The sequence below is a fragment of the Drosophila eugracilis genome, unplaced genomic scaffold (genome assembly GCF_018153835.1).
Source record: "Drosophila eugracilis isolate 14026-0451.02 unplaced genomic scaffold, ASM1815383v1 contig_47, whole genome shotgun sequence".
Taxonomy (NCBI): domain Eukaryota; kingdom Metazoa; phylum Arthropoda; class Insecta; order Diptera; family Drosophilidae; genus Drosophila; species Drosophila eugracilis.
Genome location: NW_024573338.1, coordinates 1,169,383 through 1,274,141, shown reverse-complemented (window position 1 = coordinate 1,274,141; position 104,759 = coordinate 1,169,383). Strand labels below are relative to the sequence as shown.

Genomic DNA, 104,759 nt, shown 5'->3' with positions numbered 1-104,759 from the left:
GGAGTAGAAGGTGCGGTGGGGTGCCGGCCAGAAGGTACGTGATATGGGCCAACAGGTTTCGGCTGTTTGTATGGTCAGTCGGCGCACTTGTTGCCATCAACCAAAAAGAAAAAAAAAAAAAAAAAAAAAAGAATTCATATGCGTCTCGGTTTTGTCGTTTCGTGGGTTTTCGGTCAAGTGGCTTGGGGACCCAGACCCAAAAAACCGAAAACCCAAAACTCGAAAACCAAAAACCAAACCCATTGCTGGCCAGAGATTCCACTTGATTTGATTTTGGTATGCACCATGAACCGTTATTCAAAATATTCGAAAAACGTTTTAAGCGTATGCGTCTGTGTGTGTGTGTGTGTGTGTTGCGGGCTTCTTTTGAGTTGCAAGTTGTAAGTTGCAATTGGTATGGCAGCACAGTGGAACCAATTTGGCAGCACATCCTGCTTCCTTAAACTGTTGCCGTTACGTTCTTTTATTTATTAATAAACTTTTTAAGAAGGTTTTTAATTTATTTTGCCATAAAATTAACATTATTTTTTTAAGGTTTTAGACTTCCTTGGTTGGGGATTACTTTCTCATATTTTTGCTAATGTCTAATGACTATTATCCATGCCTTTCCTTGCCTTTTCTTTTAATAATGGGAATGCAAATATGTCTTCATGTTTCTTCATGCTTGAAATATTTTTAGATATTTCAATAACTATAATTAAGCTTAAGTTTCTGTAAATAATATAGATAGTGTGCTTAACTAAGACTTTAAAATAAAACAAGAAAAATTGTATAAAAATATTGTAAGAAATGATAAAGCTGATTCTTAAGCGAAGTTACTATGTTTACCTTTAACATATTTCCTGCCGGAAGGGCTATTTAGGAGGCTTTATAAGAATAATAATATAAAAATATTTAGTATTTTAGTTAATATTTAAGTTAGTAATATTATAATTTTATATATTGTTCAAATACTTTATAAATGTCCTTCAGCCTAAGGTCCAAGATGCCATGGCTTCCTTAGAAGATTCAACTTTTGTAAGCCCAAATCTTCTTTGTAGCCATAATAACATTACATATATTCCTTAATTTTAACTTAATATAATCTTAAAAATTACTAAAAAAGTTTCCAAGAATAAATCAACTTCCTTTTCCACTGTTTTATGGCCACCATTAATAATGTTTTCAGGCAATAATTTTAATTACCCAAATTATTGGCACATCAGGAAACAGTTTCCCAGTGTTCCCCAATCTCAGAGCTGTATTTTTTTATAAACTTTTTTAACGTTTTTTGTTTTGTTTTATTGCATTTTTCAATGGAAAAGAGGAGGGCGGGTGAAGTAGCAACAGCTCGACCGCATTTGCAAAGAAAATGGAAATGGAAATGGAAAATTGTGCGGGCTTAAGACTAGACCAGGCCAAGTGTGGAAACTAGTTAAAGTTGGTATAATAATTGTTATTGTTACTATCTCTTGTTGTTGTGTCTTGGTATGGTAATGAGCTGAGCAGCCAAGAAACAGAAACAGAAACAGAAACAGAGTCTGATTATCATGAGTAAGCATGATTATGCTTATGAGCCGAGAGTAAAAGTGAAAGAGGCGGCGGCTAGTGTGTGTGTAAAGAATGGCTTCAGTGTCTGAGTGGATCGTATGTAGGCCAAGTCTATTATGCGGCTAGGTGGTGGATATATATACTCGTAGTATGCCATGTCTAGAGCGGCTCAAAGTCTGGCCAGAAGCGGAGGAAATATTAAGTAAATTGCTGGAGAAAAAAATATTAAAGCTGGCTGGTTGAGCCTGTGAAAAATTGCTTGTAAAGTGGTGCATATGCTTAGCAATGGCTGTAGGAAAGATTTATTATAATATTATTAATGGGAATATAGTAGAGAGAGAGATGGGAATATGGTAATAGAGATCGGAATATGGTAATAGAGATCGAGTTTGGTTAAAGCTGAGGACTTGCTGTTTTGCTTAACCTTATAAAGGCTTTAAGTTGGTAAATGATTTACTTTACTTACCAAAGAAGTTACTAGCTTGGCTAGAATTTATATCCTTTAATCAGCTCTTTCTTATACTCAATCTTAAGTTATTGTCTGAACGAGAATAAATTAATTCATTAACCTTGATTTGAGTTTTAACAACCTCTTAAGACCTACTAAGTTTTCCTAACCGCTCACCAACTAAATGCACTTCCTAGCACCTCAAAACCATTAACAACCTCAATTTATGCCTTCTTCCACCTATCTTAACCCACTCGTGATCAATTCATGGTAGATTCCTTAGCCCCATCTCTTCCTTTGCTTTCACTTTAAGTAAGGAAAAAAACCCCAACTGGGAAACTCCTCGTGATGCGAGAAAAAATTTCCCATTGCCAGATACAAAACCAAAAAAAAAAAGACGCCCGCACTTTGACTTGAACCTGTTGTTTTGGCCAGACCTAGACTCAGACGGGAACGATGGAGGTCCACAAAAAATGTCATTAGCTAACACGACCAGAAACTAGAGAGGGGGGGCGGGGGAGTAGAGCCATCAAGAGGTGGAGTCTGCAGACTTCCTTGTATACCATACATACAGGCAATTTGGTCAAGTTTAGTGACGCATACAGGTCCGGCTCTGAGCAAGTCGAGTCATTCATGGCTGAAACGATGAAGAAAAACCCCCCCTAACTCACCCCACTTGTTTGCCAATTATGGTGTCCTCTTTTAGATTCGCTACGTTGCCTGCCTGTCTTTCTTTCTCTTTCTGGGCGGCTCGCTGGCTGTCTCTATCACGCGCTCTAGCGTCGCTTGTCATATTTGTCTGCATCGCGTTCGTTGCCTGAGTCTTTCGTTTTTCTCCTCTCTTCGCTTCTCTTCTCTTCTCTTTTTTGCGTCGTTCGCTTGCCAAGTGGGTCACTTGCGATTTCATGACCGACTTCTTGTTGTTGCCTCTTCTCTGCACACACACACACATTTCTTTCTTTTCCTTTCCTTTTATGTTGGCAACTTCTGGCTTTTTGTTGCTTTTTGCTTAAGTTATTTATGATTGGTCAGAGAATTTCTTTCTTCGTTAGCTTTAAGTTTGCTTCTTTCCTAGAAATGCAAATTCTGGCCTTTGTGAGAATAAATGAATTAGCAACTCGAAAAGCTAACTCTTATCAATTGATTTGAAAGTGACAGTTACAAAGGGCTTAATAATATATTTCATATTTATGAGATCTTTTCTTTTTCTAACTAATTCTTGGCTTTTGTTGATTTTTTACTCATTCTGTGGCCTTTTTCATGCTTCAATTGCCACACACAAAGATAGAGATAGAGAGAGAGTGAGAGAGGGGAAGATATATAAAGTAATATATCAATTTGGCCAATTAGGCTTCCCCTTGGGCCATGACCAATACTTGGTTATTATACCCCCTCTTTTCCCCTTACTTACCTTCCAATCCTCCCCATGCTGCTACGTGATTTACCGTACAAATATAACTCACAATTAAATTTAAACAAAATTATTATCTCAGTGTTTGGCCATAACTGTTCCTGCTGCTGCTGCTGCTGCTGCTGGTGGTGGTACATCACACACAACCCCCTCTATATATTCTGACTCTTTCTTTCTCCGCTCTTCCTCATCTTTATTGGCCACAAAATTGAATTTAATTGCCGTGTCTCAACTTCGGTTTTTTGTTCGTTCTTTCGTTTGTTCGTTTTTTATGACGACTTTGCTGAAATTGTTGCTCAATTCTATAATTATTTATGCATTCTGTGACTGCAAAAGCGGTTAACATGTCTCGTTAAAACTTTATTGAATATTAAAAGTGGGCATGGCTACGTTTTTACATTCGAGTCTGGGAAGAGAACAATGATGATTCTTAAGACTCTGATTGTATGTGACAGAATTTTTGGCTTAAATGTTGAATTTTATTTTAACTTTATGGGCTTATAATGGCTGAGGCACGTAATTCTTACAGCTGAAATGTGGGCAGTTAATAAAATAGGGCCAGCAAGTGCATTACATTAAATCATTAGGAAATTACTTGGAGATAAAGATGAAGAGATTGAGTTTGAGAGTTCTTAATGCGAATTTGGTATGATAAATGGTAGAAAATTCTATATAGGACGCTTAACTGGGCAAACTGAAGCATTAAAGTGTATTAAAAATGTTCTTATTAAGATATTTGCTACCTTAAATTAACGATAAGCCATAGAAATAATCTATAAGTAGCAAGTTTAAGACCTGAATACAGTTTAAAATACTTTTCATTTTGAATAAAGTTCCTATATCCTTAGAACTCCAAGATTTTCTAATACACATAGCAGAAAAGGTTCTCTCTTCTGATATCATATCATATCTTAATATCATCTTCCCCTCTCCTTGTCACGTGCTTCTCTCCTAACCCAATAACTCAACCAGTAACAGCTGAAACTCCATGATAGCCAAACAAGCGGCCATCTAGCCAAGCTAATAATGCAGATAATAAGCCATGACGGTAAAGTAGCCACAGCAACTATAACACTAACAATAACAAATAATAACAACAATCGAGAAAAGCAAGCAGAGTAATGGCGTTGGGGAAAAGTAAAGAATCTGTGACACAGTCGACGGATGACGGCTCGGCGCTCTAAACGACAATCATCATTTGAGTGCTTCAGGTGGTGGAACATCAACGCGGCAATCAAAAACGATTAACAAGATCGCACCACCAACTTGCCCCACCAGCAGTGGCTGACCCACTTGGCCGCTTTGACAGATGTGTGTCAACTGCAGCAGTCGGAGAATTTTACAAGTTGTTAAGTGTTTTTGATATGAAAAAGAAAGAAAAACTTGGAACAGCCGCAGACGAAGCCGAAGCCTTAGCATCAGCCGCAGCCTCAGCCTCAGCCGCAGCCTCAGCCTCGAACAACTTTAACAAAGTTTTAAATGTAGTGATGATGGAAAATGAAAAAATATGAAAAATATATATATTTTAATATGTTTACTTATCAATAACTTAATTCAAAATCATCTCTTAAAAGCTTCTTTCCTAAACTCTTTCTAATCTCTCTCTAAAATCTTAAACTTATTATTAGAAACTTTAACCACTTGATCTATTTTAATAAAGTTGTAAATTTAACTTAATAATTATCATATAATAACAGGCATATAATCGGTAATAAAATTTATAATGAATTACCACTAAAAAGTTGCAATAAAAAACAAATTCTAATGGTGGTCGAACCATTAAAGATTACTTTAAGTTTAGGAGTTTACTGGTTTTGAGCCATTAAAAAGTAGCCAGAATGGGCTAGAAAATAGCCACCAATGGCGGGTCGAAATTGTCTCCAGTTTCCCCTCAATAAACGCTGACTAGTGTAACCGACATGTGCAACAAGTTTAACAACTGCCGCGATGACGATGCCAACTTTGCTGACTTCGACTCCGGTTTGAAATCCGGGTGCAGGAGCAACTACAGCTAAAATGTAGTGCAACATTTTGTGGCTTGTTTGTTGGTTTTTGGGGTGTCTACTGCTGCCGTTGCTGATCCCTCCAGTCTACGCACTTTGGCAACCCGTTTGCTGTCAATGGGAGCAAGCCAAGTCAAGAGGCAACTAAGCCAACCATGACTTGGCTAGAGACCCCCAAAAACAGACAGCCAACAGGCAACAGTCAAGTTCCTTAAGTGGCCAAAAAATATATAATTTTAATTACCAATCATAAAAGTACGGCCGCCCAAAATAGTTTTTGGAACAGAACCAAAAGTTTAATAAGCATGACAACTATACTATATACTCCTCGATCTCAAGTCAAGACCTGGGTTCAATTACGGTAATACACCTGGTAATACCCACCTTTGGCTGCTACCAAATTCATCAACGCTTGAGAGGAGCCGAAAGCATAATTATTTCGGGCCTTCTTTCTAATTATGCTATCTGTGATGTACTAGATGTTTGAGGGCATATAAAACAGATTTAGAATAAGGTGATTTCAAAGAGGGAAATACTTTAAAAGTTTGAGGAAAAAATATATAAAAGATTTGGGAGATTTAGGCTAGAAAAGGTTAAGGATTTTGTTGGTTTATTTTCTTAGTTTTGAATTTTTGGCTGTCTTGAAGACATTTTAAAAGAAAGAATAAAATTCTCAAAAATTCAAAACCTTTTAATTTTTGTATATCTTAAATATTTTGTATATTTCCCTAACACTTTTTAATGTAAAAGATGGCTTAAAAATAAATAAAGGCAAAAGAAAAGATATTTCTTCAAACTTTTTGGTTGTTTTTAAACTATAATAAAGGTTTTTCCCCTAAATAACGTAATAGCGTTTTCTTAAACACATTTTCGTGTCCTCAATTTCCTTATTTATTTCTGCCACAACAATTACCCCCCTTTTTACACCCTCTCCCCCCTCTCTCCCTCCATCACACATAAGCACTACAACAATTTAGGGCTCCGTGAGCAAGTTGAGCAACTTTCATTTAAGTGCTCACCTTTTTGTGCACTACCCCAAAAAATGAAAAATAAAAAACAAAAAAAGCATAAAATAAGTGGCAACGACAACAACAACAGCAAATTCCGATTCCCATTGAAATCAAGCTCTTCAAAAATAAATAAATAAAGAAAAAAAAAGAGTTTATAACGACGTGATTCTTTTGCATTGTCTGCGAGTTCCCTCATTCCGTACGTTTTTGGCCGAAAGTGTGCTCATAATTAGCCCTTTTTGTTGACTGTTTGGGCCATAGCAATGCACAAAATTAGCAACTATTACGCTTCTATTATTTCTCTCTGACTCGCTGGCTTCCGTACTGAGTGTAATCTTGGCTTTTAGCCCAATGTGAAAGTAACAGTTTTCCTTCTTCCAACATTATTTCGGAGTTTGTTGTTTTTTTCAGAGTCAGTTTCTGCTGGGCTGCCATTGAAAACTCAACCATTTTGGGCCATTATAATTGGAGTCATTATACTAAGTTTCTTCTTGAAGTTGATATCTGTTTGTGCTGAAAATATTTATCTTATTTTAATTGATGATTCATGGGGGAAGATATCTTTATTGTGGGTTAAGTTGTATGCTTTTTTCAAGTTTGTTTCCTAAGTCTTTTGATTTGATTTACATTTTTCTTAAATAAACTATTTTAAAAAGAACAAAAGTTGGCTATTTGGTAGATATTAGTAATTTTTAAACATTTTAAAGATTTTATAAACAAATTTTGAATTTAAAACTCGATATAAAACTGATTTCCTTTTATGATTTTCCCATTCCAAACTTCATTCACTCAAAATCTGTTTGTTTATTTTGAGACAAGGTCAAAGGTTATGTAATCCTACCACCCACGCTTCCTTCTCTTCTTACATGTGTGGCAGTCGTGTGCCAAACAAAAGGGATAATGGCCAAGCCTCTAACCTCTAGCCTCTTACGTAATAATTTAAAAAAAATCCCTTTTATCTAAGAATCTTGCAAGAAAATGAAGGTCATTTGCTACACAGACAGAAATATTTTTAAATATTTATTTAGATTATCATTTAATACCCTAAAAAATTGACTTATTAAAAAAGAAAATGCATTTTTATCCTTGTTAATTTATATATTTGAATATCTACTCAATTTTCCAGCACTTAATTTATAAAACTAAATAAGTTTTTAAGTTTTTTCTAGCATATATACTATATTTTATACTTATAAAAATTCTAGAAAAATAGTTCAACTTCTGTTTACATATCTCTTAAAGTAAAAACCTTAAGGAAGGGTTTTCGGCACAGAGCTGCGTTAAGAAAAGTCGAGATTGGACATGCTGCGGATTAGTCTGGGAAATTGGGTCAATCTCTTGTCACTCGGTCCGTGTCACATGCAAAACATTGCCGCATGATTTACGACTTGTCTGAGGCAGAGGAAGAGGCAGGGGCAGGGGCATTCGGCAGGGGCAACAACTACTATTCAGCGAAGGCAGCAGCGAGTGGCAGCAATGCAATGCGGATGCAGCATTTGTCGCCGGCTGTCTTTTGTCATGGCCATAAAACCTCTGCTGCTGCCGCTGCCGCTGATGCTGCCTCTGACTGTTTGCCGTTTTCCACTTAAAGTCCGCCATAAAATTGTAAATTTCACCGTTGGCCGTCCTTTGACATTGTGTTGCACATTTACCTGCCCACCGAATGATGCAAAACTGGCATGGATATTTTCTTAATGACGTCCCCGCCTCGAAGGGTTAAGAATTTCTTTACTATTTACCATATTCTTCCCCTTGAATTCTTTCACTTCGCGTAATGCTGAGCTCATGCGTGAATAAACAAAAGGCGGAGTGGAAAAAAAAAGTAAGGAATGAAATGTTTAAAATTGGGTCAGGGCACACCCCTTTATAGCCAAAGGCTGTTAGCTGAATTCTTGGACATCTCATCTTATATGTATAACTCATAATAAGGTACGCCCACAGGCAAGCCAAAACTGTTTTCCTGCTTTATTATTTTTTCACAAATCGATACTAAGAGTTCTTCATGAGAATGAAAGATTACACAAAGATTGCAAACAGAATCTCCAGCTGGAGATTTGGTTATTTGTTAAAATGATTATGAAATTTATAATGTTAAAAAAGTCTGGACAAAAAGTTATAATTCTTAAGGTTTCTACATACCCTTTGATTCAAGTTTGCTATTTAATATTAAGTTTAGTTACTTTATCATTAAGCACTCTTCAAGCTAAACACACATTCTAAACTAGTAAGAAAATTTAAGTTAATCACTTTAAATACATCCCAATTTCCCGTACACCCAATTAATATTAAACTAGTTTATTTAATCATCAACTTTTCAAAAGCCCTTCAGCTTGCAGTTCTTAGTAGAACGTCAAAACTAACTCCATTCAGAAGACATTCTCTTTTGTACCTACACAACATACAAGCTTAACAAAGTGGCATACAAATATTGGCTAAAACAGCTAAAAAGAAAAGCAAAAAGAATTCAATAAAGGAGAAGGGGTATAAGTAGGGTTGACATATTCAGGTTAAAGAGATGCGACTAAAGCCCACTTTTGATCTCATTTGCTTTGCAAAGAACGGGCTAAAACATTCTGATTCACTTTCATACGGCCAAAAGCAACTCCGATTGTTTTGGGCTAAAAGCAGAAGAAGACAAGTAACAAAAGCTGGCCAGAAGGAAATGCAACAACAATAAAAGCAGAAGAAGAAGAGTTTGGAAGATTTTATTTGCTTAGCCAACGCTGTGAATATTTAATTTGCGCACTAACACATCGAGATATATATATATATATATATGAGTATATATATGTATAAAGACGAAGAGTGGCTTTAACGACACTGCTGACCCAGATTTTCGGGGCAAGCTTAAGCTTAAAAGCTACAACGCTAATAAGAACAGCAATGCCGCCGCCATTACCCATACAAACACACATAAAAATACAACAATAACAACAACGCAAACTCAAACGCCAAAAGCATTGTTGTTTTTGTTGTTTTATTTGTGCGTGCTGAGGAAAGATACTCACTAATTAACCCACAGCCAAAGCCAAAGTCAGAGCCAAAAGAATCAACCAAAAAATCCATTTGCAAATTGTGTCCGACAGAGATAGACACAAACGGAATGAAAGAGATGGACGAAGGTGGAAAGAAAGAGACTTTTGGGAGAAGTGAAAAAGTGGAGGTAACACCCAGATATAAATTATGCTTAGGAAACCCCAAAAAATACAGTAGAAGTGTGTCTCGTCGGTGTGTGAGTTCGTAAGTTGGTCAAGACAAATACATATGACATCATATTGGCGGCCTTATTGTTGAGGTAGAAAATAAATTGGTTGGAGAATAGAACTCTAAGAAATTATAATTGTATGCATGAAGTTTTTATTATTCTTGGAAATGAATTAATTTATTAATAAATCTTAAAAAGTTGGCTAAATAAAACACAGGATGTAAGTTAAAGTTTAAGTAGGTGATGGAAAATAAATTTAAACAGAGCGGAAAATGTATAATTACCTCATTTAAGAGCTTATTGATATTAACAATTTATTATTTTAAAGCTTAGTAGTTTTTGATTTTGATCTTTTCTGGCCAAGTAAGTTCACATTTTTAAGTAAAATAAGTCAAGTTTTGGGTTTTACATTTTTGCTGTTTTATTTACATTTTAAGGACAAACATGTAAGTTACATCGTGATTTTATTAAGCCTGTCATTTTAAAAATCTATAAAAATATATTTAACTACATTTTCTGTTATTTTTGATTTTCTTAATGTAGTGTATATCATTCATAAAAGTTTCCAGATTAATTTTATCAATGAAAACACTTTTATACCCCCCTTAACCCCATTCAAGATAACCAATTCCAAACTTCCTTTCGATTAACTGACTTAATTACATGACTCAACGTGGGCAAAACCCTTCGGCACCTGCATACCCCTTTTTTTCTCTTTTCTGATTTCACAACACCTACAATGACTGGAAGAGCACCCACACCCACTGAGATCCCGCACCAACACATACATATGCATATTTGGAGCTCATTTATTGTTCAACATTGTTAAGTAACCATCATCATCTGAGTTTTTTTCCGTCTTTTTTTTTTACCTTCTTTAATGTTTACATTTGGCGCTTTGGCCCAAATATTCTGAAGAAAAAATACAGAAAAAAAAGAGCTGACAGCGGTTCCCAAATCCAAATGTTCGAGTGGGAGTGGGATGGCAAGTGCTGCGGGCCGTGTCTTTCTTTGTATTTCTTCTGCTTCTTCGTACAGTAATCATTGTCATGCAGGCGATTCTGCTTCATTATTTCGCCTGCCGTACCCACGGTACGTCCCATCTCTCTATCTTCCCATCATCCCAGTTTTATCCCTCTACCCCATTCCCCCACGATAGCCATCGTAATGAGCTTTAAGTTTAAGTTTGGGTTCTGATCATCATCTCGGAGTTTTTTTTTTGGGAGGAATGAGATGAAGATGCTGCTGGCGCATCACCATCGTCATTTGTTGGTCACGCTGGGAGTTTTGTTTTAAGTTAACTTGGGTGGTTCGATGGGTCTATTGGTTTTTGAAGGTGTTTTGGAGGTGTTATAAAGAAATTGGCAAGATCAATATCTTACAATAATAGTTAACAAAGATAAAAACATAGCAAATATTTTATACTATTTTAAAAACAATATTTCTCTTTTAACTTATAATATAAAAGTTCTGATTTTAGGTAAAGTCAGAAACTAATCATGACAATAACAAAGATTAAAAATATTCTTAAATATATATTTCAAAGATATTTCCATGATTTTCCTAGAGCATCCAATCTTCACCTCGTTACTTCCCCCTCGAAATACTATTTTCTTTCGATTTCATTGCCTCTGCCTTGCTTGCTTAACCAATATTTTGCCGCTCGATAATGAAAGGAAAGCAAAACAGTCGAATGGAGGAGCAAGTTACGGGAGATGGGACAAGATGAGATGGAGTCGGTCAGTCAGGTTCCAATATTCCAAAAGCCACAAGGCCCGAAACACACAACAAAAGCTTATAATCATCAAGAGTGAATCTGCTGGTGAAATGGGCCTGGTTGTTGTTTTGGTTTTTGCTTTTCGGCGGCTTCGACGGCGTCGGCATACAGTCAGTTGTGTTTGTGGTTTAGACTTTGCTTTCTTTCGCGGCGGTGGGGATTTCATAATATTTGCATTGGTGTGGGCCTTCTTTTTTTTTTTTTTTTTTTGCCGCACAGGTGTTTGTGTGACCCACTTTCGGTGGCATCCCAGCCGGAGAAGATGCCTGAGAAGTTCTGACAATGCCCAAATGAATGATGCGGTGAGCAGTTCTCGGAAAGGCTAATATTACACACTGGCCGGGCCAACTACCCAATTCATACGAATGGGAGACGTGATGCTCCCAGGCCAATAAAAGCGAGCATTTCAGTTAGCAGGAATTCCAATGTCGTTACTGATGCTCATTTTAAGGAAATTAAAATGCATTTTAATTATTACTTTTTGCTAAATAAGTGTCAAATATCAATGAATTATTAAAAACATAGGTCACTTTTATTTTTCCTTTTTTGCATTGTTAGATATAAACAGAGTTCTTGATACTACACACTTTAAGAATTAGCAATTTAGTAAGTATTATTTAAAGTAATCCAGAAACATAATCATACCTTATTCATACATTTTATACTTTTGAGTTAAAAAATTTAACAAAATTCCTTAAATATGAATCCGTATCATAACAAGAACAGCGTTAATGAAGTGTTTTTAGTTAACATTGTAAACTTATAAATTTATAAGTAGTAAAGTGTACCTAGAACTACACATTAGGTGGCGCTGCCATTGGCTAAATTTGGTACTTGTAAGTTTCATGTAGAAAAGATGTAGATAAATTGTAAGGGCGGATTTTTGAAATTGTAAAAACCCCTATGTAAACACCAAATAGTCCGTTTTAATTTAAATATAAACTATTAGTACCTTCATTGCTATTTTGTGAATAGTTTTATAAATTCTCCATTTCAAGCCACAAATATATTAAAAATATACAATTATTTAAAATGTTTTGTAAATGAAAGAAACCTACAAACTGCAGCTCTATTTAATAAAACTGACTTTTTCTTGAAACAACCTTGACGCCATAAGATCAAGGAAGTCATCAGAAAGTTCCATCAAATACCTTGATTAGAAAAAAAACGACATCAATATAAATACAAAACGTGGAAGCCATAATATCAACATCATCAGCTCTTCGAGTCGGTTCCTCTCTGCCCCACTGATAAGCCGTCTGGAGGCTATGTTGACTTTAGTCGACCGTCTGGAACTTGCCAGAGATGTTAGCCCAGAGAAATGCCATTAAGCAATTGATTTCCGCTCCCCATAATAATATTTACTGAGAAAACATTTCCCAAGGGAGTGCCGATAGTTGTGGGTGGGGAAAGTGATTAATAAATCTTCTCTTTTCTGAGAGAGTTCTCTTATATTAAAGGAACTTTTAAAAACGTGAGGTGGTTATCTGTTGTGTTTAATAATAATACAAATAAATCGAGATATTTTTGCTTGCATTCAATTAAACCATTATATAAAATACTTTATTTCTATCTTAACTAAATATTCCAAAGAAATATCTCAAGCTCTTTAAGTTCGAAGCTTTAAAAGTTTTTAAAGCAGCTGTGGGTACTAAACAAAATCAGTTATTAGGCTCAATACCCCGTAAAATATCTAATTAACTTTAATGTACAATGTTTTAAACGAAGGTGATTATTTAAAAATGGAAAAAGTTAGCACCTTGAATACTATACCCAATGACTTGGGGTCTCTGTAGCTCTTTACTTCTCTCTTAATTGCTACCCCAAAGAGAATGGGGGAGCACTCCCCCAGAGAGAGAACAACAGCTGCTCGCTAAATTCGTCGCGTGTTTTGGAAGCAACAATTCCGATTTAAATGCTCCACCGCCGTCACCAGAGCTCCATCGCTTTTTTTTTATTGAGCGCGAGTGCGTCATTATTATACACAAATCAAGAAAAAATCAATTCTGAGGCCAAAGTAAAGTGCGTGCAATAAAAGTGTCAAATTAAGATTAAGAAAGTACAAAAAAAAAATCTTTAAAAATGGAGCGTATTTTGAGGGGCATAATGAGGTACAGGAATACAACGCGCGAGCAAATGGTCAAAGAATTCCAGAAAGTGCGCGATAACCCGGAGGTGAGCAGCAATACGGTTTATAGGTCAAGATTTCGGAATAGAATTTGTTCGCATTCACCAAATAAACCTAAGGCTTTTGCCTTGTGTTGAACTAATTGCCTGTGTTTTATATCATTATCACATTTTTTTTGACTTGTCTGTCGCAAACTTTTTCCTCTCTCGCTGGCTTTCTCTCTTTATCTTGGTTCTCTTTTGTGTTTTATTTGGTAAACAAACTGCAAAGGTAAACCGGTTCACCCCCGCCACCCCCTTTTGCTTGTTTAATTTTATATTTTGTGTTTTTTTAATATACTTAAGTGATTGCTTTTCGGTGCTCTTGAGTTTCGTGCACCACTGCTAATTATCAAATTAATTCAGTTCTAATTGGACAGAGGCGAATCGGTGTTAGAAATATCACAGACTATTGCAAAATATAAAAATATATTTATAAAATTTTTGATATTAATAAATAATATTAAGGAATGATTTTTGGATAAGGTATTATTAGTATGGCATTAAACATCAAAAACGAAATATAAAGAAAATAATTAAAATATTTTGTTTATCAAATTTGGATATCTTAATGTAATTCTAAACTAACGTCAGCAACTTTTTACAAAGCTATTATGCTGACTCGAGCTGTTAAAAAACGAACAAAAGACATTTCCCACATTAATGTTTTCTTTATTTTCGAATTTCCCTGTTGGACAGCCTTGAACTGTTTGAACCCATTGACGTTTTGGCCATTTGCCAAGTATGTCATAACTTGCGGTGGCAATATATTCAATGTATATTTACGCACTGGCCGATATCTGTGTATTCTAACTCTTGATAAACTTTATCATTCAGCCCAAGGCCGTATTCTTCACCTGCATGGACAGTAGAATGATTCCCACCCGGTACACTGACACTCATGTGGGCGATATGTTTGTGGGTGAGTATCGCTAGACGAGGGTATTAATTATAGCTTAACATTCTGGTCTATTCCCATGGATTAGTGCGTAATGCTGGTAACCTGATACCACATGCCCAGCACTTCCAGGATGAGTACTTTAGCTGTGAACCGGCAGCTCTGGAACTGGGATGTGTGGTGAATGACATAAGGCATATAATCGTATGCGGTCACAGCGACTGCAAGGCCATGAATCTGTTATACCAACTTAGGGATCCCGAATTTGCCTCAAAGGTATGAATATAAACAATCCGTTGGACAAACAATTCACTTACCTTTATCAAACAGCTTAACCGTCGTCTCTCACCCTTGAGATCCTGGCTGTGTCATCATGCTAATAGCAGCTTGGAGAGGTTCCAGGAGTGGCGGGATGCCGGCATGAAAGACCCGCTGATTTTCTCATCAGAGACGCCGTTGCGTCGGTTTGTAGCCTACATCGATGAGGAGCAAAAGTTCGCCGTGGAAGACAAGCTATCCCAGATCAACACACTGCAGCAAATGTCCAACGTTGCCTCCTACGGATTCCTCAAAGCTCGCCTAGAATCCCACGATCTCCACATTCACGCACTTTGGTTCGATATTTACACTGGTGACATCTATTACTTCAGTCGTGGAGCCAAACGATTTTTGCCCGTTGATGAGGACACCGTGGATCGATTGTCCGAGGAGGTCAGGAAATTTTATTCGTAGGCACAGCAGGAGGACCAACTGGATTATCTGTGATATGTGGGCCTTATACCGCGTTCGGCATTTAAAAGTTACCAATTTTTAGAATTGTTTTGTGTATATTTATAAGTGTGTAATTGTTTTTTGTATATAAACTTAAGGCCTATGAAGGTTTCAACTTACAAATCTACGAAAAATCAACGAAGGAGATGGCTATTCATCGCTCACTTACTTAGACTTTGATAACTCAAAAAGCTATTAATATTACATGGCTTTTAAGTGAGATGCAATATTGCAATATGCACCATCGACCATTGAAGTAAGTGAAAGATAAAAAAACATTTATACGTATTTATAGTTACGGGAAGCGGTAGACTTTGGGGGCGGCACCTTGGGCGCTTCGATGTGTGCACAACAACAGACTGCTTTCATGTCTTCTTGAACGGAGAACGGCAATTGGGGTTACGGAAAACAACGATCTTGGTATCGCCATCAATGATACTTGTGGCCATGATGGTTGATGGTACTGTTGCTCGGATTCTCCAGCTCTTCGAAGTACTTTCGGGCATTCCTAATGTTGACTAGTGTGGCCTCCGAGGGCAGCGTGGGATCCGACATGACCACCATTACATAGGTGTTGCTAGTGAAGGTGTCAATGAAAGCGGCGAAAGCACTGTTGCGCACCTCCATCGATTGGAACTTGGCGCCCAGCTTGGAGCAGCTTAACTTGAACTGTTTGATTATATTGGATACCTTTTCAAAGCGGTGCGAGTCGCGGTTTTTCTTGCTCTGGCAATGGGAGATCACCAGGAAGGTTGCCTTCTCGAAAAGCAACACCTCATCCGCTTCGATAACGTTGGCGAAGTGCGTCACCGAGTTCTCCAGTGCGGCAACATTTGGTATCAGCATGGTGACAATGGAAGACCAGGCTCTGCAATCATTTTGAGGTTGAATAAAGGTCGAGTACTATCCCCTAGCCTTGACTAACTTGTATAGGGTTTCATCCCATATGCTGGTGCGGAAACAAGTAACATTTCCTGGCTTTGACAACTTGATTAGATCCTCCATACGCTCTGTAAAAACGTTTTCACGATGCTCCTCCGGCACCAGATCCATTTTGTGCACCAGACAGAAGATCTTGGCCTCCGGTGAGTTCTGCAGTAGCGCCTCCAGACAGCTCTGGTAGTAGTGTATGTCGCGCTCTATCTCCTGGCTCTCCACATCGAACACATAGATGAGAACCTCAACATTACGGAAAATGTTATCCCGCTGCTGGGCAAAGTACTGCTTCATGAAGCCCTCCTGACCGCCACAGTCCCAGAGATTGAGCACCAGGTTGCCCAGAAACCGTACGTGCGAATGCTCCACATCGACTACAGGTGTATATATATTAAGATCAGTCCTGTCTGACCGATTATATAGTATTACTCACTTGTTGCTCCTAGGCGTGTCGTATCACGGGCGATATAGTTGGCGAAGATAATGGATCGCATGCTGGTCTTTCCCGATCCACTCTTCCCCATGAGCAACACCTGGTAATACAAATAGACTTGAAATCCAATATATTACAAGTTTAAACGAAAACCACACCTTTTTCTTCATTGTGTCTCAAGTTTTTTTGATCTCCAGTAAAATAATCAACAATAAAAACAAATAGTCGATATCTCAGTCGATAGTATCGGTGATTAAGTTTCAGCCAGTCGATTGACGAACTAGTTCCTTATAAAACACCCAGTTCTGAAATCGTGAGAATTTTGAGTTGTTTTTGGGAAATAAGAAATTCAGGTCAAAAAGAAAAAGAAAGACTCCATTTTTTAATATATGTATGTAGAGAAGGAAAAAAATACAAAATCCTTTTGGCATGAAATCAAGCAATCAAACAAAATAATCTGCTAATAATAATCTGCAAAATAATGTTATCTTATGTAAAATACATGAACATTTTTGTTACTTACAATTAAAATATTAATTTTAAATTTTAAAGTATAGTGTTATTTGTTTTAATAAATACCGATCAGTGCAGTCACAATGAACGTGAACAATTTGAGACTATTTTATCGTCTCATCTCTAGCGGATAAGCAAAACTTGTCATTTATTTGAAATTTGACTGTACGAAGAATAGGTGGAAATCAAATGCAAAGCCTAACAGGCAAAACCTTTTACATTGCAAACAATACTAACCCCTAAAATAAATAAATAGATATTTTTTAAACCGCCAAAGATGGACAACCACCACCGCCACATCGTGCCACCTCTAGCGTGCCCGCGTCTCGCGATGAATGGTGAAAAATCGCAGAGAAAACATGCTTAACAATAAAAAAAGAAGAAAACCAGCAGCTAACGCTGGCTGATTGATATAACGAGGCAGGACAGCGGCGTAAGAGACAAAAATTATAAGTTAGTGTAGAGAAAAAATCGCTCTTTGCGAAGAAAAATCTGGTGACGAATTGTTGGCGATCCGATGAGCAACATAAACATAAACACTGTGCCCAGGCCGAGTCCGAATGCTAATGGGAATCCAAATCAAAATCCAAATCGCAGTGTGGATTCTGAGGAGGAGGAGGAGGGCGATGGCCGGATGAGCGACAGCGGAAGCAACACGGCTAGCAGTCAGAGGAGTCGAACGTCGAGCAGCAGCTCATCGGACTCTTCGAGCGGTTCACTTGAGGAAGATCCTGATGGTGAGGACGAGGACATGTCTGAACAGGATGCGGCCAGCGGTTCGGAGACGGAGGACGACACTACCACCTGTCAGTCGGACGAGCTGGAGCTGGCACAGCTCAGCGGACGGGATATCTTTCGGTTGCCGCGGGGTTTATGCGAAAATGCAGCTATTTTCCATGAATTCTTCTCCATGGAGACATGGCAACAGTTGCCCCACCATTTCCAGGCTCGCCTGCAACCCATGTTGCCGGACTTTACTGGCTTGGTCACCGGACAGGCGCAGACCTGTGCCGAACAGCAGCGTACTCTGGTACAGCTATTTAATGGCGGCCTTGAGCGATTCGGGCACTCACCGCTGCTCCAGCTTCAACGTCAATTGGAAGAGGGCAACCTGCGACCCGATGTCCTTCAACTAAGGCGGAGCATCCAGCACTCGAACAGAAGGGAATTTCGTTTTCAACAGGCCGAACGCTTCAGCCAGTTGGCTAAGGATCTATTTCTGTCAAGGGATCATCTTCTTCAGCATGCCTACTACTCTGCCCCACCCTCCGAAGGCGCCTTTGGAAAATACCTGCCAAAACCACGCCCTCGGAAAAGGAAGCCTCCCACGCTATCCATGGAGAACCGATTTTGCACTCAGCGAGCTAAGAAACGCTACGCCCAGGACCTCCTGGATATCTTGCGCGAGCTGGAGGTAAAACCTGGCGACATTAGTGCGGATGAGGAGGAAGAGGATGAGGAATGCTCCCAGCTAATTGATCGTCTGTTCAAGACACCGCAGGATTTCAAACTGGAAGAGCCTAAGGCTCCGGAACCTGTAGGTCCTGGCAGACCCTCGAATGCGGCGGACAAGAAATGCATTTATAACACGTTCTTCAAGCGGCGACCAGGTGTAGACGATGACAATGTACTGCGGACCATGCAAATGGAGAGAATTCCCCAGCTCAATGACAAAAACTTCCGAAAGTATTTGAGAGACTACAAGCGCCGGAAATTGGAACAACCGGTAAGTGTGATGGCTACCAAAGAACAAATAGGGACATGCATTGTCAAATTTTTAAATTGCTTTTAGCTTCGGTTTGAGTTTTTCTTTAAAAAGAGTTTAGAGTTCAATAAACTTCATTTTACTAATTTAAATACATTTTCAATTTTAGGAAAGCCCCGAGTTTGATACATCCGAGGTACGATTGCGAGACATATGCACTCGTGCCCAGTTTGTCGGAAGCTTTAAGCCTGGTCGAAAACCAAAAGCGCTTATGGCACGCCTCAATCCCGATCCGCCTGCTCTGGTACCTATTGGAATTACCGCAACGAAGAGTGAGATTGTAGATGAAGAGCCCATGCTGCTGGATGAACCGCAACAACTCTACGGCCGCCGCGTGCTGGACGATCATCCGGAGGAACACCTGTCACCTAAGGAGCCCCAGCTAATGCCAAAGAAAGTTATACCCTCGCCAGTTGTCCTTCCTCATCCTGTGCCCAAGCTGGAACCTCTGAATGGACCCATTGCCAGTGCCAAGGCAAGTCCATCGTCGTCCAACCCCCCAATCAATACCGTTACAAATGCATCTCCAACTGCTGGCCACATAACCGGTAGTCCCACCCGAGAAGTACTAATTCGTCCGCCGGCCACACCTCGACCGGTCTCTTTCTTCTCGCTTCTAAGGGATTTGTTTGTATCCACGCCTCAGCACCGACTTACCTATGGAGAATTGCAAATCTTACTGGCCAGTTGGCGGGAAATTAATTCGGATGCTTCAATTCCCACAGGGGAGTGGCCAAGATTTGTGCCGGACTGGTCGAAGTTGTTGCAATCCGCTATAAACTTCTTGTCGGGGGATTCTGATACCGTTCCGACGGATTATGTCCCCTACATTGAACATAAAACTCAGTTGGGCATCTACCAGTGGATAGGCGCAGGCCGGGATTCTGATGCGCGACTTCTCAGCCTATGTCAGTGTTGGTTGCGAACTCAGAGGGAAGAGCAGTCCCAACTTAGTCCGGGCCTGAACTCGACTGCTCATCTAAATGCATTGATGGATGCAACTCCTACACCTCCTCCTAGATGTCCCACCACCTGGACTGTGCGCTCAGCCAGCCAGGCCGAGATACTTGAGTTTCAACGGCAAGAGAGGATACGCTTCGAATATCCGCATCGACCGTTTACCTATCGCCTTAATGGGTATGAGAGTGTGGTGGGTCCGGTCAAGGGTATTTATACCCAAAGTTTACCACTGAACAAGGCAAGAGGTCATGCTGTTATGGTTGATGACCGACCTCCGTTTGTGACCATCCTCACCCTAGTGCGAGATGCTACTGCAAGGCTGCCCAATGGAGAAGGAACCCGCTCCGAGATCTCCGAGCTGCTTAAGTGCTCACAATACATTAGTCAACAAGCGGCAGATAATGTACTCCAGACCATCGTCAGTGGAGCTTTGGATCGGATGCACGGTGGTCAGGATCCTTGCGTGAAGTATGATGCCAGGCGCAAAATCTGGATTTACCTACATCGAAATCGAGGGGAGGCGGAATTTGAGAAAATGCATCGACAAAACCAGTCCTTGGTGAAGCAGAAGCAGCAACAAAGGAAGCAGCTAAACAGGCCAAAGATCCCAGATGGTGCTGAAAGCTCTGGTTTGCTTGGAGAACACCAGCAGGAGCAACTACCAGCTTTGGTGCCAACAGTGGTTTCACCGATTCCAGTTCCAGTCCAACTGCCAGTAGGTGCTTCCTTGCAAGTGAAGAAACCACTGACCGTAAAGTGTCCTCCTGTACCGCCCTTAAAGTACCATGTTCCACCTGGTACGCCCACTGGAGGAACCATAGTGACAGCCTCCTCTAACATTACAGCAAATCAAAGCCCCCTACAGCAAATACAGAAATCTCTTCTTAAACCTGTGGGCACGGCCAATCCCGCATCATCACCCGTTCAAAGGCAGCTGACAACTTCAAAAACAGGAAATTTTGCGATATCCAAGATCAGCCCGACTCGGAATACGACACCGATATTGGTATCCACTCCCACTGGATTGCAAACCGTGCATGTAGCAACTACTCCAACCCAAGGAGCAACATCCGGTTCTCCTACGGTGGCTAAAAAGCTGACAATTAAGAAGACCGTTCCCAGCAACAAAATAGGGAACTTTATCATCCCGCTGGAGCAACAGCAAACCGTTCAGCAGCAACAGGGGCAGCATGTTAAGGTCCATCCGATTGCTGGTAAACCTAAGGCGCTCACTATTACCCCGCGACCACAGATGCCGAAGAACATAATCCGACTATTGCCAGCTGGAGGAGCCACAGTATCTGCGAATTCGGCGATAAGTACCAAGCCAAATTCTGTGCAAATCCTCGGACCTCGCGTGGTGCCACAATCCCAGACCGTGCGACCGGTTCAGCAGAAAATCGGAGCTGTGTCTATTGTGACCAATAAGCCCGTTACAAGCATTTCCGGTACAGAAACTGCAAATCCTGCAACCGCCAGCACGAGTTCCCCTGTTACCGGTGGCGGAACCATCGTAAAGATGTCGCCCCAGGCTTTCGCCAACCTTCAGCAGCAACAGCAACAGCTCAAACAGAAGATGAACAGTGCCAATCCTGCTCTGAACTCACCCCAGCAACGGATTATTGTCGGTAAGTACTGATTCATTAATATTTATAATCCAGATTATACAAAATCAATTTCTTTATAGGCAACACAGCCATTTCCGCGAACAAGAAAATAGTATTCCAGTCCCTGGCGAAAGCAGCACCCAAAATACTCACTACATCGCCAAGTGGCACGGTGGCCAAAGCAACGACGAATTTGTCTCCACAGCAGCAAAGAATTTTACTGCAAAACTTTAAGCAACCAGTGGTGGCCACCAATCAATCAGGAACCTTAACAGCACTGGGAGGCAATGCAACGCGGGTGATTCGAGCTACTCCAGCGTCAGGAGTTGTGGGAGTTGGAAATTCCCAAACACCAGGGCAGATCATCACTCTGGATAGCCTTATACAAAAGCAACCTGCTGGAGGAAAATTACTTACCACCGCTGGCAACAATATCTTTCAACTGGCAACGTCTTCGGCGGGAAATGTGATTACACTTAATTCCAACCAGCCAACTAAGCAGCTGCCAACTATGGCAAGATTTGTAAGTGCGACAAGTACCTCCCCAGCTACTGGAAACGCATCGACCGTAGTGCCCAAGATCATTGGAAAGACTACTGTGTTGCCGGGAAAACCCCTTCTACTCCACGCCAAGACGTTAAAACAATTAGGTGGAAGCAGTGTGGCCACTACCCAGACCACCACAACCACGACCACAGCAGTGGCTTCAGCGACAGTGGGTGGAGCAGGGGGAACGGTAGTGTCCGGCTCCGGAGTAGCAAACACGGCAGTGAGAACCACTCAAAATATTGTGATTGGTGGTCAGACAGTGAAGATACAAGGAGCGGTGAGTTCTACTCTACTTCTCTTAAGACTTTTATGACTTACCCAATGATTATTTGACAGATTCCTGCTCGTGGTACCAACGCACCAATGCAGACAGTAATAATGGGAAACCAGCTTCTGCGACTAGCCACAAGCAGCACCAATAGTGGAACTACTTCGACCTCCGGTATAGCGACGACGCCGAAGACGCTGCTAATTGGAGCGGGGGGAACGCAAACACTGCGTCTGGCTAAGAACGTTCTGGTGGCCAACAAACAGATCACTAGTACCGCAAACAGCAGCAATGTAACCAGCTCCACGACAGCAACTCCAGCATCGACTGCGACGACAACCCCTGGTAATAATCTCGTGTTCGCAGTGCAAGGCAACGGCGGACAGCTTTTTTTCTCGCCGGGATTGCAGGGCATGAATTTGAAGCCACTGTCCAGCCTAAAAGTGATACCCATGGGCACAGCGTCAGCAACTGGTGGAGCGGCGGGTGGGAAAATCTCCGTAACGACGGTGACAGGAGAGCCGGGAGCCAAAGCGCTGACCACAAAACTGATCCCGGCCACTGTTCTCAAGACGGCCACTGGAAGTGGCAATTAGGAGGCTTAGGAGCGGAGAGGCTTGTTAACCATGTTGTTTACCCTTCCTCGGTTACACTTTCTTCGACGTTGGTTTAACAACACATGTAATTTATCTATGTAGGCAGAAAGTTTGCAAATATTGCTTTGTACTAAGTAAAATTAGAGGACAACAATAGAGATGTCCCATCCAGCAACCAATTTTATGGAACAGTTTATAAAATAATATATATAATAGAGACACCCAATAAAACTCAAATGAAATCAAAAATAATATCTTTGCTTACAGTACAATTACATAATTTGCTTTAGTTTCATATCTTTACAATCTTTTGCTTCGTTAAACGCGTCTCAAACTAATATCATTTAATTAATATACAGTGAAAATTTTTAATATCTTTAATAGGGATATAATTCATATAATGACTGATTTAAATTGTCGACAATTAACTGCATAATACTCTTAAAATATTTCGACTTTATGTTGTTCTGCCAAACAAATTGCAAATTTGAAGTTGACTTTAAACTTGAAATTATTCTAACTAAAAGGTTTTATGTGGAACCGACTTGTGTTGTTTTAGATGACGATTAAGCTTAATTTTTAAGTCAAAGAACTTGCCACATATGTGACACGAGATGTAGCATTTTTCTGGCACCTGCTTGGTACTGGAGCGGCCATTAAGGCTCACTTCACTTATGTTCTCGTCGACTTTTTCATCACAACTGTCTTCTTGGGAATCACTTTCTGCGTGGTCAGTACTTGGCTGCTCGGTTTCCTCAGGCGAGGAAAGGATCTTCTTCCTGGTCATCTTTATTGGCAAAGTGTTTTCTGGAGACCGAGGCCTTTTCGACGTTTTCTTGTGAGTAGCCAGCACATGAGCCTGCAGCTGCTGGGCTTCTTCGAAAGTTTTGCTGCAGAAGGCACATTGAATAATACAAGTATCCTCAGGCAAAGTTGGTTCGCTGATAGAGGGAAGCGAGGAAGAAAAGGCCTTCGTTGGGGAAACTTTTATTGGAAATTGCTCCAGTACTTTCAGTTTCTGAGCTAGTTCGGCCTCACCTTCTGTAAGTGCAATGTCAGCGTATAAGTCTAAAGTCTTAGTTCTTAACTTTCACTTACCCTTTAAATGCTGTTTCAAATGTGTCTGTAGCATAGTATTCTTTACAGCTGCAACGATAAATGTTATTACATAATTAGATTTTTATTACGTCTAGGACTAATTAACAAATGAAGTTCTCACTTTTTCCACAATAGCTGCACTTTGTGCGAGCGTGCACTAGCTGCCTGTGCTCCTTGAGAGTATCCTTTGAGTTGCATATAAACCCGCAAACAGGACACTTAATGTGCTGCTGCAGCTTATGATATTTTAGGTGAAACTTGATACGTGACTCCTGGGTATTAGTGAATTTTTTAGCGCATATGTGGCACTCCCAGTCTTTAAGGAGGTGGATGCGGCGCATATGGTCCAAATGCGCCTCCTGGTCTGATGAATCGTGGAGGCATAGTTTGCAGGAGACAACCGGGGAATAAACAGGAGCTGGAAGCGGAGCTGTGGGATCGCCATCGTCATCGTATGTAAACCTTATTATCTCATCCTCCTCTTCATCATCCGCTGTACCAGATGCATCCTCGCTAGACGGCGCAAACATACTGGAGGTCAAAGGATCGTTGTCCATCATGTCAAATCCAGACTCAACCGGCAAAGCAAACTCTTTGGGCTCCGGTAACTGAAACTGTGAACTGGTCTGTACTGGTACCCGGGCCATGTGTTCCTCTTTTATCGGCACATGAGGTATATCGAAGGGAGCACAGACACGTCTGCTGCCGTCCTCGTCGCTGATCTCCTCTTCGTCAGTGTCCAGATATATGAATCCGCAAAACTTTTGGTCCTCCTGCTCGATTTCACGCTTAATCACGATATGCTCCCGTTGGTACTCAAGTTCGCCAAACTGCTCCTGCGTCTCCAGGCAGCCGCGTTTGAACTTGATCAGTCTGTGAAACTCGGAAATGCAAGCAATGCACATGTACTGCGGTCGCCCATCCCCCCGTGCAATCTTTGCAATAAACATATTAGATAAATACACTACCCTGCCAAAAGAGTGACAACTCACCTTAACATTCCAAGCACTTAACTGCTCCAGAATGTCAGCCATACCATCCACGGTGGAGTCATCCAAGTCGAAAATGGGTTTTACTATTGCCTTATCCATATCAAGGCCCATGGTAAAGTAAATCCCGCACGTTCTGCATGGCTCGATTGAGTCCTCATCGAAGCCATTCAAATCTGTGCTAAACTCCATTGCACATATATTCGTATTTACGCAGAAGCGACGACTTTTGTTATTTTATGATATTGGAGGTGACCATTTTCGACGAGCGACGGTCGAAAGGTGGGGGCGACAGGGACATCGAATATCGATAATTGCTTTTTAGCTTTTGAATAGCTAGAGAGCTTTCTTAATGTTTTCTAGCTACTTCATATCCTTAAAAAATAAATATTTACCGCCACATTTCTTCAAATAAAAATAAGGATGATCTGTTAAAATTGAATATGAATGATTTAATATAAACAAATTATAAAAAGGTTTAAGGGCATACTCTGGTTTATATAAAAATAGCCAACTACTTCAGTTGTAAAAAAAACTCCGACTAATAAGAAAAAAGTCATTTTTGGCAGCATTCATCGTTAGCACTCGGTCACACTGCGCCATTGTTTTTATACCAAAAAACATAAAATCATCCGCCGTCCGCCAATTGATTGTTTTTCTTTCTTCACAGCAACTGAATCGAAAAATCACCGAAGCCCGGGTTTCCAGCATCCCGGAGAGTGCAATGAACCTCACAGAGCAAAATCCGTATGGAAACGGGCTGCTATACGCAGCCTTCAATCAAGACCAGGGTACGTACGTCTACGTGCGGATGTGTGTTGTTTACTTATACGATATACTATATCCGTATAATATAAATGGCCCTATTGCGTTGCAGGATGCTTCGCCTGTGCGACGGACACCGGATTCCGGGTCTACAACTGTGATCCGCTAAAAGAGAAGGAGCGCCAATACTTTTCAGAGGGTATGCTTATTGGAAGAGAGAGTGCGGGAGACTCCCACGGTCTTAAACCAATTCCATTGTCTTCCCTATTGTTCAGGTGGTCTCAGCCATGTGGAGATGCTGTTTCGCTGCAATTATCTTGCCTTAGTGGGCGGTGGCATCCGGCCACTGTATCCGCCCAATAAGGTGATCGTGTGGGACGATCTGAAGAAGTCCCCGGCCATATCGCTGGACTTCAATCAGCCGGTGCGGGCTGTTCGACTGCGTCGGGATCGCATCGTGGTCGTGCTGGAGGGGGTTATCAAAGTGTTCACCTTTACCCAGCAACCACAGCAGCTTCACGTGTTCGAGACGAGCTCCAATCCCAACGGGCTATGTGTGCTGTGCCCGCACAGCAATAAAAGCCTCCTCGCATTCCCCGGCCGACGAACTGGCCATGTTCAGATTGTGGATCTGGCCAATACGGAGCGTGCCCCACTGGAGGTGATCGCCCATGAGGCAGGTATCAGCTGTATTGCCCTTAACCTGCAGGGCACGCGGCTGGCCACCGCCGGCGAGAAGGGCACTCTCATCCGCATCTTTGATACAGAGAGTGGTAAGAAAGTGTCGGAGCTGAGGCGTGGAAGTAACCATGCCAACATTTTCTGCATCAACTTCAATCACCAGTCCACAATGGTGGTGGTCGCCTCCGACCATGGCACCATACATGTCTTCAACCTGGAAGACAACAAGCCCCGTGAATCCTCGCTGCCCATAATACCCAAGTATTTTTCGAGCCAGTGGAGCTTTGTCAAGTTTTCGATACCCCAGGGACCACGTTGTGTTTGTGCCTTTGGCGCCGATCCCAATTCGGTTGTGGGTGAGTTGAAGCTGGACCATGGCATCCCCTGGGAATTCTTTAATCGTAATTTTATCTCTTTTGCAGCCATTTGTGCAGACGGTCACTATTATAAATTCCTATTTAACAACAAGGGCGAATGCAGTCGCGACATTTGCACACAATTCCTTGAGCTGCAAGACGATGAGACCTAGGAAACAAGTCCGATTGTTGCAAACGCCTTTGATCCATCTATACAATTATATATCTCCATGGAAATGTGTTATACAATATTACTTATAAGCATGCTTTAAAATACGTTAAAAGTCGAGTTCACATAAAAAGTAGTTAAACATTGAAACTAGCTGGTGGATCTTTTCAATTTCCATGTAAAACTTTCACCGAATACGTTTGACTGATTCAAAATGTATTAAATTATACGAGTTCATCAGTAAGCAATATTACGCAACAGGGCTCAACTTATCTTTAACTTAATTCTGAAAATTTACTGATTACTCATTTACTTTGCACGCACCAATAGTGGTTAACTCCATTTCCGAAAGACTTGGTGCAAATGCTAGCATTTATCCACTTATATGGGCAAGTGCAAGGTAAAATACTTTTCGGAATGATAAGATAGTGAGCTTTAAGATATTAAGGGGCTAAGAATCAAAAGTCCAGTTCATATATATATCTAAATAGTTAAGTTTATTTCTCAGAAATATCACTGGAATGTTAAGCACTTGGAAATGATGTTTTAGGTGATGACACGAGCGACATAGACCACTAGCAACTCCTCACAAATGTGTGGTGTTGCTCTCCTCGAAGGCCGGATTAGACATTCCAACTCCGGCCGACCGTCCATTTTGGGGCCGGGGTGTGAAGTCACTCTGTTGCAGGTGTATAATCTTCGCCTGCTGCTGCGATGTGATGGGAACATGGAAGCTACCCTGGACATTTATAGCATTTCCGGGGTACTGGGCTTCGTCCTTAACAGGCAACTTGTTGTTGGGCTGTTTGCGAAGCAAATTCATGTCTGACTTTTTGGAGAAGTGGGCTTCGATTTCCTAAAGGATTAAGAGACATATTAGTACAAAGAAAATATATATTTTTTTAAACAATTTCAGTTAATATTGTTACTTACACCCAGTGTTCGACCTTCTGTCTCCGGAAGTGTGAAGTACAGGACAATGGTTCCAACGAAGGCCACAGTGGCATAAAAGGCGAACGTTCCGGGCAGAGTTAAAGCACTCAGCATCACAAGGAAGAGCTTATTAGCCAAGAAGCCAAATATATATCCCACACCACCCGCAAATCCTGAGGCAGTATTACGTATCTCAGCTGGAAATACTTCGCCAATGAGGATCCAGGGTAACATTCTGATTCCCAGATGAGAGAAGAAAGCGGAGAGCAGTAGCAGGATGAGTGGCACCCAGACTAGGTAGTTGTGCTCCTGTTTCGGCACCACCAGCAGAAGTTCATCTACGATAGGTGGCTTAGCCGAAGTCGTAGGTGGCGCCAAGGATGAAGAAACTACGAGTTCTGTACTGCTGGATGGCTCCGGCCACATGGTGGTGTCCACAGGACCATCTGTGGTCATCATTTCGTCTACATCCCTCTTACTGCGATTATAGACTTCTGGTTCAAACATCGTTGTGGTTTCCATGTCTGGAATTAGTGTAGTAAAGTGTTCCGTTTCCTGTCTAATAGCCTGTTGCTCTGTCTCAAAGATTCTAGAAATATTTTCCTGCGAGAGAATTCCTTCTTTGGGCACAATTGAAGAGGCATTAACCACCACATTGTTGACTGTAAATCCAGGGACTTCACTTAAGAAATGGGCATATGTTGCAGTGCCAAAGAAGCACAGACCGGTGCCTACTGTTGAAACCAGGACTAAGGGTCTCTTTCCTGTGAAATGAATCAGGACAACGCCCAAAATGGTGGCCAGCATCTCGGCTACTCCCAGAAGAATAGTGGCGTGGTACTTGTTCATCGGAGCCTTCAGGGTGTGGAAAATCTGCACAGCATACGTTTGGAGTGGGGTCTTTCCGGAAAAGTGACCCGTGAAAAACGAGAAGGAAACCAGGAGAAAGGGTACCAGAAAGCTACGTTTTCGCCACATCCTCAGACGTTGACTTATAGTTCGCCGCTGGCTCTGCAGGGGCACTCCTTCCGCAGACAGTTCTATGGCCTTCTGGGTGATCAATTCATCATAGAGCTGATTGAACTCTGCCTCGATCATGTGCTCGGGGACCCAGCCACGTAGCCATTGCAAGGACTTGACCGCCTCCCGGAAACGCTGCTCCCTTATCAACCAAACCGGACTCTCGGGAACAAAGCACAGCATTATAATGGTGATCACCGGGAAGGCAGAACTCACTGCCGCCACACTACGCCAGTCCATCAGGGATCCCAAGATGAATTGAATGAAAACGCCTGTGATGACACAAGTAGTTCCCAAGGCGGACAATATTCCGCGGTACTTTGGCTCTGTGATCTCCGCCACATAGGTGAGCACCTGCAACAGAATGGCAAGATTAGTTGAGAGTTTTTGTGTAGTTTTAAGATCAATTGGATATAGCTGAGAGGTTTATATGTATCTTAAGTTGTTTGCAATTTAACCCTTTGAAAACTGCGAAAAGCTTCAGAAACTATCTATCTGGGTTAATAATAACATATCATTATTACAAACAAATATTTGAAATTTCCAGAATATATAATATAAAAAAAATGTTTTAGAAATATGTTTATTTATAAATTTTAATTCCTCACATTCTTAAGCAGGCTAGACTTAGTTTATTCATATGAGAGGTTAGAGGGTTAATTGTTAAATACCAGCAGCTTGTGGTGAGGCAACCAAAGCTCTCAAGGAGTTTGGCCAAGGTCAGCCATTGTTGCAAAAGAGATATGTAGGTCAGTGGATGCAGTCGTTGAAGTTAGAAAAAATGACAAAAACATACTTAGATTCAATTTGCAATCGCAGATGAGATTTAATGGCCATATGTGGTGACCTCTACGAATCGATCAGTTTTAAAGTTATTATTCTCATATAATTTTTGCATTTTTTTTGGAAGGTGATTAAAAAAGTTAAAACTTTACTTTAGCGATGTACATTTTCAATTTGCACGGCACCGTATAGTAATACTTTAGCCATTTAAATTGCAATTATGCACAAAAAAAATTTTTCAATTTAAAAATAATCAGTAAGACTGAGAGATTTGGAAAAGATGCAACTTTGGTTGGTTTTTCTGCTGTTAAACGGGATCGAAAGCCATGTTGTATACCGAACACGATGGCCAAAGTACATCCAGAAAAAACGTTATAACAAGCCCGTTAAGGTATAAATATATGTGAAAGATATACCTAAAAGCAACTTAAACGAAATTCTTGCTTTTTAAGACTCCCGATTACTGCCATGGAAGCATTTGTCCGAACTACACAGTACATATTACATGTGGCGTACGATTTGTGAGTTACTTCATCAGAGAATTACAGTAGGAAACCAAATTAAGTTCTACTTTTGTGCTTTCAGTGGTCTCCGAGATGCGGCAAAAATCACCAGGGCATCAAGCTAACCCCTTATCGAGATGATATCTTGAGGAAAGTAAATACAATTCGCAGAAGTGTCGAGCGGGGATTAAATGATTTGCCGAGGGCCGCTAAATTGCCAGCACTATCCTGGGATGAAGAGCTATCCGTGATGGCGATGAGGGTCACTAACCAATGCAGCGAACACTCCCAATCGCTCTGCGTGAATACCTTTCACCACAGGGACGTGGGTGAATCCACAGATTTTATGGAGCTGCGCTCTAACTCTAAAGGCTTCAATGCACTAAACTTCATTGACTTGTGGTTCGACTTGTATACCCTGATGAGGCCCGAGTATGTTCAGAGCTTTCCTGATGTCTCCCCTGAGGACCATCTTAAAGTTTTTGCCAATCTAATCTATGAGAAGAACAGACAGATTGGCTGCGGATTGCTAAAATCTAAGAAAAGGAGGTTTTTCACCTGTCTCTTTAACAAGAAAATTATACCCAATCAGCCGCTTTACAAAACTCGTACTTTCAGGACCCCCCCTAAAGTAAACACAAGCATTATATTCAAAATAACTAATGAAGAGTTCCCAAAAATTATTAAAATTGTAATACAAAAACCAATTACAAATAATTCTGATAATGTATAAATACATCCTTCGTTAAAAATGAATCTTTTTACTCGATAAAATCATAAAATGTCAAGCTAAGAACTAAATTTTCACTCAATCCAGTAAGCTGCTTGTTGAGGTTTATATCTATTATATTCCATTTAAATTATTATTTAAATTTCCTAAACTTTGTTTCCGGCTAAATGATTTTGAGGTTTCAATAGCTTGGCTTAAAAATCCTCAAAGTTGGGGAAAAAGTGATTCCCCATTTCTGAATAAATATGCTAATTAATAGTTAAACAAAGAGTCGTCAGCCCATCGTTCCCACGTGATAGGTTTAAACTTGGCTATATTTCAGAGCTATTAATCAGTGTGGTTGAGATTCACTTACCGGCGCCTCCATTAATCCGCCACCAAGTCCAGCCAAGCATAAAGCCGCATACAGGTGTTCCGTGCGCGTCGAGAAGTGAAACATCAGCCAGGCGGCCAGAATCGGCAGGTTGACAAACTGCAAGTACAGAGGGAAGTAGGGGGTGGGTTAAATAAGTTTGGATGGATCGGCAACAGCGGATAAACATAATTGCATAAGCCCCACAAAGTCACGCAGCTCGATTCCAGTTCAGTGTGTCAGTGTTCCGAGTGATCGGTAATCGGAGGAGCGTCTGATGAGCCGCAGATGATTGCGGCTAAGTGGGAAGGGTGCAATTTGTATCTTTTCAGGTGTAGGTATGCCAAAAAAAAGTTACACCAATAGCTAAAATTAGAATTGCTCAATTTGGTTTGTGACAACAAAAAACTAATCACAGTGTACGTGAGACTAGTATTTTTAAAGTTTCGAACAAGTTTATCATTTCACTTAAGTAACAAAAAAGTTAGAGAAAATATTATTCCTATGTTTTTTTGCGCTAAACCCACCTGCATAGCTCGGCGCTTGCCCAGCGGTTGAGTGAGGAGGCCGGAGAAGAGGCATCCCAGAGGCACACAGATCAGGTTAATAGAGCCTAAAATCAACAAGATATAATAATAGAAGTTAAGTAAGTAAAATTTACTTACTAAACCAAGAGATCTCATCCTTGTTGAGGACTATGTCGCCGCTGGTCTCACTGCGACCCTCGCCTCCCTGAATGGCGGGTATAACGATTGTGGGAAAGCCCAAGGTCATGCCATATCCTAGAAAGGGTGAATAAAGAATCAATCAAACGATCAATAAAAAGTGACTTAAACTCTTTCATACTGTTCTAGGGGAATGAAATCTATGAAGAAGGGAAATTCTATAACTATACTTTCTTATTTCATAAACAAATAATAAAATAATAATAAAAACAAGAAGTCTTGTGACTAAGTTACTTATTATCTTTGCCATTATCTCGGAGTTATTAATAGTTGATAGTTCCCAATTTGAGTTAGTGATGAGATTCGAACTCAACAGCTACTTTATATGGCAAAATGATGAATGTTCAAGGCAACAGACGTTCTTAATGTTCATATAATTACCGGAGGTTTGATTAAATAACTGACTTTAATTATGATTAATATGCACAACTAAAATGTGCAATTTTATGAGGCTGTAAAGTAGAATAAAAAATCAGCTAAACCTCTAAATTTCATTCCCCTGGGAACAGAAGGGATAGCTAAAAGTTGTTTGTTATTTACCGAATAGCAATATGTTCTTAATACTAACAGCTAGAAACTGTGGGAGGGCGCGTCGGAAGTTGCTGACTTCCACATCGCCGGTGGGAATACGTCCGCCGTTGCTATTTTGCATGAACAATGGCCGATCGTTCAGCGAGCTGCAACGGAAAAGTATTTGTTTTTGCATTCGATTAGTTTTCAGCAAAGTAATTAACAGTGGTTTATTGTCTAAGCGGGAACTGACTATATATAAATTTATTGTGATTTTTACCCATTTTTCTCAGCTGTTACGGCAGCTGTGCCAGCCTTGCCATTGGACATCGTGGCGTATACTTGATGCGTGGCGTATGCTTAATGCACTTTTCTGTTTGCTCAAGTGCCTGTATTTGATTTTGCCTTGTGTAGAGTTATTTATTCGGCTTAAACACTGTTCGCTTAGTTGGCAATCATTTGACCATCGTTATTGGTCATTATCATTATTTATCGATGTTTTCGGCAGTGAGTGCTAAGTGGCAAAACCTTTCAAAATCACAGACAAACAAAAAAATCTTATAATTGGACATTTATTGGTCTTCTTGTTTTGGCCGCTTTCTTTCGGCTTGTTTATTATGCGCCTGGGATGGCTAAAGTTTTTGACACAATTGAATGTTACGTGTTTATATGTACACGAAATTGAAAATAATTTCTTTTTATACCCTAACACTGGGTATTTAAACTTTATTGAAGGCACTTTTTTTAGTCACTAAGATATCACATAATATTGTATTTCCTTTTCCCACAGTCAATCTCTCACTTGATGGTTTCTTCAGAGAAATCTCTTAACACACATGTTAGGCAAAACATTAAGATTAATGGTTATTTAAATGCAATTTATGGATATGAACAAAGTAAACCGAAATTTCGTAGAAGCCAAAGGAAAAAGAAAAGCCTTGAGCATGGAAACCAGTTCATTGAAGATGCATAGGTTTAGGATTGTGGTTGGATGGTTCGATGTCTATGAGATTCGTAATAAATCGCATTTTCGGTCACGGGACCCAGCGAAACCGGTTAAAACTAAATTTTCAAGATGAGCCCAAAGACGTCCACAGCCGCAGAGCCACCTTTTAATGTGGCGCACCCCAACTGTCTGATGCCAAAAAAACATTTAACGCGTATTTTCTCCTTCTTTCTCCACATTCTTGTTAATTTCCATGCATTGGAAGAAATTTAACATAATTTTGTAATTGAAATTACAATATGAATATTAAATATGAAATGGAATTAGGATGTTTTGACATAAATGGTCTTGTTGATTATAGGTATTAAGTTTGTCTTATATTTTTAATGATGTATTAAAGTTTAAAAGGTATATTAGAGTTATAGTTTTAACATTATAAAGATTATATTCAGTTAAGGGATTTTTTCTCATTTAAAATGAAACCATTTATTTGTCTCTCAAGAATTTCTTATTTTTTGCCGTGCTTCTTTATTATTTCCTAGGCCACAAAAAAGACACATAATGTACACAGTTCTGGCATCTTGTCTCTTGTTTGCAATTGTTTTTTTAAGCCGAAAGCAAATATCATGCCTGGCATCAAGGTGTTGCCCAATGGGCCCTCTCCGTGAACCGCTCGTTAAAGCCAATATGTCAGCGGTTAATGGCCAAGAAAAGTTGCAGCCGAAACCGCAAACTTCTGGCTAAATAAGGGTTATATACCGATGCGGGTTAAGATTGCGTGCAACGGAAATAACTCGCTGCCGAAGCTGAAACACTGCACTTAATCGATGTCACATATATTATACGCATATAGGCAATATATCAAGGGATTCCTAAAGGTTTAATCGGAGTGTTGAACTTTCGAAAGTTTTTTGCCAAATTTGGAACAGGTTTTAAAGCCGCCAAGCGAGGGAATTTTTTGTTTTTTATTTTTGCTGTAACGAACTTGTGCCGTGCCACTTTAAAATAAAGTTGTAAATAAATATTTACAAATTCTTGCTTTTAATCCGCGAGCGATTTAAAGACCTAACGCTAACACCAGAGCGCGTCGCGCGGTCAAAACAAACTGAAACCGAAGCCGAAGCCAAGCGTCAATTTCTGTCCCGTTACAACAAAGCTTTCCATTAAGCTTAGCTTACAAATCGGAGCTCAGAAATTAAACGCAACGAAAGCTCAATTGGCATTTGTGCCAATTGGAATGTAGGAAATTCGGTAACCAATTCGGCGGTTAGAAAAACAAATGCAAAAAAAAAAAAACAAAACCCCTAAAAAGATATTCATTGAGCGCGAGAACAATTGAGCCGCTGACAAACCCGTTTTTTGTATTGTTTTTTTTTACTTAATCATCGGAGAATACTAAATCTTCCCACTAAATCAGCTTGGAATCGATCTGGCATTCATAAAATAAAATCGTTATATTCTTGCTGGATCAACAGAACACGTTGGCTTTAGCCTCCACATTCCGGTTCGGGTTCAGGCTATGCATATACCTACAAAGCCGTTTTCTTTATAGTATGTAAGCGATGCAAACAGAAGTAGGAAAAGGTAAATGCTAGCAATAGTTAAATGACAGTTGCATAAACCCGACACACATGAATAGAACGTCAAGCCTCTTTGATCTCGCCTCTATAAATACAGTAAAGCTACTTAAGTTCACTTAAGCTGCAATAAAAATAAATCTTTACAATGTCTGGAAATGTGATTTTGCATATCAGTAAAGCTCTGCGACAAAATGTCGTTTATGTTATATAAATATTTATCATTTTTTTTTCTCAAATAGCTACAAAATCATCACCTTCCTAATTAATAATCTATTTTTGTTGAGTGCTCTATATAATTGCCCTTAAAGCAATTTTCACGCGTTCATGCATTACTCACATATTTGTAGAATTAAGTAATTTATTCGAAAAAAAACGGCGTTAATAGAAGTTAAATAGTCGTATACGTAACGTTAAATCTTAAGCACCAACCAAAAGTTACCCTCTGAAATCTTTTTCATTTAAATGATTTATTTATTGAGTACGTGGATTCGTTTTTATATGATTGAAGAATACATACATTTTTTCTTCTGCAATATCTCAGTCTATTTTTCTAACTCTGAATGAAAGATAACTTTTTAAAAAGCCAAATGAAAGTACCAACTGATATACCCTTCACCTCTCGTTCCTAGTACTAGTCACAAAGGTGTTTGCCCGTGGCGTTTACTTATTTGTTGATGGGCGTGAAAATATAATTACAATGGTAATTGTGAAAACAAGCTCATTTTTCGCTCAGTGGCAATGAACTTCTAACGTAAGCGAAATGATAAGCTTAATTGAAAGAAGCTGGGGTCGAAACGAGTCGAGAGTATGATAAGCTTGTCTGCATCGATTAGTACTACCATAAGCCTCTCAAAATCCGCATATATTCTCCGATTTGTGACGTTGGTGTCGGGGCAAATTGCACTTTGAATTTGCACTGCGTTTCGCATTTTCAAATGAAAAAGTGTTTGGGAACGAGTTCTGTTCGGCCAGCTGCTTCCTTTTTCACTCAGTTTCCGAGCTTTAGAATCTTAACGAAGGTCGTGGGATTCAACTAAAAAAACAGGGGAAAATACCCTGTGCAACAATTTAAATTAAACGATGTTTGTGTGCACATACACGTGATCATTACAGTCGCCAGTGATTTATGTTTTTACGCACATACACAGATACAGACACTTTTTCCTACTGTTTTGATATTTTAATTACTGTTAGTCGGTTTCACCTCAAAATTAACGGAAATGTGAAATTTAAATAACTTAAGACATCAGATGATTACATAATCGAAAACACGCAGTGGGTCAATAATGTCTTTTTAATCACTTTGATTTTAACATTTTGAAATGATCTTGTTTACTCAACACTCTTACATTGCGGGTACTTGCCGACTTATATTTCGGCGCAAACGGGCTTCTGCCATTTTGGAAAATTGTTGTTTTTAACTTGCTGTATCCAATCTATCCATGCGAGGGTCTTGAGTGGCAAAGGCTTACTGAAATTTCCACCCAATAATTTTCTGATAAACAGTAAAAAAAATCGAAACGGTTCCTATAAGTTATTGTCTAAAAAATTAGCAAATAAATGCTAATTTATTAGATCAACACGGACGCCCATGCAAACGACTGGTGAGATACAAACTTCTCTAAAAAACTGGCAGTGCTTGGTACAGATATAGAAAGATATAAATATTATTTAGGAAGAAATATGGTTAAAACACTTTTATTATGAAATCTTAAATTGTTTGTGTTTTAAAAAACCGTTTTTGGTGTTGCCACATTAAATTTCGTAGCATGAGATGCCATATTAAGACATCGAAACCGAAGCCGTTCCACCCCTGAGATATCGAACCGAAGAAATGTTCCGATTGTTACCGCGTTTTCGTACGTTGTTAATAAAAGCTGTATTTAAGTAAAATTATTAAGCTTAGCCAACATAATTTAATCAGGAAATCTATTCATAATGACTGGAGGCACCCCACCGAAACGCTCCCCGCTGTGGATCGGCACCCATAACGGCACTTTTCACTGTGATGAAGTGGTCGCATGTTTTATGCTTAAGCAGTTAGAAGAGTTTAAAAACGCCGAGATTTTCCGGAGCCGTGACAACAAGGCATTGCATGAAAAATGTGACATTATAGTAGATGTTGGAGGCGAGTATGATCATGCAAAAAAATGGTACGATCACCACCAGCAAACCTTCAAGGAAACGTTCAAGTCCATTCGAACGGAAGTCAGCGAGGATTTCAACATTATCAGGTGAAATTTATAGCATGACTCAAAGACCTTATTTTACTTAATGTAATCCCCCCAGGCTAAGCAGTGCCGGTTTGATTTACAGCCACTATGGCGAGCGTGTCATCCAGAGTATCTTGCAGCGGGAAAAGGGCATTACACTGTCACCAGAGAACCTGCAACTGGCCTTTGTCCAAATCTACAGGAATTTTATCAGCGAATTGGACGCCATTGACAACGGAGTGCCAATGTTTGAGGGCGGCGAGCCTATCTACAAAATCTCCACCCATCTATCCGCCCGCATTGGCAAGCTTAATCCTTCTTGGCAGGAAACTGGAGTTGACATCGAAGAGCGATTTAGACTAGCAATGGAAACTGCTGGAAAAGAGTTTGTGGAAAACGTTGTAGAAGTTGCGTGCTCTTGGATTGCGGCCAGGGATCACGTACGAGAAGCTCTCATACAGGCCAAAAACGTACATCCCTCTGGAGAGATTCTCGTCCTGAAGGTCTTCTGCCCCTGGAAGGCTCATCTGGCTGATCTCGAGAAGGAGTACCAGGTTGAAGGTGTGCCCAAGCTAATCGTCTTTAACGACGGCAGTAGTTGGAGAGTGGCCGGAGTTCCTGTGACGCCTAGCAGCTTCCTGGGGCGCAAGTTCCTGCCAATTCCCTGGCGTGGACTGAGAGACGATGATCTGAGCCAAAAGGCTGGTATCAAAGATCTCATATTTGTCCATCACAACGGATTTATCGGTGGTGCCAAAACGGAAGAGGCGGCAATGTTGTTAGCCAAGAAAGCTGTCGAGTGGGCAGATGGGCAATAAACGACTACTATATGCAAGGAATCAATACCTCAAAAAATTATGTTTACTTACCAGTTGAAATTGTCAGTTATTAAATAGACCCAAAAACCCAAAAAAAAAAAAAAATGAAAACAATCGAAGGTTTAAACCTCGAATGAACTAGAAAAAAACTTTCTTGTACCTAAACAAATTTCATTTGTATGTATATTTCCGTTAGTGTTGTATTCAAAATCACCAAGAGAACTCTTATCGTCTAGTCCATACGGGTCTTCAGTGTACGTTCCGTGATCTTATCCTTCTCAATGATGTACACGGTGGCGCCCCAACCGCTCATGGCATCGCGATCGAAGGCGTTGACAATGGACTGAGCGATGACCTCAAACAGCTGGTCCGGTTCCAGATCGGGTTTCCACAGGGTTTCGCACATGCCGTAAAGCTGCTCCGCACAGGTACCGGCTACCACGAAATCGTCGGGTGCGTTGGGGCACCCAATGAGGTCCATGTTGCAAATGAACGGTTCCATGGTCTTAGGATCCAAACCAGCCACCACCGGCTCAATGAAGTACGGGCCGAAGCGGTGCTCGTACAAAAAGCTGGACATCATGGCGGAGAAGGGCTTAGGGCACATCTCACGATTTTCGCGCGTCTCGTAAAGATTCTTGCGGAACATCAGGCGATCACGGACAGTCAGGATGTCAGTCTGAAGGCCAGTGAGTCCAAGAAACATCCGAGGACCGATGTGGAATACCTTCTTGAAGTCCGTGGAGATCGTCTGAGCCTGGATACCGAAACGGTGATCCGTGGCAATAGCCACGCAGTCCTTGCCGCGCATGGCCACTACACATCCTCCATTGTAGGCTAGAATCGACATGGTGCTTGCTGAACTCAATTTAATCAGCAGGAAAATTGAAATTTTGCAAAATGCTAAACGCCGCCTGGGAAGATGACTTTTTGTTTCTGCCCTTCGTTGCCAGACTGCTAGCATAAAATTCACTAATATTGACTGGCTGAAATGTAGTCAGATGGCAACGCCTACTAGTGATGTGTAAAATGAAATCAGTTCTTGAAAAGCATTAAGCTTATATGGATATACTAGTGTGGATAATGATGTCAATAATACAAATTAAAGGATTTCAACTTTGTGTCAAGTAAAAGTATATTTTATTAGTTCCAGTGCCGATATATAAGGGATTTAAACTGTTTCAAGTAAAAGTACATTTTGTTAGTTTTAGTGCCGATATATAAAGCACCATCGATAACATATATCTTCACCATCTATAACGCAACGGCCACATTAAAAGGGCCTTATTTATAGAAAAATTTAATTCTATTCGTTAAATTCCCAATAGTTTTGAAGGAAACCAATGACCGGCGTGGATCCAGGTGTGTGTACTGTGTCCTCCTCTGTGCAAAGCATATTTTAGAGCCGCCGGCAAACTAACAACATCAGAAGGCGACAATCTTGCACAATCGCTAGCCGAGCCGTTGCCAGGAAATAAAGGAGCTCCCGCAGGATGGCCGAAGCAATGGTGGTGGAGGATCGGTCCGCGGAGTCCAAGCGTTTCTTTTGCCACTTGTGCAACGTGGAGATCAACATTCCCAACTCGGACTTCACCTGCCCGCTGTGCGCCGATGGTTTCGTAGAGGAGTTGCCGGCGAATGCACCGGAGATGGCTTCTTCGGTAGGTGGAGCCCCCAGCACCGCAAGATCCGGAAGCGGGGGCAGTGGCTCCTCTAGCTCACATGACACCCTAAGCAGGGGTAGCTCCTCGGGCGGATCACAGGTGAATGTTGAATCGCTGCGTAACGATATTGTGTCACTGCTGAACATGCGGAATGTACCCAATTTGGAGATCACTATCGAGCCAAACAGGCGACACAGCAATGTAGTGCATCTAGGCGGCTTCGGTGGACCCTCGGGCAGTGGCTCTAGCGGCGGCCTGACTGCCGGAGGACGTGTTCGTCCGGCTAACCTGGATCGTCTTGACAATGTGCTCTTTGATTTTCTCCAGAGCCTGCCACTTGCTGGCGCCACCGCCGAAATTGTGTCCGGACCAGGTGGAGGAGTCGGTGGTGGAGGCAATTCGCACATGTTCTTCATGGGGAACCCCGGCGATTATGCGTGGGGCCGCGAGGGACTTGACACCATTGTCACCCAAATGCTCAACCAAATGGAAACATCAGGACCGCCGCCGTTGTCGGCACAGCGCATTAATGAAATACCCAAAGTGCAGATCAGTGCGGAGGACGTGGAACGTAAGATTCAGTGCTCCATATGCTGGGAAGATTTTAAAATTGACGAAACGGTACGAAAGCTACCGTGCTCGCACCTGTACCACGAAAACTGCATCGTGCCATGGCTAAACCTGCACAGCACCTGTCCCATCTGCCGAAAATCACTGGCAGACGAAGGCAGCGATGCCGACGACGAGTTTGTCATGCTTGATGGATTTGGCCCGGAAACAGGAGGCGATGGCAGCTCCGCTAGGAGCTCGGCCAGCACCGCCACAGGAACGGACAATACTTCTCCGGCTAATAACAGCAGCACTCAGACCGCGACGGAAAGTGGCCAAGCACGACCGGAGGCCACTAATCGTGCCCAATCAACACCACGCAACAATGTCTTTACCTTTGACGACGAGAACATGTTTCTGGACTAACTGAGAAAGAGAGATAGTGAAACGAAGTGGAGGAATGTTCGATTGATATTCAAAATTAAGCCAAATATTGGCAACGGCTTAGGCAGTTTAGCCCTAAAATATAATTAATCATATATTTATAATAGTTTCTCCTCACGCTTAATTTTGTTGTTGTTCAGAATAACGATTTGTAATAAACAACACGGAATTCACATAAAATTCCGTTGGCTCTGCAAAAATCAACTACTGTTGATCGTTAACTGCTTGTAATTTAAATGCTTATTTATTCTATATATTTATATAATGTAAATAGGCACTGACTGAGCAGTGTTTACTTCGAGAAGATAATTTTATTGAGATAATACATACTGCTTTAACATACATAAATATGTAATAATTAAACAAAAGAAGCTTGTAATACTGTTGTCTGTGAAAAACTTTCTAAAATAAACATTCACGATTGTAGTTTATATTTCAATTGTTATTTAAATTAATTTGACCAGCATCTGCCTTAACAGAAGTAAGAATACGTTTTAATTTACATTTTTTGGTTAATGAAAAGTAAGCTATACCGGAAAAAGTCTTTCCATCTGGTCACACTATTCCTTACAGCATCTGTTCTTTATCAGGTGGCAACGTTGGAGAGTTGTTTAAATTCCTGTTTGATCAAAAACCCGGATTAACCGTTTAAAAACAGCGCCAAAATGAACCAATTCAATTGATTTGAATATTACAAACTCCAAACTAAAGGATAAACATGCTACACGAAAGCATTAATGACTTTGTGGTCCTTACAGAGGTGGTATGTCATCAGCAAAAAAGTTTATTTTTGGGGAAGATTCGCCCAAAGCTATTTTTTAAAAATGTATCTATTTTTGAAACCACCTAGGTGCGCAAACAATATGTGCTCTATTTGGAACGTCAACTGCAGGAGAACGTATGCGTCTGGGCCAGCAAATCTCGGAATCGGCACAAGCCCACCGCCTGGGCTTGCATTCCCGCAAGCTTGGAGCAATTGGAAGACAAGGCTAAACAGGCATGCATGGCTGCTCAAATTTATCAGAGAGCCATGGTTAAGACAGTAAGTGGATCTTGAAGAGGCATACACCATTGATATTTATTTTTATATATGCAGATTGCTGCGGTACGAAGAAACACTCAGGAATGCCGTCTGGCCAACATTCTCTTTGATCAAATGCAGCTTTCAACTGGTGAGGATGTGGTGCACATTAAACAAGATCACCACTTGGTGAGTAAGGCTACACAAACAATCGACATGGATCTTCAGAATGGCTATGTTTCGTCAGAAGAAGGGAATAATGATGGTAGCTATGAGCTACGTCGGAAAATCGATATGTTTCAGACCAGCCTAGAAAATTTGGAAGTCCAAAAAGAAGCGCTGTGTCGACGGTGTCGCAGAAAGAACATAACTCCGGAGTCCAAATCACTCGGTAATCAAGGATCACCCTTTTCTGAGACCGAAGATGCCGTGGCCCAGGAACTAGCCCTGTTGTTTGGCGATGAGCCCACCGATTTAAATGACATTTTCGGAATTCAGCCCACTGCTGTAACCGACGATCCGCACATCTCGGCTATACTAGAGGAAATAGAGAACGCCGAACTGCCGGAAAAGTTTGAAGACCCGCCCAGTTCGCCAACCGCCACATCCCCAACGTGGCATAAGGGCGAAGTTGATCTTCGCCAGAGTCGTTGGCCCTGCGAACTTTACGCCCAAAGAAGGCGGCTCAATGCTTGTTTGGTTCGCCTGCTGGAAGCAGATTGGCGTTGCGAAGATCGTTTAAGATACAAATTCCACCTTTTCTTTGGCGATGATAGTGAAGACGAGTTTGCCACTCAAATATCCAGCCCATCAATCGATCTGGTGGACGAAGTACTTCTGGCCAGCTGCGTTCTTCGAATTCGGCCGTGGATTGTTAGAAATTTAATGATTCCCTTAAAAGAAGGTCTAATTGCGAATCGATTTCTATTTAAGAAGCTAGCCAAGATGCTGGCCCACTCTATTGTCATGGTCAATCCTTATTGCTCGGAGCATCAGATCAAACATGCTGTGGAACATTTATTCTGCCTTCGGCCGAGAGGAGTCCAAAGCGCTTATGATTTGGATAATCTACCTCCTCTCGATATCGCTAGGTTCGAAGTGTGATGGAATTTTGTAGATTACTACTATATCGTGGATCTCAAGTGTTTCAAAAGTTTAAGATAAAACCTCATCAAAATATTAGTTTTAATATGATCGTAAGCAATTTAGCTCAGGAATATAACACATTTGTCAATTAGATAAAAATCGAATTTAGCAATAACAAAATCTACCTTTCCAATGATTCCTTTTAAAAAAAATAAGTTAGTAACAAAACCGTACGATTTCTAAATCAAGCTTCCACATCCTTACACCTAAAATTGTGTATCGAAAATAAAACCAAGCAGAGTCAAAAACATTTTGTGGTTTCTTTAAATTATAATTAATTCAATGATTACAATAATTTTTCTTGCTGCACATCTTCTCATCTTTTTATAATTATATAAATTTTAATATATTTAATAAACGATACATAATATAGTTTTCCTTTTGACGAAATTGCTGCGGCGGACGCGTCAGCAACTGCTTAAGACGAATCGGATTCCTCCAGAGCAGCAGCTTTCCCCCACTACGGTTGTTACTTTAACGGCTGTGTTGTTTGTAGTTCCATCTGTGGTTTTTTCGGTTTCTGCTTTTCCTGCTGATTCCTTTGCGGTGTTTTGTGGTGGTGATAGATTTGTTGTTGCTGCTGCAGCTACATTGGGTGTGGTTGTTGTTACTGTTGTTGTTGATGCAATTCGTGGTGATCATCATCGGAGGCACTACCTAGTGTCGGGAATTTGATTTGTGTTTGCCGCCGCTGCTGCATTTGCATTGTGTTTGTATTTCTGCTGGGACGCCGCCGGATTGGCCGTGGATTGCTGCTGCTGTGGCTGCTGCGAGCCCGTGGCCATATCCGATGGTGGAGGACGACCGCCGCGTCTCTCGATGCCTCTGTCAGCTGTTGGCTTACTGCCAGCTCCACTAGCACCCCCGCCTGGGGCTGCAGTGGCTCCTGCTCCCCCCAATCCTCCGCCTACTCCTACTCCTCCTCCACCTGCTGTGCCGCTCGTTTGTGTTGTGTTGGCCTTTTTGTTTTTATAGCGATACTCGTCGCACACAAAGTCCTCTGGTGAGGTTTGTTGCATTTGATTCACCTGTCGCACCATTGCCGGCTGTGGCTGCTGCTGCTGCTGCTCCACATCGGCATTGTTGTTCAGCAGCGTCTCCGCCTGCGCCTCGGCCTCGGCATCCTCCTGTTGCTGCTTTTGCCCCTTATTTACATTATCACTCTTGGCGAGGCTCTCGTCGGAGGCATTCAAGTCAAGCGCCTCTGTGCAGAGCATCGACAGCATCAGCGACTGCACAAACATGGACCTAAGGAGAGACAAATTCAGATTAGCTTGTAAACAGCAATAGATCAAGTGTTGTTATTTGAAAATCTCAAAAAGCATATGTAAATATTATTAAATTCTTATTAAAGAGCTTTCGCCACTCACCGATCTGCTCGCATACTCTCCACGACCGCCCACTCGGCCTCAGTGAGGGTGGGCTGCATGAATTGGGCCAGCAAAAGGGACTCGCCAACTGCAGCACCACCCTGACCACCCCCCTGGCTAGCTCCTCCGGCTCCAGCTCCACTTCCAGATGCACCTGTTCCTCCATTGCCGTTGGCCGTACCGCCGACGCCTACACTGATGCCCAGGGCATTGTTGGCTGCACTGCTGTTCGTTCCAATTGCCTGCAGAACAAGACATAGGGGATTAGTGGACATTTGAGTCAGGAGATGCTGGCGAATGGGATGAACTACTTCTCTGGCATTGAGGCTGTTGGCGGCCAGACTCGACTGAGTCTGCGAATGATTGCTGGCCGATGTCGAGAAGCTGGCTGTCACCGGCCACTCGGTAGTGCGCAGGTTGGGCGGTGCGGTACCCCCGCTACCGCCACCACTGCCGCTTCCAACTGCGCCACTGCCTCCACTACCGCCTGCTCCACCGCTGATCACCTCGGCCATAGCGGCATTCGAGTTCGATGTTGAGACTATGGGATGCGCACGCCTTGGCAGCCGATCGATTTGGCGCGATGCCTAAAATAATGCAAGCGCAAAAGCAAGAAAACGAAAGTCGCAGTTTCCTTATACACACAAATATAATGGATATGGGGTGGAGACTCTCCCTTACCGTAACTTGTTGGCGATCCAACTGCATCTGCATCTGTAGCTGCTGCAGCTGCGATGTGGGCGGTCCACCCCTCCGCACACCGGAAAGCTGTGACAACAGTTCCGCAATGGGATCTACCGATTCTCGTCCCGAGGGCGACAAGGCCGACAAACCACTCGATGAGCTGAAGTGCATGTTGGAGCGACGTGTCCGTGGTCCGCCAAGAGTGCGTCCTGGGATACGACGCACTCCACCTCCATGACGAATGGCCGAGGGCTCGTCGTATTGTCTATAGGTTAAGGCAACCAACAGATCGGATTTATAAATATTAACTTATAACTAAAATATCATTAGTTGCATCACGAATTGTTCAAGGTTTTTCGGGCTATATAGCGAAAAATGCAATATCAACACTTAAATGGCTAGTTACGGCAAGTCAATAAAATTTGAGACTTTATTAGCACAATAAAACGAATATAAAAAAATAAACCGCCGAGTTGTGTGCAATTCTAGCCAAATTATTCAAATGTTTATGAAGCAAACTAAACCGAAATAAACCGCTTCAATCTGCTTGTTAGGAGAAAAATCAGGCAAAATAATTTGTTTTAGTCAAATTCAAATTGTCTTTGAATTGCGTTAAAACGAAAATGATTATTGTAAATGTATGACTAATAATGAGATTCTGAATTAAACTTGTAATATCAAAGTACTTCAAATTGAACGTCAGTCTTTTACCGCAAAATAATTTTAAAATAGTTTCTGATCTCAACGCAAAGGCAGTTTTTTGTAATACCCTCAGACCTACAGACCTTCTACAGATGCAGCTGGGCATTATACCTAAAAATCATAGATAGTGTTTGTTTGAAAAAGGATATCAGAAAGGAAATCAGCTCGCGCGGTCCCTGGCGATGCTCCAGGGTGAGGTGACCGGCGAAGTCATCTGTGACTAGATTCGGTTCGCCGCCCGGGAGACCAGCACAGACCGGACAGACCACCTCAAGACTGGTTTCCGTGTGCTCGGCGGAGACGTGCTCCAGCAGGGTGGCGTCGCTGAAACCCATCTTTTTACAGTAGGGACAGGTGAAGCTCTGCGGCTGATCCGAGGTTAGCATCTCGCCGCCAAAGTACAGCTCGATGTCGGAGCGGGTAAGGATGCACTGCATAGGATGCTCAACCAAATGGCGCGTTGAGGTGACACCATCCTCGTAGCAATCGGCACACAGGTCATAGTCATAGCAAATCAAGCACTTGTAGCGCCGTCCGTTGAAGTTGCTTTTGAGACATGAATCGCAGCTGACACCTGGGTTTGTTAATAGGTTTGTTATTATAATTGTTGGGCATTTACTAGATGCTTCAAGGATTCACCTTCATGTCGACTCATTATTCGGCAGCGGTCAGTAAGCTTCGCTTCACTTCCAAGCGATCAGGAGAGCGTCTCCCGCTGAATATTTGAATGTTTTCTACCTTGAACTATGTGCGGCTTGTATATAGGTTACTTTCGAGCTTCGGATTTGGAGGATTACAGGAATTTTATTTGGATTTATAGGATCTGGAAAAAAAAATTTCGTTATAATAAATCAATAATTTTGCATATTTCAGTATTAAGATCTAAAGAATATGAATGAAATCATATTAGGGTTTTCACTCTTTGGTGTTAGTAAAAGTAAAAATCAAGGGAGAAGGACATTGGCATTCCCTTCTTTTGTTTTCCCATTGCTTTGTTTCTTCTCTTCTTGTCTATTGCTCACGATTACGGTTCTTTCTTTTCGTTTCGTTTGCCTTGCGAAGGCGGTGGAGAGAGGCACACGAAAAAGAGAGGGTCTCCTTGCCCCCTGCCCCTGTCCTACCACCCATCAATGAGGCAACGAATTATTCAATACAATCGAGCGCGAGCCATCGAAAAATTACATTTAACACTACGGCGTCCGCGGGTGCTGAGGGGTTAATTGCGATTTTCCCCGCTGCCGCGTTGCCGCTGCACAGTAAACATTTATTTTTAACTTTTTCGGTTTCGCGAAAATTTTCAACTCGACGATGTCGTGGGCTTTTTGTGCCCCCGTCAGTGCCTCTGCCACCTCACCCCTCTCCGCTGCTCAACGACAGCCCTGCTCCCGAAAAAGCAAAGCGCAGATATGCGCTAGTGTTGCCGTATTCACCGGGTGGCCGTTAGCAAATGCTGATTAATAATGCTTTTTATTATTACAGCTATTGTTTATAAACATTTGCAGCCACACCACACACACGGGGGAAATATGCAGACTTTTCGTTAATCATGCCATGAGCACTCAGTTGGTGAATTATGCTTTTTCTCTCGCACGTCTGGTAACGCTGGAGTGCCAGGCCACAGTGGCGGCCATGCAAACAGACACGGTATGCTACACGAAAAAGAGCTTTTGCAAGAACTTCAGACAAGCTGATTTTTGCAGCTGGGAAATAACATTAGGTTTTCTTTAGTTTGTTACTATTTATAAGGTAATGCGTCGCTTGGCGTTGGCTCTTGTTTTTCAGCACATAATTCATCGGCGCGCAATTTTCGTGCACTCATCTAAACAAATACACAGGCATTTTGAAATTGTGTGCCGTATTGAGCCGTCTATATACAGACACATATATTGTTTTCTACGCAATTGTTAATTGCGTCTGGGATCTGATCTCTTTTGTTCGCCGCGATATTTCGCACAAGATGCTCTGTTCTCGCGACGTGTTATTGTTGTTGTGGATGCTGCTGTATCGCAGTTTTACCGTTTTATTGTACAGCGATTTCGTGCGAGTTTTATTGAATATATTACTTTGTTTGTGGAAAAACACGGCAACGTACTTTGCTTCGGTGCGGCATTGGCTATATAAAGGTTATTTTAAAACACTAGCACTCGAAAATTAACAATTAAAACGAAAATAAGTTATATTATATCGAGTGAAAAGCTTTTCCTGTAGTGCGACCGTTCGCTGTTATAGTGAAAAATACAGAATGTCAATAAATACAGCAATACAGCAGCAAACAATCCAGCCCTGGAAAACTTCATTTTGTTGTTTCTATATAGTTTTTATTTATTTTTATATTTTATTTTTAATCCTCCAGCTTCTCTGGTGGGGGTCCACAGGGCTGCAGCATTCGCTCCATCAGATTAAAACGAACTCGCGCTTTCGATTCGTTTTCCGCAATGGCAAAGTAGTTGAGAATATCGTAGTGACCCATGTAGCTGGCTAAAGAGTCGCGGTGTTGATTAGTTAGCCATTCAAACTTGGTAGTATCTGCGTGTCCAGTGCCGATGTACTTGCTCTGCAGATGCTCCAACTGGCTATGAATGTTGTAGCGTTCGCCCATTTTCGTTTATTTATTTTAAAATTAGCAAAACTAAATTAGCAATGTTTCTGTTGTGGTCTTACGGATTTGTGTGACCAAAGGATTTTCGAATAAAAATATATTAATATTTTTAGTACGCAACGACATAGTATTTTAGTACCAAGCAGAAATATTTATGGTATTTAAATTAGCCCTCCATAAATGTTTGTTTACACTTTACGTTTGGAAATTAAAATTTAATTTGTATTACCCATGTGTGGCCGTACTTGCTTGTAGGAATAATAATAAGAATATATAAAACTCAATTAACCACCTTTTTAGAACCCTAGATCCTGATCAGGTGATTTGTGCATGTAAATATACTAAGAGAACCATCAAAAAGGAGTCGGAATCCGAAGGGAAAGATAAAGTCCAGAATGGGGAAGGATCAGAATTGGATATTCCCGAATGGAGGGCGGAATTCAACCTAGGAAGGCGCTATCAGGCCTCCTATAATATAGCGCCTACCGATATAACTCCGGTTATTGTGTCTGCAGCTCATTTCTCAGATGCCGAGAATCAGAAGTGCGCCCGTGTGGTTATGCCCATGATGTGGGGAATGATCCCCTTTTGGCATAAGGGCGACTATCGACGACACGGCCTCACAACCAACAATTGTCGCTTAGAGCACCTAATGGACTCAAAACTCTATCGCGGTCCTTTCAAACGTGGACAACGATGCGTAGTTATTTGCGAGGGTTTTTACGAGTGGCAGACCACCGGTCCTGCCAAAAAGCCATCCGAGCGGGAGGCGTACCTGGTATTCGTACCTCAGGAGGGCGATGCCAAGATCTACGACAAGAACAGGTCGCCCCAGGATGTGAAGCTACTGCGAATGGCTGGACTTTTCGACGTTTGGGAGGACGAAAGTGGCGATAAGATGTACAGCTACAGCATTATCACCTTCCAGTCCAGTAAAATAATGTCCTGGATGCACTACCGCATGCCAGCGATCCTCGAAACCGAACAACAGATGAATGTAAGAAAAGATAACTTACATACGAAATTTACCGTTAATCAATCTTCTTAAAATTTCTTCATCGTCTAGGATTGGTTGGATTTCAAACGAGCTAGTGACGCTGAGGCCTTGGCTACATTGCGTCCGGCTACCGAACTTCAGTGGTATCGAGTGTCCAAACTGGTGAACAATTCGCGGAACAAAAGCGAGGAGTGTAACAAGCCAATCGAATTGGCCGCCAAGCCCGCTAAACCGCCAATGAATAAAACGATGATGGCCTGGCTAAACGTTCGCAAGAAGCGTGAAGACCAAATCAAAGCAGAACAAAGTGATCCCAGCGATGATGAAGAGCAGAAAAAAGATGGGCGAAGCAAACGCAGGACCTCCTCTGAAGACTCTCCCGTAGACAGAGTAGCCAAGCGGCCCAGATTCAGGGAATTTAAAAAAGCTGCTCTTCAACAGAGCTGCGGAAGCAGCGATGGTGAAGTGAAATCGGCTGAGAGATAAGCCCAACATGTTTCTTAACTTCCATAGTTGTAGTACATTAAGTTTATTTTCATTAAAAACCGAAATATTTGTTCTTAATACCCAAAGTTCTAAGCATTATCATCAATGTGGTGGCTTAATTACAGAAGTTGGGGCTTAGCGACTAAAAAGTGGTTTAAAATTTGTTGTTTGAAGGGAGCTTAAATAACTAATTGTATGTTTGAACTCGTAATAAAATGGTCTTATTATGTGTGTGCGATTTAATTTTGAGCGCCACTGTATTGAGCTTGAAAGTTTTCGTTGTCACTGCACAATTTTGCAATTAAAAGAAAAAGAAAAGCTGCACATGAAGATTTTGTATGTATATATAGGTATATATGTTTACTCATATACTTTTGATTGCATTGGCGAAAAATGAGCAACAATTAATGGGAAATGGTGTCAATGTTATTGCTAGTTCGCGGGTAAAAAGTATAAGTGGTGCACTTGTGTTGCTTATAATTATTAATTTGTTGTATATTAATCTACGAATTGTATATTTATATATTTATACGTTGCATGAACTTTGAAATGCTCAATGAGAAATACAAAAGAATACTCTGCACGAAGCGTGTCACACTTAATCCTAATAGAATCGATGAGAAAGTTTAGAATTCATAGGCTATATATCGATGTATATATTCCCTTTCGTTACGAACAAACGTAAGACTTTAATTGTAAATACTTTTGCACGGCCAGTGAGCGGGTTAAATGGAAGCGGGCGGGCTAATGGATACGGGAGGTGGAAGTGAAGACGTAGCACACAAAAATAAAGATATCAGAGTCGTGTACGTGACTACCGCTATGTACTTAAAATGCTATTTACGAGATTACAATTTGCATGCGTTTGGCTGAATTATTTCAACAATGTAAGATGGATTGCACTTGAGAAGTGGTTAAGAGAGACACAGATTAAGTAGGGGAGGTGGCAATGGGAATTAAGATGGGGATCGGGATTACTCAAACGGCGTGCTGAACATGTTGATGTTCAGATCCTCAAACGTGGTGGGCGCACTGTGATCTAACATCTGCAGCATATCCGAAAACTCCTGACCCTGAGGCTGTCCGGCTCCAGCAGGTCCTCCGGGATGAGCGTGAGGATGATGTGGATGCGCCGTTGGATGTGCTGGATGGGGATGTCCTCCAGCCTGCTGCCAATCCCACATTCCCGGTGCATTGGGCGGAGGTGGTGGTGGACCTGCCTGATATGCCCCTGGCTGTGGTTGCTGGCGATTTCCGTTTCCAGCACTCAGTTGGGTATAGGTCGGACCACTTGGGGACCGTGCCGGACTCGTCTGCTGGTATTGATAGCCCTCGGTTACAGGTTGCTGCTGTTGCTGTTGTTGCTGTGGACGCAATGCTGCCCAGGAGTTTGGTGCCACCGGTGTGGGCGAGGTGCCCGATTTGGGTATCTTGGCCAGCGGCGAGGGTCCACCAGCGCTGTACGGCGAGTGTGTGGTGTCATAGGTATAGCCAACAGGTGTAGTTTGTGCCGATCCTGGTCTCTGCTGTTGTTGTTGCTGCTGCTGTTGAGGCGTAGGAGCCTGCATGGCCAACATGTGCGTCTGGTACATGCCATCGTTTGTCGCACTGCCCACTGGAGTCAGCTCCCGGCGGGCATAGTCTACTCCTGGAGCAGCCTGCACATAAACATGCTGCTCTTGCTGTTGTTGTTGCACCACTTGCTCGGGCGTATGAGCAGCCGCGGCATCCAAAGGAGCTCCGTGCATGGTCTTCCCCGAACTGTTTGTGCACACTATGTACTCCACTTCGTCGGTGTAAGGATTTAGAAAGGCATACGCCTGTGTGCGCAGCCAGATGTATTCAGAATTCTTAGCCCTAGCTCTGTATAAAAGCGAGAACATTTGTCCCTTTTGTTTGAGAACCTGATCAAAGCTCTCCTTCATGTGGCTCTGGTCCTCGGGATGAAAGAAATCGTAGCAGATTTTGCCCAAAAGCTCTGTGGGCGTATAACCCAAAATGTTCAAGACTCGCTGATCCACAAAAGTGAACTTGCCATCCATGGCGTGACGTGTGATGAACTCGCTTTGATTATTCGAGCCACTCATATCGTTGGCCGCCGTTGAAGTCACCTGCAGTCGACCGATGGCCACAAGGCAGCAGTGCGAGCTCATGTCGTCAACATCGCGCTCCATGTGCATGTTGGGGAACATATCGGTAGGCGGCCAGTTCTTGATATAGCCAGTGCAGTGGACCACGGCGTAGTTGGTGCCATCCCTCGATGGTCCCAGTGAGTTCCTCTGTTTGAGGCGATTTAAATGTCCTGAAACCATGGACTCTGGGTTTACATTGCCCACCCTCATTCGGCAGATGAATCCCCGACGGGCTCCCATGCTCAAACGCATGCTCGACTGGTGGCCCTCCTTTTTAACAGTGCCCGATTTGAGATCCAGGATGCGGCCAGCATTTTGCGACTCCTGTGTTGATAGCTGCTCACGGATCTTTTCGCGATCGTCGGGATGAATGTGCTCGTACAGGCTAGTGCCGTACCAATCGCTTTGGGTGTAGTTTAGCACTGGGGTCACCGAATCCGAAACATAGATCACCCTTCCTGAATCACAGGACACAACGAATAAAAAACCATCGGCTGCTTCCAGGATGAGATGTTTCAACTCCTGGTCGGTCAGAAAAGAGGGTTTGTAGGTGCCATCGCTGCTGGTGTTTCCAGTGCCACGCAAGGCCTTCATGTGGGCTACTGCCATGCGGAGAATGGTCAGCTTGTCCGGTTTTCGAGCCAGAGCACTGCAGGTGGGCACCATGTCCGAGAGTTCCGTGATGTAGGCCGTCATCTTGTTTCTTCGACGTCTCTCGATCTCGCAGTGATTCTCGCGGCTAGCGAACCGCTCCTTGTCCTGTATGTTTGCCTCGTCCATGCTTGGAATGCGTAATTAGAAAACGTTCGTCGTAATTTGGGTCGCCTGTGCTCTGTGGAAAAAGGTTCGTGGAAGTAAGGAAGGGTAGGGTGGGGGTTAGTATTTTGTCTACGTCGTGCATGTGTGTGTACTTGCTGGTTGTCCAGAAAGCTAGATTTCCTCGCTTTTTAAACGTAGACTTACAATTTGTACGGGCGCGGGGGTACTTGGTGAATCCAGGCACTTTTATTTGATTGGGTTTATGCGCCTTTTACCATTAAATTACTACTTTTCTTTTACACTACACGATAAAATCTCTGTTTACTGCGTGAAGTGTGACCGTAGTGAGGCATACAAAATATACTGCATCAATGTATAGAAATTCGATAACAATGCAGAAGGTGGCAATCCTGAAAAAAAAACTTAGTGGCATCCTCAAAACCATTGGCCGGTATATTTTATTTTTAAAAATTTGAATTTGTTTACAAAATCAATTAAAATAAATATTTGTTTGTGGCTATAACCACTTAGATTTAATTTTTAAAATAAATTAAATTTTCCTAAAGGTACAGTTTTTAGCAAAATATCTGGTTCCATCATTTTCGTTTAATTTATTATATATTTTTAAAATTCACCCCAAACAGAAAATAAAACCAATAGTTATTCTGATATTGTTGTCAGTATTTAATGGTATTACAGCATTGCGTTTTCTTACATATATCAAATATAATTTCATAAATACATTTAAATGTTTAGTCATAACTAGGCGCAGCATCGTAATATTACGAACTATGATTCTTTAAAAAATTAAAAGTTAATTATTAATAGTGGCAATAACATGTCTTCATCTTCATTTATTCCTATCCGGATTTATTCTTATAACAAAAATAGTAAGCTTGCGCTCCATTTCGCATATTTCTTTGTGGTCTTTGCTTATTACATTTTCATTTAATTATTTTTAATACAATCCTAGGTAAAGTTTTATCTGCTTTTCTTGTCCTTCATGTTTGATCTGCTTGGTATTGTTAATTAATTATTGGCAATTTTCTAACTGCATGGTTGATTTAGATGGGCATTCCATTTTTCATATTTCATTCAAGCTGTTGGTACAACATACAAGTCTTTTGTTCTATGTTTATATTTAAATTTATATATATTTAAATCTGCTTTAAAATACGTGCACTACTTAAGTGTTATTTAAAATGCGGCTTCATTAAAATTGCTTAGCGTGCTTAATACGTCTTTTCTGTGGTGTCTTTGTTGGATGAAGTCTCGATCTAGATTTAAACTTCAGCATAATTCGTTGACTAGAAATTAACTTAAGTACTTAAGGCTAGACTAAAATTAGTTTTTAACACGCTCTTGCAGTTTTCTATTTTGGTTTTCGTGCATAAGTATTTTTCTGATCAATCTTTGTTCAACATTTTGTGCTGCAGATATATTTAATTTGAGTGTCGAGTTTCTCTTTCCTTTTGTTGGAAATTAGTCAATAATTGCTTCATTCAATAAATTTCATGCCAAATTAAGGTCATTTCGTAGTTGCTGCAAGCTTAAACATAACTTTTCAAATCTTTTAACAATTTCATTTTTCCCCTTTTAAACATTTAGCACCAAATGATTATTTGCCAAATAAAGAATAGAAATGTTGGGTTTTATAATTTTGCACATTGTTTCGAATTTAGACATAGAGAAAAACTAAGTAAATTTGCAACAACCTTCAATAAACTAAAATTTGAATTCCAAATACAATTAATTTCTATACAATACTTTGGTTTTATAGTATACTACTACACGCCACATAAATGTGCGGTTCAGGGTTTTGCAAAAAATTGAAAAAACGATGAAATCTCGATTGAATTGAACAATACATAGTTTTGGCTCTCAGGCGCACTTACTTATAACATCACAAAAAAATTAAACAATACATGTAGATGGTAGGTAGGGGATAAATTAGGTGACAGTTTCGTATCCTAAACTAGCTCTGTGTAAACTATCTCATCTTTAGTCTGCAAAAATAATTCCTATCATTCCAGTATCTATATATTCTTTGCGCTCGATTGCGTTCAAAATGCAACAACTTGTGTGTATGTGTGTGTGGTATGATGCGTAGCTTTAGTAGGTTTGATTGCGAGTAAAAGTTGCTTGGCTAGGAAACGATTACGCCCCTTCTACGTGGTGTAGGTGCGGATGACGTCCCGGATAACCGCTCGGCACAGTGGGCACTGTCCACCGCCGGCTCCTCGCCACTGCTCGATGGCGCAGTTGTAGCACATGCACATGTGTCCGCACATGTACAGCACCGAGTCGATGGGGTTCTCGTAGCAGATGGTGCATTCGGCACTGGAGTCGGTGCTCTGCTGGTCGCTCAGGCTGTCCTTCCACTTGTTGGCCGAATTATTTGTGCTATTGGCAATGGGCTGCAATGCGAAAAAGAAAAACCATTAGTATATTGTTAGAGATTAAACCCACAGAGCTTAGACACTCACCTCAATGTACTGGCTGCTGGTAGTACTGATAAGGGTGCCGCTGGAGCAGGCTCCGGCCAAAACTCCGCTAGATGTCACCGTTGCCGAGGGCCTGGCCGCCAGCTGTCCGTTGATATCGTGCGAGCTGCTGGCTGGTGGCAGATTCACTACCAGAACAGTGCCACCGCCATTCGGCTGGATCTGGAGAATATCTCCGTTGGAGGGCATGCTGATCATGCGGCTTCCATTGACTCCTCCAGCCGAGGCCAAAGTGCTCGTACTCTGGGCGACGCTCAGCTGAGAGGGATGGTGCAACAGCTTGGCAGTGGCTCCGGCATTCAGACTGCTCATTGACTCGGTCATGGGCAGCATGCGGGATGTAGAGGCAGCGTTGCAGGCGGACGAACTGCTGGCATTCACATTCACCTGCGGCTGCGATGGATACGCAACCATGTTGGGCAATTGCTGGCGGAACATCCTCAGAGACTGCGTCGAGCCATAGACATCCAAAAAGGCCCACAACTGAAGGGACTGGTCCACATGCATCACTACCACTGCTGGTCCGTTGTTTTTGCTAATGCTCACTTCGCCGTTGGGCGCCACAAAGAAAGCAATCTCATCGCCACGTTGAGGAGCAGCGGCGATATCCTTGCTCACCACCCAATATTCAGGACGATCGAGCAGGAAATCTGAGTCATTGGGCAGATCATTGGGCTGCAGCATGGCAGGATTGCAGGAGGTTAGACCCAACGCCAAGGCACCCACATACATTTGCTCTGTTTTCAGAACCTGAACGATGAGCTTCTCACCAATGCGAATGGGACGGGCAGTGAATACATAGCCCTGGCAGAAGTCCGATTCCGTGCGGGAAGCTACGAAGCGATCCTGCGAGAGTCGCACATTTCGGCCTTTGGTGTTGTGGAAGGGCACAGGGATCAGTCGTCCATTGGCATTGTACCGCAGAGGAGGAAGTCCGTTGGCCAAATCATGCGCAATAGCCGCCTGCTCGACACTGACCACACTTCCGCCGTTTCCGGCCAAGTGCAGAGATTGCAGCGATGGCATCACATGACGTTCCAGATCGTGATCGATGGCTCCAGTGTGTCCAGGCAGGGATCTCCTCGATTGCTGATGCGGGTGATGAGGATTCAAGGCGGAGGTGGCATTGGCAGCCGGCTGGGCTAGCTGCTGTTGCTGGGCGGGCACAGCGGTAATTGGCATCGCCGCTGGTTGCTGCTGGTACATATAAATTCGGGAATCCAGGAACTCAATTCCCGTGCAATTGCCATAGATATCAATAACCGTCCAGAGCAGACTTCTCGTATCAATGCCCGACAGTATCACGCCCTTCTCTTCGTTGTTTATACCATAGATCACATCGCCAGCTCCATTGACATAGTAATAAAGGATGTTATCCTTCTCGCAGTACTGCTCATGCAAAGCCTTGGCCCAGAAGCCAGGCCTGTTGGTCAGATCCGGACAGGCGTACTTGGGCAGTGTTCCTTCCAGCGTCACAGGATCATTGCTGGTGAATCCAAAGCGTATTCCTCCATTCCAGTTGTTCGAGATTTCCGCAAACTTCACGCAGATCCTTTCGTTAATACGAACCGGACGTGCTGAGAATGTGATTGCCCGGCAGAAGCTCTCAAAGCGTCGAGCCAAAGTTCCATCTCTCGAGATCCGGATGTTATCACCGTGCACGGTGTGGAATTGCAGCGGAGGCAGGTTGTTGGGACCAGGACAGGAAGAAGGCGAGCGGCGAACTGAAAGGGTAATGGAAAAGGTTTAGTTAGTATTGTAGAGCATAGTAGGTATACTTTAAATTTGATTGAAGTGTTTAAATTGAGATTAATCTGTAAATGTTCTCCTATAGATCTTTTCAAATCCATAGACTTCCCCGTAAAGCAAATGCCACATACCTTCCCACAATACCAGTTTATCTATAAGTTACATCTTCTGCCACATTGTTTTAAAATCTTTTTCTCAACGCCAGTTCTCCGTATCGAATTACGCATCTTCAAAAAATATATCTATGTGTTGCTCCAGGTAGCTGGATGCTCATCCATGTGCTAGCGATCGAATTACGCAGAAGCCCGAACTGATCTTCCTTGGTGAGTCAATAACCCTCAACCCAAGACCCAAATTTAGTTGGTTTTCGAGCAGAAGGCACGTGACTGTTTTCAAGACTATTGAACTGTCAATACATTTTAAGGGAAAATGTAGTAAATACCCCAACAAAAGCGATCAACAGGCGGAATCTAAAGGATTTACCATGGTCATCTTCAGCTGCTGGCCTATTTTCCAAGAAAATCGAAGTCGCAGACGTTTGGAGTACAAGAATTACTTCGAGGAAATGGAAAATATTGGTATAGGTTTGGGGGTTCTTGACAGAGGAATCTTTGAATTCTTACAGATTTTTGGATTTTAGGAAAAGTTTTTAAAACAATTAAGGGATTGTTAACCACTAATGAGTACATTTTTTGTACAATTGTAAAAGGGGAAGCTCTTGAACAACATAAGAAAGCCTTCGAGAATCCTTAAAATATATTCCCGAAATTGGTATAATTATTGCACCTTGCAAATCCACATACTATATATCGGCAGCTGTTGACAATTACCACAAGAGACTGCGCCAGGGGAAAAAGGCCTATAACCAATCCATATGGCCATATAAATAATTACTCGATGCGGAGTCCTAAGATGACGACAGGTTTCTGGCCAGGTCGCTGGAATGCTTAAGATCAGACGATTCCGGCGGCATGCCAACAGTTGTGTTTAAAAAAAAATAAAAAAATAAAACCCAGTTTATAAGAAACCCATGGCGAAGGACCTGCAGCAGATGAGGCTGATGTTGATGGTGATTACCATGTTGATATGCGGCGCGTGGCACTGGAGATCAATGTGTTTGCTTTGGAGCGGCATGTGGCAGCTGTCCTTTTTCCTTTTGCCCTTTTTTCTTGATTCCTTTCTGCTGGCTTTGTTGTGCAAAGGAAGAAATAGGAAGGTCAGAAGAAAGCAGCTGTACGGCAGGAACAGGTAGGTAAAAACAACCCCTAAAGAGCGTTGTCCGTCTGTCCTCGTTTTTCGAGGGTAGTTTTCAACGTTTTCGATCGCTCAGGGGTTGCACTTCTCTACAGTCTGCAGCTGTTCAAATTTCCAAAAAAGAAAAAAGAAAAAATGAACCCTACAAGACAGATACAAGATACAAATGCTTGAGTATCTGCAAGATTCCCTGCCAGTTTGGCAGTGTCTTTGGGGTTGAAATTTAATCCTAAGCTAGGGCCAATGACTTGCACACGAAATCTGTACTGTCTGCTTCCCGAAAAATCCAATCCTCAAGTGCTTCCGCTGCAGGAAGTGGAAAGGGAGCATCAGCTTCCGGTGGCTCCCATTCTGAAGGAAAGAGCGAGGCTTTGGGAGATTCGGGATGGAGACGTAGAAGGAGAAGGAGGAGGAGTAGTAAGAGTAGAAAGCCAGGCCTGAAGACTAAGACTGCGATACCCATCCATATTTATGAATTGACCGCGACGAGGAAGTAGGAAATCACGTACTACGCATATATGTACGTGTATTGGATTGGGCCTATTAGCTGCAGGATGTTGTCGTCGTCTCACTAGCCTGGCCAACTGGCGACGCCTTCTTTTTATCGGCCCAGACAGTCGTCAGTCAATGGATGGAATTGCAGCCGCTAGTACAAGTATTCGCTGGCATGAATGAATGAATGAATCGATGAAATACGCGCCTCTTCTCTTTTTTCCTTGAAGTCCCAGTCGAAACGGTGCTTGAGAGACGCGTTGATACTTTCAATTAGCCAGGCCACAATTAATTAAGTGCAGCGATTACCAACGCTCGAGGCTTTAATGATCCCCCCTTGCTAACTAATTGTATTAAATATATAAACGATAGAATGACTTGTTAAGAAAGTCGAGATGAAAATAATGGCTTATCAATTTTAATTTAGTAATTATACATTAGCCGGAAATGTTTTCTCATATTCTTAACTGAAAAGATTTCAATAAGGCAGGCTGATTTTCCCATTTCCCAGGCCCTCTGATCATCGTCCTAACTCTGATCATCAAATTTCGACATAATTTGGCCAACTAACATCGGGAGATGTTCAAAAGTTCAAACTTTCGGTGGTCATGACGATGCGTTTGGAGTTTACCGCTCGCTGATCGCTGCTCGCTGCTCGCTGCTCTACCGACAAAAAGGTTCCCAAACGGGGGAAAACGAAGCAACTGAGAGTCGTATCCGATCGACTGCAAACTATCTTGCCGCAGTTGCAGGCAAATTTTCGTAGTTTGCCAAAAAGGAAAACCTGATTTACCGTTCGGTCTTTGGGATTCGCCATCAGCTAGCTAGCTAGCCGAGCGAGCGAGCGCGCGAAACCAAACATTTCCCACGCTGAGCAACTGGGCAAAAATCAAAAACACAAACACAGTAGAGACAATTCCCACGACTCCAAATTTGTATATACAGGAGATATATAGTAAATTTGCGGCTGCCGAACATCGAAAACCTGTAACAAGCCTCGGTAATTGCAAGAAGAGAGTGCGGAGTTCGGATCATCCCGAATCTTATTTGGGGGAAACTGAAGAGAAGCTGTTGCAGCTGAGCGATGGTGGAGCGGGTGGAAAATGTGAAAATCATGCAGGTGTCATAAAACAAAACTCCGAGCGCAAAAAAAAGGAGGAAAACGAGAAGAAAATCAAAACCAGTGAGGCAATCTGTGATTGTGCGCGGCCATCTCGTTAGGCGAAATCATTTTAACGATCCGATGAAGATCTCCAAACATTCAAAATCCCATTCAGCCAGACATCGTTAGATTTCGATTGGCACTCGTGAGTTTGAGTTGGCGATCATTAAAATCCGATTACATTGATGTCTGAATGAGGGCTTACAAGGGGATCTTAGGTGAAGTTGAGATTTGAGTTAATATAACGATCGGTTCTAGCAAATCACTTAAAAGTGGACTCATTTGGTGGCATTAAAGATGTCTTTATGATAACCTACATCTAGGTACATTGTTTCTTCAGATTATCAACACAAATTGCAAACATTAGTAAAACAAATAATTATTCTTATTGCAACATTTGCCTTAACAAGTTCCTGCTGCCACAAACTTGAACTCCTCCCCCATTTGCAGCGATTGAGGTCACAGGTCACGTGCTGCCCCACCCCGCTGGGCGGTTGTCGTTGTTGTTCTTGTTAGCCCACGTGCATGAGTCACGGGACGTGTGCGGACAATTAACACGCCCGAGGCCGTTTAATTGCACCGGAAATGTGACATGAAAGCCGGGGGACCGTCGGGGGCACGAGTGGATCAATGGATCATTTACAAATTGTATCAATTGGTCAACCATTTGGCATAAATTATCGACGTTTTGCAGTCAGCCGGCAATCGGTCAGAACGAGTGGGTGAATGAGTCGGAGATTGAGTTGGACTTAAGCATTTGACTTCCACGGGCTTGTCAATGGATCTGCCCACGCCGATAAATAACTTATAACCGTATATCTGGCCACTCCATAGTGTATAGTGTGTGGTTTTATTTTCATTTTCGACATATCAGTGAAATTAGTTAAGGAAACAGTGTGTGGGTCGTCGTTTGTTAGTTAGTTAGAGGCTTCAGAGCTGTGGGCAGAAAAGTCAGGCGTTGGTCGGAGTTTAAGAGCTGAACAAGTGTCTTTCCCGAAAGGCTGGTAAAACAATTCACACAGCAATAAAAACAATGTTAAATTCTTGTCTTAAATATACGAAAATGAGACTAATGAATGTTAATTAATCGCTCACAAACAAACAATTTGCGTGGGGCGGAAAAATATGAAAGTTTTTTTTTTTGGTTGTTTTAGAAAAGTGGGAAGTGAAACTTAATCGCTTTCTTAGTTACATATCCCCTAACTAATTCCTAATTCCTTACGCAGTTTATGCTGAATTCCTCACCTAACTACACCAAATTCCATGCAAATTATTTACTAAATCTTATGGTCAATCAATTTTCCAGTTTATAGTTTGATTTACGGCTAAATCCACTTAGTAAAGTTCGAGCAAATTGGAAAGCCCCATGGAGTGGATGCGAAAACCACTTCCGTTCTGCTTGAACCGCTGACCAGTGCAGCGGAAATTGCATCGCGAGCTGCTGGAGCGAGAAACTCTCTCTCTTCTGGTATGGATTCCCCACCGGTTTTATGTGCTGCCCCTTCTGCCTGGCTGCCTGGTGGCATGTAACTCTAGAAGCTTAGCAACAATGGACATAACATAGAGAGACTCTGCAAATATAATAAAAATAATTACACAACGGAAAAGGGGCCGACTGACAACGACAACGGTGGCGGTGGCGGCGGCAGCGTTGACAGCGATGAAACCAGAGGTCAAACTATGCCAAGTTGTTGCAACCAGTTGTTATTGTGTCTGTACAGCTTTTCTTCTTCCCAAGTACATTGCACTTTTCATGCGATTAAGCGAAATCTGATACGCCACTAGCTTGTGTCGAAGAAAAATCAAAGCAATTACAGAGGAACGAGTATAAAAATGAAAACAATATTGGGTCTCAACAAAAATCACTAACTAAAGTCATAAAGTGACTGGCTAAACTGCAGATAAGAGCCCCGATAAACTAAAATGAACTTAAGTCAATGGTGGACTTCCTCAATAATGATAAGAAACAATAAGTGAGTAACCCATTGAGAATGCATCAGAAAAATTCCCAGACAAAGTGTTATAAATGCAACTATTCATTCAGGGAAATCCCTCACAATGTTTACAACTTTTCACTTGGTTTTTCCCCTAAACTAGCCAGAGAGAAGCCCCTAAAGAGCTAAGCCGTTGCACCTTACATATTGATCACACCACCCAATGGGTTCAATGACTCTCAATGACTTTTCTCCCCGTTCGACATCAATTTTCAGCCTTTTCACGCACACACAAATTAGTTATAAACACCCGCAGCTCCCTACCCAAAATATAATTAGCCACCGAAAGAGGAAAGATATAGAAAATTATATAGGGAGGAGGAGAGAAGGAAGGGTGGGTGGCCAAATCAAATTTACATGTTTATTTTTACAAAGCCTACAAAAGCCAACTCTGCGGAATGGGAACAGCACCTCTCTATCGCTGCCCATGATATATACTATATATATCTCCGGTTGGTTTTTTATTTGAGCGCTGAAGCATGCAAGAGGCCCCAGCCAAGAAGAACCGAACTCTGAAAACCGATCTAAATATATATCCAAGAGACATAAGGAAGCGTAGGAAACATAAAACACAAAATAAACAACATTGTAAAGACAAAGTGTTGAGGCGTACAGGAAATATACAATATTCTTAGGCATTAACTTTTAAAGTTATAACAATAATTTAGGACTTTTAAGTTTTTTCCTGTTAAAACATATTAATTATTTAGGAAGCAATTATTCCCGAGTTTTCATTACAGTACTGTACATTGGAGTGTCAGATTCGATAAGATCCGCTTTCTTCCGCTTTGTTTTGTTTCGCTTTGTAGGCTTGCTGCTTATCGAAGCGTTGCAATTACTGCAAAAGGGCCAGTGAAGAGGTCCGCATATAGCATATATGTATATAAGAGTACAATATATAGTTGATACTCCTCTATACAACTTGCATTTCCTCGCACTTGACTGCACAAGACACCCCTTTCTTCCCCTAGCCCAAAAACGCCAAGCTCTTTTGTGTAATTAAATCACTCGAGCGTTGAGGGGGGAGCCCAACAAGCAACAATAAGAGCCATAAGTCGGGTGCTGAGTGGAATGGAATGGACTCAAAGAGTCGCGTCTTGATAGAAACACATCATTATTATATTATAACATTGTTATTACAGAGACTGACGAGCAATTCAAGTGTTTTGGGCCCTAAATTCAAGAGTCTTTGATGCCACCGTTTGCATTGTTATCAACCTAACCCATTAATATTTAGGGTTATAGCAAAACCATGCAAATATCCAATGTTTTAGCATATTTATTACCCGAACAGCTGCAGACTTGAACCAAATCTAGTTCTAGTTCCTCCCAAAATAGGTGTACATATTAATTACATTAGAGTTCTGCCCGAAGTTCGGACCACAAACGTTAAAGGCCGAAAAACCGAAATTTCATAAAACCCGATCTGACCAAGTTTCCAGCGATGGATAGCCGAACAGCTGCTGGTGGACACACAGGCATAGATTAAAGGCCCGTAGGTGTTTGAGCGAAGTAAAAACCAAGCGGTGATTTATGCCTAGCAACCAACAGCACGCCCGCCCGCTTTTTTAACCCGTCTTAAACAACACGCCCTCCTCCCAGAAGGCCTACAAAATTGACCCAAAGATGCCTTTTGGATATCTTTCTATCTTACTTTGCGTGAGTTAATTACAGCTGCGTTTCGGGCCAGGTATATAAAACTATATGCTATATTATGTTTACCTGTTGCTACCTGGATTGCGCCTTTTGTCTTGCGCCAGTTGCAACACCCTGTGGCGAAGCGTTTTTATCTATGGTTTATCTATATCTAAAAGGTGGTATGCGCTGCTATCTATCGAGGCAGACAAAATGTTAACAATTTTGTACTACACATTTGGGTCGTGAGGAAAATTAAGCAGATACAGTCTGTATTCTTATCATATTACTTTTATTATGAAAATACATCCACAATTATCTCCTACACAATATCCACTGTACTCTTCCCCAAGCTGCCATCTCAGTTCAATAACTGATAAACAGAAGACGTGGGAGGCATTAAGTGGGTCAGTAGATAACTTTTTAGAAAAAAAGCACAGAAAAGATCTTTGTGTAAGTCCCCCAACCTTCAAGAGTTAGTTTTATAGGCCAGTCCAATCAGTATTTGGCTATATTTGCACTGACCGTTATCAACAGAGCAAAATTATCAATTAGAAACGGCATTACTCCGTATCAGTATATAGAAAAAGCTAACTTTTAAGTTTGACCACAGGGATGGATGACGCATCGAGATGATGACCTCATGAGGGTAAGAGAAATAACTGCAAAAGTACGCAAAGTAGGGATTATCGCAACAGATGCTCAAATAATGTATGTAGATAAACACAAACAGCAACAATTTACTTAAAAAAATACAGTTTTATCGAGTTCAGACATACCATAATTATTATTTTCTGATTAAATTTCTAATAATAATTTGATTATAAATTTTAAACCCTAGAATCCATGTATTGTTATTTTGACCACCACTGTGTATATATACAGACTATATGTATAGACCAACTCCCTGCGGGGGTGTGTGTACTTCTATTTACGGTCGTTGTTATGTATTTACTTTTGGCCAACAATCGAAGGTCGAGCGACAATATCTCCAATAATCAGTGGCTCAAAGACGAGTTGGCAGCGCTCAATTGCAAACACACGCACAGCCAAACAAACCATTTCGAAAAGTAAACCGTGAGAAGCTAAGTAAAAGCCAAGAGCAGATAAACTTTTTAGCCAAAGCAAACGTGGCATGCCAACACACACACACAACACATAAGCCAGCCAACACAACAATAACAAAACAACAATTGTAATAGAAAATGCAGGTAAGAAAAAGCAAAAGCAGCTGACGCCGACGAACAACAATAACAACCACTGAGTAATTTCATTGATTACCGATAGGCAACGCACGTTCAAATCAAACGGATTGAACGAAGACGCCGCATAAAACATAAAACAAAAACGATTCCAAGCTTAAGCGCTCAGCAGAAGCAACAACAATAAAAGCTACAACTTCAAAGCCACACCTCTTCCTCTTTTCCCTTCCACTTCTTTTCAACCGATCCTGCTTCTTCCTCTTCTCCTCCTGCTGTATATCGTTTTTTGTTTTTGCCTTTGCTTTTGCCGATGGCGGCAACGGCGCTTGGCGTACACTTCCCAGTAAAAGCAAAAACAAATGCTGAATGAGGCAGATGCAAACACAGTGATGGTGGACAATGTAAGACCAGTTAAATAAATGGCATACATTAAAATAGCACCCTGGATATAAAATACGTGAAATACCAAATTTCTAAGGATATTCGATACTAGTTTGTTTCGCCGAACCATATGCTAGTTTGCAATTTAAAATTTAAACTGCTAAATTTGTGAACGGAACTGTTTATGGGAGGCCAGTAAAAACTACTAAAAAGAAGTAGAAGAAGCTTATCCTATGCGTCATTGGCTTTGCTGTGCTTTTGCTTCGCCTGTTTTGCCCAAAAAGATTAAAGTCGAGAATGCAACTGAGCCAAAGTCAAAAAGAGTGAGTTTGTTGTTTTTTCCTTTTTTTTTTGTAGCTCAGCTGCTTGCAACCAAAACAAAAACACCAAGCGGCAAAGAAATTCCCCAGCCCAAGATAATCGTTATGATAAACATAATAGCTCCTTGGGAAAATTGCTTTTGGTGGTATTTTCTTCAATCCAAGATCCCTCATACCGATCTTCTTGATCAATTTGTGGTTTCTTTGGGTGCGATTGAAAAATGCAGTTTTCGAGAACTGACATTTCCGGCGAATAAGTCGGGTCGAGGTTAAATTCTGCCGAAGAAGCCTTGAGAGAATTTCACATTTAAGTTTGTTTGGGCCGCTTCTGCGTCTATTTAGCCAGAAACCAAAACTATGACTATTACAATAGCAAACTTGAGCGTGCTCTTTTAAGCATTTAGTCATTAGCTTTTTGTTTTAAACAATCATAAACCTTTTCGTTTTTTGCTTTTATCTTTCTTTATTTGTTATTGTTCTTGAGACGCAAAATGCTAATGTATGCATAAATGTTTGCGGCTGGCTGGCTGTGTATTTCGCTTATTTATCTTTGCCGCTTTAATTAACTGAATGAATGAATGAGCGATAGGTCAGACCACATGCTAATATTATGTGGGAATTGGTGAGGATAAAAGCAAAGCTCTAGATCGATGAATTATGTATTTAAAGCATTTCACACGCTGTAATTACGATCACATTAGGGGTTTAATGGTGGGATATCACGCAGGAAGTTTTAAGTATCAAAAACTATGTACTATATTTTCTGAAGGACTTGATAATTTTAAGTCTTAAAAAATGAATAATTATCTACTAAGGTGTTTTTAAAATTCTATCGAATTTCTACCGGAAAGAATTTTCATTTTCTTCGGAAAAGTTATTTTGAAAAAAACTGAGTACTCCAACATTTGTAAGATTTGGTATCGCATTTTTGGAGTAGTTAAAGTTATCCTTAATCCAATTCTTAGCCTGGTACTAATGCGACTACTAACCCAATCCGAAGCGCTTCTTGATCTTCTTGAGCAAGTGCATTTTCTTCTTGCTGGTGAGCTTGTCCTTGGTGCTCATGAGCAGCTCATTGGATTCCATGGCCAGGACCTGGGCGGCCTGCTGGGCGGGAGTGGGCATGGCGTTGTGCAGCTGCTGCATCTGTTGCAGATGCTGCAAGTGCTGCTGGTTTTGGTGGTGCTGCTGCTGTGGATGGAGGTTCAGGTGCGGGTGGCTGCCCTGCATGTAGTTGGCTGGTATATCCGATAAACCCATGATAATGGCTTTCTTGTTTTTTGAAAATCAAACGAACTAAACGAACACGCGAAATGCTAACGAAAATCCACAAGCTACTTGCGTATTTTATTTGGCATTAAATTTAAACGTTAAGAGTTCTGCGAATTTTTGATGTTTTCCGTTAAAACATTTTGAATTTTGTTGGTTGTTTGTCTGCGCGCAACGGGAACAAACGGAACGAAACGAAACGAAACACGGAGACCGACGACGACGAATACAACAACTCCCGAGACAACCTTTCGCTGCGTTTTTTTTCGTCAAATAAAAGGTGCTGCGGCCTTTTATAGCTTCGCACCAGCTTGAATTCTCTCCCACGACGCCGGCGTCGCTGCCGCAGCTCGGCTAGAGAGTCACGGACAGTGATGACAACCTGATATTCTGCCGCCAGATTTAGCATTTTTCCCGTGTGGATTTTAAAAGAGTTTTTGATATATAAACGAGAAACTAAGGAGTGGTATAAGTTAAGATTCTTGTATATAAAAATTGGTTGCTCTTTATATACACTTTCATGAAAAAAACGAAAACAGTTCCAATTTAAATGCTTTAAATGTAAGTATCGACATTAGAATGCCAAATTTTGGGACTAGCATTCTATCTAATAATAAAAAGTAGCCCTATGAATGCTAAGAAAAAAAATGTCTTCGATGTTATAATTAAAAAATTCTTTTATCTACCGTTTATTTAAAATCTAGCTAGATTTTTATTTATTACTGTAATCTGGCTTTTTTCTTTCTAAGGGCTATCAGCGCTGGTCATGTCACAAGGAACGAGAGAGCGTAAAAGAGAGCCCAAGAGAGAGAAAATTGAGACGCCACCTCCTACTCTCTCATTCTCTCTGTGGCAGCTGTTTCTTATTTACTATGGTTTCGCTTTGTGCCTGCCATTCGCGTGTATTGAGCCTCCCTTATAATTTACCTTTGTGCCTCTAACTCTGCACCTTGATCGGGGATTCCTCCTCTTCTTCTCCTGCTGTTGCTTCTCCTGTTGATTTTGTTGTTGCTCTAGGCCTGAATTTCTGTTGTTTTTCCTTTTGGCCAAACTGCTCGGATCTCCACTAACTGTTATTCTCCTCACCTATGAGTGTGTGCGCCTGTTTGTGTAGTTCAGCCAGGTTCAAAGCAATTCTTTCTTTTTCGCAGGGGTTACAAGGTCTGGCTCATATAACTGGCAAACTATTTCAATTGCCCTAATGCTTTTGATCGTGAACTTTGCGGGCAAGTATCATCGTCTGTGAGACTTATTTTTTACTTTCTAGTTTCCATGCTTTTCTATTTATATCTTAGCATCGAGATCTTAGGAGATCCATAAAATATAAGATTTATTCAATCGGGGTGTCAAAAAGAATACTCCTACAATTTAATCACTCTTTTTTCAAACGTATTCTATACTCGTATATCTTATCTTCAAGAACTACATTTTAGCCTAACGAGACACATTTATCTACCTTTTGTACTGCAAAACCATTTTAGCCATTAACGTTCCGATCCTGAGGCAAGCTCGCCTATGATCTGGGACACATGCTATTGTGGTCTCATTTGTTAAGCTTTGGGCTTTGTGGTCAGCAGGACAACTGCCGTCTGGCGTCTGATCAACCTTTATCCTTTATGGTTGCCACGCTGCCATTGATAGAGGATGATAATTGCGCCGAGTGCTCCTCATCCTCATCGTCCTTTTTGTCCTGCATCGGCAGACGGAACAAGACAGACCTAACAGCAGATGCAATTTTCAAGATCGGAAGGGATCAAGACGGGGCCCAGAAAGCATTTAAATTTTGATATTAAAGTGGAAATGCATATTCAGCATCCTGGCAGCAGGCGTGCGTCCTGGAAATACATCTGCTGCTGCTTACCCGATTTCCCCCTCCTGTTCACCGCTCAGTTTGCCAAAATGCAAAAATGGTCGGAGAAGGTGAGGTTGGCAAACAGGAACAAGCAAAAACATCGAACAGCAGCGGAATCGAGACCAACGAACAACCCCAAAATTGTCAAAGAATATACAGTGAATATCAGTTAACGGGCACAGTGTTCCAGGAAAATAGTCAAAGAATCATATTTTACCTGTATTTCTTTTATAAGAAATACAATTAATAAGATCAACTCGTAATATATCCTGAAATTTCCAGATGGTACAGATGACGTTGGAGAACTTACTAAGATCTATGATTATGAAATAAATTGGTTTGTTTTTAAGGTTTTGATTTAAGATATTTAAATAGATATTTATAATTAAACATATATTGTGTGCTTTTCCTGATATCCACTGTACCACAACTTGAAGATCAACGAAAGGTGTCCATCTGCGGTTGCAGTTGAAAAAAGGACCTGAAAAAGGGTTTGCTCTACTGTAGTGTGTATCCCCTCGCAGCCCTTGGCCCTTGGTTCCGTTCTGTTTGTTTGCCAATTCCAGGTGTAAATTCATAGCAAAAGAGACAGATACGGGTTGAAAGGGATTTTTGAAAAGAGGAGAAAGAGGAAGCCACCAGCCGACCACGTGCCAGGTTAAAAATGGAAAACCGAAGACGTGCGCCAGTTGCCTTGGCTGATAAGGATGCTCTACTTCTTCGGTTCGATCGGCTCGAACTCCTTTTACGATTATTTATTTATATTTATTCATATTTTGCCAGCAGACAGCTGCTTCCATTTGCATTTGTCGCCTTGATGGGGGAGATATTTGCAGACTGTTTTTCCCTTATTTTTTGCTCCCCTTTAAGCATTCTGTTGTTAAATTTAGAATTTGGCACATGTGCCCCCACAAGTCCCGCGGTACAGTGCAATTTGTATCTTTCCATTTCGGTCTCCCACGAACATCTGGCTTAAGAATAAACTCGTACATCGCTCATTTTCGCTCGTCTTCGTTTTTGGCATAGCTGGTTTCTCCTAAGACCCGCATTTACAATTGTTTTTTCTTTTCTTTTTGGCCATTGTCTTAAGAATGTCACAGCGATTTACCTTTCAGACAGTTCCTTAACCCAAGATCCCTGCTGCTATTCGAAATCGTCGTCTATGGAGAATTGACCTAGGCAGGCGTTTAATGAAAATGCCAAATGATAATTTTGCACGGCAAGTGACCAGATCCCAGAGGCAGAACTTCGATTTTATAAGGAAAACCAGTTAAAGAAAGGGCTTAGGATCATAAATGCTACAGGGATTCCATTTTTAACTCTTACATATTAGTCAAAGGAATTTTGGTTTATCTTTCAGAAAACATTGATCAATAAAAACCTTTGTAGAGTGGAAATGTGTTAGCTTTGTTATTTTTGATTTCTAGAAGTTCCACCTTATGAGATAAGAAAATCACACCCCGCTCGTAAGGCCTAATAAAATGTTGAAGATAAATGAGAATAGAAAAATGGTTGTGGAATTTCCATACATACATATATCATATGCATGACTTTCTTATCATTACTAAAGCCATTATGAACTGGCAAATGTTGTGGGATTACCTTCACCTTGGAAACCTTCAAGTGAACGTATAGATAAATATAGTTCTATAAACATTTATGGCTATAATTAAAATTAATTGAAAACTAATCAATTGAATATCTAATTTAAATGGTTTATGGCAAAACCAAATGGCAAAAAGTAATTTAAATACATTAAACAATTCAAGTGGGCCAAAGATAAGCGTGGGGAAATAGATTGGTAATTATCAGAATTTAATGTATGATTTATTCAACGAAGAAAAGGCGCATTGAATTGCAAGTAAATAAACGAAAGAAAATTTATAAGAATTTGGCAGCTGTCGAAACGAAGACAGCTGAGTATGCCTTGGCTCTTCACATCGATCGTCGATAAGCGATCAATATACACATAATTAAGTAAAAACTGTAGCAAATGCCAATGTTTAATTAGAAAACGACATATGCAAACGGCTCACCGGCAGAAGGCAGAGATGTTGCAAAGGAAAATAAAAGGGAAAGGACTTCAGACAAGCCAACGAAGAAAGGAGCTCTGCAAGGAGCAGTTGTGGAGTTTCATATATATATATGTACATATGTATATATAAACCCGAACTAATCCAGCGGACACAAAGGAGAATTGAAGAGAACCCAGAACCCAAAATCGAATTGCGCAAGCACTTGAGAAACCAAGAAATGGAGGAGGAGATGCCTTTGTATGTACTTCTGGACTCCAGGGATCAGGGGTAAACGTTTCATACGCAACAACGGGGTTTTCGAAATCAGCCAGAAAGTTATAGGTATGGTTAGTTTTGGTAGTGAGCTGCATAAAACAGTCGTTTATCAAGTTGTTGGTCTGTCTAACTTATAGTTTAAAACCCTAAAAAAGTATTGCAAATATTGCTTAAGAATCGTAATCCTGAATTATCATCAAAAACGTCAGTACTTTGGGCCATCAACGGCCAGAAATGGTCAGAAAATGGAATGCTATACCTCCTTAAACTCGTTATTAAATTTCTAGTCGATTGGCATTCATACTTTAAAATGTGAAATTTAAAACTTTTTTCGCAAAAATTAATGATGTAACCCCGTATTAAAAATGCAAAATACAGTTCACCCTGATTTTGAGACCTTTTCATATTACGTGATCAAGATTATAGACTTGCACTTCTAAGCATCTATTGGACTAGGGTAACTTATAGTCTAGAAACTCTCTTCAAGAACTCCTCCACCTTTTAAGCATACCTGCGACAGCAGTTGGCTTCAATTCTGAATCTCCGATCAAGATCTAACAAAAGGGAACTCATTCGGGATTCGGGGATGCATTTGGCAACTGCAACTTCCACTTCCACATCCACTTCCCATTTCCGCATCCTCATGTGCGTACGCTAATCAAATATCAACATCGTCGTGGAATAACCGCCAATGCAACACATGCGAGGGATGCTGCGATCCGTTAGAGAAATATATATTCTGTTGGCCAAATGTTTGCCTTTTCAGGGGGTTTCTGCTTTCACAGTTTTCACATTGCAGTTTTTTCCCGCCTGTAAAATGGAAAAACTCCCTCGTCCCACGAAAAATGCTAAGATACTCCGATGAAAACAGGACATTTGGCAAGTCATAGAGAGAAGATCCTGGCGGGTTTTCGACCCACAGCATGTGTCTTTGTCTCAGGGTCAGGGAGTTGCAACTCGGTTATCCTACCTGAGAACCCGAAACGAGCGCCTATTGGGGTTTACTTATTCTCTCCTCCGCCTTTGTGCGATCCTTCGTCCTTTCTTGCGCCCGTTTTGTGAGAAATCATTGCCGTAAACTCAATAATTTATTGTCTACAGCTGCATGGGCATCTTGGACCTAATCGAAGCTGATACGATTTGATGGAGGCCCTTAGATGACGATGTGGTAAGCAGGTAAGTTCAACCCTGCAACCCCCGTTAAATACACCTGTAAAGGTATGATGTCCATTACGCTAGGAGTTCGCGCCCTGCAATCTCAGTCTTTTCCTGAGCGGATTTTCTGGTTCAATATTTTTTACTCTTGTCCTTTACCACTTTGGTTTTTTGACTTTATGGGTGTCTAAGCAGCTTAAGAGTTTGATATCCTTATTGCGTGGGATTTTTAGAAAGCCAATCTATTGGTCCTTTATATAGAAACAGTCCTCTTTTAAATCAGTAAAATCCTAAAAATATATGTTTAGGCATCAACTATTATCTGCTTATAAAGTTCACTTTATATGACCTATAAAATGTATCTCAGGCATAAGTGTATAAACATACACTGAAAGCCCCAAATATTATGTAATATGCCTGAGATACATTTGGTACAATTAAACTGATAAACGTTATCGTGCAGATCTTAATTATATTTAAGCAACTAAAATGCCGGTCCAACCCACAGTTTTCTGTCATGAGCAGACTGAGAATAAGTTCATTTGTAAACTTAGAAAATACTCCTTCTAAAAGTGTAGTCAACATGTACGCTAGTAGATCGATAGAGTCTTCGGCTACCATGCCAATGATTCAGGTGCAGTGCACAGGACCCAACGGTTTAGGCCCTGAATGGGTGCCCCTAGAACAAGATTGGAAGAAAAGGTGGTGCACTCTCCCCGAATTGTATAAGCGGGATGCTGCAAGAATCGATGCTTTCGAAACGAAAGAAAATGATGTATTTGTGGTGACATTTATGAAAAGCGGTACTACATGGATGCAAGAGTTGGCCTGGCTTTTATTAAATGATCTGGATTTCGAACGGGCTAAAGGCAGTTATCCATTTCATCGAAGTCCTTTTCTAGAGTAAGTAGTGTGGAGTATTTTGTAAACCTTTTTTTTTTTAATTATATCCTTAAGATACACTCTTGTTAACCCAGTGGTCGGAATGGATTCTATAGATTTATGCAATAAAGTTGTGGGTAATTCCCGTCTACTTAAAACACATTTGCCCGCTCAACTGCTGCCCCGACAAATCTGGAAGCAGAAGCGAAAGATAATCTACGTGGCGCGTAATCCCAAGGATGTTGTGATTTCTTCCTATCATCAAATGATTGGTCTGTGCTTCTGGGAGAGCAGCTTGGATGAATTCGTGGATCAGTACTTGAAGGATAAAATTTTATATACATCTCAATGGGCACACATTATCGACTTCTACAGAATGCGAAACGAGGAAAACATTTTCTTTGTTACTTATGAGGAAATGTCACAAGATCTTGAAGATGTTATCAAGAGACTATCAGTATTTTTGGGATGCAAAGACTTGACCGATTTGGAAGTAAGAAAGCTCCTAAATCACTTGAGTTTTAAAAACATAAAAGGTATATATATAAAATATTTCCCTTAGTAAGTAGATTTTAAAAACATTTTGTTTTAGGAAGCAAGTTTGGCGACCCCACCAGTCATATCAGAACTGTTCGGAAAACTACTGAGGATTTTCAGTGAGTTTAAATTCTCTAATTTTATATTGGATATTATCCATTATTTTTGTTGTAGATTCTTGCGGCGCGGTATTGTCGGTTCCTATAAGGACGAACTGAGTCCCGAGCAGCAGGATAAGATTAATAAATGGACAACAAGCTTTCTGAAGGAGTATGGCATAAGTGAATCTGAAATATTTGGGAATATCTAATAACGTGTTCATAATTTAAAACATTTTTGACATAAAACAGTTTTGAATGCAACTCTTTAAAAAATACAGTTTTATTTATGTGAAAAATAAGTAAGTTTCACACCTGTATAGTTGAATAAAACTATCGGCAGAAGCACGAAACCGGTGAGTGCCCTCGCTAAGGGGAAACAGCTGTTCGCTGAACATGTGAGTGTGTTGGTGGTGGGAAGGTCACAAACCCTATTGGAATGCCCAGTTTTTAATTCATGATCAAGTCGAGCTTATAACTGTCATGCTGATTACAATAACTTTTTATTTTCATTAAGAAATTCAATTTCATGACACTTGACAATCTATCCCTTTACACCAACTAAGCTTAGAGCGAGTTAAGTCTGATTTAAACCAAGTTTGAGCAATCTTAACTTACCTATTTTACCAGCCGACTGTCCCATTGCTTAATTAAAATCACAAATTGTGTGTTTCGCTTCCCGAAAGGCACAAGGAACAACAGCAACAAAAGCCACAACAACTAGGACGCACACAACTTCTTTGGCATTGAATTTTCACGTGGCCACAGCCCTCGGAAACTCTCGATATTATGTGCTCCGTAAACCGATCATGTGCTATTGTCAGGCTAGCTCACTTCCGGAATCATTGGCAGTAATTGCAATGCATTTTAAAGCTTTGTTTAATTGTTATTCGGATGGAGCTGCCGGTTGCAAGGCTTTTTTCAGTGTGACCACGGTAGCATTTCAATTTGACTTTTTGAAAAATACCATACTATCTTTGAATATACCGCTTAAAATAGTGGCTTACTTGCAATAGAAAAAATATGTTTACGCACAAAAATGTAAGTTTTAATAATATAAGAGTAATGCTTAAAGTTCTTATTTAGAGCTTATAAAGGGGAAAACATGGAAAAAGTATTCGTTGACAAATCACAGGATACAAAAAACCGTGACTTAGGACGATAGTTTCGACATCGATATACCAAACGAGCAGCGATAGTTTCTCCATATTTTCCTTCACCTCGCCTACGGCCACACTCCACGCCACTTCTGCTAAAAAACTACGCGAAAAATATGCCATAAAAAGTTAGAATTTAACGTATTTATTTATCTTTCGCGGATAACGAAGTGCGAAGTAGCACCGGGGCGTATACAGCTCCAGACCCCAGCCTCTTCCATCGACCGAGGACTCCCAGCAAACCGGCAGGAAGATGGCGGATCCGCTCAGTCTGCTGCGGCAGTACAACATAAACAAAAAGGAGATTGTCGAGCGCGACAGCCAGATCATCTTTGGCGAGTTCTCCTGGCCAAAGAGCGTGAAGACCAACTATCTCAAATATGGGTGAGTTGGATTAGGACGATTCTCGGAATTACCAAGCGTACCAACTTTCTCTTTTTTTTATTTTTTCCAGCTCCGGCAAAAAGGGTGCTCCACGTGAGTACTACACGCTGGAGTGCCTGCTGTACCTGCTCAAGAATGTTATGCTGCAGCACTCCGTCTATGTGCGCCAGTGTGCCGCAGAGGATATACCCGCCGTGAATCGTCCGGATCGTAAAGAACTGTTGGCCTATCTCAACGGCGAGACACCAACGTGTGCCAGTATCGACAAGAGTGCTCCACTAGAGATACCCACCCAGGTGAAACGTGCCGCTGAGGGTGAACCCTCCAGCGTTGAGGTGGCCGCCAAAAAGGCCCGTTTCGAGGAGACGCAAGTGCAGAAGGTGCGTGAACAGTTGGCCGCCCGTTGGGATGTTAACCAAAAGGAGACCGCCGTTAACATGGACAACATCAAGTCACTGTCCGAGACGATGTCCGTTGAGAAGATCGCTGCCATCAAGGCTAAGCGTCTGGCCAACAAGCGAACCACCATAAAACGGACTGATAATGATGAGACCATGGGCACAGACTTGCGTGCCATCCTGGACTACGATGTGGATTCCACAAAAGATATCATCAGCAGGGAGCGACAGTGGCGCACGCGAACCTCTATATTACAAAGTACGGGAAAGATATTTGCAAAGAATATATTCGCCATGCTACAGGGCATCAAGGCGCGCGAGGAGGGCCGCAATCGTCCTCAGGCGCCTAATCCCATCAAGATGCCGGAACCGGCGCGGATAGCCAAACCGCAACCACAGCTCTCGCAGTACAATCGTTACGATCAAGAGCGATTCAATCGACAAAAAGAGGAAACCGAGGGCTTTAAGATCGATACGCTGGGAACGTACCACGGCATGTCGCTGAAATCCGTGACGGAGGGTTCACTAGCACAGCGCAAGGCGCAAGCGAACAATTTGCCGGGAGCGCCTGGTGGAATCCCTGGAGCACCCGCCGGTCGGCCCAAGGAACTGCTACCCACGGCCCAGGCCCGACAGCTGCCCGCCAATGGACCAACGAAGCGACCTTCTCGAACCCCCATCATTATTATACCGTCTGCCAATACAAGCCTCATCACCATGCTCAACGTAAAGGACATTCTGCAGGAGCTCCGCTTCATGTCCACCGCCGAGAAAAAAATGCAAGGCTGCCAGCGCGAGAGCGAAGTGCTGTTACAGGTGCGAATTTAACTTACTACTATACTAACAGGTGGTTTATATACCAGCTGTTCTCTTTACTTTGTCAAGACTATATCATATTTCGCATTAGGTTATTAATAATTGAAAACTTATGTTAAATATGTTCCTTTTTTATTCTTTAATAGCGAAAGCGGAACAATCAGACTGTGTCTTACCGGGTGATAGACAATCCTATCAAACTCTCGCAACAGGACTGGCAACGGGTGGTGGCCGTCTTCGTTATGGGACCACAGTGGCAGTTCAAGGGCTGGCCCTGGGAAGGCAATCCTGTTGAGATATTTTCCAAAAGTCAGTCAAAAAAAGTCCTGTCTTGAACTTTAAATGCTAACTTATAAATCTAATTTCAGTTTGCGCCTTTCATTTGTGCTTTAGCGAGCTGAAATTGGACTCCAATGTGGAGCGTTGGTCTGTGACACTGCTCCGACTCTCGCAAAACAAACGACATCTGGATCGTGCCGTGCTTAGCAAATTCTGGGAAACTTTGGACAAGTAAGTTTTACTATTTATACAGTGATTTTTTCCCTCGTATTCATTTTTTATGACGTTGAATTAATTTAAAATTCTCAAAATCTTTTCAGATATATGGCCAAATACAAACCCGATCTAAGGTTTTAGCCCTAGCTGCTTCTTTTGATCGTTTTGCTGAATCTTTATTGCAATGATGACATCTGCACAGTTCCCAAAACCACACCGGGATTAGTTTCCACAATTCTATACGATACGTAACTTTCTAATAAGTATTGCAATCAAGTTACATCATGCGCTCAGCTTGACTAGGAAAGACCAACCGTAACTGGGTCTTTAGGCCCGTCCAATTTCCCGTTTATATCCCTGTCCAGGATTCTCTCTCGCTTTTGGCAGCAGTAGAAACCGCTGGCCTGCGATAGTGCAAATAGGGCCGCGGCCAGTTTAGAGCTTAAGATAAAAAGTTTGTCGTTCGACTTGTACAATGTAAACTATAAAAAAGAAACGGATCAGAAATCAATTAATTTGTATTTTTAGTGATAATAAACAGTTACAAGACATTTTGTTTTGCTTATGCAGCCATGTGGTTAACATAATGCGCCGCGATCAAAAATAATTGGAGAAAGTTTTCTAATTCTTTCGGACTTATTCAACACGATAAGGTTTCCCATACTTGTCCACCACGAAACCAATAAAACAAGCAAGCGCATTCGAAGTTAGATACCATTATCTCTGTATATATTGCGAAATTAGTTTATTTGTTGTGTACAATCGTCATAATAGCGGCTGGTCAGTAACTCTACTCTCTAATATAGTTAGTGGATTAAATAAAAAAATACTATTTCTCGTCCAGCGAAGCTTGGGCACCTCAATGGCTAATCCAAGAGGATCTTCAGGAGGACTTGCTTTCGCTGAACTGCTTTTTTGCCGCCTTCAGAGTGTTGTGCATCAGCATGGCCACTGTCATGGGACCAACGCCGCCGGGAACCGGAGTAATATGACCGGCGACCTGGCGCACCTCTGCGTAAAGTAAGAAATAGGTGAAACTTTTGAAACCCCTAGATACTTTTTAAGTGCGACCCCGTCACTCACCTTCGAAGTCTACGTCTCCGACTAGCTTGAACTTCCCGGTCTTCTCGTCCTTGATGCGATTGATACCCACGTCGATGACACAGGCTCCGGGTTTAATCATATCCTTGGTGATCAGTCCCGGTTTGCCCACAGCAACCACAATGATATCGGCTTGCCGGCAATAGCGGGCCAATTCCTTGGGCGGCGTATACCTATGGCAGATGGTCACCGTAGCATCAAGTGCCTTTGTGGCGTACTTTCCATCCGCGTGTAAGAGGATGGCCATTGGCAGACTGACATTCTTGGAACGGCCCACCACAACAGCATTACGTCCATGTGTCTCGATGTTGACATGCTCGAGAAGTCGCTTGACGCCCAGGGGCGTGGCCGGAATAATACCATCCATATCAAGGGCCAAACGTCCGATATTGATCTCATTAAATCCATCCACATCCTTGTCCACATGAACAGCATTGCATATGGTGCGTTCATTGATGTGCTCTGGCACAGGCAACTGCACCAGCACTCCTGTCACACGTTGATCCTTGTTAAGTTCGTCGATCAACTGAAGCAGTTCCTCCTGCGTGGTGGATGCAGGCAGTCTCTTCGTCTCACTGGAAATGCCCACCTCTTGGCAGGCTAGCATCTTGTTATTCACATACTTCTCGCTAGCCGGATCCTCGCCCACAATCACAGCTGTAAGATGGGGCACCGGATGGCCAGCAGCCACGAACTGCTTTAGCTCCTGACCCAACTGAGTGCGGATTTCCTGGGCAATACCCTTACCGTCAATGATTTGAGCCATGTTGCTGAAATGAAATGGTCAGAGATAAAAATAATATCATAACTAATCATTCATAAATTATTATTTATTAAATTAATATTTATTTTGTATGTTCTTGAATTAAAAATATAAATTGAATTTAAATTATTCTTTTATAATATTTAGGCAAAATGTAGATTTTGCAATATTCTTTAATGAAGTAAGCAAGGTCATAAACCGGGAATGTCGCCAAATGATAAGGCCTCTCGGTGAAATCCCCGCCTGTCAATGCGGTCGCGCTGCAGTAATTCCCCCTGAACGCACACTTGGGCGCATAAAGGTTCGTGTGATTCACCCACTTGTTTACCAAATACAGTGCGGGGATCTGGCGGTGCAAAATGTGATTCCGTGTGATTCCCCGTTCTCAGAATGTACTTTTATTCTGCACTATCGATGGAGAAAGGCATTTTTATTTATGACCTCATACAGGGAACCGTGCCTAATTGTAGGCAGTTCAAGGAAATATATCTCAGAAATATTCTAATGTGTAAATTCAATGGAAAATGAAAGGCAAATATAGTACGGGTATTATATATCAATATTTACGCGAATTTGTCTAAGCTATTCCCGAGTGGCTGGTTTTTCATTATGAGAAATATTATTTAAGGGAAAATTCAATTAAGTATTTTATAGGTAAGTAAATATACAACTAAGGTACTTTATTAATCAACATGTTCAATACAAAATTAAGCATTATCTTTTTTTGATAGGGCTATGAGGAAGTAAAGATGTGGGGAGGAGTAACCTAAGGTCTAATGTAAATTCCGATTCACTAGGGCGTACGCCTGGTGATCAATTGTCTGCAGGGCGCGACTGAATGCTGAAAACTCCACACTGGAGTTATTTTCCTTAATGTAGTCCAACAGGCCATCGGCTTCCAGCCACATAAAGGCAAACTGATCCAGATGCGTTTGACGGGCCAGCTGCTTCCATTTCGGCACCTTTGGATCGGGCCCATGTCCTAAGGGTTCGTTCAACAGGGAACAGAGCTGGTCATAGATGGGTTTGTTCTTGAGAAGTAGCTGCAGTTCTTTCTGGGTGCCCGGCTGCATTTCGATGTCCCTACTGGCTTCTTCTTCACGTCTTCGTCGTCCATTGCTTAAATCCAACTCCACGGAATCATCGTCCTCTGTTTTGATATCCATCTCCTCGGACTTGATTTCAAGTTGTCCAGCATCACTGCTTTCGTCCGAAGATGAATCGATCTCCTCTTTGACCTTTCGTGGAATCCAGGTCATGGCCAGTTCCCCCTTTTCCGAGTATACCTTTTCCAGCAGCTGCACCACCCGTTCGTTGGCCTTGTGTCTGGCCAATTCGAGTGGGGTATAGCCGGCTGCGTTGCGAGCCTGTAAAATGTCGGTGAGGTTTTGATTCTGGGCATCCAATATAAGCACCAGCAGCTCCACACTTTGCTCCAGAACTGCCATGTGGAGTGCATTATTACCATCCATTGTATTAGCAACGTTAATCGAGCTCCTATCATGGCTGATTAGTTTCTTGGCCACATCGTACTTGTTTTGCCGAATGGCCATGTGCAAAGGTGTTAGGCCATCGTCGTTTTTCAGCGAGAGATCTAGTCGAACGTTGGACATTTCCTTTAGGAAGCTCTCCACGCAATTCAATCTCTCCTCCCTGACGGCCAAGTGTAATGGGGTATCCCCCGCGTGATTCTGCTGATTGGGGCTGCAACCCAGGCTTACCAATGGGCGAATATAGTGTGGTCGATCCTGTTGGCAGGACACATGAAGCGCACTGTCTCCATCTGCGTTCAATGCACTGTTGGCCAGCTCTCCCAGCTTGAAGTAGTTCATCACCTGTATTGTCTTTATGGCCAACTTCAGGTTGTCCTTTTTATAGCTAATCACCTCGTGCAGAAGCGTGTCATTATTTTCATTCTTTAGAGCATGCTCTGTAAACAACTCCTCCACTTGGCGGCGCATATTTTCCACAGGCTTTCGGCGATGTAGATCGAAAATCTTGAATATAGCATTCAAGTATTTGCTAGTGAGATTTCGGCTTGATAGCACCTCCGATCGCCCATGACCATCGTTTTGCAATTCGCCCATATCTACCTGACAGAACTTTTCCAGATCGTTAGAGTTTTCTTCGATAAGTTTGCGGAAATTTTCGGAATTAATCAAATCATCCAGATGCATTTCCCGCCCGAACTCCTGACTTATTGTCTGATCATGTTGCGAAAAGTTTGGCAAACCATTTGGTGGCTGCGCCATACCCAGAGTTTTGGGCAGATCAAGGGAATTATTAGAGCTGGCATTGCCCGAACTGCTGCTGTTGGCCGAGGAACAGGTACGTCGGCGTTTCCTGGACACAATAGCGTCCCGTGGCTTGTAACGGAATGGTAGAGGCGGAAAAGATCGCTCATCGTCGGAGGGACGAATCAACTCAATTGACACGTTCACCTCACGGTCTACGTCCTTATCCTTGTACGCAGGCGTCTGACACACAATGGCATATTGGTGATGAACATCAGATTCCCGGAACTTGGCATATGCTTCCCACACAGTTTCACCATCCTCATCTTCTTCGAAGAATCGAACCTTGATGTTTTTCTTGCTGACTTTCTCCACCAGGAGTATTAGCTCATCGTTGCCCATCACTCCGCCTGTTGGCTTGCTCAGACGGACAATTCGTAGCTCTCCGGTTTGGGCAGACTTGCGGTTATTGATCGCATTACTGTATACGGGCGGTGCAAGTGGCACCCATGTGCCATTATCCTCGATCTTAAAAGCCTCGAAGCAGAGTCGCACCTAAAATTGGTGAAGCAACAGGTCATTTTGGGTAACTAATTTGGTTGCTTGCTTTTCAGTGAGTGAATTATTTTGCTTAGATTGCTCAGTAATTTTAGTAGAAAAGTCCCTTTTAATTATCAATTTAAACGATTATACAAACAAACAAAGTAGGTAATTAAATATTTTAGAGTATACTAAGTCAAAAGGTGGCAAATGGAACCTATACTTAAATGATTTAAGCAGTCTGAAGTGAGCAATTAAACCAGCGAATAATAAATGTAAATATATTCACTTCACTTGAATAGGCAACTTAGTTTTATTTGTTCCCTGGTCAACCTACCTGGTTCAGGTTCATGTCCTTGGCCTCCCGCTCCGTCTCCTGATGAAGTTCCTGCAACTGCTTGTTGGACAACTCGCGACGGTTCATCTGGAAGACCAGGCGATCCTCTTTTTTCTTGCAGAGCTCCTCGAAAATATACTTTTTGGCGGTATGTATGATACCCATGTTAATAAACTGGGCCACATAGCCGCGATCCTTGGACACGTACAGATCGTGCGGATCGCACACATCTCGCTCATCCTTTCGCACAACCAACTGATGGGAATGGGGGCTGTCCAGATTTGTTTGAAACAAACTACAGCGGATCACAGCTGGTCCGTCGTAATTGTACAATGTGACTTCCGGGAAGGTTTTGGGCGTCCTTTTCGAATTGGCGCCATTAAGCGATCCATGTGTTCCATGCATCTCGCTTTTGTAACGAAACCGAAACTTTTCCACTGGTTGCTCCACAATTCTCAGCTGCGGCACGTGTTTGTTATCGCCTTCGAAGGCGATTCCATTTTGATTGTAACCAAAGTGCTGGCCAGCAGGCACTGCAGCGGGCGGGGGCCCATAGTACTGATGATCCATGTACATGTTTCCAAAACTCGTTGCGTTTGCAACTCCAGCGGAATTTATCAAATTACTTGCATCTAATTGGCAGATTCCACCGTTGTTTAACAGCTGATGTTGGTATGGTGAACTCGCGAGTGGCGGTTGCTGTGGTGAGTTGCCGGCTGGCAAGTTGAGATTGGCGAAATCCGTTTGTAGGGCCATCGTTTCGGGAGAGTGGGCGGGCGACAAGGATTGAGTGGTAGAATTTGGGGAATTGCCGCTACTATAGCCACTAGTGCTGGATGCATCGTTCAGAAACAGCACATTTTTCCCCTTGTCCAGGTCGTAGTACTGATTCATGTTCATGTATTCCGTATTATTATTATTCCGTCAATATTTCCGATTAATTGCGTCTTAACAATTCGCAAACTGAACCGCTGCCTTCGCCGATCGAAACACTAATGATCGAAACGAGCTGCTTCGATTGCCTTAGCCTGACCATTCGTTTTAGGTACTTCCCCGATGTCTCGACGGACGGGAAATTATCTGCTGCGGCCACGTCGCGATGACTCACGGGTTTTTCAGGCGCACCACTCCGTGTGATTTTTTGTTCAACTATACTATATAGATTTATCTGTGTATACGAGGAATTCTGGATTCGCGAGTGTTGTTTACACAGCGAAATCACAAGATATACATAAGCATATATGTATGTATTCCAGCTATTTGATACATATATGTGATTGTGTAGAATGGCAGCGCAGCGGATCGGGGAACTTTAGTGCGCCACTGATGGAACGAAAATGAGCGTAGCACTGGTCGAAAACAAGTAACAACGCTCACGAGTCGCAATCAAAACGTTCGCTGCCTGATAACAGGTTTAAGCTATCTGCGCCGAGCTTTCGGGACAGCTTTTCACATCAACTACGATTCCATGTAATTTGAATATATTAATTCAACACACCGCGCACCCACACAAGTAAATAAAATAAATAATAACAATTATAGAGATGCCACCGACAGGTAAACGATTTAGATGGCAACGCCCCGATCAGCTGCTTTGGAAATCTAGGGGTGAGCTCGTGACTGAGTTCTTAAAAATTGTATCTTATTTTCAAGTAAATATAAGCCTTGATTTATTTTTAACTTTCGAGGAAATACACAGAAATATATTTAAAAATTAACCATACTAGACTATAAACAATAAAATTAACACATAATATGAAATAAAATATATATATCTAGCCCAGATAAGTCAGTTTTACTGTATATGTTCTAAAAGTGTATTATTTTCATTAGCAGTAGAAAATTATGTTTTCATGTAACACATTTACGTCACGCTCACATCCCTAACCTACACTTCGTATTTTTTTTTGTTTGGTATATCACGTTTTAATTCCGATCGGATTCACCTTATTATAAACAAACGCACCTGCAGAATGATTTTGCGGAATAATTCCGGGAAGCGAAGACCATAAAAGGTCCTATAGAACGTCGTAACATTATAGCAGAATGTTAACACCACTTAGTTTTTATATATGAATAAAGACACTTGTGCGAAATGATTAAAAACTAAGCATGTGCTAGAGTGGTAATAATTTCATTGCCACACACTCAAAAACATTCGACCTGTTGCCAGGCTGTAATTTCTATATATTTTTTCGATTCCCGTTGCACTTTATTGATGCGGTAAATTAACCCGCAAGTTTCACCCTTCCACTTCACGTTTTTCTCTTCCTCTTGTTGCCATGCTAAGCTGTTCGTGTGTGGGTATTTGTATATGTGTGACAGTGTTTTTTCACCTTATCAGTCAACGATGAGTTTTGTTTATTTTGATAATAAATTAGCAGGGAAAACATAAACAAATCGGGGTCCTGACTTTTCAGCTTCTGTCTGGACTTGAATTATAAATCAGGTCATCAAAATCAGTTCTATATTCAGCAATTTTTTTATAACCGATGAAAACTCGTTTTTGTGGCTTGATTAGAAATAAACGTGTCTACAAAACGCCTATTTAACGTTTTTGAAGATCAAAGATCTTTATTTTCTTCGCCTTAACTTTATTTTTTATTCACTTGCACTATACCTTTTTGTGACTTTCTATGTGTAGAGAACTTTCCCGTTGGAAAATACGAACTGCACTAATTGATGGATATCAATGGACTGTATTGCAGTAGTAAAATACCGATCTTTTAATATGCCCCCACACGTGTTGCCGAACCACGGATTTTTGTTTTTTGGATAAAAGCTTTTCGCACAAGCGCATTGAAATGCCCGAGAGAGAAAGAGCGCGTCTTAGAAGTTCTTTTTCGCGTGAAAAGCTTAAAAACACTTACCAGCAAAAGTTTTCTGCAATGATAGTTGGAATCTAATATGTATATGTATTTCCGAAACTGTAACGGTGATTTTAGTTTCTTAAAATTTCTCACGACTAAAAAATACCTATGTACATGTTTAACAAACTTTAATAAATTTTAAACGGCTTTAAGAATTATTTTGGAAATATTTATCGTTAAAAAATCCCGACACGAGTTATTTTTCAAAAGATTGTTTTCCATCTACACGACGGATGACGAAATTTGATTTCCGATTACTGCACTCAGAGATTGAAAGATGGCATGAGATTCTGTCGGAGTGTGACGTCAATTTGCTACCCAGGGGGCCACCAGCGTCTCCCACTGATAAGCCTTTTTGATGTAGACCCCTTGATCGCACAATACTTATTGATTTGATGCACAATCCCCTGGTAACTGGCGATTTTTGTTTTTAGCCTTATGAAAAACAATGCAAGCGTCATTAACAATAATGTTCGCGGACGAAGATTGCGCCCGTTTTGGGTTGAAAAACATGTTATTTTCGAAAAGAGATCGCCGATAAGCAGAGGAAAGTGCGAGTGGCTGTGGATGCCCAATGGGAGCGTTGAATCATTAGTAGCTATAACAACCTCATTTGATTCAAGAGTGGAAATTTTTTTTTTTTTTTTTGTCTCAATTAAATGAAATGAATATTATACAAAGTAATGTTCTTTAGATGTAATTTATCTTACTAATTCCCCTTGTAGCGCTTTTAACATTGTTTTATACATTGAAAATGTATAACATTGTTGAGGAAGTTTTATGAATTGCAATTATATTAATTAAATAAACTAAGTTTAAAAATAATCTCACCTTGTGAATCTCATTTTTATAAATATTTTTTTGAGCTTGTAAACTTGTAAACTTTTGAGCTCTATATTTTGTTGGTATTTATTTCACTAATACACTTTTATAACTTTTTATTTTTTATTTAACTCTTAGCTTAGCTTTGTCACTTGTCGCGTTTAAATATTCAAAAACAGCGGGTTGCTGCAGTTTTTATGCGCTAAGAATTGGAATTTTTTAGTACCTTTTGGAGTTCGAAATTCGAACTTAAATTCGAAATAATACATTGTATTTTCGTCTCTTTAATTTTTGTAACTTTTTTCATAATGGCTTTAATTTTGTTTTGTTTTTATGGAACAAAAATACAATAAATTAATATAATAATTTATCGAATCATTTTTAAATCTAACGTTCATCTTTTATGTTTATTTTTCCAAAGGTAGAAAAGCGGTGCAACTTTCATGGTATATTTTAGCCGTCGCGGTCTGGCCACACTTCAATAAGAAAAACAAGTCGCAAAATCGAAACAGCATTGCAATTTCCGAAACATTTACAATAACAATTGCTTCTTAAACTACATCTCTGATGCCCACAGCCTGGCGATGAAGCCCCAAACCAAGCGGAAGTCGTTTCCCTTTAATGCACCGCCGCCGGGCGGAATAATGGAATTCGGATTCGGGAGCTGTAGCAGCTTTGGGAATCCAGTCGAGAACGACCTGGTAAAGTGGCAGCACAAAAGGAAATCGGAGCAGCAAGTGGCTGTTTTGTATGCTAAATACTCTTTTTAACATCCTTGCCAAAAACTTAAAGCTGCACTTTTCATAGGCCACCCAAAATGCTTATAACTGAGGAGAGGATTACCCAGCATTTCAGCGGTCTGTCTCTGGATCCAAAAATCAATGTGTCCGCCTCGGTCGTTGGCAGCAACAACAACAGCGTGTCCAGCGTTACGGGTGGACTGGCCACTGATGATATACCGTCCACCAGCACTGGCAAGACACATCACCCCAATCCCGCCTACCAAATGGCGGCTATGGAACTGGAACAAAAGCTTCGCAACGCCAATCGCATTGTGATCTGTGACGGCCTTAAGCCGGGAACAGGTCCCGGATCTGCACCACCTGTAATACCACCGGAGTGGTTGATGAAAACTATACCACGACCCTGCACCGCCTTGGTTCCCTGGCAGCCGTCTCCTCTACAGATTCCAATGCCGGGTCCCAAGATTGTAACACCTCAAATTGTGGCACCTATGGCTGGTGCACCGGCTGTCCAGGAGCTGGCGGACTATGATGACGATCTAGAGTTCTTTGAGAACAATAACACGTGCAGCGTGAACCTTAACAAGTCTGAGCAAGAGCACATGGATGAGGACCTGTAGCTATAGCCATATACATATAGCCCTAAAGCATAAGCATTAAAGTGTAGATTTGTATGTCCGTAATTGTAAGAACACAGTTGATAGCATGCAAGAATACTCCCATCCTTATTTTGTATTACTATTGAAAATAGATATATGTATGTGATTTAACCCGAAGGTCAGATCTAGAATGTTCTTTAACCCAATGAAGCGGGCTCAATAAACCCAATCAAGTGGGCCCAAAGGAAGTCAAAGGAGGACCTTTCAACAGCGGACATAAAAAGGTCACAAAATCTGAAGAATCTAATTGGTAAAACTTTTTTAAGCGCTTTATAAGAATTTTAAATTTCATAAGCTCGTTACTCTAAATGCATCTAATTTATTAAGTTAAAATAACTAAATTTATAGTTTTGAGTAAAATGAATTTCATTTAATGATTTGTTTTGTTATTTCTTAACTAGATTACAGTTACTGTATAAAATAAAAACTTATTTTTTTACTAAACGGATAAGTATATATTACTGTTTTACATAAATTTTGCCAAAATTTAATTTAACTATTTAAACAAATTAAACCAACGGTTTCTAATGGATATATGTATGGTTGCTAAACCTTTTTTTTTAGAAATTTAAAATTAGAAGCTCAATTTGGATTATTTAAAAAGAACTTACAAAATTTCAATTTGTAAGACCGTTGTTTTTAATTTAACATGAGTAAAATAAAAACATCCGATATTTTGGTATTTTGGACCGATACGGTCTTACTTAAGCAATGGTGTTTTTCAACGCTTCAGCAACGGTCATTCAGAAAAAAATTGTCAAAGAGGTCGGTTCGGAGCGCTGTAGTCCGGATTCCGGATACTTTTTCAGCGATTCGCGTACGGAAAAAATTCGACTACGTCGGAGAGTGATTCGGCCAGAAGCCTATTGATATTAGTGCTATATTGGTAATTTTAATTTCGGTGGCATATTAAGTGAGTGTGGGTGTTTTGCGATGCTATAAATTTGTGTGTTCGATCCACCATGTAGACAGCCCCATACGTATTAATTATAATTAAAATTAACTTCATGGCGCAAGCGAAAAATAAGATTGTAATTCAGAGAATGAGAAGCCGAATTGAATCAGAACAAAAGGCAGAGCCAGAGCCACCACCACAAAGGGAACAAAAATCGCATCCGCGGCGGCGGAAATCTGACAAAAACTAGATACGAGGCGAAGTGCAAATTTAGAATTCTCATTACAAGTTCATGGGAAAGTGGCGAATATACGTGGAGCGTGATAAGTGAGCGTTTGATTTTTTTGTGTGTGTTGAATGTTGAACGTTGTATGGCACAACATCGCGTTGACCGATGCACGGAAGAGAGCATCCCGAGAAGGAGTACGCATCGTTGAACTCACCACGCTGGTTTGTTTTTCCGCTCTCCTTCTCTGCTGCGGCTCTCTTTCTTACCTCACTCCTCCAACTCATCAATTTACCAGGAGCAGTGGCGTAGCCCTGGGGCAGCGGCACACGTGGTGGGGAGCCCTGTCCTCGCTACCCGCTCCCCTTTACTCCCGGTAAACCACTGTACTTGCCGCGTGGTGAGTTTGCCGGCTGGGCTTCTGGTGGATTTGTAGGCTTCTTGTGCTCTGAGTTCCGTGCTCCCAGTTCCGAGCTCCCCTTCTCATTGGTCGGCCAATCGTGTATGAGTGAGCTTGGAGCTTGGAGCTGCTCCGCGTCGCGTGTCGTTCGGTCGCCGTTTGTGTGTGGGTGTGTGTGCGTCGCTGGCCGTTCAATTTGTGTGAAGTAATAAGCGTAATTAGTTTGTTGCTGCGGCGTCGACAACGACGACGGATTGCAAACTGCTTGAAAAAGGCACGAAACGTAAAACGTCTGACGCATCAGCTCTTCATCTCTATGGTTTTTTGTGATTTTCCAGTTGAACCTGGCCAATAGAGTCCGTCGAGTGGAACCGAAAGCGAGCTGCAACAGCAACAATACAATAAAAAATACAACACAACCAAATAAGAGGCAGCGATGTCCACCGCCGTTGAAACGGGGTCGTCGCCTGCCAAGAGCAACAGCAATAGCAATAACAACAGCAGCGGCGGTAACAACAGCGGCAACAACGGCAATCCCAGTCCAAATGCAAAAGGCGTGCAGCGGCGTCAACTGGTGAGTACTACTTTGCCCATCCCTCTTTGTAGTTCACCCACTATCAATAACCGATAAAGCCACGACAACCTACTCTGTTACTTCACTAAAATGCATTTTCTATGACGTTCGGCAAAATTTTGTGAAAAAGTCAAGGTTAGGTTCAATATAGTAGTTTTGAAAATACAGTGGACAATTGATAAAAATTGGTCTGATAATAATAAAACTCTCCTGAATCTCTTATCTAAAAAACCTTCCATGTTGGTGGTTGGCCATACGGAAGCTCAACTGTGTGTTGTGATTGATAAGGCCACCGAGCCCCAATAAGTAGATGATCAGCTAAGAGTGCCAGCAAGAGATAGCAAAATTGGTTGTGGAAGCGAACGTAAAAATCATCATTAATCGGTGGAAATAAAATGCATGTTCACTCGACTGCCCCGCCCCCTTCTACTTCCACCGTTTCGTTTTTCTTTCTGCCTTTTCCATTTTTCTTTGCGCCCGTTGAGCACTGGAGCTCAACTGAGGCCGCATGACCGAAAGCAATGAGCTTTATTTGCCATATTCGCTGTTTGTTATTCTCTTCTTCTCGCTGTTATTGCTATTGTTGTTGTTTGCCTCGCATTTCGTTTTCAATTTGCCTGTGCGTGTGTGCATTTGTGTGTAGGGTGCTGGTGGGCTCGGGTGAGTGTTTGTGTGTGGTGGATTTCTGCTTCGGTTTCTATTCCATATCGTAGATAACAGGGCATTGTTGCGTTGTTGTTGCCCAACATATTTACATACGGATAGGAAGAGGAAGAGTAATGCTGACGTTGACACTGCTCTACACCGAAAGAAAATAATAAGAAGCAAAGTATTTACATATCTGACCTGTTTCTGTTCAAAGTTTTAAAGACGTTAAGATATGAAAAGTGTGTAGTACTCACGAATTTTAGTTTGAACAGTCAGTGTAATAGATTTAATAGATTTCACCGATCTAAATCATGTCAAATCGAATATCCTTGTCTATTTTCTGTCAGTGTGGAAAAGTGATACGTTGGCGTGGGTGACGAGTAGGGGGGCTTAGCTTCAAGGGGGTGCCTCACTGATTTCATATCGTTGGCCAACTTGCAAAGTTCACGTTCACAGTTTCCTCGGCCTGCGCATTTGATTAGCACCAAAATTGGATCAGCAGCTGCTGGCACTCGTCGCGTTCCGTTCGCTGCGAACGGTGACGAAGAATTCCCGCCCGGCACTTGTCGACGCAATCCCGATTCCCTCCTGTGTTACGCTTTTTTACCCTTTAAAATGTTAACATTTTACCTTATTTAATACGACTCAGTTGTTAGTTCAAAAGTATAATAACTATATTAAAGGTATGAGTCATGCTCAAAGTGCACGTAAATGTGGTTCTCAAACACATAAATAATTTGTAGGTAAATTTATCTAAACATTACATGGCCTTTCTATGAATGTTGCGTAAAAAATTTCATACTTAAAAATTATCTTTATAATCAAAATATATACCTTTTACAGTAGCGATGGTAAGAGCATCCCTTATTCGCCTTGTCACTTTCGGTTTAAAATCTAAACCAAATATAAACCTTGACATTATCTTTCGCCGCAGAATAGTAATTAAATCGAAGTTGAGGGTATCTAGAGAATCGCTAATCTCAAGCACATTTCGTCTATCTATGCATATTAAAGTGGCACGCTGGCAAGGAAAAGCAAACGCCCATTAAAAATGTATGGATTGGTGGGTAGTGAATGGGAGCACTCTCATTACGGTGACTAACGCAGTGAAAAAGAGGGAGCCGGCGGAAAGAGAAGCGAGCTCATGGAGCACATGGCAGATAAGGGCCCGCAATTAGCACCTTAAATAGAATACATTAGGGTGCCCAGGTGGCCAACTGATGGGAGGGGAAATAGGTGGAGTTGGATGTAATGGTGAAGGTGACGCCACCACAACAAGAATACGAAACCACTTGACTGGATTTGGATTTTGGTTTTCTGTCTTACACGCAACTTTTTGTGTGGTTACTGCTGTCGTCGTTGTTGCTTTCGATTCCTCTTTTACACAGAAAAAAATATGTTCTATCTTCATTAAAAACTACGAAAAATACTTGCTAGATCTGGACTCGGCTATCTTGCGTCATTCATTTTGATTTAGCTCCATTTTCACTTATCAAAAATTATAAAAGAAATGTAAATATTTCGTTGACCTGATCTGTTTTTTTCCGGTGTGCGTTACGGCTCTCGTTGTTGTTTTTGTTTCCTCTCTTACCTGCCGATTGTTAATCGGCCAGACACCAAAACAAGCTTTTCAGCCAAGAAAAAAAAACCAAAAACAAAAACAGCAGCAGCAACAGCGTGGCCACAATGAAAAGTCACTAAAAATCGTTTAGAACATGCCAAACAAGTTTCAACATTTCTGTGGGGCAAGCCGCTTAAAAAGGATATGCCACATACACAAACACAGATGAAACGGGCACAAACACAAACGAGGGCAGGCGCATCCATGTTTATAGATTTTTCGTTTACAAGTATGCTGCTCCCGCTGCCTGCCTTCTGCACACCACCCCCTTTGCCATCCCACTTGCAGCGGCCAAAATAAACTCAAAGCAGGAGACATGGCAATGCATTTCGTATTCCGTATTTGTTGTATCATCTCAGCTCCTTGGAGCAACAGTCTCTCATCGCACCGCATCTCTCAGATTCAGTGCCTCTCAGCCGGCGATGTGGATGCACTACCACCAATGCAAAACAACACAAAAAACAAACAACAAAGCAATTCATTCGCATGCAAAGTGCATGCGCACTGAAGGGAGACAGCAATAGCAAAAGGAGGGGATTGAGTAAGAGGGGAAGAGAGAGGAGCAGGTCGTGGTGGACAACTTGAATCCCGTTGCCCTTTGCCAACCAGTGTTGCCATCCCCTAGAGGGGTAATTTGTAAAAAGTCTAACTTTAAAAAAAAATTTATTTACATATTGTGCTTAAAAAAATAGTTGCATAGTTTAAAAAAACTCTCAATTTAAATTTTAGTTAAAAAATTAAAAGCTATCTTTAAATATGTTCCCACATTCAACGTTAAAAGATGCTGGCAATATGTTCAGGGCAGAGCCAAAACCCCAAAATTGTAGGCAGGCGATAATTGCTTCAGAGATTGCCGGGAAACATAAAAATGAAAATATAATGGGAAAAGAAAAGCTTTTCGTCCATCAACGGATGTCAAAAAAGTGTGAAAACATTTAAATTGATCTTAGGAAAATAGACTGTGTATTTTCAGGGATATATTTTTGGTAATATATTAAGTATCCCAAAAATATGCGTATTATTTCGCATTTTCCATGGAAATCAAACGCACTACCAGCGCGCTCGAAAAATTGTCGAGTGAAAAAAAGTGAGCTTAGCATGTTGCTTAAATAGATTTTTGTTTGCTCGCTCTCCCTCTTAGTCGCTCTCTTTTAATTTTATTGCCTCTGCGTTTTGCTCTCTCAGTTGGTTCTCTCTCCAATTACGTTTGTCAGAGTAGAGCGATAGTGGATCTCAGACCCACCAATTTGAACCCATTTGGCCCCACCAGGTGATTAATAAATCAATCAAAATAAGCTTCCTTACTATATTTATTTCCATTATAATTTGATGTTTCATAAACATCTACATTCGTTTCAAAATTATAATATGCAAGGTCAGTTAATAATTGGTTTCTTAGTATGCATTTTTTATTTTATGGTATAGGTATTGTTAAATTTATTTTTTACTTTTTCCTAGTTTTATTAAAAAAATTTTTTTTTTTTAAAAAGATACGATAGATTTAATTGGGACATCCCTATCGGCGACCAAATGAAATCGAAATTACAGAGGCGGGAGAGTGAGTCCTCCAAACGATTTGCGAAAGTGAAGGCGAGGGTCGTTAGGAGAATGAGCGGGTGGGTCCGGTCTCCGGAGAGAAAATCAGTGTGGTGAAGAGAGGAGCAAGTGAATCATTTTGATGGCGTTAGCTGAGTCGCTGGCAGAGGCAGAGGCAGCGACAGAGGCAGCGCCCTCAGTTTCAGGCGGTGTATTTTTAGGCTTCGCAGCAGTCACTCAACTTGGTTCTCTTCTCTGCTCTCTATCTTTTTGCAGCGGGAGAGGAAACAACGCAAGCTCTACCTGGAGGAATGGTCACTGGGCGACGAGGATGGTGAGGGAACGCGAGGATTTAGCGTCGCCGAGAAGCTCGAATCTTCGAAGTTCGCGCAGGCGGGAATGGTGCGCGAGATGCGCGGATGCGATCTCACCGTCGCGTAAGTATCTTTAGCTTTTGCAGTATTTATCGCTCGCTAATCGGCGGTGATTATCGGTTTCTAACTCAGCGGATATGTCTAGCTTTGTTTTATGACCTACATTACATGACGGATATAGTAACACGAGATCGTTATATAGAGATTCATTTGTTTATTCATGTATGTGACGCTTTTGAAAAAGCGATTTAACAAACACTTTATATATTATTTGTGTGAACTCATTATATTATCTATTTATATTTATTATGTATCTTTGCTACGACATAGATTCCTACAACAACATGGCTTCAATATACCGCTGTTATTCCGGGACAAAGCAGGATTGGGTTTACGAATGCCAGATCCTCAGGAGTTCACTGTGAACGATGTACGACTGTGTGTGGGATCCAGGAGACTCCTCGACGTCATGGACGTAAACACGCAAAAGAACCTCCAGATGACCATGAAGGAATGGCAACAGTACTATGACAGTCCGCAAAAGGACCGTCTGCTAAATGTGATCTCGCTGGAATTCTCGCACACCCGCCTAGACAGGTTCGTTCAAAGTCCGGAGATCGTGCGACAGATCGATTGGGTGGACGTGGTGTGGCCCAAGCAGCTGAAGGACGCCCAGCGGGAGGGCACCAACCTGCTGGGCGGCATGATGTACCCAAAGGTGCAGAAATACTGCCTGATGTCGGTGAAGAACTGTTATACGGATTTTCACATTGACTTTGGCGGCACTTCCGTTTGGTATCATATCTTGAGAGGGAGCAAAGTATTCTGGCTGATCCCACCCACGGATCGTAATCTTCAGTTGTACGAAAAATGGGTTCTCTCTGGCAAACAGGCTGATGTTTTCTTTGGAGATACAGTGGAGAAGTGTGCCAGGGTCTATTTGACTGCAGGAAACACCTTCTTCATTCCCACTGGTTGGATACATGCAGTCTACACACCAACTCAATCCCTCGTATTTGGTGGAAATTTTCTGCATTCTTTCGGGATAGTGAAGCAACTTAAAACAGCAAGTGTGGAGGATAGTACGAAGGTGCCACAGAAGTTCCGGTACCCCTTCTTCACAGAGATGCTCTGGTATGTCCTGGCTCGCTATGTTCACACGCTGCTGGGTCACTCCCATCTGGAGGGTGAGGCATCGTTAAGCGAAGATGAAATGGCTGCCCGTCCTCACACCCACCTAACCCATCATGAGCTCTTTGGTCTTAAAGAGATCGTTATGTATCTGTACGATTTGCCGCCACAAAAGAAGAATGTACCCAGTTTGGTTCTGGATCCAGTGGCCTTGATTAAAGATGTTCGATCGCTGGTGGAACGCCACTGCAAGGATCAGCAAGATCTCGCCATTACTGGCGTTTCTGTGCTACAATCCCCACCGGGATCACAGCCGCCCTTCTTGCTTTACGACCGCACACGGGTGAAGCAAGAGATAAAACAGGAAATAGCGCGCAAGAATGCAGAGGTTATACGGGAACAACAGCAATTGGAGGCAGGTAGAGCTAGGGAGGCAGAATCGGATACTTCTCAATCCACTGGAGTCGGATCTGCCATCGGAATGGGGGCTGGAATCGAGTACAGTAATGGAGTGATGAAGAAGGAACAGTTGGAGAACGGTAGCGGAGTAGCAATTGGTGGAAATGGATCGCAGCCAGGTACGTTTTTCAATGGTATTTTACTTAGAATGATCAATAATGATGTTACTTTACAGAGGCCACCTTTGTTCTACCAACCGACACGCTTAAGTATCGCCCACCCAAGAAGATGCATTTGGCCACTGCGTTGGTGGCAGCTGCCGCTAGCAGTAGCAATGGAGGATCCGGTGGCTCAGTAGGAGGAGGCGGTGGATCTGCAGTCGTGGGGAGCAGCCATAGTCCCACCAGTGGAGGCGTGGGTCCTGCTCCAGGAGCTGCCGGCGCCATCAGTGTCATTGCCACCAGCTCCACTTACAGTGAAGGAGGAGCAGTCGGCGGAATTCTCACCATGGACAATTGTCATTCTCCAGGGGATGGTGGTGCGAAGCTGTCGCCAAATCTGACTGGCACCGGACAACCACGTCGTCGTAGGACGCGCTGCAAGAACTGTGCCGCCTGTCAGCGTTCCGACTGCGGAACGTGTCCCTTCTGCATGGACATGGTGAAGTTCGGTGGTCCTGGCAGAGCCAAGCAAACGTGCATGATGCGACAATGTCTATCGCCCATGCTGCCGGTCACAGCGCAATGCGTTTACTGTCACCTGGATGGCTGGCGCCAGACACCAGTTTCGCCTCAGACCAAGCAGCTTGCTTCCGCCGATGGGCCCTCGGCACTGATGGAGTGCTCCGTTTGCTACGAGATCGCCCACCCGGATTGTGCACTCTCACAGTTGGATGGAACAGAGGATGCAGCGGATGCCAAGGGCATCGTAAATGAGGATTTGCCAAACAGCTGGGAGTGTCCTAGCTGCTGTCGTTCGGGTAAAAACTACGATTACAAGGTACTACTTCAGCTCTATTTGAAAGACGTTTACTAATCCTTACTAATTTTCCTCTACAGCCCCGTCACTTTCGTGCACGTCAGAAATCCTCCGAAGTGCGTCGCGTATCAGTCTCTCATGGTCCAGGAGGAGGCGCCGATGGCCACGCGGAAGGAACTCCATTGCTGCCGCCCCCGGTGGGCCAGTACAATGACTTTGTTTTCACCAGTGAGTCTGAGATGGAAACCGGCACGGCCAGCGGCCACATGACCCACTGGAAACATGGAATGAAGCGCCACCACCAGTTAGAAGTTAAAACGGAGCGGAGTAATTACTGTGACCCCCCATCGCCTGTAATCTCACCCAGCGCTGGGAGCGGTGAATTCAAAGTAGGCAAGCGGAGCAAAAGTGATGATGGAACCTGCGTTAGTAGCACCATGCATGAGAGTAATGATGCTCCATGTGGCTCCTCGGCGGAGGGGGCAGGAGGAGCAGGTACCACCAATACATCTACCCATCAGTGGAGCGGCAGTGGCGGAGGAGGTGGCATTCGAAAGAAGAATTCAATACGATCGCAGCTGGCTCTGCAAATGCTGTACTCGTCGACGCGAGTGCTTAAGAAACCTCAGTATGTGGTGCGTCCAGCAAGTGGAACCGGCTCCTCTTCGTCCAGTGGAAATGGTGGCAGTACATCCGCCACCAACGGAACCAGCAATGGCAGCAATCAAAGCGGTAACAACTCCAGCGGCAACGGAGAGCGAGGAACCAATAACGGTGGATTGAGTGGCTCGAATGGCTTGGGTAATCAACACCACAGTTCAACTCAAAATCTGGCATTGGATCCCACTGTGCTGAAGATAATATTCCGATATCTTCCGCAAGACACTCTGGTCACATGCTGTTCAGTGTGCAAGGTATGGTCCAATGCGGCCGTTGATCCTGATTTGTGGAAAAAAATGAATTGCTCCGAGAACAAGATGTCAGCATCTCTCTTGACAGCGATTGTGCGCAGACAGCCGGAGCATTTGATTTTGGACTGGACACAAATTGCCAAGCGACAGCTGGCGTGGTTGGTGGCTCGCCTCCCTGCCCTCAAGAATCTCTCGCTACAAAACTGCCCCATTCAGGCAGTGCTGGCTCTGCACACCTGCCTTTGTCCACCGCTCCAAACCCTGGATCTCAGCTTTGTAAGGGGGTTGAATGATGCTGCTGTAAGGGACATCCTTTCGCCTCCAAAAGATTCGCGACCTGGTTTGAGTGACTCGAAGACACGGCTTAGGGATCTCAAAGTGCTGAAGCTGGCTGGCACGGACATCTCCGATGTGGCAGTGCGCTACATCACCCAGTCGTTACCATACTTGCGGCACCTAGATCTCTCCTCCTGCCAACGGATCACGGATGCGGGCGTGGCGCAAATTGGAACCTCCACCACTGCCACTGCCCGTCTTACGGAGCTAAATCTGAGCGCCTGCAGGCTCGTCTCTGAGAACGCTTTGGAACACCTGGCCAAGTGCGATGAGCTAATCTGGTTGGATCTGCGTCATGTGCCCCAAGTGAGCACCCAATCGGTGATCCGATTTGCGAGCAATTCGAAACACGATCTGTGCGTCAGAGACATCAAGCTGGTGGAGCGGAGGCGTAGGAACTCGACGACAGTGGCCAGAAGCTGGCACCATGACTGAGGAACTGGCACCTGGAGGAGGTCCCAAAAATCTTATTCATATGAATTAGGACAGTACACTTTCTAAGCCCCATCCTCATACCATAAATCCCAAATCCCTCGCCGGAATGCAAGCCAAAGAGAGTCGTCGAGCCCTTTGCATTGCATGTGTTTATGTCAACAGAAAAAAACTAGTCAGAGATTAGAGTCCGCTTCCTTTTTTCCGATTGCGATTTGCCTCTTTAAGGTCACTGATTAGAATGTTTGATAACAACCGAATTAACTTCAGCTTCTGTGAATATCGAACATTTCTTTTTCAAAAATTTAATCACTTTTAGTGTTTTTAAGAGCACAGATAAATTAAATATTTATGTTAAAGGTTTTATATATTCAAGCATTGTAATTCTCGTTTTCTGAAACCACTTAGTGCAGTGGAAAGGGCTAAGCTTCGGTATTTCCGAAGTTAGATGGCAGCCATCCTCTCCGAAACCCCTTTTTTACACGTAGCCACAACCCTCACACTTGGACTTAGCGTAGTGATTAAGATTAGCATTCCCGCGATGGTAATTACATTTAATCAGTGTCATATATTTAAGTAGGCAGGACGAGTTACAAGTTAGAGAACAGCACTAGGTGCACCCATCCAGCTTAAGTAGATCCAGCTCGCACAGCAACTAAGAATCACATGCAGTGCGTTTCGGGACTGTAAGAGCAATGCAACCAAATGATAAAACCGATTTTATTTGATTGTCGAAACCCTTTTTAAACTTTCTCAAAATTTGGCCTTAATCGATGCAATTAAATCTCGAGTTGCTCTAAAACGATCTTACAGTTCGGAATCCCACTGTATCAGCGCTAACGCCGCACATAGTCGATAAGTCAACCTGCCAAGCACCCTAAGAACCCTCTCCCTCCCACTCCAGTAGCAGTTAAAATAGTGATAACGTTGCAAAATCATATATTTGAGAGCATGTAAGGTTAATACAAGTACGCGCATACTTATATTTAATGTTTTACAGAATTACATTACAAATATAGAATAATGTTTCAAGAATCTCTTAGTACTTTGAGGATTTGTAATCGGGTTCATCACCACCACCGCCACCGCCTCCATCCTTGGGCAATTTTCGCTTTTGAATTATTGTCTGGAAAGAATAGTGAAAATATATTTTTTGAAGATCATGAATTAGTCAATTCTGATCTACGCACCTGTATCTTCTGCCACTCCCTATCTAGCTCGGCCTTCTCATTCTTCTCTGTCTTGTTCTTACGTGTCTTCCGACCGTCCTGCATCTTGACGCCGTACTGAAAGGCGGCCTTGGGCAGGGCCTCCTTGGTGCTCATATAGTCGGAGTATTCTTCTTGTGTGTCAAAGTCCCACCGTCCGATAGGCCCCTTCTTATTGCCGAGATCCATCTTGGTGTAGTCCACCTCATCATCCGAGTCATCGATGGCATCATTCATCTCCTCCAGTCCCGGGTAGCACTCGGCATAGCCTTCGGGTTCGGCGAAACGTGAGGCCATAGCCTTTGATATCTTGGGTGGTGGGGGAATACTGGATATTAGCGGCTCTTCTGCCGCCTCGGGCGGACCATCGCCGAAGTAGGAGGTTGCAGGCTTTCCTTGGTCTTGGCGATTTCGATCTCCTCTAGAGGCGGTGGGCTGATAGTCTCCAATATCGTCGTAAATGTTATCGCCCAAAGGAGCAGATTTTCCTTCCTTGGCTGAAGATGAGTTGGTGTGGCGACTGCTGCCACCACCACTAGATGCTCCCCGAACGTTTTCCACCTCCTTTTCATAAAAAAGCGGCTTATCCTTGTCGCGCTTCTTGTTTTTCTTGTTGCGACCCCCGGCACGTAGATAGCTCAGGATTTGTGAAAGTTTGTTGATGACTATATCGTTGGTGGTTAGCGTGGCGACATCCTCCCGTGCCACCGGCACCTCAAACTTTGAGCGCTTCAGTGTAGTCGGTATATCCGATTCACCTAGCTCATCATCCAGATCAATAACATAGGCCATCCGACCGGGAGCAAAGAGTTCATTCCGAGGAACTTCCTTTGATCGACGTGCCTGGACAAGATTGTAAATATTGCGGGCCAATGCACCGTTGATAGCATTTATGTCCTCCGACTCTCGGCGTTCTGCTTCCAATTGCTCGGCGGCGGCAGCTGCTTCGGCCAGCTTCTCCCTGGCTACTGCGGCGGCGATCTCCTCCTCTTCTGCTTCTTTGGAGTGCAGCTCGGAGCGTACTTTCTGCAGCAGGGCATAATCAAGACCCTTCACCAAATGCGTATGTTGGATGTCGCCACCCAAGAACTTGGACTCCTGAATGATCCGTCTCCTTCGCTCCTGCGCATCGATTCCGGATTTCATATCTGGAGCTACGGCTCGATAGGCATTGGTACTACTTCCATGTCCCGGAGTGCTGACATTTACGTAATCCGGGTTGGCTCCATCACGTCGTTCTCGTGCTCGGTCCCTGTACTTTTCCGATAGTTCCAGCAACTTTACATCTTCCTGCTTTTTGAGTGCCGCATAGAAGTTCTTCTTTTTGCGCCGCAGATCGTTCCGTTCGCTGCTGCTTTGCCCCTTCTTCTTTTCACCACTCGATCCTGTCGAGCCTGGGGCCGTAGTCGGCGTAGCAAAAGTAGCTGTGGCCAGGGATCCTCCGCCGGAAGTACTGGTTGTTGCGGAGCCAGGAGGCGGAGCTCGGGGCGTGGCCAGCAGCTTGCGGAAGTCATCGTTTGTCAATCTTACCGAGGGAGGTGCTTCCAAGTGGGCATCCGACATGGCGGAAGAGGTACCACGAAAATTTGATTGGAAAAATGTCTATTTACAAATTATGCTTCTTCTTCCTGGTATTCCTCGCCAGGGTTGTCACGTTGCTGGTGTGGTGAATCGATTAATGCCCAGCTGGGGCCGATAACATCCGAGGTTTAGCTACTTTTCCGTTAAATCTCGCTAGTTTTTTAAAAGTAAAAAAAAAAAAAATTGAAATTGCCATATTTTCGTTTTATATAATTTAAATTAAGTTTTATTTTATAATTTATAGTTTAAAACAGTTTTGCTGCTTGACACATTTAAATAATATCTAGCGATTTCTATGATCGCAGGAGCGATAATCAAATTTGGCAACTCTGATGACAAGCCTGATAACCATTTGATATTATTATTGTTTTATGGGAAATGCAGCAATTTCTAAAAGAGCTACCCAAAGTAGAGCTTCATGCTCATCTCAATGGCTCTCTGGGCATTGAAAGTTTGCGCGATCTCGGGGAGAGATTGTATGGAACAGCATCCCAAGAATTTTTGGATCTGTGCGCGCGCTTCAATCGATTGGAAAACAATTTGGATGCATGGTTCAAGAAGTTTTCATTTGTCCACGAGCTGACATCCACAACGGAGGGTCTGCGATTTGCTACGGAGCTGGCGGTGCGGGATTTTGCCAAGGATAACGTGCAGTATGTGGAACTGAGAACTACTCCCAAGGCGAACGGAAACTATTCACGGATGGATTACTTGCAAATCGTGATCGATGCGATTAAAGGAGCAAAGGAAAAGTATCCAGATATTCTGGTCAAACTTTTACCTTCAATTAATCGTGCGGAACCGGTGGCTGTGGCTGAAGAGACCGTTTCCCTGGCTGTAGAGTTAGCCCAATCCCATCCAGATATTATCTTCGGGATGGATCTAAGTGGTAACCCAGCCCACGGAAGATTTTCAGACTTTGCTCCTATTCTTGCCCAGGCTCGTGAAAAGGGACTAAGACTAGTTATACACTGTGCAGAGATCGAGAATCCTTCAGAGGTGACTGAAATGCTGCAGTTTGGAATGTCCCGCTGTGGACATGGAACCTTTCTGGCCCCCGAGGAAATTGATCAACTGAAACAGCGGAATATAGCCATCGAATGCTGTCTCACAAGTAATGTGAAATCGGGAACAGTGTCCAGTTTGGAGGAGCACCACTTAAAGAGGATCATGGAGGCAGATGCACCAAAAGTTATTTGCACAGACGACAGTGGCGTATTTGATACCACCTTGTCTCAGGAATTTCTGCTGGCTGCGGAAACCTTTGGACTAAGTAGGGAACAGTGCATTGCCCTGACACTGGAGGCAGTGCAACATTCATTCGCTAGCGAACAGGAGCGAAGGCAGATGAAGGAAAAGGTCGAAACCTACGCGGCATCCTTGAAAAATTAATTGACAACAAAGGCATAACAAACGTCTATCAACTTTGAATAATCCTCTGATATTATGAGATATTATTGTGATTAAAAATAATTAATTCATTAAAAATAGAAAATAAATGTCATGATTCTTTTACCTACTTTTAAAATTGTCCATTCAATTTTCAATTTTCGAATCTTAAAAACAAATGTCTAGAGTTCCGCTTTTAATATCATTCTTTTATTCAATATGTAGAAGTATTTAGTTACAAGTTTTTTATTAGTTATGTTCATCCATCTTACGTACATATGTGGCTAATAAGTTTTTATGCTTTTCTCATTTAATATCATTCATAATTGAATTCAAGTTCTGTTATTATAGATTCTTCTCGCTTCTGCTTTTCCGAGTGGCTTAGTTGGGGTTTAGGCATTCAAAATACAATGGAGTACAAGCATTGGTCAATAGCGGGCTTCCTAGCTGCGTCAAAGTGAAAGTGGACGATCAAAGTCTAAAGGAATCTTTTGAAGATTTATAAAATCAAATATATATATTTATATTTGACACCAAATTTTGAAACAGAAACTCTTTGAAGTTGGGTATTCATCTTTATAGTAGGACCCTCCACTTACCTAAGTTTGCAGATTTCAGTTTGAAGTTGTTTGCCTGCCTGGTATTCCCTATATACAGTTTAACTATATTTGTTTTATACTTTTTAGTTTAAGGTTTAAGTTTTTCTGCTGCTTTTCTACATGAGTTTTACTACTTGTATCCAGTTCATCATCTTTCAAAGTCGTGCTAAACAAGGAACGACCAACTTAGGAGTTTATGGATTTCTCATTTATATCGTTTAGAAATATTACTACCCCAAACTTGAGAGTTCAATTACAAATCTATATTTATATATATTTATATAAAGGTTTACATTTCTACAATTTTGGAAAAATTCTACTAGTTGAAAATGGGTATGGTATGGATTTAGCTGTTGCTGTATTCGATTTGGTTGGGCATAAGGTTTTCATTTTGGGTATTATTGTTTTTTTAAATATGTATAATTTTGTTAAAATTTACGGCCTGGTAAAAGTTTAGCTTGCCAAGGCTGATAAAAAAATATGTCTTGTTTACTTACTGGCTCATTATAAAAGTCGATCATTTGTTTTGGGTATACATATCATATAGACAGCTAGCCTGTTCATATATAAAAAATGCGCCGTATAAAATGCCTCGAACTTTGCGCTCACTTTTGGTTGTGCCATTTTTTGTTTTCTTTTGGAAGGGCTATAGGTTAAGGGTTAGTGTATATTATTTATCTATATTTATCTTCAATGTAATGCTATGCTCTTTAATTGCATGCCGTATTTGTAATATCAATTTTGATTTCAGATTTTTGTAGTCATCGCAGCCTTCCATTGAAGCCAATTAGTTGAAACTATGTGTGTGTGTGTTTTGGGTGTGTGCACTTTCGGAGTGTATAAGATGAAGAACCAATTGAGAAATAAAACGTTTGCTTTTTGCTACATAATAAACTTGTTTTATTTTTTTCACAAAGAAATTAGCATTAATCGTATCTGTATAATAATAATAAACATAAGAGTCTAATGCATAGTTAAATCAAATGCTCGAATGCAATGCTGTCCAAAAATTTAGTTATATACTCGTAACTTGTGCCAATTCGCTCGCCGTTTACAAAACTAAAGGTTTCGCTCTGTTTTTGTTTTTTGTATTTTTTGTATACTTGAATTTCTCCGTGTGTTCGAGAGTGTGTAACTACAAAATATTCTCGTAATTAATTAATTACTGTATATTTATATTTATATGTATGTATATGCTTTAATATTTATATATATATTTATATTTATATATATAATTTATAGTTTTACTTGACGCCAGCTCTAGCACATGCCATGCCTTTGAAATTTCCGCCATCCTTCGCTCTGTCCTTTCTTTTTACAACAAATTACAAATGGTTTTTTTTATTATTTAGAGTATGGTTTTTAGCTATGTCCTTAGCTTAGTTTACAAGGTTCTGCTGTCGAAAAAATTTTACAAATTTCTGCTTCTGCTTCTGCTGTTTATATTTTTATATATTTACTTTAAATATTGGTTATCTTTAGGCCTTTCTTTTTCTTCCACTATTGGGCTTTATTTTGTTTTGTTTTTTTTTTTACAATTTAGTTTTGCGAAAAAATTCAAACAAATTCGCAGCCGGGTATTGTTTGTTTGTTTGTGGTTGCAAATTCAAAATGCCAAAATGTTTGGCATACAAAAAATGCTTGCTCGTTTTACGTTTACAAGTTTACAGGGAGTTCTCGTACAATTTTAAGTTATATTGTTTACAATTGTGGTTGTTAAATGTTGCTCCTTTTTTGTTTTTAACTGGAATTTGCTTTAGGTTTTCTTATTTTTGTATTTTTTATTTAATTTAGTTTTTGACTTGTATACCCAAGTGCTTTACATGCGTGCAAAAAATTGTTACTGTAAAAACTGGGCGTGTGTAGAATACGCCATCAGCTTACGTGTAAATTTCACTGTGCCACAGCACTTCCGCTACTCTACACATGTATTTTACATATACATTTTTTGTTTTTTTCTTTTGTTTTGTTTTTAAAAACGTTTGCCTCACGTCAAGTTCAAAACTAAGTGTAGTACATAACTCTATATGCGTGTATATATGTATGTTTAAATATTTATAGGGATTCGCTGGCTTACACTAACTACTAACAGCTAAGCAGCTCGCTGTGTCCTGTGTCCTGTGTCTGTGTGTGTGTTTGTGTTTGTGTCTGAGTGTGGTGTAGTGTCCTGTGTGTATTTTACACGTCAAATGTACACGGCGTGTAGCAATGTGTTTAGTCTACAGAAAGCATCTCTACTTGCATTGTTCACTCCGTATCGAACTCGAGAATCCTAAATACAATGTTCATCTATGGATTATTTAAATTAAAATTATCAGTGCATTGCGCTCTAGAGACAGGCAGTTGACAAGTTAATAACTAAAAATACCAAACAAATAATACCGAGCCCTGCTTGCGCCGTCGCTTGAAATGCGCTCACTTGTACAGAGACAGGATAATACGGGTGTAAGGTTAGTTTATATCTTATGTGTTATGAAGGGAAATGTATAATGGATAATTGTTAATGTGGGATGTGTGTTTATGTTGCGGGTGGGGGTGGGAAATGTACAGAAAATTACAAATGTTCAATGACTGGTATCCTTTGCTTGTTATATACAAAATACGACAACGACGACGGTGACGACGATGACGACGACAACAACAACGACGACACGACAACGAATTTGTGTGTACAAAAATATGCATAATACACTTTACATTGATCTCCAAAAATTGTTTTACATTGGATTTTTGTGTGTTTCGACGAAACCGACAAAAAAGTCTAAATTCGTTTTTCTTACCATCTCTCTTTCTCTCTATCGTTTTTTTTTCTCAGTATTTTCAGTATTTTAGTATTTGGAATAAGGCGTCGCGAA

At 41.8% G+C, this 104,759-nt stretch overlaps 23 protein-coding genes across 35 annotated transcripts; 12 read left to right on the top strand and 11 right to left on the bottom strand.

Moving 5' to 3' along the window:
• Positions 1-13,276: 13,276 nt before the first annotated feature.
• On the top strand, positions 13,277-22,999 carry LOC108108352 (beta carbonic anhydrase 1). Of its 2 annotated transcripts, none has more exons than XM_017216393.2 (4): positions 13,277-13,559; positions 14,388-14,472; positions 14,537-14,724; positions 14,779-15,342. In XM_017216393.2, exons 1-4 carry the CDS (start codon positions 13,467-13,469, stop codon positions 15,178-15,180), a joined length of 768 nt encoding a protein of 255 aa, XP_017071882.1. In that variant the 5' UTR covers positions 13,277-13,466; the 3' UTR covers positions 15,181-15,342. The 2 variants fall into 2 exon arrangements, with proteins under 2 accessions (XP_017071882.1, XP_017071843.2); XM_017216354.2 differs by lacking the exons at positions 13,277-13,559; positions 14,388-14,472; positions 14,537-14,724; positions 14,779-15,342 and adding exons at positions 17,251-18,827; positions 18,976-21,454; positions 21,514-22,259; positions 22,319-22,999.
• Positions 15,256-16,835, bottom strand: LOC108108351 (ras-related GTP-binding protein A). The gene is made up of 4 exons (XM_017216391.1): positions 16,747-16,835; positions 16,589-16,688; positions 16,145-16,529; positions 15,256-16,087 (listed from the first exon to the last, which is right to left on the bottom strand). The coding sequence occupies exons 1-4, from the start codon at positions 16,756-16,758 to the stop codon at positions 15,649-15,651; spliced, it is 936 nt and encodes a 311-aa protein (XP_017071880.1). The 5' UTR covers positions 16,759-16,835; the 3' UTR covers positions 15,256-15,648.
• An 89-nt stretch (positions 23,000-23,088) lies between the features above and the next one.
• LOC108108328 (zinc finger protein 142) lies at positions 23,089-25,213 on the bottom strand. Of its 2 annotated transcripts, none has more exons than XM_017216356.2 (4): positions 24,937-25,213; positions 24,066-24,879; positions 23,945-23,992; positions 23,089-23,887 (listed from the first exon to the last, which is right to left on the bottom strand). In XM_017216356.2, the coding sequence occupies exons 1-4, from the start codon at positions 25,123-25,125 to the stop codon at positions 23,367-23,369; spliced, it is 1,572 nt and encodes a 523-aa protein (XP_017071845.1). In that variant the 5' UTR covers positions 25,126-25,213; the 3' UTR covers positions 23,089-23,366. The 2 variants fall into 2 exon arrangements, with proteins under 2 accessions (XP_017071845.1, XP_017071846.1); XM_017216357.2 differs by having other exon boundaries at positions 23,089-23,884.
• A 305-nt stretch (positions 25,214-25,518) lies between these two features.
• LOC108108342 (WD repeat domain phosphoinositide-interacting protein 3) lies at positions 25,519-27,057 on the top strand. Its single transcript, XM_017216378.2, has 4 exons — positions 25,519-25,724; positions 25,811-25,897; positions 25,974-26,735; positions 26,802-27,057. The coding sequence occupies exons 1-4, from the start codon at positions 25,658-25,660 to the stop codon at positions 26,906-26,908; spliced, it is 1,023 nt and encodes a 340-aa protein (XP_017071867.1). The 5' UTR covers positions 25,519-25,657; the 3' UTR covers positions 26,909-27,057.
• A 323-nt stretch (positions 27,058-27,380) lies between these two features.
• LOC108108340 (facilitated trehalose transporter Tret1) lies at positions 27,381-36,436 on the bottom strand. Of its 3 annotated transcripts, none has more exons than XM_041819195.1 (8): positions 34,392-34,517; positions 32,741-32,988; positions 32,491-32,627; positions 31,891-32,007; positions 31,753-31,838; positions 31,229-31,345; positions 27,838-29,211; positions 27,381-27,760 (listed from the first exon to the last, which is right to left on the bottom strand). In XM_041819195.1, exons 2-8 carry the CDS (start codon positions 32,788-32,790, stop codon positions 27,491-27,493), a joined length of 2,151 nt encoding a protein of 716 aa, XP_041675129.1. In that variant the 5' UTR covers positions 32,791-32,988; positions 34,392-34,517; the 3' UTR covers positions 27,381-27,490. The 3 variants fall into 3 exon arrangements, with proteins under 3 accessions (XP_041675129.1, XP_017071863.1, XP_017071866.1); XM_017216374.2 differs by having other exon boundaries at positions 34,436-34,514; XM_017216377.2 differs by lacking the exons at positions 32,741-32,988; positions 34,392-34,517 and adding an exon at positions 36,336-36,436.
• LOC108108262 (venom allergen 3 homolog) lies at positions 29,921-31,204 on the top strand. Its single transcript, XM_017216220.2, has 4 exons — positions 29,921-30,031; positions 30,093-30,161; positions 30,226-30,774; positions 31,196-31,204. Exons 1-4 carry the CDS (start codon positions 29,921-29,923, stop codon positions 31,202-31,204), a joined length of 738 nt encoding a protein of 245 aa, XP_017071709.2.
• Positions 36,437-36,805: 369 nt separating the features above from the next.
• On the top strand, positions 36,806-38,038 carry LOC108108338 (MYG1 protein C27H6.8). Its single transcript, XM_017216370.2, has 2 exons — positions 36,806-37,220; positions 37,276-38,038. The coding sequence occupies exons 1-2, from the start codon at positions 36,925-36,927 to the stop codon at positions 38,015-38,017; spliced, it is 1,038 nt and encodes a 345-aa protein (XP_017071859.1). The 5' UTR covers positions 36,806-36,924; the 3' UTR covers positions 38,018-38,038.
• A 136-nt stretch (positions 38,039-38,174) lies between these two features.
• Positions 38,175-38,988, bottom strand: LOC108108339 (proteasome subunit beta type-3). Its single transcript, XM_017216371.1, has one exon. The coding sequence runs from the start codon at positions 38,979-38,981 to the stop codon at positions 38,250-38,252; it is 732 nt and encodes a 243-aa protein (XP_017071860.1). The 5' UTR covers positions 38,982-38,988; the 3' UTR covers positions 38,175-38,249.
• Positions 38,989-39,236: 248 nt separating this feature from the next.
• Positions 39,237-41,105, top strand: LOC108108337 (E3 ubiquitin-protein ligase Iruka). Its single transcript, XM_017216369.2, has one exon. The coding sequence runs from the start codon at positions 39,511-39,513 to the stop codon at positions 40,654-40,656; it is 1,146 nt and encodes a 381-aa protein (XP_017071858.1). The 5' UTR covers positions 39,237-39,510; the 3' UTR covers positions 40,657-41,105.
• A 165-nt stretch (positions 41,106-41,270) lies between these two features.
• LOC108108315 lies at positions 41,271-43,089 on the top strand. Its single transcript, XM_017216340.2, has 3 exons — positions 41,271-41,437; positions 41,525-41,716; positions 41,771-43,089. The coding sequence occupies exons 1-3, from the start codon at positions 41,393-41,395 to the stop codon at positions 42,797-42,799; spliced, it is 1,266 nt and encodes a 421-aa protein (XP_017071829.1). The 5' UTR covers positions 41,271-41,392; the 3' UTR covers positions 42,800-43,089.
• A 2-nt stretch (positions 43,090-43,091) lies between these two features.
• LOC108108314 (E3 ubiquitin-protein ligase Kcmf1) lies at positions 43,092-47,830 on the bottom strand. Of its 3 annotated transcripts, none has more exons than XM_017216337.1 (7): positions 47,690-47,830; positions 46,237-46,420; positions 45,747-46,171; positions 44,893-45,153; positions 44,523-44,798; positions 44,212-44,453; positions 43,092-44,089 (listed from the first exon to the last, which is right to left on the bottom strand). In XM_017216337.1, exons 2-7 carry the CDS (start codon positions 46,250-46,252, stop codon positions 43,495-43,497), a joined length of 1,815 nt encoding a protein of 604 aa, XP_017071826.1. In that variant the 5' UTR covers positions 46,253-46,420; positions 47,690-47,830; the 3' UTR covers positions 43,092-43,494. The 3 variants fall into 3 exon arrangements, with proteins under 3 accessions (XP_017071826.1, XP_017071827.1, XP_017071828.1); XM_017216338.1 differs by lacking the exon at positions 47,690-47,830 and adding an exon at positions 46,952-47,215; XM_017216339.1 differs by lacking the exon at positions 47,690-47,830 and adding an exon at positions 46,780-46,938.
• Positions 47,831-47,898: 68 nt separating this feature from the next.
• Positions 47,899-48,288, bottom strand: LOC108108317 (splicing factor 3B subunit 5). The gene has a single exon (XM_017216342.2). The coding sequence runs from the start codon at positions 48,194-48,196 to the stop codon at positions 47,939-47,941; it is 258 nt and encodes an 85-aa protein (XP_017071831.1). The 5' UTR covers positions 48,197-48,288; the 3' UTR covers positions 47,899-47,938.
• A 57-nt stretch (positions 48,289-48,345) lies between these two features.
• On the top strand, positions 48,346-49,765 carry LOC108108316 (abasic site processing protein HMCES). The gene is made up of 3 exons (XM_017216341.1): positions 48,346-48,447; positions 48,497-49,193; positions 49,263-49,765. The coding sequence occupies exons 1-3, from the start codon at positions 48,428-48,430 to the stop codon at positions 49,677-49,679; spliced, it is 1,134 nt and encodes a 377-aa protein (XP_017071830.1). The 5' UTR covers positions 48,346-48,427; the 3' UTR covers positions 49,680-49,765.
• On the bottom strand, positions 49,707-52,914 carry LOC108108313 (aryl hydrocarbon receptor nuclear translocator homolog). Its single transcript, XM_017216336.2, has 2 exons — positions 52,775-52,914; positions 49,707-52,643 (listed from the first exon to the last, which is right to left on the bottom strand). The coding sequence occupies exon 2, from the start codon at positions 52,589-52,591 to the stop codon at positions 50,654-50,656; it is 1,938 nt and encodes a 645-aa protein (XP_017071825.1). The 5' UTR covers positions 52,592-52,643; positions 52,775-52,914; the 3' UTR covers positions 49,707-50,653.
• Positions 52,915-54,215: 1,301 nt separating this feature from the next.
• Positions 54,216-74,264, bottom strand: LOC108108335 (protein neuralized). 2 transcript variants are annotated; one of them, XM_017216366.2, is made up of 3 exons: positions 73,966-74,264; positions 55,057-56,798; positions 54,216-54,987 (listed from the first exon to the last, which is right to left on the bottom strand). In XM_017216366.2, exons 1-3 carry the CDS (start codon positions 73,988-73,990, stop codon positions 54,739-54,741), a joined length of 2,016 nt encoding a protein of 671 aa, XP_017071855.1. In that variant the 5' UTR covers positions 73,991-74,264; the 3' UTR covers positions 54,216-54,738. The 2 variants fall into 2 exon arrangements, with proteins under 2 accessions (XP_017071855.1, XP_017071854.1); XM_017216365.2 differs by lacking the exon at positions 73,966-74,264 and adding an exon at positions 66,253-66,791.
• On the top strand, positions 72,359-73,574 carry LOC108108336 (luciferin sulfotransferase-like). The gene is made up of 4 exons (XM_017216368.1): positions 72,359-72,733; positions 72,788-73,248; positions 73,305-73,368; positions 73,424-73,574. The coding sequence occupies exons 1-4, from the start codon at positions 72,414-72,416 to the stop codon at positions 73,557-73,559; spliced, it is 981 nt and encodes a 326-aa protein (XP_017071857.1). The 5' UTR covers positions 72,359-72,413; the 3' UTR covers positions 73,560-73,574.
• Positions 74,265-74,577: 313 nt separating the features above from the next.
• LOC108108310 (parafibromin) lies at positions 74,578-77,204 on the top strand. Its single transcript, XM_017216329.1, has 5 exons — positions 74,578-74,888; positions 74,959-76,102; positions 76,249-76,411; positions 76,471-76,612; positions 76,702-77,204. Exons 1-5 carry the CDS (start codon positions 74,758-74,760, stop codon positions 76,736-76,738), a joined length of 1,617 nt encoding a protein of 538 aa, XP_017071818.1. The 5' UTR covers positions 74,578-74,757; the 3' UTR covers positions 76,739-77,204.
• Positions 77,205-77,304: 100 nt separating this feature from the next.
• LOC108108311 (bifunctional methylenetetrahydrofolate dehydrogenase/cyclohydrolase, mitochondrial) lies at positions 77,305-85,447 on the bottom strand. Of its 4 annotated transcripts, none has more exons than XM_017216331.2 (3): positions 85,274-85,447; positions 77,681-78,468; positions 77,305-77,608 (listed from the first exon to the last, which is right to left on the bottom strand). In XM_017216331.2, exons 1-3 carry the CDS (start codon positions 85,285-85,287, stop codon positions 77,481-77,483), a joined length of 930 nt encoding a protein of 309 aa, XP_017071820.1. In that variant the 5' UTR covers positions 85,288-85,447; the 3' UTR covers positions 77,305-77,480. The 4 variants fall into 4 exon arrangements, with proteins under 4 accessions (XP_017071820.1, XP_017071822.1, XP_017071821.1 ...); XM_017216333.2 differs by lacking the exon at positions 85,274-85,447 and adding an exon at positions 84,443-85,251; XM_017216332.2 differs by lacking the exon at positions 85,274-85,447 and adding an exon at positions 84,193-84,412.
• LOC108108309 (nuclear factor NF-kappa-B p110 subunit) lies at positions 79,108-83,133 on the bottom strand. Its single transcript, XM_017216328.2, has 2 exons — positions 81,573-83,133; positions 79,108-81,250 (listed from the first exon to the last, which is right to left on the bottom strand). The coding sequence occupies exons 1-2, from the start codon at positions 82,470-82,472 to the stop codon at positions 79,235-79,237; spliced, it is 2,916 nt and encodes a 971-aa protein (XP_017071817.1). The 5' UTR covers positions 82,473-83,133; the 3' UTR covers positions 79,108-79,234.
• Positions 85,448-85,714: 267 nt separating the features above from the next.
• Positions 85,715-86,783, top strand: LOC108108312. The gene is made up of 2 exons (XM_017216334.1): positions 85,715-86,012; positions 86,072-86,783. The coding sequence occupies exons 1-2, from the start codon at positions 85,849-85,851 to the stop codon at positions 86,625-86,627; spliced, it is 720 nt and encodes a 239-aa protein (XP_017071823.1). The 5' UTR covers positions 85,715-85,848; the 3' UTR covers positions 86,628-86,783.
• A 621-nt stretch (positions 86,784-87,404) lies between these two features.
• On the top strand, positions 87,405-98,162 carry LOC108108290 (jmjC domain-containing histone demethylation protein 1). Of its 3 annotated transcripts, none has more exons than XM_017216293.2 (6): positions 87,405-87,552; positions 88,526-88,761; positions 92,843-93,003; positions 93,271-94,649; positions 94,706-95,469; positions 95,529-98,162. In XM_017216293.2, exons 2-6 carry the CDS (start codon positions 88,624-88,626, stop codon positions 97,128-97,130), a joined length of 4,044 nt encoding a protein of 1,347 aa, XP_017071782.2. In that variant the 5' UTR covers positions 87,405-87,552; positions 88,526-88,623; the 3' UTR covers positions 97,131-98,162. The 3 variants fall into 3 exon arrangements, with proteins under 3 accessions (XP_017071782.2, XP_017071783.2, XP_017071784.2); XM_017216294.2 differs by having other exon boundaries at positions 87,405-87,579; XM_017216295.2 differs by lacking the exon at positions 87,405-87,552 and adding an exon at positions 87,903-88,392.
• On the bottom strand, positions 98,050-99,974 carry LOC108108292 (protein Red). The gene is made up of 2 exons (XM_017216296.2): positions 98,318-99,974; positions 98,050-98,253 (listed from the first exon to the last, which is right to left on the bottom strand). The coding sequence occupies exons 1-2, from the start codon at positions 99,896-99,898 to the stop codon at positions 98,167-98,169; spliced, it is 1,668 nt and encodes a 555-aa protein (XP_017071785.1). The 5' UTR covers positions 99,899-99,974; the 3' UTR covers positions 98,050-98,166.
• Positions 99,975-100,251: 277 nt separating this feature from the next.
• Positions 100,252-103,408, top strand: LOC108108293 (adenosine deaminase-like protein). The gene has a single exon (XM_017216297.2). The coding sequence runs from the start codon at positions 100,295-100,297 to the stop codon at positions 101,306-101,308; it is 1,014 nt and encodes a 337-aa protein (XP_017071786.2). The 5' UTR covers positions 100,252-100,294; the 3' UTR covers positions 101,309-103,408.
• The last annotated feature ends 1,351 nt before the right edge of the window (positions 103,409-104,759 follow it).

Coding starts and splice junctions, on each gene's coding strand:
- LOC108108351 (XM_017216391.1), bottom strand. Junction 16,530..16,588: donor GACACGCCTAGGAGCAACAA/GTGAGTAATACT, acceptor ATACACCTGTAG/TCGATGTGGAGCATTCGCAC. Junction 16,088..16,144: donor TGGGATGAAACCCTATACAA/GTTAGTCAAGGC, acceptor AAATGATTGCAG/AGCCTGGTCTTCCATTGTCA.
- LOC108108352 (XM_017216354.2), top strand. CDS start 17,619: ATGAGCAACATAAACATAAACACTGTGCCCAGGCCGAGTCCGAATGCT. Junction 18,828..18,975: donor GCCGGAAATTGGAACAACCG/GTAAGTGTGATG, acceptor TTTCAATTTTAG/GAAAGCCCCGAGTTTGATAC. Junction 21,455..21,513: donor CCAGCAACGGATTATTGTCG/GTAAGTACTGAT, acceptor ATTTCTTTATAG/GCAACACAGCCATTTCCGCG.
- LOC108108328 (XM_017216356.2), bottom strand. CDS start 25,125: ATGGAGTTTAGCACAGATTTGAATGGCTTCGATGAGGACTCAATCGAG. Junction 24,880..24,936: donor TAAGTGCTTGGAATGTTAAG/GTGAGTTGTCAC, acceptor TTTATTGCAAAG/ATTGCACGGGGGGATGGGCG. Junction 23,888..23,944: donor TTTGAAACAGCATTTAAAGG/GTAAGTGAAAGT, acceptor TTGCACTTACAG/AAGGTGAGGCCGAACTAGCT.
- LOC108108342 (XM_017216378.2), top strand. CDS start 25,658: ATGAACCTCACAGAGCAAAATCCGTATGGAAACGGGCTGCTATACGCA. Junction 25,725..25,810: donor AGCCTTCAATCAAGACCAGG/GTACGTACGTCT, acceptor ATTGCGTTGCAG/GATGCTTCGCCTGTGCGACG. Junction 26,736..26,801: donor CGATCCCAATTCGGTTGTGG/GTGAGTTGAAGC, acceptor TCTCTTTTGCAG/CCATTTGTGCAGACGGTCAC.
- LOC108108262 (XM_017216220.2), top strand. CDS start 29,921: ATGCAACTTTGGTTGGTTTTTCTGCTGTTAAACGGGATCGAAAGCCAT. Junction 30,032..30,092: donor GTTATAACAAGCCCGTTAAG/GTATAAATATAT, acceptor TTGCTTTTTAAG/ACTCCCGATTACTGCCATGG. Junction 30,162..30,225: donor TTACATGTGGCGTACGATTT/GTGAGTTACTTC, acceptor TTGTGCTTTCAG/TGGTCTCCGAGATGCGGCAA.
- LOC108108340 (XM_017216377.2), bottom strand. CDS start 36,385: ATGGCAGAAGCCCGTTTGCGCCGAAATATAAGTCGGCAAGTACCCGCA. Junction 31,346..31,752: donor GCAAGCGCCGAGCTATGCAG/GTGGGTTTAGCG, acceptor CTGTACTTGCAG/TTTGTCAACCTGCCGATTCT. Junction 27,761..27,837: donor CAGAAGGTCGAACACTGGGT/GTAAGTAACAAT, acceptor TTAATCCTTTAG/GAAATCGAAGCCCACTTCTC.
- LOC108108338 (XM_017216370.2), top strand. CDS start 36,925: ATGACTGGAGGCACCCCACCGAAACGCTCCCCGCTGTGGATCGGCACC. Junction 37,221..37,275: donor GAGGATTTCAACATTATCAG/GTGAAATTTATA, acceptor TAATCCCCCCAG/GCTAAGCAGTGCCGGTTTGA.
- LOC108108339 (XM_017216371.1), bottom strand. CDS start 38,981: ATGCTAGCAGTCTGGCAACGAAGGGCAGAAACAAAAAGTCATCTTCCC.
- LOC108108337 (XM_017216369.2), top strand. CDS start 39,511: ATGGCCGAAGCAATGGTGGTGGAGGATCGGTCCGCGGAGTCCAAGCGT.
- LOC108108315 (XM_017216340.2), top strand. CDS start 41,393: ATGCTACACGAAAGCATTAATGACTTTGTGGTCCTTACAGAGGTG. Junction 41,438..41,524: donor TTGTGGTCCTTACAGAGGTG/GTATGTCATCAG, acceptor GAAACCACCTAG/GTGCGCAAACAATATGTGCT. Junction 41,717..41,770: donor AGAGAGCCATGGTTAAGACA/GTAAGTGGATCT, acceptor TTATATATGCAG/ATTGCTGCGGTACGAAGAAA.
- LOC108108314 (XM_017216337.1), bottom strand. Junction 44,799..44,892: donor TGGATCGCCAACAAGTTACG/GTAAGGGAGAGT, acceptor GCATTATTTTAG/GCATCGCGCCAAATCGATCG. Junction 44,454..44,522: donor ACAGCCTCAATGCCAGAGAA/GTAGTTCATCCC, acceptor CTTGTTCTGCAG/GCAATTGGAACGAACAGCAG.
- LOC108108317 (XM_017216342.2), bottom strand. CDS start 48,196: ATGGGCGAACGCTACAACATTCATAGCCAGTTGGAGCATCTGCAGAGC.
- LOC108108316 (XM_017216341.1), top strand. CDS start 48,428: ATGTGTGGCCGTACTTGCTT. Junction 48,448..48,496: donor ATGTGTGGCCGTACTTGCTT/GTAGGAATAATA, acceptor CCACCTTTTTAG/AACCCTAGATCCTGATCAGG. Junction 49,194..49,262: donor AAACCGAACAACAGATGAAT/GTAAGAAAAGAT, acceptor TTCATCGTCTAG/GATTGGTTGGATTTCAAACG.
- LOC108108313 (XM_017216336.2), bottom strand. CDS start 52,591: ATGGACGAGGCAAACATACAGGACAAGGAGCGGTTCGCTAGCCGCGAG.
- LOC108108335 (XM_017216365.2), bottom strand. CDS start 66,523: ATGGGTTTATCGGATATACCAGCCAACTACATGCAGGGCAGCCACCCG. Junction 56,799..66,252: donor CAAGAAGCGCTTCGGATTGG/GTTAGTAGTCGC, acceptor TTACCCTTTCAG/TTCGCCGCTCGCCTTCTTCC. Junction 54,988..55,056: donor CCAGCAGCCAGTACATTGAG/GTGAGTGTCTAA, acceptor TTCGCATTGCAG/CCCATTGCCAATAGCACAAA.
- LOC108108336 (XM_017216368.1), top strand. CDS start 72,414: ATGTACGCTAGTAGATCGATAGAGTCTTCGGCTACCATGCCAATGATT. Junction 72,734..72,787: donor CATCGAAGTCCTTTTCTAGA/GTAAGTAGTGTG, acceptor TATATCCTTAAG/ATACACTCTTGTTAACCCAG. Junction 73,249..73,304: donor GAGTTTTAAAAACATAAAAG/GTATATATATAA, acceptor ATTTTGTTTTAG/GAAGCAAGTTTGGCGACCCC.
- LOC108108310 (XM_017216329.1), top strand. CDS start 74,758: ATGGCGGATCCGCTCAGTCTGCTGCGGCAGTACAACATAAACAAAAAG. Junction 76,103..76,248: donor AGAGCGAAGTGCTGTTACAG/GTGCGAATTTAA, acceptor ATTCTTTAATAG/CGAAAGCGGAACAATCAGAC. Junction 76,613..76,701: donor TTCTGGGAAACTTTGGACAA/GTAAGTTTTACT, acceptor AAATCTTTTCAG/ATATATGGCCAAATACAAAC.
- LOC108108309 (XM_017216328.2), bottom strand. CDS start 82,472: ATGAACATGAATCAGTACTACGACCTGGACAAGGGGAAAAATGTGCTG. Junction 81,251..81,572: donor AGGACATGAACCTGAACCAG/GTAGGTTGACCA, acceptor CACCAATTTTAG/GTGCGACTCTGCTTCGAGGC.
- LOC108108311 (XM_017216330.2), bottom strand. CDS start 83,609: ATGTTACGACGTTCTATAGGACCTTTTATGGTCTTCGCTTCCCGGAAT. Junction 78,469..83,538: donor TCCGCAAAATCATTCTGCAG/GTGCGTTTGTTT, acceptor ATTTCATTTCAG/CAACATGGCTCAAATCATTG. Junction 77,609..77,680: donor CGGAGACGTAGACTTCGAAG/GTGAGTGACGGG, acceptor TACTTTACGCAG/AGGTGCGCCAGGTCGCCGGT.
- LOC108108312 (XM_017216334.1), top strand. CDS start 85,849: ATGAAGCCCCAAACCAAGCGGAAGTCGTTTCCCTTTAATGCACCGCCG. Junction 86,013..86,071: donor GAGCAGCAAGTGGCTGTTTT/GTATGCTAAATA, acceptor CACTTTTCATAG/GCCACCCAAAATGCTTATAA.
- LOC108108290 (XM_017216293.2), top strand. CDS start 88,624: ATGTCCACCGCCGTTGAAACGGGGTCGTCGCCTGCCAAGAGCAACAGC. Junction 88,762..92,842: donor GCGTGCAGCGGCGTCAACTG/GTGAGTACTACT, acceptor ATCTTTTTGCAG/CGGGAGAGGAAACAACGCAA. Junction 94,650..94,705: donor TGGAAATGGATCGCAGCCAG/GTACGTTTTTCA, acceptor GTTACTTTACAG/AGGCCACCTTTGTTCTACCA.
- LOC108108292 (XM_017216296.2), bottom strand. CDS start 99,898: ATGTCGGATGCCCACTTGGAAGCACCTCCCTCGGTAAGATTGACAAAC. Junction 98,254..98,317: donor GGGAGTGGCAGAAGATACAG/GTGCGTAGATCA, acceptor TATTCTTTCCAG/ACAATAATTCAAAAGCGAAA.
- LOC108108293 (XM_017216297.2), top strand. CDS start 100,295: ATGCAGCAATTTCTAAAAGAGCTACCCAAAGTAGAGCTTCATGCTCAT.